Raw genomic sequence first — 144,179 nt, 5'->3', positions numbered from 1 at the left:
GAATCCAAAGACTGGCAGATGTTTCATGATGCAACAGGAGACAACACACAGAAATACACAGATTCTGTGGTATGCTACATTAACAAATGCACAGAGGATGTTGTCCCATCCATTAATGTTAAATCATTTACAAACCAGAAACCATGGGTCAACGGTGAGGTGTGTGCCAAATTAAGAGCACGAACTGCTGCCTTCAACTCTGGGGATCTAACTGCTTACAAGAAGTCCAGGTATGACCTTCAGAGAACCATCAAATCAGCCAAAAGAGACTTTAGGTAGTGATGGGGACGAGACCGCCTATGCCGAGTCCGAGTCAAGACCGAGTCTTTGAAGGGTCGAGTCCGAGTCGAGACCGAGTCCGTTGGTTTTCAAATTCAGTCGAGTCCGAGTCAAGACCGAGTCTTTGAAGGGTCGAGTCCGAGTCGAGACCGAGTCCGTTGGTTAACATGGGAGGATTTGAACTTGAAACACGGAGTGTACTGACGCCTTTCCGTGGTTAAAACAACATTTCTTCTTATGTTTGTTCATGTTTATTTGAGGCTATAAATTAACTAGAAGGAAGAGGTGATCGGTTCACGAGCAGCTTTAACTGATGCTCTACAGCGATCTGTCACTACACATATGATTTAAGAGCCACAAAACGGTATTTATTGTTTAAATTTCTTTTAAAAAATGACCAAATTTGAAAGGCGAGACTTTGTTTAATATGTTTAATATCAAAAGTAACCGAAAAGTAACCTGATCTGTCCTGTCTGTCAGCGTGTTGTCAGTCTCCTCTCTGCTCCGCGATGTATTTTTCACTGCGTGAGAACGGTGTAGCTTGTCGGACATAGCGACAGTAACTAAGGGGGGCGGGTCTTTGCGAACAGTCAATTAAAATTTTCTAGTGGTATGTATTCTAGTGGACTAGTGATGGGACGAGACCGCCTATGCCGAGTCCGAGTCAAGACCGAGTCTTTGAAGGGTCGAGTCCGAGTCAAGACCGAGTCTTTGTAAGAACAAGTCCGAGTCGAGTCCGAGAAAGCAGAAATCGGTCTCGAGACCGGACTCCAGTCCGAGACCGGACTCGAGTACTACATCACTCGGTTTAGGGACAGAGTGGAGTCAGACTATCATGGCTCTGACCCCCATTGCATGTGGAGCAGTTTGCGCTATATCACGGACTACAAAGAAAGGAAAAGCAGTGGTGTGTCTTTGTCTGCCTCCTTACCGGATGAGCTTCATACATTCTATGCTCACTTTGGCAACACATTCCCTGCTGTGAAAATACTTGCTGACCCTGACACCTGCCCTTTGGTTCTAACCACACTCAAAGTGAGTAAGGCCTTCAAGAGAGTCAACGGCCGGAAAGCTCCAGGTCCAGATGGCATACACGGACGTGTCCTGAGGGCTTGTGCTGTCCAGTTAGCAGATGTCTTCACCAACATCTTCAACCTCTCCTTGAGACTAACAGTGATCCCCACATGCTTCAAGCAAACCACCATCATCCCTGTTCCCAAAAAAACAACTGTCTCCTGCCTGAATGACTACCGCCCTGTAGCACTGACATCAGTGATCATGAAGTGCTTCGAACGGTTAGTCAAATCCCACATCTGCTCCTCTCTGCCTGATACTCTGGACCCATTCCAATTTGCTTACCGGTCTAACAGATCCACTGATGACGCCATTGCAATGGCCATACACTCTGCCCTGGAACACTTGGAAGGAAGAGACACCTATGTGCGGATGCTGTTCGTCGATTACAGCTCTGCATTTAACACCATCATTCCTACCAAACTTATAGCCAAACTGAAAGATCTGGGTCTTAACAGTCACTTATGTAACTGGGTCCTGGATTTCCTGACCGGCAGACCCCAAGTGGTTAGAATTGGCAATCACACATCCTCCTCACTCACACTCAACACTGGTGCCCCACAGGGATGTGTACTCAGTCCTCTCTTGTACTCCCTGTTCACTTATGACTGCTCTGCTAAGCATAGTTCCAACATCATCCTCAAATTTGCTGACGATACTACTATCCTAGGACTCATCACTAATGGCGATGAGACATCCTACAGAGATGAGGTTAATGCACTCACAGCATGGTGTGCTAATAACAATCTCTCTCTAAATGTCAGAAAGACCAAGGAGATGATCGTGGACTACAGGAAGTCACAGAGAGAGGGTCACGTTCTTATTCACATCAATGGAGAGATAGTAGAGACAGTTAAGAGCTACAAGTTCCTTGGCATTCATATCTCTGAGGATCTTTCCTGGAGACCATAGTGAGAACAGCCCGTCAGCGTCTCTACTTCCTGCGGAGACTAAAAAGGTTTGGCATCTCCTCTAAAGTCATGTCAAATTTCTACCGCTGCACTATAGAGAGCATTTTGATCGGCTGCATCATGGTATGGTACGGCAACTGCTCTTCTTTGGACCGCAAAGCTCTTCAGCGAGTGGTGAGAACAGCAGAGCTCATCATTGGACATAAACTCTCATCCTTACAGGACATCTATCAAACTCGCTGCTTGAGAAAGGCTCGCAGCATCATCAAGGATTGCACTCACCCTGCTCATCACCTGTTTGCAATACTGCCATCTGGCAGACGCTTACGATCCATCCGATCACGGACAACTAGATTGAAGAACAGCTTCTATCTTCAAGCCATCAGACTGCTTAATAACCAACCATCCTTCATCTAAAACTGGAATACATGATGCTCTTATTTTTACTTTATTGTACTTGCACTTTTATTGTACTTGCACTTGCACTCAAAAAATCTCTGTGCTATCCACGTAAGTCTATGGGCCCTATTTTAACGATCTGAAACGCAAGTGTCAAAGCGCAAAGCGCAAGTAACTTTGTGGGCGGGTCTTGGCGCTGTTGCTATTTTCCCGGCGGGATAAATGACTCTTGCGCCAGGCGCAAATCTAAAATGGGTTGGTCTGAAGTAGCTTCATTATTCATAGGTAGGGATGGGTACCGAAACCCGGTATTAAACGGGCCCCGGTGCTGAATTTTGAAATACCGCTGGATCGATAAGCTCGGACGTTATCGGTTCTGCTGTCGGTACTGGAGAAATTAAGAAAGTGCTATTGCTATTAAGAAATTATTATCTTGCAAATTTAATCTCGCCATCCACTTCTATATAATAATATTGAACCATTTGACTGCGATGCATTTTTGCTAGAGAGAGAGAGAGAGAGAGAGAGAGAGAGAGAGAGAGAGAGAGAGAGAGAGAGAGAGAGATCTTTAACGCGGAGCGACGGTGCGCACAACACAACAGCCCTGCTTAATGAGTGACGATGAGGACAGAACTAAACATTCAAACGGTTAGGCTACACTTTAGAGCTTTGATATTAAACTAATTTTATTTTAGATTTTGGCTTCCAATGATTATAAAAAAGATATTTGAGGTATAACCATTAAAAACTAAAGCCGCATTCATTCTGTTTAATAGCGCAACTTCCTTCACAGAGGTGCGCTGTCATTTCTCCCTAAAACCCAAACGTAACGTCAGAATCTGCACGATCGGTGATTGTTGTAAAATGTAGTTATACTGTTGCTAAACAGCGGGACGCGTTTGATAATAAAAGGCTATTAAAAGTACCAAAACTGACGCAATAGACGCTGTTCCAAATGCGGCACGCGCTCTGAAACACACCGCAACGAGACAAGCAACGTAGGCTATATTTTGGGCTTCGTGTGCGCATCTAAACGATCAAATATACACAAAAATATGTCAAAATGGCCGTCTTGGAGATTCACTTAAACAGTTTATAATACAGTTTATGTCTTAAATGGGCGTAAATAGTTGGGAGAAAATATGATGCGTAATAATGATTAGATCTGCATTTGGTCTTAAAGAGGCAGCAGTCTAATAAACCTGCTGACAATTGCTCCATTAATGTGAATCAAACAACAAAAGGCAAAGAGAAAATCAGTCGCAGCTTTTGAATGAATCATTTTGGCTTTTATAAGCTTTAATCTATCAATGATAAACTATGCAGTGTTATTTTACATCTGACTTTATTAGATGTCTTTTTAGCCCATATTACTCCTGAACAGTAATGTCAGTAGACATTACTGAAATTAAAGCACTGAGTAAATAATATGTATATTTGTTTTATTGTATACTTTTTTTTTTGTTTGACCATGGGTTTGTACTTTGTTTTTGGTGTCCTATGTCTTCTGTATATAAAGCACAAAAGCCTGCACCCTTCTGCATAACATTCATGTTTTATTTGTTTTGTTAAAGCATTGCTTTTTCTTTTGCTATAGATATTTATTTTACATTTCAAAATATAAAGCAATATTAATTATGTTCTAAATTATTTTTTTCCTTTTTTTTTAATATAACAAAAAGAACCGATAAGAATACCGTTAAAGTACCGGATCGATAAGGAGTATCGGTAAGAGTAGTAATACCGTTAAAACCTTAACGATACCCATCCCTATTCATAGGTGTGGTTTGGGCGTAACGTGAAATAAACCAATCAGAGCGTCATCTCACATTCCCTTTAAGAGCAGACGCGCTTGTTCTAAAGCGGATTCCTATTATAACGGCGGATTTGCCAGGCGCGCGAGGAGCGGTTCACAGCCGAGGAGAGCAACGCTCTCGTCAGGGACGTTGGGGATGGAGAAACCCACCCAAATTAACTTCGGTTAAAAAGGCTTATGAAAATTTGGGTAAATGTGTAAGCTAGATGTATGCTTTTATAATAAATTGTATATCTATCTATCTATCTATCTATCTATCTATCTATCTATCTATCTATCTATCTATCTATCGTAATAATGTATGATTTGCAAAAATGAAAACTGCTGCTTCTGTGTAGATGAGAGAATCAAAGTGTATGCGCGTTGTGCACACGCTACATTGATTATGGCCAAGCATGCGCCCTTAAAATAGCATATGAATAACATGCGCAACGCGCCACTGACTTTAAACCATTTTTTCCTGGTTAGTGGCGCAACTGTTTTCTAAACCTGCAAAATAGCATGAAGGAACGTTTGCGCTGAAACACGCCTCCTTTTTTGCGCTGAACCGCCCAGGGAGCGCAAGTTCATTCCCTAGTTTAGCGACGTGCTTCTGTGGAGGAAAAAACGCGCTTTGTGCGGGTGCAAAATAGGAATGATACATGCGTCTGTGTACAAAGTCAATTGCGCTGGGTGCAAGATAGGGCCCTATGTCTTATACTGTCACTATATGTATGAGCCTTGTCACAAGCATTTCAATGCACAGTTCTTCCCTAGTGTTAACTATGCAAATGACAAATAAATGCCTCTTGACTCTTGAAATAAAACTTTCCTGAATATTTAAACTGAGTGTACGAGTAGTATGAATTATTTTATGTGACTTTAAGCCGAGTTCACACCGGCTGCGAAGCACAGAAACGCCTAGAAGCGCAATTAAGCATTCTTGCACGATATAACCTACTGCCTCGGTCATTACCATGAGGCCGATTGATTATGAAAAATACGGTAAGCGTGTAAAAGGGTGAAAAGTCGGCGCGCACACACAAAATTAGCTAGTTAACCAACTTTTAGTTAGCTTTTGTAGTTGTTAGATCTCGGCTGGTTAACCTTCGTTAAATGTTAGCTATTGATTCCATAATCTCTAGTTTTATCAAATCTGAAGTAAAACTAAGTTAATACAAAATAAAACATATACATATCTTACCTTGGTAGAGTTAAACAGGAGATAGTTGACGGTGATGTTCTGGAAACTTTAGGAGAGGAGACGTTAGTTTTTTTTTGTTTTGTTTTTTAATGTATGGAAAGGCGGGAGGAAGCAATCATTATGGCCCTGTCCCAAATGGCACACTTCATATGCACTTTCGGTCTTGTGGACTTACAATGGCTGCCGCGTGTCCGTTAAGTCCTTGAGACCGTAGGGTGTCCCATTTGTCATTTAAGGTCTCAGAAGGGTGCTCGCGAGAGCCCCCATGTGGTTGATTTTACTCTTTTAGATATATTATTATAAAAAATAGTTTTTAGCACATTTTTTGCACATATACATAAAAAAAAACATTATTAACATTATTAATTAAACAAAATGCTTGACTTTAATAATCTGTTACCTATTTAAGCATCAAGAACAGTAAAACATAAACGCTGTCGGCCAACATCGGTTAACAGCATGTAGGCTTCAATGTTATCGTCTAAACGCCTATTAATAAAAATGACAGACAATGAATAACAAATCTTCAAAAAGTGTTTCGAATCAATAAATGCACATTTCAAAAGTTTTTATTTTTGACAAATATTAATCTAGAGACAAAATTATAGATTCAGTTTATAGAGATGAGTTTCGAACTCGGATTGCTTGAAGCCCCGCGAGGCACATGTTGTAGCGTTGACCACAGAATTATCCTGAAAGCTTAAAATAATAAAGAATGCTAAAACACAACTGAAGCCGACTAACATTGTCTAAAAATGTCTATATATCGTCATAAATATCATTATCGCAAATATTCTTGAAATATCATGATATAATTTTGAGGCTATATCGCCCACCCCTACTGCACTCTATCCCAAAAAGCTGGAGTTCTCAGAAACAGACTCTATGAGTGAGCTGTTTCCATGGTACGGCAGGCGGACACAAGGTAGTTTCCCACTAGGGCTGCAATTAACGATTATTTTGATAATCGATGAATCTAACGATTAATCGACTGTTCATTATTTCTACGACTGATCAGTAAGTTTGGAATGATTTTTCAGCTTTTTCAATTAGTTAAAACATTGAGTTATACATATTCTAACTATAATATAAAAAGAGAAAACCACTTCAGCTCTTGGTTGTTTTAATGAACTTTGAGCCAACTAAACAGGTCATTCTCTTTAAGTTTTCAGATTTCTGTCCAACTCAAATCACACACAAATTCTCTCTAAGCATTGTTTAAATATTCTGTTCTCTTTCAATAGAAAAAAAATTAACAAAAATGAATCAGCTGCATTACAAACAAAACAAAACAAAAAGTTTGAATGTACACATCTCTTGGCAGCAGTATTAAGAGCTTCATTTCTAAAACAAGAGTTCAGTTTAATGAAAAACATAAGTAACAGTGTCCTTTCTGTACTGGCCTTTAATTGGATTTTCAAATAAGTGCTGAATTAAAATGAAGAAAGGTCACGGTTATGTTCACATGACAAGCTTGCTCTCTTTTGTGAGCAAATGTTTCCTGCAGCAGAGAGTGGATGTGGCAGAAGTATATGGTCAGATGCTTTTACACACACTCAAATGAAATCAACAAGTTTAAATGAATGAACACAAGAACAATGAATTTTTCATTAACATCTCCCCCCCTGTTTATCATTCTCTGATAACCAATAAAATAATAAAAATTCATTTCTATTTTCTAAAATCAATCAAACCCATTTTACTATTGAATCCCCAAGAATACAATCACTTCAAGTCTTTACATCACAGTTATACTCCTCATTGCTGACTTTCATATACCTGATCATTTTACTAGAGTCTTGTAGAAAAATTAAGATGGAAAAGTTTAGGCTGTTTTTTGTAAGGATAGGTCCTCAATTATTTTGTAGCAATCAAGTAAAGGTTTATATAAGGCCGGGCTAGTCGGATAAACACTGTTATCGCGTCCCCAGCTGGGCTGGACCCTCGGTCACCCTATTATGAAGAAAAAGTAATAGTATGGAAAACTTCATCACCCCATATCTGATTTCACAGTCTTATGGTAAAGAAAAAATTTTAAACAAAATACAAAAATACATTCAAAAGTCCCTCATTTCAAACCCTTCCACTTATACGTCACCTCGTAACACGGATGACCGCTGTTTTTAACCTTCTGAACATATCATCATTGTCCTTAGAAAGAAAGAATTTAGAAAGTAAGAAAATTCGAAAGTGAAACCCCCCCCCCTGTTTACCACGTTACTGTAGCTCCCGCTACTTCCACCGTCTGCCTAATTTTGTCCATCCTTGGGATAAACTGAACAGACATTCCAGTACTCGTATTCACCCATGAATAACAAAATTGTCAGAATAACACATACAATCATAACTCCTATAGCCTACATTCAGCCCTTTCCATTAATCCACTTTGGTTGTTAAAAATTAACTCTTACTTTTCCATTGCAGACCGACTGTCTTTTTTTTTTTTTATGACCGTACTTCACATCATTGAATAGATTTTATACTTTTCCTGAAAACATTTGCACCTAATCAAATCATTAGATCTATATCAATACTAAGTCCTAGTTTGATTTAATCAAATAAAATGATCAACATCATCACAAAACAAATTATTCTGCTAAACTTAAACCATTAGTTGGTCCACATCCTCCTCCAGGTGTGTTGACCATCTCGTTGCCCCATGAACATTCCGTCTTCAATTCAATTCAATTCAATTCAATTCAAATTTATTTGTATAGCGCTTTTCACAATACATATTGTTTCAAAGCAGCTTTACAGAAAGTGCATTTCAGAAATATACATAGAGAAATACAGTTAGTTAATCATGTATTGATTTAGGGCATAAACATATCGCCAGCGTCGAGTCGTCTCTTCACAGGCGCCGAGTCGTCTCTGCACGGGTGTTGGAGAATCTGTAGTTTCCATGAGAGGCTGGATACAAACTGGAGCTGACGATCTGTATTTACCTCGGGACTAGCGTCCCGAGATAACAACAGAAAAGCATATGGGAAATCATTAGCGTAGCTGCTGTTCGCAATATCAATGCATTCAATCTGATTCAACTGTAGTATAAAAGGTAAGTATTATGTGAATGCTTGGCTAAAGAGATGCGTCTTTAATCTAGTTTTAAACTGGGACAGCGAGTCTGAGCCTCGAACAATATCAGGAAGGCCATTCCAGAGTTTAGGAGCTAAGTGTGAAAACGCTCTCCCTCCTTTAGTGGACTTAGATATCCTAGGAATGACCAGAAGCCTCGAATTTAGTGATCTTAAAGAGCGTGATGGATTATAGGGCGATAGAAGTTCCGTTAAATACACGGGAGCTAAACCATTTAGGGCTTTATAGGTCAGTAGTAATACTTTGTAATTGATACGGAACTTTATAGGTAACCAATGTAGTGATAAAATTGGTGTTATATGATCGTATTTTCTTGATCTAGTAAGAACTCTAGCGGCAGCATTTTGGACTAACTGTAGCTTGTTTATTGAGGATGCAGGACAACCGGCTAATAAAGCATTACAGTAATCTAGTCTCGAGGTCATGAATGCATGAACTAACTTTTCTGCATCAGACACAGATAGCATATTACGTAGCTTAGCAATGTTTCTAAGGTGGAAAAAGGCTGTTCTTGTAACATATGAAATATGATTTTCAAAAGACAAGTTGCGGTCTAATATAACACCCAGGTCTTTTACTGTAGAGGATAAAGTAACAGGACATCCTTCTAAATTAAAGTTGTATTGTAAGAGGTTTTGTGTGCAGTTTTTTGGACTAATAAGTAATACCTCCGTTTTATCTGAATTTAATAGCAGAAAATTACACGTCATCCAGTATTTTATATCTTTAACACACTCTGTTAATTTAGATAATTTATTGTTATCATCATCTGGTCGTGATGAAATATATAATTGAGTGTCATCAGCATAACAGTGGAAATTAATTCCATGTTTTCTTATAATATTACCAAGTGGTAGCATATATATTGAGAATAGCAGAGGGCCTAATACAGATCCTTGCGGTACACCATAGTTTACTGACGTTATCTTCGATTTTTCCCCATTTACGCAGACAAAATGGTAACGGTCCGATAAGTACGATCTAAACCAGTTTAATGCCTGTCCCTGAACACCAGTGTAGTTTTGTAGTCGGTCTAAGAGTATTTTGTGATCTATAGTGTCGAACGCAGCACTAAGATCAAGTAAAACTAGTATTGAGATACAGCCTTGGTCAGAAGCTAGAAGTAAATCATTTGTAATTTTAACGAGCGCAGTTTCTGTGCTATGATGCGGTCTGAATCCTGACTGAAATTTTTCATAGATATCATTTTCTTGCAAGAGAGAGCACAGTTGAGCGGACACCACTTTTTCTAGAATTTTAGACATAAATGGAAGATTTGAAATGGGTCTGTAATTTGCTAGGTTATTATGATCTAATTGTGGTTTCTTAATTAAAGGTTTTATAACTGCCAACTTGAATATTCTTGGAACATGACCTAAGGATAAAGACGAGTTAATAATATTGAGAAGAGGCTCTTCCACTACAGGTAACACTTGTTTCAATAGTTTAGTTGGTATTGGATCTAATAAACACGTTGTTGGTTTGGATGCAATGATAAGTTTATTTAGCTCTTCCTGTCCTATAGTTGCAAAGCGCTGTAATTGTTCTGGCGGGGTGATAATTGAGGCTGAATCATAAGACACCATTAAAGATTGCACATTTACAATTGTGTTTCTGATGCTTTCTATTTTCTCAGTGAAGAAATTCATAAAATCATTACTACTACACTGTAACGGAATATTTTGCTCCGGTAACGTCTGTTTATTTGTTAGTCTAGCGACGGTGTTAAATAAGAACCTAGGATTATTTTGGTTAGTTTCTATTAGTTTGCGGAGATGCTCAGCCCTGGCTGCTTTTAGGGCCTTTTTATAACGTGACATACTGTCTTTCCATGCGATTCTAAAGACCTCTAAATTAGTTTGTTTCCATTTACGCTCTAAATTACGAGTTTCTCTCTTTAGAACAAGCGTAACACTGTTGTACCATGGTGCTTTAGTTTTCTCTCTAACCTTTTTTAGTCTAATTGGTGCAACGATGTCTAATGTACTAGAGAAAATGGTGCTCATAGTGCTAGTCATTTCCTCTAGTTCATCTGTTTGTTTGGGTTCACTGAGCAGCTGAGATAGATCAGGTAAGCTATTTGAGAAATTATCTATAGTTGTTGGAAGGATTGTTCTGCCTGGTCGATAACGCGGCGCAACATGACAAATTTCAGCGGTACGTAGTATGCAAGTGACCATGTAATGGTCAGTGACTTCATCACTTTGCGGTATAATATCTATATCGGTTGGATCGGTTCCATATGATATAATTAAATCTAGCGTATGATTAAGACGATGAGTGGGACCAGTTACATTTTGCTTGACCCCAAATGAGTTTAATAAATCTGTAAACGCAGCCCCTAACGCATCATTTGAATTATCTACGTGTATGTTAAAATCTCCAACAATTAATGCTTTATCGACATTGACCAAAAGATCTGAGAGAAAGTCTGCAAACTCTTTTAGGAAATCAGCGTAAGGCCCTGGCGGTCTATATACAGTAGCCAAGGCTAAAGATAATAGGGATTTCTTTCTTACATCTAAGAGAGTAACATTTAGTACAAGAACTTCAAACGAATTAAACCTGTGACCTGTTTTCTCAGTAACAGTAAGAATATCTTTATAGATTATAGCAACACCACCGCCACGACCAATCAGATGGGGCTCATGCTTGTAACAGTATCCAGGAGGAGTAGACTCATTAAGACCGAAATAATCATTTGGTTTAAGCCAGGTTTCAGCAAGGCAAAGTACATCGAAACTATTATCTGTGACCATTTCATTTACAATAACCGCCTTAGGTGTAAGCGATCTAATGTTTAAAAGACCTAGCTTTATAAATTGTTTTTGTTCACTAATATTGAGATTTTCTGGTTTAATCACAATTAGATTTTTCCTAGATCCTGCAGTAGATTTATTATCTGATCTCACTAAGCGAGGAATAGACACCGTTTCAATATAATGTTCTACATTGGTACTTATATCAATTGAATTTGGACAGCAAAGAGTGTGATTTGGACTTTGACTTACTAGTCATATGGTGTGTAGCGTCTTGGAGATGTTGTCCGACAGAAGAGCCGCTCCGATTCTGCTGGGGTGAAGGCCATCAGCACGGAAGAGCCTAGGTCGCTCCCAGAAAAGATTCCAATTATTTACAAAGAGCAGTCTCTGTTCATTACACCATGACATTAACCATTCATTTAGAGCAAATAATCTACTGAACCTTTCGTGTCCTAGTCGGTAGGTGGGAAGCGGTCCAGACACGATGATCGTTGTTTCAGGCGATGTGCTGCGTACCGTCTCGATCAGGCTCCTGTAGTCCTTCTTCAGAACCTCCGACTGCCGTAGCCTGATGTCGTTCGTTCCCGCGTGCAGCACGACAGCTCCGACGCGCTCGTCACCGTTCAGAATCCCGGGAACCTGTGCAGAATCCCACCCTTCACCAGGGTGATTCTTTGCGAAACGTTGCATTGGTCTTTTCCAACGTCGGCGAAGGAGGCCGTTACTAGCACAAGCCCTTTATCCCTCACTTTCTGCAGCGTTGGCGTTTGGGGTTGCTGAGGTTGGTTGGTGTAGTCTAAGGTGAGAGGCTTGGACGGACCCAGATGTCACCCTCTCCGACCATTTTCCCTAGACCTTACAAGATTTTCCCTTAGATCACGATTGCACCTCCACTGGAATGAACCATTTCCTGCCCGCTGTCACCTGTGGATGCAGACCCTAGCTATTTTGTTGTTGACCGCTCGTCTAGCCGGTCGTCCCTTTTGGTGTGACCGGTTGAATCAACAGCCTGAAACATATTGTCACCAGATCATTTTGCTCATGTTAATCAAAACAATATTTATACATTTGGAACAGAATCAGTTCTGTTCGACACAATCCATCCTGACATTCTGCAAAGGGAAAGTTTCAAGTTATGCGCTGCGCAAGGTGTGGCACCTCTCTGCCACAATAATAACCCAGTTTACTGGGCACAGTCTGCCCTGTATCAAAAGTCTGCATCCTCTGTAGAGAAGAACAAAACGTCGAGGTTATTGTCAGATAGTAAAGTACACATAGTTTCTTTTGTCTTCTGTGCTGCCGCGTCCTTCGCTGCCGAATCTGCACACTTACAGACAGCAATTTTGTTAGGGAGAAAAATGACTTCTTACAGGGCTTTTACCCAGTTAAACGCAGTGTTCTCCCAACATTTATTGTCCCACCTGTACGATGGCTTTCAGCTAATTTGAACCCCTTGGTATGGTAATTGTTACCATCCCCCTTTTGATGCATGATACACAATGGTGTTTGGGTAAACAAAGTTTTCAACACTAACCCAAATGTTGTCCTTCAGCTAAATTTCCCCCAGACATCTTTCTCTGCCTCTGAAACAAAATATTACATAAGCCACAATCTCATCTTCTTATCTAATAATTATTGTAAGGCAACGGCCCCTAGTTTCACAGCGTTTCTTGCTTTTCAGGCCTATTGTTTGGTCTCTTAAGCAATTGTCATCTACGAACATTCTCCAGGTCATCAATTGGTCAGGTCAGGTCGTGGTGTGCACACTTCGTCAACGTCAGTCAAATAACAATCTCCCCTTTTTTACAATTCATAACTGTTAAGGGCTCTCTGAATAATCTGATATTTATTTAGCCTACGTGTTTGTTGCTGTCAAATCTATAACTTTTTCTCAACACATGACTGACGGCTATCTACGACTTTACAATTCTAATTTACACATCAATACTTAAACCTGTCCAGAAAGTAATTCAAATCTACTGCACATCATAAATGACCAAAATAATAATTAACAGACAGAGCTCGATGATCAATCAACTTAAAGCTCGTCCTATGTTCTGTGTTGCTTTCTCATCAGATTGACTCACAATCCTCAGCTTACTTTCAAATTTGTCATTTGCCTTAACCCATCTATAATGCTAAAACACTCTTTCCAGAGGTTAATGACAAATTTATACACACTATTCAGACAGAATAGTTGTCCTAAACTAACACATACTGTACAAAACATGAATTAACACTCACACTCATCCCTGACTATGAACTGCTCATATTTCTTATTCATATCTTTTCTCTAAAAAGATTTAAATTTTAAATGACATTTTAACCTTACATTTTCCTGTATCTTTTATCTAATGTTTTTATGGCCTCTTAACCAGTTTCAAAGCATGTCTGTTCATTATCCATCTGATTTTAGAAAAGTCAGCTGGATTGGTTTGGTGCATTATTATTACTTTGCTTCAGCTTTCTTTGGCTGACCGATAACAGAAGAACAGACAGAGTACCATCCCAAGCAGTCTCTTTCTCTCTCACTATAAGCAAATAATCTTTTCAACAGCCTCCTAGGACTGTAACTAAAATAATCATAGTCATATTCAATCCTTCTATGATCTTTTCTAAGGTTATCTTTAGTTTAAATACTCAATTTGCCTAACCTTTGTTTTCCAGAAAATTCTCTTGACTCATCACAAGTTGTTCTCATCTTTAGCCACCACCATATCTTATAATGGTCCTTTGTCATGTCTAATGATCTACAAGAGTCAGAACTGACACATTAGTTCAATGGTCTCTGCTGGCTCTTGAATGCCCATTCAGATCAGCTCTTGACCTATAATTGTCTTTTCTTCAGGGTGTTGGCCCTTGGCATAGTTGCAGACACTTGTCAGAAAAACAAGCCATACAATCAACGCGGTTTCTGGTGAGTGGTATATAGAGGAACTCACATTTTCTGGGTCAGACGGCCATAACTTCTTACAGCTCATCTCGCCTCAATGATTTGCTGATGCTGCTGGCCTCACAGTCACCGCTCAACTCTAATACCTTTCTCACATAAAAACACCTCCATTAGGAGATGCCCAGTGTTTGTGGCGTGACTTCCCCTGTCTTAGGTTGCCCTTTTGGCCAAAAAAGGTCTTACCCGTCTCTGGGGTAATCACTTCGTACACACTTGGTTACCGCTCTTTCCCATCACAGAATCTGTGACCGTTTTCTGCAACATAATCAGTTGTTTTCTGGAGCTTAGGAAAAGGCGCATTCAAGAGTCATCAGAGCCATTCGGACCTAATAGTGTTCACAGGGAGACAGGTTAATAACAACAGTATTTAATCACTTAAATTCATTAATCGTCTTAAAGGTAGCAACCTGCTTAGATTACAGTCAGTGAATTTAGATCACAATCGTACATTCAGTGTACTGTTACTTCTATAGCCGGAGCCATCGGCCCTGTTTTATGGTGGAGGCTAAAATCAGACAAAGAAGCGGTCCTAAAATAAACTAGTCAAAAATGTCACTTCTATCATTTAAGGTCTGCATTATTATTTTAAAGACTTCTTTAAAATCATTCAGTTTTAGTTTTAAAACATTTACAAATTGTCCTCTAAATTTGTCAAATCTGAACTGCCTGTAGCATGATTTGTTTTAGCTTTTCCGCATCTATGAATCTGTTCAACTGAAACACTGTGCTTTACACAGGCTCAGACAACAGCTTTCAGCTGACATTGAATGAGAGAGAGACTCTTGAGGCATTCAGGACTGGTACACTGCATTCTCATAAACCTTTAACTTCAGACTTTATCTGCCATCTTTTCTTTAACTGTAGCCCATCTTAAGGCATCTTTTCCATAAATTACATGTATTGTAATTTAGACATTACAAATTTCCACTCAGAATGAGTCTCTGTTGCACTGAAACGGTGGCAGCTTCAGTCACAGCACATGCCAGATTCAGATAAGCAAACCTGTTTTGGCCAAATCACATTCTTATCTTTTAAAATCAACATTAACAAGCCTTTGTTTAATCAAATGCCTTTTACACATTTTACATTTAGCAACTGTTAATCCTGTAACACTGCTTCTGTTTATTTTATCTTAAAGAAATAATAACAATTATTCTAGTTCTTAATAACGTTTAAAATTTCATTTCAATTTTAGTTGTCAGGTTTTCAATTGCCATAATTTAATACCTGACTTCAATGTTTTCTCTAGGAGTTTATCAATCTGCTTCTATGATTCAACCTTTGAGGCTGCGCTCTCTGCTTGTGATACATTTTTTTTTTTATCATTATAAATCATTCATTAGATTTGTCTCTCTATATCATCTAATCAACTTTATTTATCATTTTACTTTTACAGTCATGGCATTTACAGTCACTGAATGACCCCGCTGACCGCAATAAACACTCTCTGTTATTCTGCCAACAGTCTTATCACTCTGATCTTTCTAACACCTCCACCCTACCTCACACCCCCGAAGCAGTGTGTTGAAAATGTAAACAGAGCCGCTGATAAGCAGTTGTCTGTATTTTTCTATTATAGTCTCGTTTGCAAATTCAATTACAATAGCCGAATCATAATCTTCATCATGTTAACATTGCACTACTTTCTAACCCATATTAACAAAGACTTTTCTTTAAATTTGTGTAATTTTGGCACTTTCTTTGTTTGGAACCAGTTAAGTTATTGTTTATCTTTCCAATCACAATCAAACTTTTACAAAACATCATCTGCAAATCTCTTCAGAGCATGAGCAGAACTGCTTACAGTATTTGCTCTCTTTTATCTCACTATTTATCAGGACTGTTCAGTTACTCTTCATACAGTATTAAAACTTTAACGTGTCATTAATTTCATCAACACTGGTTTTAAAAGCTTATTCTTCTATCAAATGGTTAGTTTGCAGATTCAACATAAATCACAAGATTGTATTATAATTATTCAGTCCTACTTATCTCTACTGTTTCACAGAGACCACAAGATTCCCTAATTCTTCTCAGTCTCTAAATTACACAGACAGCTATCCTCAACTCAAAAATATGGCAATCTATTCTTCAATACTCTTGTTTTCATATCATTAATACAATAAAGCATTCACATCGTAATTTCAATCATTATTTTATCTCCAAAATATAGAATTTTTCCCGTTTTGCTTACATTTGCGTACATGATTCCTAATCTTTATATCATGTTAATCCCTGTTAATCATACTCAATGCCTTATTTTATCTAACACTCTTTCCCTACATGCCACTTCCTTCTGTATCTGTTCAATCCAACAATTCACTGTTTCCATCAGGAAAAACATCCTATCTTCCCCTACATGCCAGTTCCTTCTGCATCTGTTCTCTTTTATCTGCAATCCAACAATTCTCTGTTTATAATTTCCATCAGGAAAAACATTCTATCTTTCCCTATCTTCTTTAGTTCAACAAACTACTGTCTGTTCACAGTTTTACAACCATGCTGAACACGACTACAACAACCTTTTTGTTAAAAAATGATCCGTTTCCACAATTTCTTGCATGCATTTCTAGCCGTAATTTTTCATTCGACACAAAATAGGTGTGTAAAAAAATATCTAATTTACTGTTAGATGACCCCATTTTTGGCTGAGTTCCTCTTTTCTGGATTTCACAATTCGACACGTGTCTTACAGAATCTGTCAAACGTCTTCGACAGACCCGATCTTTCCCTTACCCCAAGATCGGTCGGGTGGTTTGTAATTACGTTTCACTCAAAAACTTCCTACAGTATAAGCACTTTCCAGCGCTCGATTAATTCTGATTTGACGTGGCTCTTCCGTCCACCTAAATCGATTATTTTTTTATTTTTTTATTTTTTTATTTTTTGGGTTACTAGTAGCGCTTTTGAGTAAAACTAATTAATCAACAACTGTGATTCCCCTGAATCTGTGATTCCCCTGAATCACCTGTGGCCCTTCTGTCCACCAACGAGCTAAGTGAGGTAGAAACTGATCCGAATTCCTCAGATCAATTCTTTCCCTTGTTACCCCAAAAAAATTGTGATTCCCCTGAATCACCTCTCGCTCGTACCAAAAAGCAAAACTCAGCCAATGTGGTTCACGTTCACTCACAATGATCAAATTACACTCAACTTCAATAAAACAATTTTGCCGTTTCTTACCCAGAGATGCTTTTCTGTTTTTTTTCTCGCAATCGTCGCGGATTTTTTAATCCTGGTGGGAGTTTTCTTTCACTGGCCCTGAGTGCGGGGTTTTGCCTCTCTCTCTCGTAATCTGTTGAGTTTCTATCTCAAACCGTCGAGGTATGAGACGGCCGCCTGTTGCTGCCGAGGTCGTGCACTTTTCCGTCAAATCCGTTCTCAGGACCAGGAGAAGAAGCGTCCGCACAGGATCCCTCTTCTGACACCAGCTGTAATAGCAATTTTTATCTCACTTGGAAAAACAGCATCACAGGTGTAAGACAACACTCAAAAGGCAAAATTGTAATAAAGAAGAAAAGGCTTTATTCTTTGAGGAATCTTTTCGCAACCGCAGCCACCCAGATGTGAAACAGAAAGCCTCCTGACATAATAAAACTGAGACATTTTATACAGGTTTCTGACATTCTTGACTCCTCCTTTCCCAGTTTCTGTAAATTTCCTTAAAGACATCTTATATCTCAAGCTAGTATGGACTGGTATTTTTTTTACATGACAATTGAGACATTCTCATTCACCATTTAATTGACAGTATGAAAAAGTAACTGACATGATATTCTTCCTAACATCTCCTTTTGTAAGTCTTCATGAATATGGATCAAAATACAGGCAAGTGATAAGACTGTAATACCTAACAGTGTTACAATAATAAAAACAGCCTCCTAAGACTAGACTCCTAAGCTCGATCAAGCTTTATTCTATGCAAAATAAATCACATTACTGTAATTATATTATTATTGTTAATATCATTACTATTATTAGTAATATTGCATTCTCTAATAAAGAGATTTACCGCTAGTTAGTTAGCTCCAGCTGGAGAACACTCACCTCTTACCGGCTCGTCTTGTGCCGGGATGTTTCCTCTTTAAGTTAAACTCTTTCCCTTGTTTCAGTTCAACCACATGCGGTTTCATGTCATCTATACACTCACCTAAAGGATTATTAGAAACACCATACTAATACTATGTTTGACCCCCTTTCGCCCTCAGAACTGCCTTAATTCTACGTGGCATTGATTCAACAAGGTGCTGAAAGCATTCTTTAGAAATGTTGGCCCATATTGATAGGATAGCATCTTGCAGTTGATGGAGATTTGTGGGATGCACATCCAGGGCACGAAGCTCCCGTTCCACCACATCCCAAAGATGCTCTATTGGGTTGAGATCTGGTGACTGTGGGGGCCATTTTAGTACAGTGAACTCATTGTCATGTTCAAGAAACCAATTTGAAATGATTCGAGCTTTGTGACATGGTGCATTATCCTGCTGGAAGTAGCCATCAGAGGATGGGTACATGGTGGTCATAAAGGGATGGACATGGTCAGAAACAATGCTCAGGTAGGCTGTGGCATTTAAACGATGCCCAATTGGCACTAAGGGGCCTAAAGTGTGCCAAGAAAACATCCCCCACACCATTACACCCCCACCACCAGCCTGCACAGTGGTAACAAGGCATGATGGATCCATGTTCTCATTCTGTTTACGCCAAATTCTGACTCTACCATCTGAATGTCTCAACAGAAATCGAGACTCATCAGACCAGGCAACATTTTTCCAGTCTTCAACTGTCCAATTTTGGTGAGCTCGTGCAAATTGTAGCCTCTTTTTCCTATTTGTAGTGGAGATGAGTGGTACCCGGTGGGGTCTTCTGCTGTTGTAGCCCATCCGCCTCAAGGTTGTGCGTGTTGTGGCTTCACAAATGCTTTGCTGCATACCTCGGTTGTAACGAGTGGTTATTTCAGTCAAAGTTGCTCTTCTATCAGCTTGAATCAGTCGGCCCATTCTCCTCTGACCTCTAGCATCAACAAGGCATTTTCGCCCACAGGACTGCCGCATACTGGATGTTTTTCCCTTTTCACACCATTCTTTGTAAACCCTAGAAATGGTTGTGCGTGAAAATCCCAGTAACTGAGCAGATTGTGAAATACTCAGACCGGCCCGTCTGGCACCAACAACCATGCTACGCTCAAAATTGCTTAAACCACCTTTCTTTCCCATTCTGACATTCAGTTTGGAGTTCAGGAGATTGTCTTGACCAGGACCACACTCCTAAATGCATTGAAGCAACTGCCATGTGATTGGTTGATTAGATAATTGCATTAATGAGAAATTGAACAGGTGTTCCTAATAATCCTTTAGGTGAGTGTACATTACACACCCCATTGTATTCATCTTAACAATACACAATAAATCAATATAGAGAAAAACAGATTTCTAAAATAAGGGATAGGCCACAAATCTGTGAGTACAGTTTGCAAAACTGAACAGGTGATGTGGAGTAATATTAAGTTACTGTAAGAAACATAGGCGTAATTTACGGGTGGGACATGTCCCCACCACTTTTTGCCAGGGTCGATATTGTCCCCACCACTTTTTAAAACGTCTCATGGCACAAATGTACCAATTCTACAAATAAATAAAACATCTCCAGTTAACTGGCAGAGCATTCATTCCGTTAGTTTTTTAAATAAGAGACGATCTAGCGCTGAAATGTGTTTTTTTAAATCAAGAGATCAAAGTGCTCGTTGCTGCAGTGGCGCGGATACAGTGTTTTCTCGTGTGGCTCGCGCACACGCCGCACTGTCTTCACTCAGACGCACGCTTCAATCCGTTGTGGATACACTCTATTCATGTGAAATCACAAAACATAATGCACACAATCGTGTCCCTGCTTGATATACAACCACTGATGAACATAATCGGTTTTGATGAGAAAAAAAAAAACTTTACGAGAAAAAAAAGTTCTGACACGGAAGGCGAAAGTTCTACCACTGGACCATTAAGGTACGCGTTGTTCAAAACGTCGGATCTATGTATTTATTCACACGAAAATTCTCAGCACTGACAACATCTCATTATACTATACACATTACACTTCATCTAATTAAACGACAAATTAAACCCCATGTAGCCTACTATTTAAATCAATTGCTGGACGTCGTAATGTTATTGTACATATCTGATTTAGCATTTTATAAGCAACCCCCACCCCACCTGTCCCACCCACTTTTTAAAACAAAGTGACGCCACTGGTAAGAAACTGTTCCAGCGGGTGGAGTTTACTGTACTGGATATTACACATCACCTGTGTATACTCCAATAACTGGAAAAGGTTTTCACAGGAACAGGAACTGAATATTACATCCAAATATTATTGTTGTGTAATCAGCATATTGTTGTGTAACTTCACCTACTGGAACTGTCACGAAATAGTTAACATGAGACGAGGATTCAAATGCAGAGGAGATTTATTAGACACTAACAGACAAAGTACAAAACTCAAGACACAGATAGCCAGCGGGAAGGAAACACCAGGAACAGGTAACTCAGACAATCGAACCAGCACAGGGGTCCGTTCTTCGTACGTCGCTAACTCAGTTAGCTGGATTTGATTGTTGGCGATTTGGCATGATCTTGGATTGTTTGGTTCTTCGACGCTCATCCTGGACTTGCTGTCATAGCAACATGTGCGCAAACTTAAACCTGCTCGGGAGCAGGCTTATTTCATGTTAACAGGATTAGATCCCGGCTTCATAAGCGGAGCTGATACGGGAAGTCCAGCGCAGCGCGATAGTGCACTTTCTGAAATATATATTTTTTCTCGTGATTCGTGAGATTGTCGTTTTTTGTCGCTTTTATGTTTAAAAAACAGTTTTAGTTTTTTTTTTTTGGCATTTCCAAGCCACTTAAAGGGACAGTTCACCCAAAAATTAAAATTCTGTCATCATTTACTCTCCCTCAAGTTGTTCCAAACCTGTATGATTTCCTTTCTTCTGCTGAACACAAAAGAAGATATTTTGAAGAAAGTCGGTAACCAAACGACTGATGGACCCCATTGACTTCCATAGTAGGAAAAAAAATACTATGGATGTCAATGGGGACCAGCAACTGTTTAATTAACAACCTTCCTTAAAATATCTTCTTTTTTGTTCAGCAGAAGAAAGGAAATCATACAGGTTTGGAACAACTTGAGGGAGAGTAAATGATGACAGAATTTTCATTTTTGGGTGAAATTTTTCATTTTTAAGACCCAATGTTGTAAAGCAGTTTTTTTTTAAAGTTTTTTTTTTAGGCTATCATAATTTATTATTAAGATCATCATGACCATGCCGATTACAGATATGTCACTCAGGCTTCACTAACATGATTGGTACCATAGACTATAGGCTACCATAGACTGCCATCAAGGCCTCAATGAAGGGGATTATGTGAACAGAAAGGGGATTCACAATGTAAATGTGCAGCCCACTATTGTGATTCTTAATATTCCAGATTAGTAATATTATATCAAATAAAAAAAGGCAGTGGACTAAAATCTTCCATATCACAAATGTGAAAGCAAAATGGCCAGGATCTGTGCATGACTTAAGAATTTTCAGAGATTCACATTTATGCACATTATTTGAAAGTGGTGAGGAAAGTTCCACAATTAAATATCAAGCTCACTGTATTACATACACTTATGCTGATCCTAACAGAACTGCATTTTTTCATAGATGATTATGACATGTTCCTGCCTGCAGACAGGTGTTTTATGACCCCATTCCCTGACCCAAACCAGTTACAATGCAGCTCTAGCCAGGACAAGGGCACACAATGAAATGAACTTTGGCTAACTAAAGGGAAGATTTCAGTGTCTGAAAAGTCTGAGGGTTGCACACCTGACAGGGCCTGTGACATTGCTGCATGTGCCATATTACACAACACTGCCAAAAATAAAAACACTTTTCATTAAATGTTTAATAAAAGACAAATATGCTTAGCTCCTTGAGTTTTATTTCAATTGTTCTTTGTAAAGAAAAGCCAGTGGTCAAGTGCCTGCAACAAGAGATATTAGACACATGCCTCATGCAACAAATAAAAAGGAAAAGTTGGCTATACACTGCCCACCTGTAGGCCTATGTCTCCTCTGTGTGTGCAGACTCTTCTGTAGGCCTTTCTGTAGATGTGGAATCCTGCAACTTATATTGCAGCCATAAAGCATACAAGTATAAATGAAGTAAAGTTATTTATGCACTTGCAGGTAGGCTAGTTCCTCCATATGACAGTTATCTGAGAGGGTTTATTCACTGTCCAGTGCAATGGAAACAAATGGACATTATAAGTCTTATACTTTCTTTCCTTTGGAGAGTTAGAAAATGTCCACTTACTGCACATATTTCAGCCACCACTTTCTTGGGAACAGATACAAGTGTTGGTGTATTGTGTAAAAGTGCACAAAAAAAGAGGAAAACACAATGTCATTACAATGAACTACACTGGGGAAAAATGTGATCAATAACTCATGGCAAAATATTTTTACATTAACATAAGTTTATCAGTTTTCACTTTCACAAGTCAAAGCAATTCATCATTACTCAAGATTTAACAGTTGAAATGACTATATGGCCTTAATTTAATGCAGCAGAAAATATTTTACAGTGTAGGCTACTAAGATCTTTTCTTTTCTTTTTTTCTCAGCCTTTTCCTTGGTTGCTTTTATAAACAGACAACCATTTATTTAACAGTACCTTTTATAAAAGAGACTATAATTTAACTAAAAATTACCATTATGTAGAATATTTTTGTACTTCACTTTTATTTGTTCCCATGTTCTAGCATGGTGACTGACATTACAATGCACAAAGTAATAATGCAATTATTAAAATACAAAAATATAGGCTAATAAGTGATAAAAACATCTAACATGGCCACTTCTAACGGATTTAAATTGTCTGCTACTTTTTGCCAGCCCTCTCTCCTGGCTTTTGCAGACTTTGAGGTGTTCCCTGGCATTTTGATTAAACATTAAAATTCTGAATAAACTTCGACTATTAGTTCTTGCTCTGCGGAGGAGAAAAACTGAGCGCGCTCTTTGGCCACGCTGAACAGCCAATAGCAGCGTTGCTGATCAATGTTTCTACTATCGATATATATCCCCTTTTAACCAGCGCATGAACGCGCAATTATCTCAGATAACTCAATCCAGCGATACTAATCATATCCGGAAAGTCTGTTCGAAGAACCGAGTTAGCCAGATCATGATTCGCACGATGATATCATCCTGGATGTGTCATTTGATCTCGGATGTAATAAGCAACGTACGAAGAACCCCCACCGCCTCCGCCACCTGCCTCACAGCATCGCCAGGCCCGGGATGCACGTCAACGCTCGCGCTCCACTAGCCGCCGAAGACCACCTACCGCCCGGGGACCCAAACCCAGGATCGCGCCGCACTTTGATGGCTCAGTCCTGCATCGGCCGGGCCGCCAGCGAAATTGGCACGACCCGCTCTCTAAGTTCCCTCAACAGAGGCAATTTGAAGAGTGTATTCAGCAGCCAACGGGCCGGTTCCTCAACTCCCTCGCCTGCACACAAATGCCGTTCTCACGGCGACCCACATTAATCTCAAAAAGAGCATTATGTCTGGTCATATTCCGGCTCAGGTCGAAGGTGTTATGAATGTAGAAAATGTGCCCACTACCCAGTGTTCACCCCTACACATAAGCACGACCCTCTCTGTAAGCCACACTCATCCAGGGTCGAAAACAATAAAGCTGGCTCATGCCGCTCGACCGCTAAGTGTAGGAAAAGTGCCCACTACCCAGTGTTCACCCCTGCACATAAGCACTACCCATGCAGTGTCTCACACCACCCCGGGGTCCATATCAGTCAAACCGGCTTATGCCGTTCATGTTTTAAGTGTAGGAAATGTGCCCACTGTGCAGTGCTCACCCCTACCTATGAACACGACAGTATCTGTGTTATGCACACACAGTGCCCCAGCGTATGAACCCAGCTCACGCTGGCAGTGTTTCAGGTGCAAATCACGTGTCTGCCTCACAACGCACACACTTTCTGAAAAGCACCTCGTGCCGTGAGCTCACACAGCTTTGCCTGTATTACAACACCCTCCCGTTTCTACGGCCGGGATGTTAGTCATAAAGCCGCCGGACAAAGTGCCCGACTGCCCCATTGAATATGAACTTGGTGAACAAAGTATGTCATCATGGCCGGGTTCCCGAGTCCCTGAACTTCAGCGACCGGAGCCCAGATTTCATTCTACCCCTGGCCATTCACGCGAAAGCGTGGGAATCAATTCCAGGGGTTTCAAAATGGGTGCTAGAGATAGTGAAACGGGGCTATTCTCTACAATTCGCTCGCAGACTGCCGCGCTTCACAGACCGGGTCAAACTTCGGTGAATCAGGAAGTAGCACATCTACTTCACACAGAGATAGTGAATTTTCTGAGGAAAGGGGTGGTAGAGACCGTCCCCTTGACAGAGAGCGAGTCGGGGTTTTACAGCCATTACTTAGTACCGAAGAAGGACGGTGGGCTTCGTCCCATACTAGATCTCAGGCCTTTGAACAAAGCTCTTATGATATGCTCATTCAAAATGCTCACAACCAGACAAATCCTCGCTCGGATTCGACCGGGGGACTGGTTTATATCAGTGGATCTGAAAGACGCCTAATTTCAGATTCAAATAGCAACCCGTCACAGGCCATTCTTGAGATTCACCTTCGAGGGCCAGGCTTATCAGTACACCGTGCTTCCGTTCGGCCTGTCTTTAGCACCTCGTACATTTACGAAATGCATGGACACAGCGCTCGCGCCCCTCAGACGAAGGGGCGTGAGAATTCTGAACTATTTCAGGCACGACTGCCTGATTATAGTGCAGTCGATAGAGGAACTGGTAGTTCACAGAGCGCTATTGCTGGACCATCTGGTACAGTTGGGTCTCAGAGTCAACTGGGCCGAAAGCAATCTATCTCCCAGCCAGAAAACGTCCTTTCTGGGGATAGAGTTGGACTCCAGGTCGATGTTGGCGTGCCTAACCCGAGCGCGCAACAGTAATCCAGCGCCTAGCAGCAACATTCATAATGGGGAGGAGTTTTCCCCTCAGAGTGTTTCAGAGGATGATGGGTCTTATGGCCTCAGCCTCGACGGTGCTGCAGCTGGGTCTGCTGTACATGCACCCTTTTCAGCTATGGCTGAGGCGGCGTGTTCCAGCGCGAGCATGGACATCAGGTTTGCTTCGTCTCACGGTGAATCAGACATGCGCAGCAGCACTGGCCGTGGACGAGGGCCGACTGGTACCAGTCCGGTGTGAACCTGGGCATAGCCTCAAAAGTCAAAGTAGTCTAGACAGATGCTTCCAACACGGGTTGGGGTGCCCTTTATGAAGGGAGACCATCTATGGGCCTGTGGTCAGACGCAGAGAAGAGCTTACACATAAACTGTCTAGAGATGAAAGTGGTCGAGAATGCCCTACAGTTTTTCCTCCCTGTGTTGAGGAACCACCACGTTCTAGTCAGAACAGACAACATGTCAGTGGTGTCTTACATAAACCGCCAGGGCGGCCTCAGGTCCCGGGGCCTTCTTGCAAGAGCAAAACGCCTCCTTATATGGGCCCAGCACAATCTGTGCTTGCTGAGAGCAGCGCATGTGCCGGGCGTCCTGAACGTGGGCCCAGACATGCTGTCCAGGGCCAAACTTCCCCCAGGGTAATGGTCCTTGCATCCCCTGGTGGTACAAAACATCTGGGACACCTTTGGCAGAGCTGAGGTAGACCTGTTGGCGTCACAGGCCAACGCTCATTGCCCAGTGTTCTTTTCAAAAGAAAGGGACGTGCTGGCCCTAGACTGGTCCAGACACCCTCTCTACGCATTTCCCCCAGTTGCCTTGTTACCATAGATAATCAAGCGAGTCAGGGAGTGCAAATGCTCGATAATCCTGGTAGCCCCGCTCTGGGAGAATCAAGTTTGGTTCCCAGAGTTGATGGAACTGGGAAATACAGCTCCATGGCCGATTCCGCTGAGGAAGGACTTGTTGTCTCAGGCCGAGGGCGCAATTTGGCACCCATACCCCGTGCTGTGAGCCCTACATGTGTGGGCGATCAATTATTACCATTTCACCTCCCGGAGGGAGTGATGAACACGATCACACAGGCTAGAGATCCGTCTGCTAGATGGCTCTACACGTCTAAATGGTCAGTGTTCGCTGAATGGTGTTCAGCTCATGAATTGGACCCGCTAGATTGTGAGGTAACGGTGGTGCTTTCTTTCTTGCAAGAGTTGTTGGACAGCGGGAGAACCCCGTCCACGCACAAGGTGTATGTGGCGGCCATAGCAGCATTTATGAAGCCTCTAAATGGCCAGTCGCTGGGAAAGAATGACCTCATAATCCGTTTCCTCAGGCGAGCTAGGAGGTTGAACTAGGGCTGGGCGATATGGCTGAAAACTGTATCACGATATAAGTGTTTCATATCGGTCGATATCGATAATTATTGATATTTTTTATGACATATTTAAAATAAGGACCAGTCCAGGAGAGAAATATATTACATTTAAAGATTTTTTTATTTTAAACTCTCTCTTTACCTCTGATTATAATCCCATCAGTTATAAAGGCAGAAATGTCAACACGACCATGGAAAACTCAAAAGTCTAAAATCACAATGAACACTTAACAATTATCTCTTAACATTAAGGTGCAAAATTAAAGAATACGTAAGAAATGCTTTATAAAGGGGTGGGCGATATGGCAAAAATATAATATTACGATTTCTTTCAGAAAAATCACAATTCACGATTTTATCACAATTCTTTTTTTGTTGGTTTTACTATTTTGTGACTGAGCATTACAGCCAAACTAATGTCCATATTTTAAAAACAAAGCCTTAGGTAACAAAATATAAAATAAAAAAGAATGGCAGACAGGGGCGAAGATAAAAAATGTTCTCATTATTTTCTTTGTTATTAAATATTAAGATCAAAGATACACATTACACATACACAACTTAATATACAAATTAAATAAACAGTGCTTTGTTTTCAGCTACAGTAGGTGTGTTTAACAGTAGCATTGCAGAAAGTAATTAAATGAACAAATATGAAAATAAAACAAAACAGACTTCACTGTATGAATTATACATTGATACTTATTAAAGCTATTATTAAAGTTATCAGTCAAGAGCAGTGAGTGCTTTTCTCTTTAGATTTTGTTGTTTTATTAACATTAAAGGGATAGTTCTCCTATAAATTCTAATTTTCATAATTTACTCTCTCACGTTGTTTTAAACTCGAATAAGTTTCTTTCTTCTGTTGAAAATAAAAGTTATTTGGAAGAATGACCAACAGTTGATGTACCCCAGTGACTTCCACAGTATATTTTTCTCCTATGGAAGTCAATGGGGACCAGCTACTGTTTGGATACCTACATTCTTCAAAATATTAATATTAGAAAATATTGGAAGGAAATTAATACAGGTTTGGAACAACATTAGAGTGCATAAATAATTAGATAATTTTTATTTTTGGGTGAACTATCCCTTTATGGACAAGCGGCAGCGTGTTTACTATTACTACTGTCTCTTTAAGAGCTGCGCGCGACGCGTCTATTATACACGCATTTGAAAAGCAGATTTTCTCTCAATTTTCTCAAGTTTGCTTTCACTTTAGACATATCCGATTAGTTTATGTAAACCTTGTGTGTATATAACAGTATTAGCACAATAAGACTCGAAAGATAACTTAGTCCAGTATTCAGGCGCTGGTAGATAGGCTTTTAGTGCATGTGAGCTTCACATGTACGCGCTGAGAAACGCACACGCTAGAACAGCGCATCAGCACGAGAATAACAGAGAAACTGACGACGGTCTTGCATAATCTGCAGACGACATTGGTCTGACTATGATCAGACTTGAAGTCAGGCGAGATGACTTTTCCTGTTATATCAACAATCGCTGCGGCACTCATTTTCTACTTTACTCATCTTCTACTTTCACTCCACGCCGGTTCTGTTACTGAAGAATCCAACACGAGACAACAATATTGCGCAACCATACTGACTGGCTGTTAGCGTGTCACTTCCTATGTTGCTAGGTTACTAGAGAGTGAGTGCCTTTGTTCATCCAATCAAACTTGCTTTGCTGGTTTCTTCCGACGAAAAAAAAAAAAAGTTTTATCGAACGCATTTTTTATTGATATTGATTACGTGTCTATCGCCATACATATCGTTATCGTTTTATCGCCCAGCCCTAGGTTGAACCCTTCTCGGCCCCCCTCGGTTCCAGTTTGGGACCTTTCTACGGTCCTAGAGGCCATGAAAGGCGGCCCATTTGAACCATTACATGTGGTGGAGCTAAAATACTTCTCCTTCAAAACCGCTTTTCTGCTGGCATTAGCCTTAGTAAAATGGGTGGGCGACCTACGCACGCTCTCGGTGAGTGCTACGTGTCTGGAATTTGGGCCTAATGACTCTAAGGTCATCCTCAAACCAAGACATGGCTACGTCCCGAAGGTGCTTGCGACTCCGTTTAGAGCGCAAGTCATTTCCCTGTCAGCCCTCCCTGCATCCGACAGTGAGGTTGGGGTTACTTTCCTTTGCCCAGTGAGGGCCTTGAGGATTTATGTGGAACGTTCTGCTGCCTTCAGGCAGACAGTGCAGCTTTTCATTTCTTTAGGTGGCCGCGTTAAAGGGCTAGCCATTTCTAAACAGACCCTTTCCAGATGGATAGTAGACGCTATTGCGTTGGCTTACGCTTCCAAGGGCCTGGATTGCCCCTTGGGCGTTAGGGCCCACTCGACTAGAGGCATGGCCTCGTCGTGGGCCTGGACGAGTGGGGTCTCACTTCAAGACATCTGTATGGCAGCAGGCTGGGCCTCTCTGTCTACATTTGTAAGGTTCTATAACCTAGAAGTGCCTGCCTTACAGGCTAGGCTGTTCTCAGTCTGATCATGCTATATTAACAATGTCTACCCAACTCAGTTCGCTTAGACTGTTGATATGTTTGCAACGTCCTGTGAGCCTATGCAGTTTCAAGGCTAATATATTGCCTTAACTGTATACGTGTAAGCAGCTATCTTTATAGTACCGAGTCGTCCCGCCCCGTTCTGCCGCTATGCGTCTATTTCACTTATACATGAGCCCCGGGCAAGCTGCCCTTGGGACATTAGTGTTGGAATCTTAGCACGCATGGCATTTTACATGGGGTTCCGGTAACATAAGCTAAACTTACGCAACACGAGAGTACTCTCATAAGAGAACGACACTCGGTTACTAACGTAACCTCGGTTCTCTCTAGAGAGGGAACGAGTGTTGCGTAACCTGCCGTGCTTGTGCTGCGTTATGGTTTCGCTTCCAGTCGACTGAAATCATAGTGCAACCTGGGCGATGGGTATTTATAGGCCTAGGCCACACCCATTTTGGCGGGCGATGACGTAGCGCAGGGAGAGCTTCCCATTGGTGCTGAAGTCATAACAGACGCAATGATAGGTTGCAGCAGTTGCCGCAGAGCAGCCAATAGGCGCGCAAGCTGCCTCGCCTAGGTCTGCTGGCTGCAGCAAATGCATTTTAAATTATTAAAAATTAAGGATAATTTTTTGCTTCAATATTCTCGAGAAAAGGAGTTTTCCCGTAGCGTAAGCTAAACTTACGCAACACTCATTTCTTCTCTAGAGAGAACGTCTCGGTTACGTATGTAATAGAGATGCGCGGATGGGCTATTATTTCATCCGCAACCGCATCACAAAACTCATCATCCGTCCGCCACCCATCCGCACCACGTTTTTAACCATTTTTCAAAACCGCACCCGCCCGCCATCCGCTGAATGTATACATATATTTTTCATTTGATTGGTTCATTTGATTGGTTCAACCGCCCGCCACCCGTCCGAATTTAATTAAAATATTATTTTTCGTCACGTCATCCGCCCAATCCGCGGTTTATCCGCGGAGTCCGCGGCTGTAACCGCCAACCGCGCATCTCTAGTATGTAACCCTTGTTCCCTGAGTAGGGAACGGAGACGTTACGTCGGATGACGACGAATGGGGTTTCGCTTAGAAAGCCTATCATCTTTGAGTATATAAAACGAGCCAATGGCAATGAAATGCCATGGGTCTGTGGAATTTGCATAGCGTAACTCCACCCTACCCTGGGGGTATATAAGGAAGTGCGCTAGCAACATGCAGATATGTCTTCGCTGAGGAGCCGAGACTGAACTCAGGCGTTCCAGCGGTACAGCGGAAGTGGCAGGGAGACGTAACATCTCCGTTCCCTACTCAGGGAACGAGGGTTACATACGTAACCGAGACGTTCCCTTTCGTAGTCACTCCGAGTTACGTCGGATGACGACGAATGGGGTTCCCAGTCTAATCACGCCACCTCTCGACTGTCTTCCAGTGCCCTGCGTAAGTCTGAGCTCCCTGTTGTGAGACTAGCACGGACGAAGAGTCCTACTTAACGCAGGAATACCAAGGTACACTGGGAAGCATATCTCAGTGGAAATATGCAATTATGCCCAGCCCGAAGGGGGGGACTTGGAATACACATATGACCCCGGGGGGCTGCATATGGAGAATCACTGGGGTGTCCAGCCGCAGGTGGAATATTTCAACCCCAGGGGTGGCAAAGTAGCTTGCCAAGGGAAAGACACATGCTCAGAGAGGCTTACAGTGGAAATACACATGCGTTTCTGGACATCACCCAGAGGGGGAACCATGCAAATGGAGGCACCTAGCCAAGCGCGAAAGCTTCCGGAGGCATAACTCTGGCGTTGACTTCGTCAGTGCTGGAGGAGACTCAGGGCTTATTAGGCTCACCTGAGGAGAATATCGCACGTATCCCATCCGTGGAGAGGAATGGCGAGCAAGCGAAGACACCTGAGCAGAATCTAGTACCGGCTAGTTGAAGCGAGTACATGAGAAGAAACTGGCTCCACTCAGAGATTGTAGAATCTCGCGAATGTGTTGGGTGTCGCCCAGCCTGCAGCTCTACAGATGTCTGTTAGTGAGGCGCCATGCGCTAGAGCCCAAGAGGATGCCACACTCCAGGTGGAGTGGGCCGTCACACCAAGGGGGCATGGTCGACCTTGCTGCTGGTATGCCAAAGCAATGGCGTCCACTATCCAGTGAGACAACCTTTGCTTGGAGAGAGCCTTTCCCTTCAGCTTCCCACCATAACAGACAAAGAGCTGGTCTGAGGTCCTGAAACACTGCGTTCTGTCAACGTAAGCACGGAGGGCGCGTACTGGACAGAGCAGTGCCAAGGCTGGGTCTGCCTCCTCCAAGGGCAGCGCTTGCAGGTTCACCACCTGGTCTCGAAAGGGTGTGGTGGGAACCTTGGGCACATATCCAGGCCGGGGCCTCAGGATCACGTGAGAGTTATCCGGTCCGAACTCCAGGCACGTTTCGTCAACCGAAAATGCCTGCAGGTCCCCTACCCTCTTGATGGAGGCCAATGCAACCAGGAGCGCTGTCTTCATTGACGGGAACTTAATCTCCACTGATTGCAGAGGCTCAAAGGGAGCACTCTGCAGGGCAGTTAAAACCACTGAGAGGTCCCAAGAGGGTACGAGGGGAGGACGAGGAGGATTCAGTCTCCTGGCTCCCCTCAGGAACCTGACGATCAGGTCGTGCTTTCCTAAGGACTTACCATCAACTGCGTCGTGATGTGCGGCAATGGCGGCAACATACACTTTCAGGGTGGAGGGAGACAGCCTTCGCTCCAACCCTTCTTGCAGGAAGGAAAGCACAACACTGATGGGGCATTTCGTGGGTTCTAGATTTTTAGAAGAACACCAGTTGACGAAGAGGTTCAACTTCAACGCATAGGCATGTCTCGTGGACGATGCTCTAGCGGAAGTGATGGTAGCCACCACCGCTGGTGGTAGGGTACTCAAACCTGCCTCGTCCCATCCAGGAGCCACACGTGGAGGTTCCAAAGATCGGGACGAGGGTGCCATAAGGTGCCCCGTCCCTGAGAAAGCAGGTCCTTCCTCAGAGGAATTGGCCAGGGAGGTGCTGTCGCAAGGAGTACTAGTTCTGAGAACCAGGTGCGGTTGGGCCAATAAGGGGCAACCAAAATTACCTGCTCCTCATCCTCCCTGATCTTGCGCAAGGTCTGCACAAGAAGGCTCACTGGGGGGAACGCATACTTGCGGAAGCCCCGCGGCCAGCTGTGCGCCAGTGCATCCGTGCCGAGCGTGCCCTCGGTCAGGGAATAAAACAGGCCGCAATGGGACGAGTCGTGGGAGGCAAACAGGTCTACCTGTGCGTCCCCGAACTGATCCCAAATCAGCTGAACCGTCTGGGGATGGAGTCGCCAATCTCCAGCGAGAGGCCGAAGCCGAGACAGCTCGTCGGCCGCCTGGTTCAGGTGTCCCGGGATATAAATGGCACGGAGCGACCTCAGATGCTTCTGACTCCATATGAGGAGGTGGCGGGCGAGTTGTGACATACGGCGGCAGCGCAGACCACCTTGACGGTTGATGTACGCTACAGTCGCGGTATTGTCCGATCGGACTAGTACGTGTTGACCCCTGAGCAACGCATGGAAGCGGTGCAGGGCAAGATGTACAGCCAACAACTCGAGGCAATTGACATGCCAAAGGCGCTGGGGTCCTGTCCAGGAGCCCACGGCAGCATGCCCATTGCACATGGCGCCCCAGCCCGTGGTGGAGGCATCTGTTGACACAACAACATGCCTGGACACTCGTTCCAAGAGCAAGAGTCACTGGGACTCGGAACGTGCCGTGATGCCATGCCCACCTCGGGACTCGATCGCGAAGCCAAAGCTGAAGTGGTCTCATATGAAGCAAACCAAGTGGCGTGACTGCGGCTGCGGATGCCATATGCCCCAGGAGCCTCTGAAACAGTTTCAGTGGAACCACACTCTTGCCCTCGAACTGACGAAGGCAATTCAGCAGTGACTGCGCGCGCGCTCGCTCATAAGCTACGCGCACATGGCGACCGAGTCGATCTCCATACCGAGAAAAGAGATCCTCTGCACTGGGCAGAGTTTGATCTTCTCCCAGTTGACCCGAAGGCCCAAACGAGCTAGGTGTTCGCAAACCTGGTCTCGAGAGTGAGCTAGAATCAGCCAGTCGTCGAGATAGTTCAGGATGCGAACCCCGTGTTCTGGTAGGGGAACAAGGGCTGCCTCGACGACCTTCGTGAAGACGCGAGGAGACAGGGCTAGCCCGAAAGGGAGAACCGCGTACTGGTATGCCTGCCCCTCGAAAGCAAACCGTAGAAACAGTCTGTGTCGAGGAAGAATGGAGACATGGAAGTAGGCGTCCTTCAGGTTGATCGCTGCAAACCAATCCTGCGGCCGTATGCACTCGAAAATGCGTTTGGCCGTGAGCATCTTGAACAGCATCCTGTGAAGGGAGCGGTTCAAGACGCGCAAGTCGAGGATTGGTCGTAACCCACCGGATTTCTTCGGTACAATGAAGTAGGGGATGTAAAAGCCGGACCTCATTTCGGCTGGAGGGACAGTCTCGATCGCACCCTTCGCCAGTAAGGTAGCGATCTCCGCTCTCATAACCGGGGCATTGCCACCGACCATAGAGAAGCGGACTCCCCTGAAGCGGGGAGGAGATTGCGCGAACTGAATCGCGTAGCCGAGCCTGATGGTCCTCGCGACCCAGTGGGACAGCCTGGGAAGCTCTAGCCAGGCTTCCAGGAACTGTACCAGCGGGGTCATACGGACCACAGACGTACCCTCGGTGGTGCAGCGAGGCGGAATGACCGGCCCAGGCATGGGTGGCATAGCGGCCCGGTGTGGGGGCACGGTCATTATCCGCGTCCTGCCAGAGGAGGCCAGGGGAGGACCAGCGTCCCACTGGGGCGTGCTCTGGCAGGGGACTGGCGACAGAGGGGGACGAGAGTGGCGAGGCTCTTGAGCGGCGCGCACTGTCATCCGGTGCTTTGTTCCACACCGTAACCCTCAGGTCACCCTGGCCGCCAGCCGAAGTTCTAGCTCTCGCGGAGCCCGTAGATCGGGGTGCGGATGAGGGGACTCTACCATGAAGGTCGTTGAGTCTCGACTGCAACCGTGCGATGGGCATGTTCCCGCAATGGGAACATGACTCATCCACAAACGCTGCCTTAGCGTGCTCTAAGCCCAGACACACAAGACAGCGATTGTGCCCATCAGAGTCAGATATGGAAAAACCGCAACCAGAAGTGCACGGGCGAGGCATCTTTAAAAAGACGTGCCACGTGCAATGCTCTTTTAGAAAGGAGATTTCTCCACAAATGCTGAAGTGACCAGGGAGAGAACACACACACACTGGCAAATCACTGCACAGATAAGCAGGGAATGTGCACTCGCTGGAACTCGCTGTCACACCAACACTTGGAGAGAGGCTCGTCTCGAAGAGAAATGAAGAGATGAAACTCAGGATTGGCTGTGGAGTGAAGTACATCAACTTGGCTCCGAAGCGAAAACATATCTGCATGTTGCCAGCGTACTTCCTTATATACTCCCAGGGTGGGGCGGAGTTACGCTATGCAAATTCCGCAGACCCATGGCATTTCTTTGCCATTGGCTCGTTTTATATACTCGAAGGTGATAGGATTTCTAAGCAAAACCCCATTCGTCGTCATCCGACGTAACTCGGAGTGACAACGAAAGGGAACTTAGTACATGAATAATAATGAGACACTGATGAGTCATCAAAGTACTATAGTGCTCTGCCACACGATGAAGATTTTAAACCCGGAAGATGAAAATAGCGGAAAAAAACGTACTTGGTTACTTACGTAACCTCGGTTCCCTTAGAGATAAGGGAACGAGTACTGCGTTGCAAACGCTGTGGGAAAACTCCTTTTCTCGAGAATATTGAAGCCTTTATTTTAAAACGCATTGCTGCAGCATAAGCGAGAGCATCAGGCTCGCGCGAGCTAGCTGATAGGCTATGCTGCATGCAACTGCACGAACCAATGGCGAGAGAGCAGAGGCGCACGAACCAATCAGAGAGCTTGGCGCCCTGCCATACTCGAGCGCGCCAAATAGGGCGTGGCAGAAGAGTATAAATACAGAGAAATCTCGCCATAAAACAGGTCTAATCGACTGAACGAAAATACCTGATGTTCGAGGATAGCACGGCAGGGCAACGCAGTACTCGTTCCCTTATCTCTAAGGGAACCGAGGTTACGTAAGTAACCAAGTACGTTCCCTTACGAGAACGTTCTCTCGTACTGCGTTGCAAACGCTGTGGGAACACTTTTTAAAACGCCGTGCTAAGTCTCGTGGCTACTCTAATCCAGGAATTTCCGGGATAGAAAGTAGCCAGAATACCACAGACCAGAACATCGGGTCTAAAGATACTTGGTGTGTACATAGGCTAGGGCGAAAGGGGCCAGCCCATGTAAAGTTCCCATACAACTTAGAAATTTAACCCGGATCGGAGAGCCGAGGTTAGATTGAGAGAACCCGTGCTTGTAAAGCAGGGACCTCTAAGTTATAAAATCTCGCAAATGTGGACGGAGCTGACCAGCCTGCCGCCGCACAAATGTCTTCAATAGAGACACCACTAGTCCAAGCCCACGAGGAGGCGATGCCTCTCGTGGAGTGAGCTCTGACACCCATGGGGCAAGGAAGGCCCAGTGAGGTGTATGCTAAAGCAATAGCATCAACTATCCATCTGGATAGCGTGAGTTTCGTGACCGGCAACCCTTTGGTTCGGCCCCCGAAACAGACAAAGAGCTGTTCGGACTGCCTAAACGAGGCCGAACGCTCCAAGTATAATCTCAACGCTCTAACAGGGCAGAGCGTATGATCATCACTGTCTTCTCCCGAAACTGGGAGGGCCGACAGCGAAATTACCTGCGCTCTGAACGGAGTAGAGAGCACCTTAGGCACGTAACCGTGTTTTGGCTTCAAAAGGACTTTAGAGTCGTTGGGGCCAAACTCAAGACAGGAAGCGCTTATGGAAAGCGCATGTAAGTCCCCTACTCTTTTGACTGACGCCAGTGCCAGTAACAGAGCAGTTTTCAGGGAAAGGGACTTTAGGTCCGTGGACCCCAAGGGTTCAAAGGGGGGTCCCTTGAGGGCCCGTAGAACCAGAGAAAGATCCCAGGCCGGCACTGAGGGAGGCCGAGGCGGGTTGAGCCTCCTGGCTCCTTTAAGGAAGCGAACAATAAGGTCGCATTTTCCCAGAGAAGAGCCAGCCACCAAAACGTGAAAAGCCGCGATGGCTGCCACGTAAACTTTGAGTGTGGACGGGGAACGTCCCGCGTCCAACAGCTCCTGGAGAAAGGAAAGAACCAACGGTACTTCACAAGAGTGAGGGTCGAGGTTTCGAGCCTGACACCAGCTGGAAAACACTGACCATTTAAGGTGGTAGAGACGTCTAGTAGACGGAGCTCTAGCCTCCAGAATAGTATTCAGGACGCCCTCTGGGAGGTCCTGGGGTAGCCGTTGAGCGGCCAGGCATGAAGGGCCCACAAGTCGGGACGGGGGTGCCATATCCTTCTGTTCGCTTGAGCCAATAAGTCGCTCCTCAGAGGAATTGGCCAAGGGTCTGAAACTGACAGCTGCATCAGCTCTGGGAACCAAGATTGGGACCGCCAGAGAGGAGCTATCAAGAGGATCGCACACCCCGTGTTCCTGATCCGTTCGATGACCTGAGGCAGCATCGAGACCGGAGGAAACGCGTAAAGGGGACGATTGGGCCAGTCGTGGGCCAGCGCGTCCTTTTTCTTCGAAAAGAAGATTGGGCAGTGACAGTTGTCTTCTGAGGCGAAGAGGTCTACCTCTGCCTGTCCGAAGATTTCCCATAATAGGAGAACTGTCTGGGGGTGGAGAGACCATTCCTCTGGGGGAACGTTGCCCCGAGAGAGCATGTCTGCTCCTGTATTCAACGTGCTCGGCACGTGAGCTGCTCTGAGCGAGCGCAGATTGGTTTGAGCCCAAAGTAGCAGCTGGGTAGCTATGGCGAGCAGATTGCGGGATCTGAGACCGCCCTGGCGATTTATGTAGGACACCACTGACATGTTGTCCGTCCGGACCAAGACATGGTGTCCTGCCAGGTGTGGAAGGAAGGTTTTTAGGGCCAGAAAAACTGCTCTCATCTCGAGGCAGTTTATGTGTAGGCGTTTCTCCGAGCTCGACCAGAGGCCGGAGGCAGGCCTGCCCTCGTACAGGGCTCCCCAACCTGAGTTGGAGGCATCTGTCGAAATGACCCTCCTTTCTGAGACCACTCCCATGCTCACGCCCTGCTGATACCAGCTGGCGTTCATCCAAGGGGCCAGTGCTAGAATGCAATGCTGGTCCACCCTGATGTTCAGGATACCTGTACGCCAAGCGTGAGGGGGTACCCGAGGTGCTAGCCACAGCTGAAGAGGACGCATGCGCAGTAGACCTAGTTGGAGTACTGAAGCTGCCGAAGCCATAAGGCCCAAAATCCTCTGATACGTTCGAAGGGGTACATGAGTGCCCTTCGTGAACGACGCGGCGAGCTGTTGGATTGAGAGAGCGCGGGTAGAAGTGGGCCACGCTCTCATAAGTACGGAGTCTAGAACTGTTCCCAGGAACGTAATACGCTGACTGGGGGACAGAATACTCTTGGAGAAGTTCACCCTGAGCCCCAGGCATTCTAAATGACTGAGAAGCCAGGCTTTGTGAGTATTGGACTCCGCCTCTGACTGAGTCAAAATGAGCCAGTCGTCGAGGTAGTTCAGGATGCGCATTCCCCGCTGTCTCAGGGGGGAGAGAGCTGCATCCATGCATTTCGTGAACGTACGAGGTGCCAGTGCCAGTCCAAAAGGTAGAACTGTGTACTGGTATGTCTGCCCCTCGAAGGCGAATCTCAAGAATGGCCTGTGGTGGGGGTTCACTTGGATGTGAAAGTACGCGTCTTTTAGATCCACTGAAAAGAACCAATCGCCTGGGCGAATTTGCGCCAGGATGTGTTTGGTTGTAAGCATTCTGAACGGCCGTGTCATGAGGGCTTTGTTCAGATGCCTGAGATCTAAAATGGGTCTTAAGCCGCCGTCCTTCTTCGGAACGAGGAAGTAACGGCTGTAAAACCCTGACTCGCTTAGTGCAGCGGGAACTCTCTCGATAGCCCCCTTTGCCAGCAGACCCTGTACTTCGGTGCGGAGGACATGAACTAGTGTGCTCCTTACTGAAGTTTGAATAACCGCTCGAAAGCGTGGTGGTCTGCGGGAGAACTGAAGCGAGTAACCGCGCTTTATGATGTTCATTACCCACTCTGAGACTCCGGGTATGGCCTGCCATGCCAGAGCCCGATGAACCAGAGGTATGATCATATCTGAAGACTGAGCGCCCGGAGACGGGGGCTCGACTAGACATGAAAGTGAAATTTTGCTCGATTTGTGCTTTTTGTGGGTCGCTGTTAAAACAGCGTTTGTGTGCAGAGGTGCATGACAGATAGCAGGCCCTATTTCTGCATTTAAAACTACTCCAGCCGCCTGAACTGAAGAGGGGGCTGTGAGCAGTGTTCGAGCGATCTTCGGGGCTGGTCCGGCCGCGGCGGGACATGAACCCCTCTTTCTGCCGGTTAGGACGGCTTCTTCGGCTCGAGGTCGAGCGTGAGCTTCGGTCTGGGTCCCTGGCGCTTAGGGAAAGGGTAACGTTTCGCTGGCCTTAAGCGCTGACCGGTCTCAGCCGCTGGGCGGGGCTGATGAACCTGAGGAACTGACTTCTCTGGCCGCGGCGCGCTCTTGGGACGCCGTGAAGCCGAGCTGGAGCGTTTGGGGAGAAAGTGCTTCATAGCACTAGAAGCCTTCTGTGCTTCGGTGAAGCGCTCCGCGAAGCCATTGACAGATGGGCCGAAGAGACCAGATGTGGAGATCGGAGAGTCTAAGAAGGCGGTTCTATCTGCGTCCTTGATCTCCGTCAAGTTAAGCCACAGGTGGCGCTCAAGCACAATCAAACTGGCCATGCTGCGGCCGAGAGCTTGAGGTCTTCGTGGTGGTCTTCGGTGGTCTTCGTGGCCCGAAGCGCCAAGTCTGAAGCGCTACGGAGGTCTTTCAGGGTGTCCGGGAAAGGGCCTGACTCATCCATGGAGCGGAGGAGTTTGGCCTGGAACGCCTGAAGTGTGGCCATGGCGTGAATCCCCGAGGCAGCTTGGCCAGCGGTGGCGTAGGCACGGGCGGCCAAAGCTGAAGTGGCCCTGCAGGGCTTAGACGGCAGCGTCATCTTAGACCTCCAACTGCCTGCAGTGGGAGGACATAAATGGACGGCGACCGCTTCTTCGATGGGGGGAAGAGACACGTAGCCCTTCTCTTCAGCGCCGTCGACAGAGGAGAGCGTGTGAGAAGCGGAAGCGCGCGTTCGCGCTGAAAAGGGCGCGCGCCAGCTTTTAGTGAGCTCCTCGTGGACCTCCGGCAGAAAAGGAGCGGCGCGCTGACGGGGGGCCTGTTGGCGGCCCGGCAGGTACCACTCGTCGAGGCGGCCTTTTGCAGGTTCAGCTGGGGAAAGCCAGTTGAGTCCTAGTTCGTCGACAGCGCGAGACATGACACGGAAAAGTTCGGCGTCGATGTTCGCACGTGTGTCAGGACGATCGCTCAGAGAAGAGGGGGCGGGGTCCACAGAGCCCGACCATTCCTCGCTCTCGGATGCCGCCACAGAAACAGCGTCATCCTCATCCGCCGATCCGCCAAAAGAAACGAGTCCCGCCGCTTCGAGAGAGGGGCGTTGGTCGCTTCTCGCGAACAGAACCGGGGATTGGGAGGCGGGTGAAGCATGCGGGGAGAGACCCGGCGTGAGCTCTTCAACCTCACCGCTTTCGGGGATCCTCTGATCTCGTCGCTTCTTCCTACGGGGCTCGTGGGGCGCCGAAGACGGAAGTGAAGCGGGTTCGCCCTCTGAAGTAGCGAGGGCGAGACGTGACCGGAGAACCGCCATGGTCATGCTGTCGCAGTGTGGACAGCCGCCTTTAGTGAGCGCTGCCTCGGTGTGCTCAGGACCGAGACAGACCGCGCACAGTGTGTGTCTGTCAGACACATGCAGGGAAACCCCGCAGGACTCGCAAACAGACATTTGAAACAACGCTGTTCGCGCGCTGTGAAAACAGCGATTTGCTCTTTTAGATAGTGCAAAAAGGATACTCGTCGGATGCCACAGGGAAACGCTCAGCCGGCGATCTGCGAGGATGATCTGCCAAAGCCTGAAGCTGTTCCGCTGAAGGGCTTCTCAACGACGAGCGGCTTCTCTCTGGAGATTTCAGCGAAGAGGTGAGTCTCGAAGCTGAAGGAGATTAGATCTGTTTTATGGCGAGATTTCTCTGTATTTATACTCTTCTGCCACGCCCTATTTGGCGCGCTCGAGTATGGCAGGGCGCCAAGCTCTCTGATTGGTTTGTGCGCCTCTGCTCTCTCGCCATTGGTTCGTGCAGTTGCATGCAGCATAGCCTATCAGCTAGCTCGCGCGAGCCTGATGCTCTCGCTTATGCTGCAGCAATGCGTTTTAAAATAAAGGCTTCAATATTCTCGAGAAAAGGAGTTTTCCCACAGCGTTTGCAACGCAGTACGAGAGAACGTTCTCGTAAGGGAACTAAAATTGAACCATTTTCCCCCTACTATTAAATCTAACAGATGCTAACATTGTCTTCAATGGTGTTCAACACATTTACCTCTGTTAAAATCTCAGAAAATTTGGTTTAGGGTTTCATGACCCTTTAACAACGCCAAGTACTTTAAACTCAAAACATAATATACATTTTTCTTAATTTTCAATCAAAATAAATGTATACATATAATTAGGGGAAAACAATACACATACAATATATACATATAAATAAAGTATTAGAAAATAATATTAAGGAAATATTACCAAACCAAATGAATAAACTTCAACAGGGCTTCTTCACCAGTCAAATTAAAATAATATAGTTGTATCACTTGTGATGGTGTTTCGTATAGATGTGGCGAGACGAGCAGTCTACCAATAACATTAGAGCGACAGCACTACCAAAGCCCACAAGCGACTTCACAGTGTAGAGACTAGCGACATACAGCGACAAAATCGCTGGCTGTGTGAACGGGGCTTATGGGGCCACGTGGGTACTCAATCAGCAGACATGTAACGTGCGATTAGAGTGATTGACAGAAAACCTGACAAGTTACAAAACAATATGATCTTTTCAGCTCATCATGAACCTGAACATGGGAGGCCCTTGGGCTTCAGCCCAGGTAAGCCCGTGCATTAATGCGGTCTTGGCGCTGATGCACTCATCTGTTGACATTTCCGAATGCTTTCCTACAGTTGTTTAATAAAAGCGGGCTTTCCACACTAACAAACGTACATTAGTATGAGAAAAAAATTAGACTTTAACTGTCAGGCTCGGACATAAATATCTTAATGCCTGTCGGACGCGGGCCGGGCTAAGACAGAAAAATTCGTCCCGATCCGCACTCTTCATATCACATGTCAGTTAATGTACAGATGAAGTTTTTTTTGTATGTAACTCAAGAAATGCTTAGTTACTAAAAAGTTTAATGATCTCAGAAGTAAACTGACGCGCCAGGGAACGACACTCATCTCTTTTATTGTTTCACATTGTTTTCATAGGTATACAGTGCTTCACTGCCTGTGTGTCCTTTGCTGCCAGCCCAGATATCCCTTAGGTCTGAGGCCGGTAACACAGGTCCTTACATTAGGTCACGTGAGATCAAATGACTACTTGACAACAAAGATATTTGACAATATCAACTAATCGTTTCAGCCCTATTTCCCACCTCTTGGAACAAGGACCATTTCTTATTGATTACACACACTCACAAAGAATTTGCTTTATTAAAAAGTTGACTCTGTTTGATACGAGTAGGTTGGCCACTGTTTTTTGTGGTTGTTTTAACATGTGCATAGTTTTTTGGTTAAAACTATTGGTTAAAAGGACACTTTAGAAATTAAAATTATTGAAGCTAAACAGAAACGTCAGGGGAAGCTTTGAACTACTCAATACTCGTCATTCACATTTCCACAACATGTTTGACTGTGTCTTGTCTTTTACTTAAAATGAAATGAGTATAACTGATATGCTGTCATTGTTCATTGACATTTGTTCATGGAATTTAAACTATTTTTAACTTTTTAACACAGAGAGAAAGCTTAAAGCTTGTACTGTTAAGAATAATTGTGATTTTTGCTTGTCTTACTGCTTTTAAAACTAAAAACTAAAATGTCAAAGTAAGATTTGGACTAGTTGATACTTATTATTATTATTATTATTATTATTATTATTATTATTATTAATAATAATAAGTTTAATTTATATAGTGCCTTTCCCAAGCTCAAGGACGCTTCGCAATAACAGTAAATAACAAACAATCAGTTCACACATAAATGGACAATAGACATTTGCCCAGTCCAAGAAAATGAAAATGAGCGATTGCAGTTGCATATCGCATTACATTTAGAATACAAACAAAAACAGAAACAAAAAACAAAAAACAACACTATTTACAGACAGCATAGAAGGTGGGCAGTTGAAGTAGAGATGCAAAAGACTAATGGTACCAAAGTTAACATTATGACTGTAACACAGAGTTATGAAAAATGTTTAAGAAAAACGTGTCATGACTGATAATACTGTTTAAACAAATGGGATTTGAGTTTAGACTTAAGTTCATGCAGCGTGGTTGTTGTCCTAAGAGCCAGGGGAAGAGAGCTCCAAAGCTTAGGGGCTATAATGGAGAAAGACCTGCCACCCATAGATGAATAGACGAAATCTCCGCTCACAGAGGAGTTCACAGCCAGAAGATCGGAGAGTTCGAGGGGGAATATAAGGAGAAAGTAAGTCAGAGAGATAGGAAGGAGCAAGACCATTGAGTGAATTAAAGGTAAGCAGAAGAATTGTGTAAGTAATACGGGATGACACGGGTAGCCAGTGGAGTTAACAGAATTGGAGTGATATGAGCAGATTGTTTAGTGTAAGTTAGTAATCTTGCGGCAGAGTTCTGAATATATTGCAAACGTGAGATAGAGTGTGCTGGTAGTCCAGAAAAAAGAACATTACAGTAGTATTTTTATTTCAGTTAAATATGTTTAGTATTAGAACATTTCAGTATTACTGTTACCCTTTTTCAGTACCCCTTTTTTAGCATCTTTTACTAATGTTTTTGTCACATTTTACTGGATCTGAATGGTCTAAGATATGTTGCATTGTTCATGGTAATTAATTTGTTCATGGAATTGTAAGCTATTTTTAACTTCACAAATCCCCACACAGAAAGCTTACTTCTATAGCACTTTTTTGTGTAAAAAATGGATTGTAACTTAAAAAAGAATACAGCGATTTGATTCAAGAAATGTGTTTGCTTGTCTTACTGCTTTTTAAACTGTACAGTAATGTTGTAAATGTACCTAAAACTAGTGGACGTTTAAATACATTTATTGACTAAAGTCAGCTTATAGTATTCTAAAACTTAAGAACTAATCAGGTTAGTTTTATTTATTGAAACCACAGCATATATGAAAGGAAAAACACTAAAATCATGTTTATTTAACAAACATAAATTATGTAGCTTTAACATATATAAATCATGTTTATTTAACAAACATTATTATGTGCAACCGATTTTGTTGTTGTTAATCCAACAGGTTTTTTTTTTTTTTCAGTGGCACAAACTGACACTTTTCAAAGTCTGTGATTATAGCGCCACCTAGCGGTAAAAGGCACACTGTATTCATAGCTTAGCTGCGCACTGCATCTCATCACAGTCGTCACTCAAAGAAACTGGAACTGGACTGCGGATATACACCCACAAGCAAGCAGCTGATTCATTTTGATATCTCAATTTTCACTTCCTCATTTCAGGGAAAACTGGAACAGGGCCAAAGACCTTTTCACATCAGTGAAGTTGCCAATTGCACTGACTGCTGGTAACTCCTGTTTCTAACTGGTCCGTGTGTCCGTGGGTGTTTGTCCAGCCTTTATATAAGACAGAAATCTGTCAGACAAACATCTCTCAGACTCGATCGAGGAGAAGCTGCTCTTCTGACTCCGGCTACAGTCCAACAGGTAAGTATGTTTCTAATACTGAGCACTTGTGGGCTCGTAGTTCATTTAAACACCTGTATTCTGTAGTCAATATATATACATACATATATATATATATATATATATATATATTAGTGGTGGGCCGTTATCGGCGTTAACGCGCTGCGTTAACGCGAGACTCTTATCGCGCGATAAAAAAAATATCGCCGTTAATCTATTCTCCAAGTTGGGTTGGGAGCGTTGGGAGCTGGCTCAAGCTACACAAGCTATGATGACGCAATCTACCCGCGGCCGCGAGGAACACCCGGCTGCAACGCATCATATTCGTCGTCATCTTAAGTAAACACGGCTGAAAGTGAAAGCTGGTGAAAAAGATCGGTGCAACCCTTATTTGGACTTGGTTCGGATTTAAGCCGTCCGACGTAGACTGTGTGGGGTAACAGTTCGGTAAGTTAACACACGACTAATCCGTTCTACCACCTCAAATTCAAAACGAAACATATCACTGAATACCAGCGCGCGCGTATTATTCCCAATATATCTTAGTGAGTGGTGTAGCACATAATCTCTTTTTATTAAAAGCGCCCGATTTTAAGAATCGTTGTTGTGTTTCTTTTTAACTGAAAAGACATCAGTTAGACAATATTCTAATTTTAAATTTGGGGTTTCATAAGCTCCAAGCCATAATAAACATTAGACCTAGGCCTACTTAAGTCTCTGCAGCTAGTGTACTTACATTTTATTTATCTGCAAAATTATGTTGTATACTTACAGTTTTGCACAATATATGTTCTCAAAACTACATACACCCTTTCAAAAAAAAAAAAAAACATTTAGCAGTTGTTTAGCAGGGTCTGTGTAACCTGTTCTGAAATGGTTTTATTTTAATATCGTTATCGCAAGAGGCTGCAATGTATATCACAATATGGATTTTAGGCCATATCGCCCATCCCTAATTGATTGCCTATAGTAGTTGATAATAACATAGGCCTACCTAATGTTGCCTACGTACGGTAACAGTATAACCTTTTACAGTCTATGAGTAGAACAGCTTTCTCAAGCAGTTTGTGATGCATTTTGGAAACAGGAGATGAGCCCCTGGTCTAATGCGCCACCTGGCTTGAGAAACCCGTTCTCAAAGACTTACTTTTATAGTCATTATTTTGGTAGCACACATATTCTGAACGCCTTCGGCAGAATTCAAATGAGCCATTTTAATCTAGATTAATCTAGATTAATTTCAAAATTAATCTAGATTAATCTAGATTAAAAAAAATAATCTATGCCCACCTCTAATATATATATATATATATATATATATATATATATATATTTATTTATTTTTTTTAATTTTTTTTTTACAGACATAATAAATATGCTAACTATTAATTAACCAAATACATAGAAATTGAATATTAAAGTCAAATATAATATTATAATATTAAAGAATATTCTGTCAATTTTATTATGAAATTCAAACAATAAATACCGTTTTGGCGCTGTGTCGTGACAGATCGCTGTAGTAGCCAATGATTTCAAGTGGCACGTGAACCGATCATAGTTAAATAATGCTGCGTTCCAGGCAGGTTTTTGAGCACGTAAATCACGACTTCAAACCACGACTCACGACTTTGTAGCGTTCCAGGCAACCTGTAACCCATGTTTTTCCAACCTTATACCCGTGAAAGTGCACTGGAACGGCAGTCAAACCCGTGACTTCCCACCTGTGAACTCGTACTAGATCGATGTACTCCCAGTTACGAGTTGGAAAAACACGGGTTACAGGTTGCCTGGAACACGACATAAACACGAATGAACAATAGGTGTGTTGAAAGATACAGTACAACTTACCGAAATGTATATCCCTCATACATAATATCGATCAATCAGTGTTTTTCAACCGAGGTAAGAGGTCAATAAAACAGCTGGAGAACAATTATGTCACATAACGTTACATTTATCTCAGGAAAGCAATTTAATGACCTTAGCATGTTAGCTGGCTAGAAAAATTTATTATAGTGAGGAGTATTTTGCTAAACATGTCCACTACATTACATATTTATTTAAAATATCCCATTATAATGTTGTTATTATAATAAAAAGTTGTTTTTAATGATGAGATTTTTTTTTCTTGAGAAAAATGTACATGTATCTGCTGTACCTAATATTTATTCAAAATAATTGACATTGAAACAAGATCAGAATCAAATCACAAAAAAACACATTTTTAATTTTTAGTTAACAACCTTACAGTAGAGTAACTACTCAAACAGTAGAGCGCTGGCGCTTGCAACGCCAAGGTCATGGGTTTGATTCCCAGGGAAAGCAAGAACTGATCAGAATGTAAATGTGTACCCTTGTAATGCAATGTTAGTTGCTTTGAATAAAAGTGTCTGCCAAATGCATAAATGTAAATGCAGTTAACAAAATGTATAGTTAATAGTTATAGAACTTTAATACCGTGCCGCAATAAATCTGATTGGAATGCAGACCTCTAGCCGGGAATCTGGCAGGCTCTTTGACAAAAATCATGTGGCTCGTCTGTTCTCTCACTCTTTACCAACAAATGATCGATGAAGAAAGTACACATATCAACAGAGATCAGGTTTCTGCAGAAAAACCTGCCAAGTACAATTCCTTTGTTGTACAGCCTACCGAAGTAAATGAAAAGTTTAGAATTATAATATATTTCAAGTTGTACCGGCTAAAGTGAGTGTTCTGTGCTATTCACGAGCGTCACGACAGCAATCAATGGCAAACCTCTTATGTTTCTGTGGTAACTTAGAGCTCCTGATTCAAGCAGCTATAGCTTGTTTGTGGTAATGGCAAAAACTATTTTTAGAGCAGCAGCGAAAATGTAAGATTTTTTTTATTTTTTTTATGGACCTAATAAAGATACTACTATTGAAATTTTATTGATTTGTTTTATTTTATTAAATACTTTTTTTTTTTTTCTTCTGTGGCTGTTTTGAAAAAATGCATTAACCAAAAAATAAAAGAATGTCTCCTTGGTCAAATAAGGTTCCCGAAACCTGTGCTATAGGCTTTTGTTCTGCTAATTAGAAAGGCATGTAGGTTTTTCATCCGTGGGAGGTTCGGCACCTCCCACGGATGTAAAGGTGCACAGGGTGGAGAATTTATATTCTCTTGACATGTGGCACAAGTTTTTACCATGCCTTCTATTTCCACATCCATATGTGGCCACCACATGTAACTTCGTGCCAACCCTTTCATTCGGGTTATTCCAGGGTGATTGATGTGTAATTGTTTCAATAGTGCAGTGCGGCCCGGCGTGGGAATCACCACTCGCGCTCCCCACAGAACACAGCCTCCCTGTACACTGAGTTCCTCTCGTTTCTTAGGGTGCTTTCACACCTGCCTCATTTAGTTCGGTTGAATCGCACTAGAGTTCGTTTTCCCCGTTGGTGCGGTTCGTTTGGGCAGGTGTGAATGCGGCAATCGCACTCGGGTGCGCACCAAAAGCGGACCAAACAAGCGTACCGAGACCTGCTCGAAGAGGTGGTCTCGGTACGCTTTGAAACGAACTCTGGTGCGGTTCGTTTGTGGTGAGAACGTGATCCGACCTCGAACAGAACCAACTGCCAAAGAAATTATTCACAGCCGCATCCTCGCTTCATTCTCAAATATTATTGTTTGTCTAAAGTGGTGTAAACTATAATAACATATGACCAAGGATACAATCAGCCCACGCAATCGTCTCTCCATAGTAAACAGTGGCGTGTTATGCGCGCGTCGCCGCCTCCTGAAGTGACTCGCCGCGTGCATTGAATAAAACATTTTTATAGGCCGCATCCTCGCTTTGGACAAACTATATAATAAACTATGACTAGGGATACAATCAGCCCACGCAGTCGTCTCTCCATAGTAAACAGTGGCGTGTTGTCTGCCGGATTTTCCTCCTCTTTGTTTAATTCCGGGAGTTCTGTTGGAATTTTCCCGCACGTTAATTCTGACAATCGAAGTGCAGTTATGAAAATACGTTCAAGACCCATCTGGCCAACGAGTGATGTGGATGTTGTCACATGACTGCATTTTGGTTCGTTTCATAAACTGATCCGGACCAGAGCGATAAGTGTGGTGTGAAAAGAAACCAAAACGCCTGAAAAATGCTACAAAGTATAATTTTTCTCCCTTGGTCCGGACCAAATGAACCGAACTACAGATGTGAAAGCACCCTTAGTATATGCTCCAAAAATGGACTCGTCCATTCTCTTTGGCCATCCTCTGAGCTAGGGGTGTAACGGTACACAAAAATCACGGTTCGGTACGTACCTCGGTTTTAAAGTCACGGTTCGGTTTATTTTCGGTACAGTAAGGGAAAGAAATGCAAACATTAAACTGCAGGTTGTTCATTACTATAAACTTTTTTTTAACAATTTGTTTGCACTTTTTTAAAATCTTTTTAATAAAATATAATAAAATAGATATAAAATAAAAAAAAGAATAAGAAATAAAATACTGCTGCAAAGTTCTCCACTAAATAAAATACTCTCAGTCTCAAACCAATATCACATAATAAATTTAATGAAAAATATAAATAAATAACTATAATTACAGAGCAGCATTACCAATCCCAGCTTGTAGGCCTGCTCATATTTAAAAATTAAGGCTGGGAATCGATAAAAAAATACTAATTAATTGCACAATTTGCTGTAATTAATTGCAATTCCTCCAAGCTTGTAATCATCAATAATAAAACTTATAATCACCTAATTAAATGAAACACGGGGAAAAAGGAACAGAAAATAGCCCTATATTAAAATAATATTAAGCATAAATATATCAATGTATTATTATTTTTCAATAATCAAATCAACACATTTTTTCCACTTTTTTAATAATGATCAAAATAAAATATAGTCCAAAGCTATAGTACAAAGCTATTATTACCAGATCATGTGATCAGAGCAGGTCATTTTACCATTGTTGCCAGCATGACTATACCAGCTCAGCAAACAGAAGTGTACTACTGAGAAATTTCACGTTATTTGAGCGGACTTTGCTTTTCCAGTGCGTGATCGGTACATGATTGGAGTGTTTGGGCCGTTAACGACAGAGCAGAACGCGCAGCGCAAACACGGACTCGAACACTGAGCAGAGAGCGCAGCGGGCCGACACACACACACACATGCACACACACACGGAACGGAGAGTGTGGCGGCGCACACGGAGCGGAAACGCTTTTTTTCGCCCTGCAGTCTATTTCATTGGTTTAGGTTACAGTGGCGACGGGTAAAACACTGGTAAAACATTCGAATCAGCTGCAGGGCGGGATTTGCGCTGAATGCGGAGACTTCCGCCACTTAATATGTTTGTGTGGAAACATGAAAATGTACCTATGTTCCGCACACAAAATATTGCATTCGGTCATTCGGTACACACGTGCACCGAACCGAAAGCCCTGTACCGAAACGGTCCGGTACGAATACACGTACCGTTACACCCCTACTCTGAGCACATACTCTCACACTCGAGCTAAAACTGCATCTTTGTCTGTCCATTTTCTCACTTGTTCTGCTTTGAAAAGGGGCACATCATTTTCTTCAAGTAGGAGTACTCTTTCTTCCTCCGCTTGAGTCTCTACTCCTTTCTCTGTTAAAGGCAGTCTGCTAAGTCCATCAGCATTTTGATGTTCCTTGCCAGCTTTGTAAACAATGGTGTATTCGTATCCGCCCAGTGTCACAGCCCATCTCTGTATACGTGGCGATGCCATTTGTGGCACTTCTCTCAGTTCATTAAATAATGAAATCAACGGTTTGTGATCTGTTACAATGGTGAACTGCCTCCCATACAAGTATGTGTGGAACTTCTTCACACCAAAAATGACAGCTAGACCTTCCTTCTCTAACTGAGAGTAATTCTTCTCAGCTGCATTCAGTGTTCGTGACACAAACCCGATCGGCCGCTCTGTGGCATCCTCCATCCTGTGAGACAACATGGCTCCAACCCCGTATGGGGAAGCGTCACGAGCCAGAATGATCGGTTTCTTAACGTCATAATGCACTAGTATGGCTGACGACTGTAGAAGACCTTTTGACTTCTCGAAGGCTTCTTTTTGTTCAGAGCCCCGTGTCCATTTTGTCTCCTTCCTCAACAGTGTATGTAATGGTGCTAACAAGATGGATAGACTAGGCAGAAACTTATGATAATAGTTCAACAGGCCTATATAAGCCTTCAGCTCACTCACAGACTGCGGGGTGGGGGCTTCCTGGATCGCTCTGACTTTTTCAGCGACTGGTTGCACACCTGCGGCACTGATTTTGTGGCCTAGAAATACCACCTCCTCTTCAAAGAACTCACACTTGCTGCGTTTCAGCCTCAGCCCACTTCTTTTTAGCCGAGACAATACCTCGTCCAGGTTCCTTAGATGTTCTTCGTCACTAGAACCTTGACTGCCAAGATGGCGCCAGTGTGTAAGGCAAGCCGTCTGATAGCATCACGCTGCGCTTATTATCTGTTTGCTGCTATTTTAATTCTGTGTCTTTGCTGCCAGGATGTAACAAGCCTTCTCGTATATGATCGCCAAAGTTTGTTTGACATTCGAGCGTCATGTGAAGCTTTGGGGCTTTCGAGAGATCGCTTGGGAGAACAGGCTGGAAGCCTACCTCCATAGTTGCATAACATCCCAGACCACCTGCGCTGTTTGCCGTGGGAATTTCCCCGAAAAAAGCGCCACAGGAGACGAGGAAGGCGTGCTGGAGTGCTTGTTCGCCTCAAGGCGTACCTGAGGTCTTCGGATGTGCCCGATCCCCGTTTCCTCTGCTGTGGGGGCTGCGGTCGCCAGCGCTGGTGCTCGGAGGTCGCGCGTCTGCGATGGATCCGCCCCGTCTTCCCCAGCCAGATTGCAGTTGCGTTGCGGCCCGTCGAGGCCCTTTCCAACCTGGAAAATGATGTACTGTGGGCTGACACCGGGCGGAGAAACCCGGTGTCGGCAAGGAAATGTCGGCTTGACTGTCGACTTGGTGTGAGAACGGCTAATCTGTGCGCACTGCAACGAGCCCCAAAGCCAAACAGTTTGGATTTAACTCTTTGTATGGGATTGATTAATGTCAGATCAATCGCCAACAAAACTTTTATACTAAATGACTTTTTTACATCTCATAAATTGGATTTTATGCTGCTGACTGAGACGTGGCTTCATGTTGGTGAGTCTGCATCCTTCTCTGAACTTCTCCCTCCAAACTGTAATTTTTTAACACTCCTCAGACTACTGGTAAAGGTGGAGGACTTGCCACTGTGTTTAAATCCACCTTGCAGTGTCGGCTGTCTGTATCTGTTAATTACTCAAGCTTTGAGCTGCAGTTATTTGAACTAAACGCCACTTCTCCGATACTGTGTGCAGTTGTGTATCGCCCACCAAAATTCAACAAAGCTTTTATGCAAGACTTTGCGGATTTTATAGCAGGTCTAAGGTTGAATTATGATCATTTTATAATCTGTGGTGATTTTAATTTACATGTGTGTTGTGAAAACAAACCCATGGTTAAAGACTTCTTAAATCTTCTAAACGCTTTTAATCTCACTCAGTCAGTGTCTGGCCCGACACATGAAAAGGGTCATACATTAGATCTTGTGCTGTCTCATGGTTTGTGTGTTCATATAAATGAAATATGTAGTGCATGTATTTCGGACCACTTTCCGGTCTTGTTTACGATTACAGTTCCATGTTCTGCAATTAAGTCTCCTTTTTCACAGCGCCGCCGTGTATTTAACAGTCAAACCCCGGCACAGTTCTCTGCTGTTTTTAAAGACTCTGTGCTTTATAAATTGGATGGAGGTGATGTTAATGGTGCTGATGGACTCATAACTCTTTTTAATTCAACCTGCACAAATATCTTAGACTCTGTAGCTCCTTTGAAGACGAAACGCACTAAACCGCTTTCAGAGCCTTGGTTAAATGACACTACCCGAGCGATCAGACGTGCATGTCGGCAAGCTGAGCGAAGGTGGAAGAAAGATAAAGTCAGAGTGTCTTATGAAATTTTACAGCAATATCTATCTGATTATCAAAGGGCTGTAAAACTGGCAAAATCTGATTATTTTTCTAAACTGGTTGCAAATAACCGTCACAAGCCACAAGTTCTGTTCAATATGTTTAACAATATTACAAATCCTCGCAAGTCTTTTCCTGTTACACCTACACTGGACCTTTGTAATTCTTTTTTAGAATTTTTTGTTGAGAAGATTTCTGTTCTTCGATCTTCTGTAACCACATCCTGTGATCCTGATCCCTCTGCTCCTCCTGTATGCCTCGCGGTACTAGATCAGTTTGAGCCCATATCAATCCTATCCCTATCTGAGGTGGTCCATAAACTGCGGCCTACAAACTGTCCCTCAGATAGCATCCCTTCTTGTTTGATTAGAGAAGTCTTTGATACTGTTGGACCGTGTATTTTATTATTGATAAATACTTGTCTTGTCTCTGGTCAGGTTCCGTCCGCCTTTAAACATGCTTTTGTGCAACCGCTGCTAAAAAAGCCGCTATTCTTTCTAACTTCAGGCCCATTTCAAAACTGTCCTTCCTATCTAAAGTCGTGGAGAAAGTAGTTTCTATGCAGCTGCAAACTTTTTTAATTAGTAATAATATTTATGAAAAGTTCCAGTCCGGCTTTAGATCTCGTCATAGTACTGAAACTGCATTGTTGAGAGTTTTTAATGATTTGATTTTAACTGTCGATTCAGGAGCCTCTGCTGTCTTAGTGCTTTTAGACCTTACTGCAGCCTTTGACACTGTGGACCACTCAATTCTCCTGGCACGTTTGGAGAGTTGTGTGGGAATCAAAGGTAGTGCACTAAGGTGGTTTCAATCTTATCTAACTGACAGGAGCTTCTCTGTCCAACTCGGTGATTTTTTATCTGAAACGGCTCCATTTACCTGCGGTGTCCCTCAAGGTTCCGTCTTAGGCCCCATTTTATTTTCTTTGTATATGCTGCCCCTGGCCTCCATTTTTGAAAGGTACGAGGTCTCCTTTCACTGTTATGCAGACGACATTCAAATTTATTTGCCCCTGAATGTAAAAAATCTGCAGCCCCTGTTTGATTGTATGAAAGACATTAAAACATGGATGAATTTAAACTTTTTAAATTTAAATGGAGACAAGACAGAGATCATAGTATTTGGAAACCCTAAACCTCTTGATTTAAATTATCTTGGCCCCTTGGCTTCAAACAATCGTTCAACTGTGAGGAGTCTTGGTGTTGAGTTAGATAGTGCATTCAAGCTTGATAAACAAATATCCGCCACTGTAAGATCATGTTTTTTCCAGTTGAGAACTATAGCCAAGGTAAAGGCATATCTCCATCCTAAAGATCTGGAAAGGGTGATAAATGCCCTTATAACCTCTCGCCTTGACTACTGTAACTTGTTGTACGTAGGCTTAGATAAGTCATCGATTCAGCGTCTGCAGTTAGTCCAGAATGCGGCTGCACGTCTCTTGACAGGAAAGAGGAAGAGGGACCATATCACACCTGTGTTGCGTCACCTCCACTGGCTCCCTGTTCATTATAGGATCGATTTTAAAATTTTACTACTGACTTTTAAATGCTTAAATGGCCTGGCTCCATTATATTTAACAGAGCTTCTGCACGCTCATATCCCGGCTAGAGCGCTAAGATCCGCTAATCTCATCCTCTTGGATGTACCGAGAAGCAGGCTAAAAACCAGAGGTGATCGAGCATTCAGTGTAGCTGCCCCTCAATTGTGGAACAACTTACCAGTCCATATCAGAACCTGCCAAACTCTGGAATGCTTTAAATCATTGTTAAAAAGTAAAAACTCATTATTTTTCTTTGGCTTTTCCTTCGAGTTAGGGCTGTTAATTTCCTGGTAATTTTAATTTGAATTTAATTTTAATTTTCACTATACTTCAGGTTTTATTGTTGTATAAATGTATGAGCAGTAATTTGTTGTTGTTTTAACCTGTGAAGCACCTTGGTCAACCATGGTTGTTTTTAAGTGTGCTATATATAAATTGATTGATTGATTGATTGATTGACTAGTCCCTGTGACTAAAATGTCATCCAAATAAACTGTGACGAATGGCATGTTTTGCAAGATTCCTTCCGTGGTGCATTGGAAGATGGCTGGGCTTGACGCTACTCCGAATGGTAGCCTACAGTAAGTGTACAGTCCTTTGTGTGTATTGATAGTGACATATTTCTTTGCACTTGTGTCAAGCATGATCTGCTGATACGCATGGCTTATGTCCAGCTTTGAGAATTTCTGCCCTTCAGCTAACTGTGCAAACAAATCATCCACTTAGGGAATAGGATATTGTTCCACACTGGATGCTCTGTTGACTGTGAGTTTATAATCCCCACAAATTCGAATTGAGCCATCTGGCTTCCTCACAGGTACAATGGGTGCTGCCCATTCTGAAAACTGTACTGGTTCTATAATTTTCTCTTCCACCAGTATTTGAAGCTCTGCCTCCATCAGGGGTTTTACTGTGAAGGGTAAACGTCGAGGCTTATAGAATCATGGCTGGGCTTCAGGGTTAACATGAATGTTCGCTGTGGTGCCTTTAAGCTGTCCCAGCTCTTCTTTGAACACTTCAGTGTGTCTGTCTAAAACATCTGACAATTTTAGAGCTGGAGTCGCTGTTACTTTATTTACCAGCTGCGGCAGCAGCCCTAAGTCTCTAAGCCAGCCACGGCCCAACAAATGTGGCCCTGCCCCTTCTACTACGACCATCGCCAGTTTTTGTTTTCTACTTCCTGGCATGTCACTCTTCCTGTTACTTCTCCCAGCACCCCCATCTTCTCACCTGTATATGTCTTCAAGTTCATATTGCATGATCTCCACTCAGGCATGTCTGTTCTTTTCCATAGCTTATCATTCTGAATCATTGCTGATGATTGTGACCCCACATCCTGTGTCAACTTCAAACTCCACTTCCATGCCATTCACCTATAACTTTTGTGTGATAGGCAGAGGCGGACAGAGTACACAGCTTCATTACTTGAGTAAAAGTACAGATACCCCTTGCTAAATTTTACTCAAGTACAAGTAAAAGTACTACAGTCAGATGTCTACTTAAGTAAAAGTACTAAAGTACTTGTTTTTAAAAGTACTTGAGTACCAAGAGTACAAGAGTACATTTTCTAAATATTGCATTACTACTGCCATAGTGCTTACATTTATGTACAGAAACGTCCTACATGGAGTTATGAAAAATGTTAATGTTAATACTAGGGGTGGAACTGTACACAGAAGTCACGGTTCGGTTCATACCTCAGTTCAGACATCACGGTTCGGTACAATGGAGGGAAAAGCAAAACAAAAATGCAGAAGGCAATTTTTTTTTATTGTGCATGTCTCAGGCTGTACCACCTAGTGTCATACAGTCTCTCCCCTGAGCTAGCTGCAACAGCCTGCCCTGAAGTGTGTAAAGTAAGATGTAAACAAAATAAGACAATCAGCTATAAAACTGAAGATAAAGCATCTCTTATTTATGTGCGGACGTACGAGCGCGAAGGTGCGCGCGGCAAAAATGTCGTCATTGTGGTGTGGGCGGTCATGCGCGTTGGGTGTGCAAGGCCACATTTCGCTTGGCGGTGTGCAGTGCACGGCTTTTAGCGCACGACTTCGAGCCGGATCTGGCCGAGCATGTACATCTCACAGCACCGGCACCCAGTTCTTGCGTCTAAATTAGTTGCTTACATTAACAAAATGAGCCTACAATAGCAGACATCAGCCCTTTAAATAAAAATAAATGGCCATGTTTTATAAAAAGGTTCACAAAACTAAATAAAAATGTTTAGAAATTATGTAAGATAACGTTAATTTAGTGTAAGTTACGTTCTCATATCCATTTTTTTTTTCTAATGTCACAAGGAATAATCTGGTTTACTGCTTTACACGATTATTTTGCTGTGTGGTTTTGGTGTAGGCCTACTAAAGTGTTGTTTTACTAAAATAAACATTCACGAGTGTAGCCTACCTTACTTCAAACCGCTGATTCCTGATGGTTTAGAGGACAATTACACCGAGTCGCACCCTGTCGTTTCAAAGAATATACACCGGCGAGCGCGAAGTATAAATGCCTCGTCCATTTGGGGAGGCGCGCGCACGGTCAGCGGAGGCTCGCGCTGCGGAGGCAGGCGAAAGTATAAACCATAGACAGTATAAGAAGGTATAAACAAACCTAGCTTAAGGCGGGGCTACAGATTAGGTGTCCCTAAAGAACCCGCGTATCTAACAGTAGTTCCGCATTACATTAATTAATTTGCACGCGAGTTTTATTTATTTTTATACCGTATTCTCCGTGTAAATTCATGTACCGAACCGTGACGCCCGTACCGATTCGGTTCAATACGAATACATACCGTTCCACCCCTAGTTAATACCTTGGAGAATGTAAAGAAATTGAAAGTAAAATCAAGTCATTTTCATCTTTTTACCATGCTGCTTTATTTAACATTTTCACTTGCCCACAAGGCAATAGCACAATGGCAACGCTCTGACAAACCTCTGCTAGAGTTTTAATGGATTTTTTTGCACCCACATTTGAACCCGACTGTGTTAAACACACCGCATAGGCTACTCAAGAACATCAACGCAAATGCTCAGCTTACATTAATGTGTAATGTCAGAAAAGAAAATTCAGCTAACAATTGTGTGTACATGTGAGTTTCTCTTTTTTTTCATCAATCAAATCACAGGGTTCCAGACTGCGACCAAATATGCGACCATTTTATTGAGAATGTGCGAGTTCAAATTGTATGTGGTCGCATTTGTGCGAGTGCATGGTCATGTACTACTCAGTTAAATTCACGCATGAATTTTCCTGCATTGAACTTGTTTTAGCGCTCGCCAAAGTGAATTTTTGTCCCGCCAAAGTCTTATTTGATCGGTGAGTAAAGTAGATGAACTGCCGCTTGTGACAGGGCGCATGTTTAACTGAAAGAACGAGCAGAGAGAGAGAGAGAGAGCCGGTCGCGCGCGCAGACACACTCGGTCTCTCTCGCGCACTGTCGCTCGCTTTTTCTTTTTTCCTTTTTTTTTTATTTATTATTTTTTTAGAAGAAGTAACGGGTACTCACGGTTATGGATAGAAATGTAGCGGAGTAAAGAGTACAATATTTGCCTCTCAAATGTACTTGAGTAAAGTCATGAGTACTCCCCAAAAATGATACTCGAGTAAAGTACAGATCCCTCAAAATTGTACTTAAGTACTGTACTCAAGTAAATGTACTCCGTTACTGTCAGCCACTTTATGTAGGTTTTGTGATACACTGTAAATTGTATTGATGTCGCTGCATCACTCACTTCCTCCTCTTTGACTAAATGTGACCTCCTACCTTTCTTTTTCCTTTCTCTCCACTCTTTGTCCTTTGAACGGTGCGTTCTGCAAACTAGCCCCAGCTTGCTTTGACCTGCATGCTCATTTTATGTGTCCACGCTTCCCACATTTATGACTTCATTCACAAACCTGCATTCCTCGGGCACATGATTTCCTTGCATCTGTAACATACAAAGTCTTTTTTCTGGCCTTTTTTTCCCGCTGAATAAACTCTATGCACCGATGTTTGTCCTTTCAGCATCCTCGTTGCTTGCGCTGTCTCATCTGTTAACATTCCTTGTAAATCTTTTACATTTTTGTTTGCCAACTTCATTGCTTGACAGATATTAAGTGCTTTCTTGAAGTTTAAGTCCACTTCCGACAAAAGTCGTCTCTGCATCCTGTCATCATTCACTCCACACACGAGTCTGTCTCGCAGCATTTGCGAAAGCGTTGCCCCGTACTCACAATGTTGTGCTAATTTTTTCAACTCAGCCACATAGTCAGAAACAGTCTCTCCATTCTTCCTGTGCGTGAATTCAACTTATATATTTGCACGATTTCACTCGGCTTTGGATTGTAATGGGCTTTGAGCACGTTTATCAACTCCCCATATGTTTTCTCCCCTGGAGTCATGGGACACAGCAAACTTCTCAACAAACTATAAGTGGCTGCACCTACCCCACTTAATAGCACTGCTTTCTTTTTGTCAGCGTCGGTAATCTCATTTGCTTGAAAGAAAAATTCCAGCATCTCACTGTATTCCTCCCATAATTGTGTCTCACCGTCAAAAGGGCTCACCGTTCCTACCATCGTGTTTATCAACAGCCTGCTCTTCTCCGCACGTGGTCTGTACTCCGTGTACAATTTTCAGCCTGGTTCCTTAGTGCCTTTTTATCCTCGTCGCCATTTATGTAATATCCTTTGGTGCATCATAAATGTGGAGACATGGAGATAAATTCATTTGAATCTTTATTAAAGGTCCCGTTCTTCGTGATCCCATGTTTCAAACTTTAGTTAGTGTGTAATGTTGCTGTTAGAGCATAAATAATATCTGTAAAATTATAAAGCTCAAAGTTCAATGCCAAGCGTGATATTTTATTAAACAGAAGTCGACTACAGTGAACGGCTCGTTTGGACTACATCCCTCTACTTCCTTCTTTAGTGATGTCACTAGAACCGTTTCTTGACTAAGCTCCGCCCACAGGAACGCTCCCTCAACTCTACTGGCTACTTGCGCACTTCTTATAACTTAGGCTACTGTGTTTACTCCTCTCTTACGGTGATTTTCTGAAGTAAAACTGACGCTTCATCTTTTGTGTGATGTACAATAAACTTTATTAAACTCATCAGTACATGTTTGATCATCATTCAGACAGCAGACTTGTAGGCTATTAATAAATAATGGATACATACAAGCAGATGACAAATACATTATAATAACCGTAATTAAACTACTAAACTATACCTGTTTCATCTCTATACAGCACTCTGACTCTGTAGGCATTATTGTCCGACTCGAAATGAACGCCGTTACTGAGAGTTTCTGATATTATCATCATTCCGTGAGATGAAATTGTCCTGAGAGACTGAGCGCGAGCTCATGAAGCTCCGCCCCCTGTGCCGGCAGCAGCAGCACCTCATTTGCATTTAAAGGGCACACACTGAAACAGCTCGTTTTTCTGAGCCCCAAAAAATGACAATTTAAACATGCTGTAAAAAATGATCTGTTGGGTATTTTGAGCTAAAACTTCACATACACACTCTGGGGACATCAGAGACTTATTTTACATCTTGTGAAAAGAGGCATAATACGGGACCTTTAACAGGTGCAGAGCGGACAACGTGCATCTCGACACCGTCTCAGCAGATTACAGACTGACACCGTAACAACACTACTCTCTACTCCAGTGCATCAAGAGTAAAGGTAACATATGCAAACCCATGCCGCCCTCTACTGGACAACCTTGTCTATAGCATCCTATTTACTACAGGGAGGAAAATGCTTAACTGTTTCACTAGAGCGCGCGTGTGTGTGTGTTGAGTTGATCTGAATGGACAGGACAGAAACTGTTGCGTTTATATTATGTGGTCAATTGCTTTTCTGTCCGCTTTATTTGTATGGTGTTTCCTGAGTTTGGTCTTTTAATACCACTGTCTTAATTAAATACGTTGCCTTCATATTCTGTGCTCATCTGCTTTTCTGTAGTATGCATCATTAGTATGGTGTTTACTGAGTTTGATAATATAGTTTATTTATTTTAATATCAGTCTAATGCATTAAGCCATGTTAGCGTTTCAGAGCGTCCCAGAGGGTTTCGTGACAGCATCACGTACAATAGAAGTCCCATTTCATTGGCTAGGCGCCAACCAATAAAACGGCTCCTTTGAACACCCCTGCTCCCGCCCCCCTTTTATGGAGTTAATATTGTGCCATAAATAATTAAACAAATACAGCATTTTGCAAACAAACTCAATCTGCTTTGCAAAGGAAAACTCAACTCACAAACAAACAGAAAGCAATGTGCAAGTACAAAGTATAAAACAATTTTATATTGTTTGTTTTGTTCATTCATTATTTTATTACATTAACAGTTAACTTAGTTGGACTGAATTCCAACTAAATAAATAAATAAGTGGGACCCTCCTTTCAATTAAATGAAATGTTCTCATTAATTTATGGAGAACGAAAGAAATAGACTTGTTCAAGTTTTTACAAAAATTCCCCTATCCTAGAGAGAGTGAATTGCTACTAAGTGCTAATCTGTCTAGATATGTAATGAACATTTTGCAAAAGAAAACCTTAAAAAGGTTAATTATAGATAAAGGAAGACAGAAACACACCCAGTCATTTTCCTCAGCTCTGGCAAAGGCAAGTTTCAAATCAGTGCTTCTCCGGGAGACTAGCGCTAAATTAATCCGCCATCTTAGCGCCATCTACTGTTCTAGAAGAGGAAGTTGCTCAACTGCATTTATGAGAAAATCGAGCCGAGAAATCTCATAAAAAGCCAAGTGTCTCACAATCATAACAATCATATGCACTAGATTTGGTATTTGTTCAAAGGTTACATGCAATTTGTAGGATGGTTTGTATTTATTTGTGTAACATTATCTAAGCTCATTTATTTATATTTGTAAAACACAATGCATATTTGTTAGTCCACTGCATTTTCGCTCATATTGACCTTTGTACTTGCACATTGCTTTCTGTTTGTTTGCGAGACGAGTTTTCCTTTACAAAGCAGATCGAGTTTGTTTGCAAAATGCTGGATTTGTTTAATTATGGCACAATATTAACTCCATACCCTTTCTCTCTCGCCGCCACTAAGTTGCAAGTGCACAAGTTAGTTTTGCACCTGATATATTGCGAAAAGAGTAGCAAAAGTCAAGGCGCAAAATTTGAAATTGCAGTGACAGATTTGAGAAGTTGCAAGTGCCTAATTGAGGTTGTACTGCGATTTGTAAGAATAAGTGCAACTATGTACAACAAGTTTGTGTCTGTCATTGTATTTTTATGAATGGCATTTTACACATTTCTGACTACTTGTCTGCAGCTTCAAGATGTTTCAGATTTTTATTTGACAGGTTTTCACATTTGAGCTGTGAGTGTACATGTTCACGTACAAGTACAAATATTTGTTGTACAAGTTCTCAAATTCACATTTACATGCTCTCGAGTTTTGCTACTGTTTTACCTTAATACAAGTCCCTACCATCGAGTCTCAAGCAAGTCTATGTTGCAGTACACACTAACCAAGTCAAGTCAGTGGTTGACTTCAAGCAAGTCAAGTCGAGTCTTTATTTATTTATTAGTCGAGAATTATTATTATTAGGGGTTCAAGCACGAAGTGCTGAAACCCTATTGTAATTGTAAGGATTTGTATTATTATTCTTCTGCCGTAAAACGCTTCGTGCAGCCCAAACCGTAAGTGCTGGAGACTTGAAACTTTGCCAGATGGTAGTACAAAAATCGAGGAGAGGTTCAGAGAGTATGACCCCGATTGGCCCATAGGTGGCGCTATAGCGACCAAAAGCGCGAAACTGCTCATAACTCTTAGACCGTATGTCGTACTCAAGTGTCTTATATCCATAGACAGTAAAAGAAATGGACACAGCGACCCCATTGGATTCAACGGAGACAAACTCTCGCTTCCTGATGGCTGAGCAACTGCGCAGACTCAAACTGAGATTGACGATGTAGATGTCACGTGAGCAGCCCGTCTGTCTTCTAGTAGCTGTGCCGAGAGAAATCTGAATCATTCCCTTCCGAATCTCGCAGAGACGGAGAGTGTGAGTAGGAGCTGTCCATGAGCTTGGAGCAGGAGACACTTTTGCTATGTATTCTGATTAATTATTTTGTCACTTTGCCTCCACGTCCCCCGATCGCCCGCGAGCTTCTCCTCCTGTCCATACGGTAATCTCTCTACTGTGCGACAGAGAGTCGCGTGGTTATGACGCAATCGTTAGCCTATTTTTACAAAAATTGCTTCTACGGGGCCATAACGGAAGCTATAAGGTAGGGCTTTAATCTCCCTGTCGATTAGTCGATTATTTGGTCGATACGTTCTAGCTCGACCAAAATTCTGATTGGTCGATTTTTTTGCCGCGTTCATTTCATCAGGTGGAAAGCACTAATTGCTAATGGGGGTGTTTTCAGAGCACCCCTGTTTCACAGGTAACAGTCTGTCTTCAGAACACCCCCCTTGTTTTCACTTCTTTTGGATTAGCCCAACTCACCGGAGAAGACGGACAGATTGAAGAAAGTAGGCTACTAGAAGGTTTGCTGAATATTATTACTTGATCTGGTTTGTTTAATAAATATTATGTTTTTATGAAAGTGGACGTGCCTTTTGTGTTTAAGAGTAAAAGCTTTAAGTTAATAGTCTATTCGTGTCTCAGTCGCGAAGCTGAGCTCCTGTGTTCAGCCTCGCTCTGTGCGATGATAGTGTCTGTCAGTTATTATAATACATATGACAAAAACAATTGTCTAAATTATGTTACATATTCCTGCTTATATCATTGGAAAGCTGGAAAGCTGGACTCCTGAAGTATATCTCCGATTTCATTTCCGCCATGATAGATTTTCCGCCATTTTGAATTTTGTCAAAAATCTGGAACCAAACCAGTCTAGGACAATTCTCTGGACTCTCTAGATCAATAATTATCCCCAAAAAAGTTTAACTTTTGCATTTGGGTGGCTGTAATAGGGTCATTTATAAAATGGGCGTGGCAAAATACACTAAAAAGCCTATAAATACTAAATGAACATGTGGTTACATGCTTGCTAAATAAAACTTAATACCTTTTGATGCTTTTGTGCTTAAATGCCCGATAAATGCTGCTTGCAGCTTTAATTATTATTATTATTATAACAACAATTATAGGAAAAATGTTGAAGATAAAACATTTGAAAGTAAATTCACAAGTGCGATGCATTAATTATATTGATTTTAACTTTGCTTTATATATATATGTAACCCTTCCTATCCTACTCATAAGAGGATGGGCCCTAGGTTCGTTTCAGATATACTCTCGTATGTGTGTGATATTCCGGATTAAATATATGGGTCACTAAAATGCCTTAAACTTAAAACTTGGACTAAGACAGGTACCTAAATTATGGTAAATAACTGAATAAATGGCACATTCTACTCAAACTCACAACAGAAACCTCGATGTAAAAATAACAAGTTCTCACTTTAATTAAATAAAATAATTGTAAATAAAGACAGGATAAACTAAATGAAATGTCTGTGCCCTTTGGTTAGAATGCAAACACCAGTATACAATGACAGTTCAAAAAACAGTGTTTTCTTCAGAAATAAAATATTTCACACAATGTTTCACTTTTATAAAAATAATAAAAGCCGGCACACCTTATTAGAAAAAACAAACGTTGCAGGCCTGAGTCGTGGCTCGGGATCGTTGGAACCCAAAAATTACAGGTTCGTTGAGTTAAAACAAAAAGAAACAGAGAGATACCTTTTCCAAGCACAATGTTCCAGTCAGTTCACCTCAGTCCAAATGAGAATGGAATCGCACACAGGAGTCCACACCGATATCCACACGATCTCTGATGATTATCCAACGTTGCCAGAGGAACTCTGAGCATCCCTGGTAGCTCAGAGCGCTATCTGGTTCGCGTCCTATCGTTTCCTGGTCGGGAACTGACGAACAGCTACATGGCTAGCTGCGTTAGCTAACAGCTGCATCCACACAGTCCGGTCACGTTTCTCTTAGCCTTTAGCCCGCACTTAGCTAGCACGGCAGTCTGCATGTAATCGACAGTAATAAACTTCGTGCTGAAATTAACTGTCGCTCACAACTATCACTTGTCACTTACAAGATTATCAGGCTGACCATCAAAAGTACAAGCTATCAGAAGTTCAGCATAATAAGCGGTTCAATGCACAAAACGGACTGTTTAATTCACTTTCTCTCACATGCGTCTCTCTTTTCCATCTCTCTCTCTTCCTGTCTCCGACCCCCTCCCCTCACAGACGTAAGGTCACATGACAAAACAACCTGGTTTTAACAGAATTATTCTTCCTCTAAAAGAAAATAATGTTTTCTCTTTTTGGCTTTTACATTATGAAATAAACTAACGTTCTCGTTTACAAACACAATTTAACATGAATTCAACCACTTTTTAAACACAATGAAAACATCTGATTTTTAACCACCTCTTAACATTATATTCTTTTAACATGTTTTTTTAATCAGCATGAACTATTTATTTAAATGTGTTTTAACATTTCAGCTGGGTTACACCCTCCCCCTTCTAATAGTCTGGTGTCCTCAACAGACAACAACAACTCAAACTCTACTTTAGGAGAAAGTTAAATATAACAACAGCTTATCTCAGTTTAATTCTTTCCAATCTTAATAACCACACCTCTGTGTATGATAGTGATTGGCTGATCTCTAGCTTTACCAGGCTCATCATAGGTTAGTCTTACTACTGGTTTGATGGGTCTTTTCGAGCGTGTTTCAGCTTTATTAATCAATGGCTCTGGTGTTTGACTAGCATCTACGTCTGCAGACTTAAGAGCACTGTCATCTTGACTTTCATTTGGTTCAGCTTCTGGCTCGTCAGAGCTCTCCTGTCCAGTCTCCTCCAGCTCCCCATCAGTTTCAGGAGCAGCATCCGGACGGGGTCCCTCCTCCACCTTATCATCCTCTTCAGAGCTCGCTTCTGACAGAGGGGGATCTACATCCTCCTGCATGTCCTCTGAAAGGTGTGTAGTCGGTCTGGTCCTGGGAGTCTCTCTGAGCTCATAGCAAATCCTAGTAGGTCTGTAGAACTCTGAGTCGGAAGAAGAATCAGTGCTGAGTGGCTCGGGGAGGACAGTGTCAGGTAAGGTCAATTTCTGTTTTCTGGAAGTCTCAGTTCTGGTTCTTGCTCTGACACATGAGCCATGATCCCCCTCTGCTTTTGGAAGTCTCACTAGCTGTCCTATTGGCAGAATGTGGTCTCTGTGAAGCGTTTTAACAATTCCCTTCCCATTCTCAGGCCTGAGCTTATATACAGGAAGATTTGGCATTTTTCCAACAACCAGGTAAGGCATTGGATTCCACCTTGTTTGCAGCTTGTGTTTGCCTTTCAGCCCCAAGTTCCTGAGTAACACTCTGTCACCGACGTCTAAGGACTGGAAGCTAACTCTTTTGTCGTAGGACTTCTTGTTCCTTTGATGAGATCTATTAGCCATTTCTGATGCCAGCTGATAAGCTTTTTGCAAGTCCTCTTTTAACTTTGCCACATAGCGGGAATGACTGTCTACAGTCCCATTCACACCCGTTCCAAAGCACAAGTCCACCGGAAGCCTGGCTTCCCGGCCAAACATTAAGTAATAAGGTGAATATCCTGTTGAATCACATCTAGTGCTGTTGTAGGCGTGGACCAAGTATGGTACATGTTGGCTCCACTGACGCTTCTTGTCAGGTGTTAGCGTTCCTAACATGGAGAGCAAGGTCCTGTTGAACCTTTCAGGCTGCGGATCCCCTTGCGGGTGGTAAGGAGTAGTACGTGACTTACGAATCCCCATCATCTTTAACAGATCTTGGATCAATCTACTCTCAAAATCCCGCCCCTGATCAGAATGGATCCTAGTTGGTAGACCGTAATGCACAAAGAACTTGTCAACTAAGATCTTGGCCACTGTTTGAGCTTTCTGGTTCTTTGTGGGGAAAGCTTGTGCATAGCGTGTAAAGTGATCAGTTATGACCAATACACTGCTCATTCCTTTTGAGTCTACTTCCATGGAGAGGAAATCTATACACACAAGATCCATTGGTCCCCTGCTGGTAATCTGGTGTAAGGGAGCTGTTCTTTGATTAGGGGACTTGCGTGTAATACATTCTCCACAGTTTTTAATATACCGCTCAACATCTTTGGCCATCTTTGGCCAGAAGAATCTCTGTCTCAGCAGGTCAGTTATTCTTTCGATTCCGAGATGTCCCAAATCATCATGTAGGGCCCTTAGAACAGTGTCTCGATACTTGGTTGGCAAAATGAGCTGATTGACGTTCTCCCCTGAAGGCAATTTAGACTGGCGATAGAGAAGATCAGCATTCAGAGTTAGTTTGTCTTTCTCTCTTTTCAGTTGGGAAAACTCTGGATCATTCTCAACATGTTCTGGCCATTTATGATGCTGGACAGCCTGGAGTGCAGATCCAATGACTGGATCTTCTTTTTGTGCATGTACTAGCTCATCTTTGGATATATGTCTCAAAGCCTCAAGCTCCATGTGCATGGGGAATGAATAGATGTTTGGAATGCATTCTGGGGGAGCTCCGAGCTGATCCACATAGCGAACTGAACCATCTGAGGAAGTAGGTAAGCTGACTCTTTGACAGATCGACTTCACCCCATCCTGTGATATGGTTTCCCAATCTAGGTGGGAATCATCATCCAGAAAATGTCGGGAAAGAAGATCGGCATCTATGTTGTGCTTGCCTGGTCTGTACTGCACATCAAAGTCATAAGTCGATAAAGCAGCAAGCCATCTGTGTCCCACTGCATTCAGCTTAGCAGTTGAGAGCACATATGTCAAAGGATTATTGTCAGTCCGTACCGTAAACCGGGCTCCATACAGGTAATCATGGAACCGGTCCACGACAGCCCATTTGAGTGACAAAAACTCCAGCTGGTGAATTGGATAACGTTTCTCTGACTGACTCAGCTTTCTGCTTGCAAAAGCCACTGGTCTTAAACCCTCTGAATGCTGCTGATAAAGAACTGCGCCAACTCCCTTTAAGCTGGCATCCACATGAAGGATATATGGCTTCTCTGGGTCGGCAAATGCTAGCACCGGGGCATGTGTTAGACAGTAGATGATCTGATGGAAAGCATCCGTGCAGGACTGATCCCACCTTTGACCAAAGGGCTCAGACTCTTTCAGATAGCTCTTGGAGGGATCTTTGTTTTGCTTTTTACTCTTTTGTGTCGGAGCATAGCCTTTGGTTAGCTCTGTTAAGGGTCTAACTATGGAAGCATAGTTGGCTATGAATCTCCTATAATACCCGCAAAACCCCAAAAAAGATCTCAGGGTCTTCAAGTCAGTGGGCTGGGGCCAGTTGGTAACTGCTTCGATCTTAGCAGGATCAGGTGAGACGCCTTCAGATGACACAATGTGCCCGAGGTACTTTACTTTTGGCTGGCAAAATTGACACTTATCCAGAGAAAGCTTCAGCCCAGCCTCTCCGAGTCTGTCGAGCACCTTGAGTAGCCTCTCCTCATGTTCCTCTAATGACTTCCCAAAGACGATAATGTCATCCAGGTAAACAAGAACCTGTAGAAGGTTCATGTCACCCACTGTCTTTTCCATTAGCCTTTGGAAAGTAGCTGGGGCTCCTGTTATTCCCTGTGGCATTCTCTCGAACTGAAAGAACCCCAGCGGGCAAATGAACGCCGTCTTTTCTTTGTCTTCTTCGGCCATAGGTATCTGGTAATATCCACTTCTCAAGTCCAACACCGAGAACCATTTGCTGCCAGACAAAGAGTCTAATGCATCATCGATGCAAGGGGTGGTGTACTGATCCGGTATTGTACGGCTATTCAGTAACCTGTAGTCAACACACATACGTATGGAACCATTTTTCTTTCTGACGATGACTATTGGTGAGGCGTAAGGGCTGCGAGACTCTTTGATGATGCCTGCACGCGTGAGCTCTTGAAGATGTTTCCTTACGTCATCAATGTCAGCAGGAGTCAAACGTCTGGACCGTTGCCGGAATGGTCTGGAATCAGACAGACGGATGGTGTGCTCTACCCCTTTAGCTTCTCCAACCTCCCATTCCTCCATGGAGAACACATGTGAACGTTGGGACAGCTTCTGCCGGAGTCGCTCTTTCCATTCCTCTGTTACAGGAGAGTCTCCAAAATTTATCAGGGTTTTGTCAATGTCTGTTGCAGTTGTCTTTTGGAAAGAGACAGTAGTGACACTCTCAGTAAGATACATGTGCCCTATGACAGTGCCCTCTGGTATAACCGTCTCCCTAAGGGACTGATTTTGGACTAGAATCTGGAAGTTGTTAACGTTTACTGCATTGCCAGGCACAACCATGGGCTGCAATAGCACACTAGCTGGAAGTGGTGCTGAAGGGGATGTGTCTACCATCAGGATCTCTTTATCAACTTCTTGCTTAAACTCAACTTTACAGCTGACCTGTAAATCTTGCCCAGGGGGAAGTGTGAGGGAACCTGGACCTTGCCATGTAACACAACCAACATCATCATCATCGATGGTAAGTGAAGCTAAAGTTGGGGGTTTAGGCATGTTTTCACAATGAACTTGTATGCCAAGAGTTTTGGTGATGTCAAGACCCTTTTCACTGCAGCGCTTGACCAGATTTCTGACATGACAGGTATTTGTCCCTATTATGACTGGTGTCTGCTCTTCAGACCTAGGACTGGGGCAAATGAGAGCAAGAACTGTTACAACCTCACGGATTCCAGTAACATCTGCAGGGTATTCCAGATCTACCAAACTGTAGCCACGGTAAGGATAGCTGCTGTTGGATTCACTCAAACCCCAAATGGCCAAACCCGAAACAGGATGCACGGGGACATCTCCGAGGTGCTCTTTGTACCATGACTCAAAAATAATAGTGACCTGAGAGCCACTATCCATGAGAGCATTACAGGGATGTCCATTTACTTTCAACTTTACTAAACTGGGGGGCCCAATCAAACCTTCAGGAATTCCTGTTGTGGCAGGCGTGTTTACAACACTTCTTTTTACATCACAGACTACTTCAGAAGGTGTGGCGTCTGTCACAGGCTGGTTTTCTTTCACAGTTTTTAGGGCTCGTATCAGCTTCCTTATGACTTTGTTTTGGTTTTCTGGGTTGTGGCACTTTGCAACAAAGTGACCATTTTCCCCACACCGGTAGCAAAACTGCTCATCGGAGGGTTTTGGGGATCTGGTGGGGGTTCTGGGGGTTCGGGAACCAGCTTCCACTGTTGAGACTGAAGGGTTTCTGACAGAGGGCTCATATGTGTTCTCTTTCTTATGTAGCTTTTGCTGCAGTCTTTTGACTTGTTTCTTTAGAGCCACTAACTCTGAGTCTTGGGTTGGTTCACCTGAGAGTGAAGGGGTCACAGGCGAGGGATTGGAGAGTTCTGCTCTAGCTTCAGTGGGTTTGAGGGCCAGAGCAGCCACCATTGACTTGAGCTCTTTTACCTCAGCTTTTAAACTTTGAATCTCTGCCTGTTTAGCATCAGCTATTTGCTTTGAGCGCACTGAATGCACTGAAGTGTTGAGTTTCATCCTGGATGTTTCATACTCCTCTTCATGGCGAATTTCACACAGGAGTTGTAGAAAAGTTGGTGGGTTATCCTTCCTCTCCCTTAATCTTAACTGAATTAGCATCAGGTCAGAGGCGACTGCGCCTTTCAGTAGTTGGGACAAACGGGCTTTATCCTTGTTGCTGGGCAAAACGCCTTTTCTCTGTACAACTTTAGACAGAGACCGCTCCAGGCGTCTAAGGAAATCAGACAACTTCTCCCCTGGTTGCTGGTACATCTGTCGAAAAGCAAAATACAGATCATCTCCCGATTCAGCAGTTCCAAACGCACTCTCCAAGGCCTCCAGATATTCAGCTGGACTTGAATCAGGATGAGAGTCTCTTACAGCCTTAACTACTTCTAGTGCTGGTCCTCTTAAACATTCCATCAGCCTGCGCCTTTTTTCTCTCTCCATGCATTCGCTCTCCTCCACCATGAGCCATGCCTGCTCAAGCCAGTGATCAAACTGCTCCTCCCCAGGTGGAACTGGCAGAAGTCCTGAGAAAATGCGTAGACGACGGTACCCACCTTCAGCAGGAGGTTTACTGGTTTTCTCCAACAGATCTCCCACCGCCTTTAAGATGGATTCAGTAGAGTTAGTGGGTGATTGAGGGCTAGAGAGCAGGGCCTTAAGATCATCCATAGTCTTTCCCTCAGTCTCTAACAGCACTTTCAGTTTGGTACCAAACTCTTCAGGGGCTGGATTGCTAGCTATAGTGATCAGGGGCCAAACTTCTCCACTCTCAGGATGTATCACTTCAGGGGGAATGCTAACAGTGGTGAGGTTCTCTTTAGTTTCACAGAGAACCATCAGGCTGCTCAAAGTGGTATCAAACATCCTGCCTCTGACACGCACACGTCCCAAGCACTTAATGGTTTGAACAACTTCTTCAATATGGGCTATTTCAGCATCAGGTGGGACTATAACCATCAGTCCATGAGCCTCATACAGCCCTTCTCCTCTGCACCATCTCTTCAGCTCAGAAATGAGCTGTGCTCTGTCTGCCATTTTGCTCTGCGGTTTAACAGATTTTTACTTTTTAAATATCTGTACTGACTGTTAAAACCCCAATACTAATCACAACTCACACGAATCCCAGCGGTGCCTCCATTTTATGTAACCCTTCCTATCCTGCTCATAAGAGGATGGGCCCTAGGTTCGTTTCAGATATACTCTCGTATGTGTGTGATATTCCGGATTAAATATATGGGTCACTAAAATGCCTTAAACTTAAAACTTGGACTAAGACAGGTACCTAAATTATGGTAAATAACTGAATAAATGGCACATTCTACTCAAACTCACAACAGAAACCTCGATGTAAAAATAACAAGTTCTCACTTTAATTAAATAAAATAATTGTAAATAAAGACAGGATAAACTAAATGAAATGTCTGTGCCCTTTGGTTAGAATGCAAACACCAGTATACAATGACAGTTCAAAAAACAGTGTTTTCTTCAGAAATAAAATATTTCACACAATGTTTCACTTTTATAAAAATAATAAAAGCCGGCACACCTTATTAGAAAAAACAAACGTTGCAGGCCTGAGTCGTGGCTCGGGATCGTTGGAACCCAAAAATTACAGGTTCGTTGAGTTAAAACAAAAAGAAACAGAGAGATACCTTTTCCAAGCACAATGTTCCAGTCAGTTCACCTCAGTCCAAATGAGAATGGAATCGCACACAGGAGTCCACACCGATATCCACACGATCTCTGATGATTATCCAACGTTGCCAGAGGAACTCTGAGCATCCCTGGTAGCTCAGAGCGCTATCTGGTTCGCGTCCTATCGTTTCCTGGTCGGGAACTGACGAACAGCTACATGGCTAGCTGCGTTAGCTAACAGCTGCATCCACACAGTCCGGTCACGTTTCTCTTAGCCTTTAGCCCGCACTTAGCTAGCACGGCAGTCTGCATGTAATCGACAGTAATAAACTTCGTGCTGAAATTAACTGTCGCTCACAACTATCACTTGTCACTTACAAGATTATCAGGCTGACCATCAAAAGTACAAGCTATCAGAAGTTCAGCATAATAAGCGGTTCAATGCACAAAACGGACTGTTTAATTCACTTTCTCTCACATGCGTCTCTCTTTTCCATCTCTCTCTCTTCCTGTCTCCGACCCCCTCCCCTCACAGACGTAAGGTCACATGACAAAACAACCTGGTTTTAACAGAATTATTCTTCCTCTAAAAGAAAATAATGTTTTCTCTTTTTGGCTTTTACATTATGAAATAAACTAACGTTCTCGTTTACAAACACAATTTAACATGAATTCAACCACTTTTTAAACACAATGAAAACATCTGATTTTTAACCACCTCTTAACATTATATTCTTTTAACATGTTTTTTTAATCAGCATGAACTATTTATTTAAATGTGTTTTAACATTTCAGCTGGGTTACATATATATATTTATTTATTTATTTTTATGGAATATGACTGACAGACATTAACTTTCCCATTAAGAGCCAATATTTGACCCCTTCAATTGATTTCCAGGGGCATTTTTTTCTCACTATGCATTTACACTGCAATTCCAACAGCATAAATAATGTTATGAGATAATTTTAATATAGAAAAAAATATATGCTTAAAAATAATAAATTATATTTTTAAGTATTCGCCAGTAGATGGCGCCAAATCACCATCTTTATAAAGAATCGTAGAAGCATTCATTCAACTGATTCGATCAAAACGTTCATTCTGGAACTAAGAAACTAGGTCACTGAATCACAAAACCCCAGATTTCTTCAGATACGCATAACTCTTTTTCTGCGGCTTGTTTGGAGCTATTGTCATTCAAAAACAGAAAATATTACAATATTACATCTAAAATGTCACATCACAATATTCACTCTTGAACTGTTGTATAAAATCATTATCAAATTTGCAATTGCACCAATATTCAGAAAATATTGTTAAATATCAGATAAATATTGCAAAATATTGTTAAATAAAAATGAGAATTTTTACTTTTGGGTGATCTATCCGCTGAACATTAATATGCTGTTGATATGCTAATCCAAGATCAGCGTAGACTAATAAGAATAAAGTGCAACCTCTTGTGTACTTGTGAACTGCTTTTGTTTTAATCTAGAGCTCCAAAGAAATTAAAATATTTGCATAATATCAGGTGTATCAATAATATCAAGATCCCAGTCATTCAAAGGTGATGTGTCTGAACAAAGTAAGATTCTTGTCTGATAGGGACAGTGGATCTCTGGTACTATCAATCCATACTCTGTGACACCATCAGAATTTAGTTGATGGAAAAGTTTCTCCCCTCCCTGGAAAATTAATAGGGAAATGTATTATAATCTAAAAATTCAAACTGCTTTGAACTCCCACATAACAAATTGCAGGCTTAAAATATTGATTTCAAATAAATTATATCATTTTTTTAAGGGATTTTACAGTACTAAATAAATATGCCTCATGCATCATTTACTATCTGTAATACTGTTGTGTAACCAGTAGATGGCTGTATAGCCCTATATATAAAAACATATATCCATGGCTGTGTATTCCCTGGTTGCTGGATGTTTTCAGTCACAGTTACTTGCATGTATTAGGTTTTGCATTTGGACATATATTTATTATTAAAGACTATTAAAGATTAAAAAAAATTCTCCGAAATGTTCATTTAAATTGAGCATTAATATTAATAATCAAATATGGACACAAAAAGATTTTTTTTACTCATACTAGCTACATATAATAGCTTGATCAGTCACACAAAAGTAATCCAAATAAATATTGACTCACTGTGACCAGGGCTATATTTCAAAATAATTGAGTGTTTACATATCATGAACAGAGACGTGTTCTGTGGTCAAGTCGTGTCTCTCCTCTTTCAAAAACTCTGCATCGCAAATTAAGCAGCGATTAAATAGGTTTAAATAGCTTTATTGGCATGGTAAAAAAGGCTTTACATTGCCAAAGTTGAATCAGGCAGTGATTGACAGCGCTCTGGCCCAATAACATCGGTTGTCAGATACAGTACTTTTTGTATTGTACAGTACAGATATTGTACAGTACTCTAGCCCAATGTTGTTTGGGGTGGCTGGGGGGAAATATGATCTTATCAAAAAACACTGCTGTATAATGTTATGGGCTCTCACTGAGCACTACAATACAAGTACTTTATTATAAATAGTATTAGTATATTAAAACTTTTTTTTAAATCAGACTTACCACAAATATCCAGTATCCTGTTAGCAACGATGACTGATGATAATGATTCATTTGTCTGAACTCTTCATTCTATAAGAAATCATCTCAACAATATAGTGTAGCAGCAGATAAATACAGATATAAACTTAATATCACTAAAATGAAATAGAAAGCTGCGCTTACAGACGCTTACATCCACACATGTAAACACAACAATGACATCTTCACTTCCAGGTCAAGAAGCTGTCAAACAAAAAATCAGTAGCCAATGAGAATACACTGCTGCTAGCCCCACCCCCACAAGAGATATGTGTCAGAACGGCGAAAGAAAACTCAGGGAGCGTAAATGAAAAGTATGGAAGCGCATTTGTAAGTTCAGATCAGCGAAAGAAAGATGTGAAAAACAGTTAGCGAAACATGCAGTGTATTAAAAACGAAGCCAAAAACTTTCACTGCGTTTTTTTTAGTTATACAGATATTTTATTCAGTTTCAATTTATATTTACATTAGTTTCTTGAAAGTAATGTGAAAGTTTCTTGAAAAGTTACATTTAGTATTATTGGCACAAAGGTTATTCCATACACTGTAAGTGAATCCGAGCACTGATAATACGTTGTATTCAATAGCAGAGGTGTGAATAAATTCTAGTGATTTCCTTCCTAACCAATGTTCAGTTGGGACTACCAACACACCAACCAGTAGAGTAATTTTGTTTTAAAAAGTGTATGGGACAGGGGTGTGGGGTGAGGTTGCTATAGAATGCTAAGATATATGTACAATAATATTTTTAAGAAAAAATTACATTACGATGTCCAGAAATCTATTTCAATAGTACATCAGTTTTAATTTTCCATTTACTTGCCATTAATTTTCCATTTACTTCCTCGACTTGCTATGCTCCACCTCAGCCCCACCCACTCGCTGTACTCCGCCTTTGCCACGCCCACTCGCTATTCTCCGCATTGGCCCCACCTACTCACTGTGCTCCGCCTCGACCCCGCCCACTCGCTGTACTCCGCCTCGGCCCCGCCCACTCACTGTGCTCGACCCCGCCCTCTTGCTGTGCTCCACCTCGACCCCGCCCACTCGCTGTACTCCGCCTTGGCCCACCCACTCGCTGTACCCACTGTACAGCGAGTGGGCGGGGTCGCTGTACTCCGCCCACTCGCTGTCGAGTGGGGTGGGGTCGCTGGGTCACTGTACTCCGCCTTGGCCCCAACCACTCGCTGTACTCCACCTCAGCCCCGCCCACTCGCTGTGCTCTTCCTCGACCATGCCCACTCGCTGTGCTTTGCCACGCCCACTTGCTGTGCTCCGCCTCCTTTACTTTTCACCGTGGAATCCTCGACTTGCGCTCAGTCGGAGTATCATTTCCAATGCGACGTTGTACCTGAGGAGAGGTAACTACCAGGCTAATGCTTATCGCTGTGATTTTGAGTAGTTTGTTAATTTGTATCATTTAGTTGAATGAGGACATCCTGTAGGGGAATGCGGGGCACAACCTAACACCTGATTTTGGCTCAATTATTAAAAAAATTATTAAATTATTATTAAATAGTTTGCCGTGGTAATCTCAAAATCTGAAAAGTTTCTTCCGGTCTGGAAATGCAGTTCCTTCTCTAATGACGTCAGTGTGACAGCTTGGGCTGAAAACGCTAAACCACTCCTCAAACCGTCAGTCTGCTGTGAGCAGAGATGGAGAGGAGGAGCGCTAAAGTCAAAACCTCTGTTCAATATTCCCTTTCACTGGGAAATACGTCACAGCACTGGAGAAGAGTCGATTGCAACTTCCGTTTCACGCAGACTTTAAAGTTTTTTTCTAGGACTCATACAGTTGCACTGAAGTGACAGAAGTGCAAATGTTACAGCTTACCCCATATGTGGGGTTAATTGTAACAGACAGAGGGCTTAGTTGTAGCACTTATATGTAACACATAATTCAGTACTATTTTATCTGTATAGTTTGATATTGTTTGTGCATCTGTATAGATAGATATCCATACAATCCATCTCTCATCCAATCATCCCTCTATTATGGATCAATATCATGGATAGAGATATAGGAAAGGGCTGCACAGTTTTGCAGTAAATACATTTAAAAAAAAATCTAATATTGTAATTGCAATTGAATTCTATTTGTGTGTGACAGCTGCATGCAAAATTATTATTATTAATAACAATAATAATAGAAATGAGCTTAAAAATCACATTTTAAAGGATTTATTGCACAAAAAACAGGCTATATTCTTAATAAATAAACAAGTGATCAATGCATAGTAAACATGTGAAAAAAAAAATCATACTTTGACATTTAAATTCCAAAATTGTTCGTGAAAGTCAAAAACTGTTAAATAAATACTCAAACCTGATAAGTTGTGTGGCTCCCTGTTTTCATTTCATTATCGCTGTACACCTGGCGGCTTAGTTGTAACACTGTGCTACAACTAACCCTGCTGTGTAAAAAGTAGTTTAAGCCTAGCTAACAGTTGCTGATATGTTTTAACCCTCATGTGGTCTTCGGGTCATTTTGACCCAGAGAAGATTTTCTTTTTCCCAAAAATACTAGTTAATGTTATCGCATTGGACTGAAACTTAGTGACTCTGTTCCCAAAGGGTATAACTACTTCTCAAATGTTTTTTGAAAAATTTCGTACTTTTTTTGCGGGGGTTTTGATACCTTGTTACACTTGTGGTCTTCCCGGGTCAAAATGACCCGCCTATAAAAAATAGCTTATAAATCACTCATTATACCATATTTTCACCCAATCTTGGATTCAATCTTTTTGTCAACTTGTTCTCTTTCAATTAGGACTGGTTTTATATTTCTATTTGCATCTAATTAATCGTAGGCCTCATTTATTTGACAGTAGGGATCTCATTTTTTGAGTAAAAAAAACATTATTTTTGAATAATTTTGGAAATATTAAATGAAATCTGAAGAAAATTGGCACTGTTTATTACACTAGTCTACTTTAATATTTCACTAGGAATTTTGTTTTGAAAAACTTTTATTTTGCTGATCCAATTACCATGTCTACCCTATCAGCTTGAGAGGAAGCATATATATTCACTCTGTCAACTCACCTAACTTCCTTGACAGTTTTCAGCATCCCTCCACCACCCCGACTCCTCACTCTTGGCTTGTTCTTTCACAGCCAGGAATACGGGGGGAGTACTCTGGGTTTCGGGCCTAATAGCACGCCAAATACGCATTTATTCTATCTGACTTTTTTGTAAGTGTGAACTCGTGAAATAACACTTCTCAGAATAACAGTATACTAAAAACATGGCGAATAGAACAACATCTTTGTGATGACGAGATCAGATCATGAACAGAACAAACACAGGGCTAAATATTAGAGGTGGGCATAGATTAATTTTTTTAATCTAGATTAATCTAGATTAATTTTGAAATTAATCTAGATTAATCTAGATTAAAATGGCTCATTTGAATTCTGCCGAAGGCATTCAGAGTATGTGTGCTACCCAAATAATGACTATAAAAGTAAGTCTTTGAGAACGGGTTTCTCAAGCCAGGTGGCGCATTAGACCAGGGGCTCATCTCCTGTTTCCAAAATGCATCACAAACTGCTTGAGAAAGCTGTTCTACTCATAGACTGTAAAAGGTTACTACTGTACTGTTACCGTCCGTAGGCAACATTAGGTAGGCCTATGTTATTATCAACTACTATAGGCTATCAATTAGGGATGGGCGATATGGCCTAAAATCCATATTGTGATATACATTGCAGCCTCTTGCGATAACGATATTATAATAAAACCATTTCAGAACAGGTTACACAGACCCTGCTAAACAACTGCTAAATGTATTTTTTTTTTTTTTTTTTTTTTTTTTGAAAGGGTGTATGTAGTTTTGAGAACATATATTGTGCAAAACTGTAAGTATACAACATAATTTTGCAGATAAATAAAATTTAAGTACACTAGCTGCAGAGACTTAAGTAGGTCTAATGTTTATTATGGCTTGGAGCTTATGAAACCCCAAATTTAAAATTAGAATATTGTCTAACTGATGTCTTTTCAGTTCAAAAGAAACACAACAACGATTCTTAAAATCAGGCGCTTTTAATAAAAAGAGATTATGTGCTACACCACTCACTAAGATATATTGGGAATAATACGCGCGCGCTGGTATTCAGTGATGTGTTTCGTTTTGAATTTGAGGTGGTAGAACGGATTAGTCGTGTGTTAACTTACCGAACTGTTACACCACACAGTCTACGTCGGACGGCTTAAATACAAACCAAGTCCAAATAATGGATGTTGCACGGATCTTTTACACCAGCTTTCACTTTCAGCCGTGTTTACTTAAGATGACGACGAATATGATGCGTTGCAGCCGGGTGTTCCTCGCGGCCGCGGGTAGATTGCGTCATCATAGCTTGTGTAGCTTGAGCCAGCTCCCAACGTTCCCAACCCAACTTGGAGAATAGATTAACGGCGATATTTTTTTTATCGCGCGATAAGAGTCTCGCGTTAACGCAGCGCGTTAACGCCGATAACGGCCCACCACTACTAAATATACAAAGACAGACTAATGAACGGAAATGAGAAATGGGTGCATGTCATAATCAAGCAATGAGTAACCAAGGAAACAAATGCCAACACAGAAAACAGAACAGGGGCCCGTTCTTCGTACGTCGCTAACTCAGTTAGATGGATTTGATTGTTGGCGATTTGGCATGATCTTGAATTGTTTGGTTCTTCGACGCTCATCCTGGACTTGCTGTCATAGCAACATGCGCAATCTTAAACCTGCTCGGGAGCAGGCTTATTTCATGTAAACAGGATTAGATCCCGGCTTTATAAGCTGAGCTGATACGGGAAGTCCAGCGCAGCGCGATAGTGCACTTTCTGTAATATATATTTTTTCTCGTGACTCGTGAGATTGTCGTTTACATTATTCATTTGTTGGAAACGCACATTTATTTTCGACTTGTCGGAGTCGGGCTTTAACCTCAGCACAAACTGTTTGCATTGCCCTAAGATTATTTGCGAGTGGCTCTTTCCTTTACACTACTGGAGATGCAGAGAACTTGATGGAAAGTGCTGTCTGTCGTGTCATTCGGAGTTTACCTGGCGCTTTTAGGTTTAAAAAACAGTTTTAGTTTTTTTTTTGGCATTTCCAAGCCACGTAAGACCCAATGTTGTAAAGCAGTTTTTTTAAAGCAGGTTTTTTTTTTTTTTTTTTTTAGGCTATCATAATTTTTTATGAAGATCATGCAATCATGACCATGCCGATTACAGTACGTGTCACTCAGGCTTCACTAACGTGATTGGTACCATAGACTATAGACTGCCATCAAGGCCTCAATGAAGGGGATTATGTGAACAGAAAGGGGGTTCACAATGTAAATGTGCAGCCCAGTTACTATTGTGATTCTTAATATTCCAGATTAGTAATATTATATCAAATTAAAAAAAGGCAGTGGACTAAAATCTTCCATATCACAAATGTGAAAGCAAAATGGCCAGGATCTGTGCATGACTTAAGCATTTTCAGAGATTCACATTTATGTACATTATTTAAAAGGGGTGAGGAAAGTTCCACAATTAAATATCAAGCTCACTGTATTACATACACTTATGCTGATCCTAACAGAACTGTGATTATGACATGTTCCTGCAGACAGGTGTTTTATGACCCCATTCCCTGACCCAAACCAGTTACAATGCAGCTCTAGCCAGAACAAGGGCACACAATGAAATGAACTTTGGCTAACTAAAGGGAAGATTTCAGTGTCTGAGGGTTGCACACCTGACAGGGCCTGTGACATTGTTGCATGTGCCATATTACACAACATTGCCAAAAATAAAAACACTTTTCATTAAATGTTTAATAAAAGACAAATATGCTTATATACAAATATGCTTGAGTTTTATTTCAATTGTTCTTTGTAAAGAAAAGCCAGTGGTCAAGTGCCTGCAACAAGAGATATTAGACACATGCCTCATGCAACAAATAAAAAGGAAAAGTTGGCTATACACTGCCCACCTGTAGGCCTGTGTCTCCTCTGTCTGTGCAGACTCTTCTGTAGGCCTTTCTGTAGATGTGGAATCCTGCAACTTATATTGCAGCCATAAAGCATACAAGTATAAATGAAGTAAAGTTATTTATGCACTTGCAGGTAGGCTAGTTCCTCCATATGACAGTTATCTGAGAGGGTTTATTCACTGTCCAGTGCAATGGAAACAAATGGACATTACAAAGTCTTATACTTTCTTTCCTTTGGAAAGTTAGAAGATGTCCACTTACTGCACATATTTCAGCCACCACTTTCTTGGGAACAGATACAAGTGTTGGTGTATTATGTAAAAGTGCACAAAAGAGGAAAACACAATGGCCCTCATTTATCATTCTTGCGTAGAAACGGGCGTATATGTTGGCGTAAGATTATGCTTACACTCCTCTCACCGCCTGATTTATGAAGTTGTGCGTACCTTTGAAATCCAGGTGTACGCAATACCTGCCCTTTATAAATACCGCGGCTGAAAACGATCGTCATTAGAAAAACACGCCCCTATATATTCAAGTCTCCGCTTCCCCCACGCCCTCATTTTACGCCATGGACACACGGAAGACGGCAAAGAAGAGAAACTTGGATGAGCAAATGACCTATCACAATGCATTATTTTACAGCACGTGTTTTGAAACAATTAACATTTAATTTCGTATCACGTCACATGTATTGGGGTGTATAATAGTGATGATGATGTGATGTGGAGTACCATTCATTCCCTTTCGTCAGCAGGGAACTCCGACGCCTCGTCGGGGGAGTTCCCCTGACGAATTGGGATCACGCTAGGGAGACCAATTGCCTTCGAGTGAATTAAAACGAGCCAATGAACATTGGCATGCAACATTTGCATTCCGCAGCCCGCCTACCAGCGCGGGTATAAAGCCCGGAAGCAAACATTGCATCATCGCTTATTGCTTCGGAGCCGACCGGTTGTGTCCTCTTTGAGTGAATGAGCTTAAGATTGTATTTTTCTTATGCTCTACGAGTCTGCTGTTTCAGGAGGGGATCTTTCTGTGTTGGTGAGACGGCGCTTCAGCGACCACGCGATTCCTGTCTGCCGGCTGCGTCTACACTGTTAATTCAAAAGCTGTTTTCACAGCTGGTAAACGGTTGAGTGCGCACAGCGGGCTTGCAGTTTCCCCGCCATGTCGCCGCGTTGGATCCCTGTGTGCTTCAGCACAATAAAGAGAGTACTTTCGTCCTGAAAGAGCAACACGAGTGAAGATCGCGTCCTTTTCAGGATGACGTTTCACTCGTGTGTTTCTGGATGCGATCGTTTCCTGTCCTCATTGACGGCCACGACCGCTGTTTCACATGCCTAATCGGTGTGTTGAAGCTGCGTTCGTGGGTGGTTCATGCTCTCTCATGAGTGCATGACCACGTCGGCACGTTGTTCGTCTCCCCTTTTTAAAGGATCGAGCCGTTCAATGTGCCGTGTGCCGTCGAGCGCCGGCTGACAGCGCGGGTTGTCACGGCAACTCAGCGTGCGTCATTCGGCGCTCTAGATGCGCGGCCGAGACTCGTGTGCCTCTACGAGGTTGAGTCCCATTTGCTTGTTCCCCAATTTAGTTCCTTTTCTAAAAAGAGGACTACTTTGGTTAATGAGCATTTGGTGGTCTGAGGGTTACAGTACGGAATGTCTCGCCAGGTGAAAGACCCTCACGAGCTTCCTACTCCTCTAGCGCATCGAAAACATGCTGAGACTGTGTTCGTGGGTGGTTTATGCTTTCTTATGAGAGCATGACCACGTCGGCACGTTGTTCGCCTTGCCTGCAGGCTTGAGCGCTCAGCGTGCCGTGTGTCATCAAGGCGATGGCCACGTTCACTGTCTTGCATGCCTGGTTGACGGCCATGATCACTGTTTCACATGCCTAATCAGTGTGTTGAGACTGTGTTTGTGGGTGGTTATGTTCTCTCATGAGTGCATAACCACGTCGGCACGTTGTTCGTCTCCCCTTTCTCGTAAAGGCTTGAGCCGCTCAGCATGCCGTGTGCCGTCGAGGCTTTCGGATGGGATTCTGGTCTTTCTCATGAGGGACCAAGCATTTCATTCGGGGCCCCAGGGGAGGGCAGATGTCGATTGCTACATCGGAGAGAGGGCTGTTATACTCTGAAAATAATGCTGAGTTCCTTCTATAATGGTGTGTTCTCATGCTGAAGATTCAGACTTGACAGCCACACTTTGCTGGGCTATTCTAAAGTGCCTGGATGTGTGTGACAAATTTTGGCAGTATGGAAGCTTTTTGGTGCCAATATGGCAAGCCAAACATGCCTAAATCTGCAGAAGTTTTTCCTCTCTCACTACCCCTGCACTTTCACTGCACGTGGGTAGTTCTGACTCGGGGTGGAGCTGCGCTTAGTGACTGACCGTGATTAGTCACAACGCTGGCCCTCGGTCAGACGATGTCCACACTTGTGGTCCAGGAGCGCCTCAAAACCAGCCCGCTCAGAGTTGTTTCCCCCTAGCAAAAGGAAGGGAAATAACTCTGAGAGAAGCGACCAGAGTATGTGACATTCTGCTCTTCGGGAGTGCGTGTCATCACCACTCCTTCCCCCGGGAGAGGGCCGGGTGGAGAATTTTGTTCTGTTCCGCCGCTGGTCATCCAGTCAGTGGTACCCAAAGTTTGAGCAGTCCACTTCCTCTAAGTCGCTCACGGGCCCCAGCGCTCAGATGGCAGTGAGGGCTTCGGCCTCGTCACTCTCGTCTCTCGCTGGGTGAGGCGGAAACCAGGACTCGATGCCCCCGGGCCTCGCTCCTCGTTTCCCCTCACGGTCGAGACTGGCAGTAAAATGAGACCAGTCTCCTCCGTCTGAGAGGGTCAGAATGGCAGTGTGCGCCGCCCCAGAGCTGCGCCGCTCTCGTTCCCCTCTCCCCAGCTCTCAGATAGCAGTGGCGCCACCCCGGTCACGTCACTCCTGTCTGCTGCTGGGCGGGAAGGTACGGAGACCAGCAGCCGCCCTTGGGCCTCGCTCCTCGTCTCCTCCCCTTCTCTCGCCAGGCGACAGCCCGCAGCAGAACACTCTAGGGTCTTCTCTGCCGTCTGTCCCCCGGTGGAGGCAGGTAGGTGTTGTCCAAATACACACCCAGACCCCGCTCTCGGCCGCTACAATGCCACCAGAGCCGTGTCCCTGCCTTCCGCCTCGCTGCCCCTCCGCGGGTACGCCGGCGGTGCGGGTGGGCTCGTTGCGGCAGTTTCTCGGAGCCTGGCTAGCGCTCCCGAGGCCGTAGCACTGGCTCATCCACACCTTTCGGCTCGGCTATGCAACTCAGTTTGCACACCGGCCTCCCAAGTTCAAGGGCATCCACTTTACCCATGTGCGTCCAGTGGATGCTCCTATCTTGCGGAAAGAGATCGACGCCCTGCTGGCGAAGGACGCGTTCGAGCCGTTCCCTCCAGCCGATATGAGGTCAGGGTTTTACAGCCCTTACTTCATTGTACCCAAGAAAGGCGGTGGGTTACGGCCAATCCTGGATCTGCGAGTATTGAATCGGGCCCTGCACAAGCTCCCGTTCAAGATGCTCACGCAGAAACGCATTTTCGAATGCATCCGTCCCCGGGATTGGTTTGCAGCGATCGACCTGAAGGACGCGTACTTTCATGTCTCGATTCTTCCTCGACACAGACCATTTCTTTGGTTTGCTTTCGAGGGTCGAGCATATCAGTACAAGGTCCTACCCTTCGGGCTGGCCCTGTCGCCCCGTGTCTTCACGAAAGTCGCGGAGGTGGCCATTGTTCCCATGAGAGAACAAGGCGTTCGCATTCTCAACTATCTCGACGACTGGCTCATTCTTGCTCACTCGCGAGATGTGTTGTGCGATCACAGGGACATGGTGCTCCGTCACCTCAGTCAGTTGGGGCTTCAGGTCAACTGGGAGAAGAGCAAACTCTGCCCCGTGCAGAGGATCTCTTATCTCGGTATGGAACTGGACTCGGTCTCTCAGACTGCGCGCCTCACAGAGGAGCGCGTCCAGTCAGTGCTCACCTGTCTCAAGTCCTTTCGAGGCAGGACAGCGGTCCCACTGAAACAGTTTCAGAGGCTCCTGGGGCATATGGCAGCCGCAGCCGCAGTAACGCCGCTCGGCTTGTTGCATATGAGACCGCTCCGGCACTGGCTTCACGATCGAGTCCCGAGGTGGGCGTGGCAGAGCGGCACGTTCCGGGTCAAAGTCACCCCGCACTGTCGCCAAACCTTCACCCCTTGGTCGGATCCTGGGTTTCTACGGGCCGGAGTGCCCCTAGTCCAGATTTCCAGGCATGCTGTGGTGTTCACAGATGCTTCTGCCAAGGGTTGGGGGGCCACGTACAAAGGGCATGCAGTCTCGGGTCTGTGGACGGGGCCCCAGCTGCATTGGCACATCAACTGCCTAGAGTTGCAAGCAGTACGCTTGGCCTTGTGTCGCCTCAAGGGGTTTCTCAGACACAAGCATGTACTGGTCCGTACGGACAGCACTGCGACCGTTGCGTACATCAACCGACAAGGTGGTCTGCGCTCCCGTCGTATGTCGCGACTCGCCTCCCACCTCCTCCAATGGAGTCAGAAGCATCTGAGGTCGCTTCGTGCCGTTCATGTCCCAGGGGAATTCAATTGTGTGGCCGACGAGCTTTCACGTCAGCCTTCCCTTCTGGGAGAATGGCGACTCCATCCCCAGGTGGTCCAGCTGATTTGGCGAATCTTCGGAGCCGCACAGGTAGACCTGTTTGCCTCTCCGGACACGACCCATTGCCAGTGGTATTACTCCCTGACCGAAGGAACTCTCGGCACGGATGCCCTGGCCCACAGCTGGCCCCGGGACCTACGCAAATATGCGTTTCCCCCAGTGAGCCTTCTTGCACAGACTCTGTGCAAGGTCAGGGAGGACGAGGAGCAGGTCCTTTTGGTGGCCCCGTATTGGCCAACCCGGACTTGGTTCCCAGAACTCATGCTCCTCACAACAGCCCCTCCTTGTCCGATTCCTCTGAGGAAGGACCTTCTTTCTCAGAGATGGGGCACTCTATGGCACCCGCGTCCAGACCTCTGGAAACTCCATGTCTGGTCCCTGGATGGGACGCGGAGGTTCTAGATGGCCTGCCACAGGCAGTGGTAGATACCATCTCTTCAGCTAGAGCCCCCTCTACGAGGCGCCTCTATGCTCTGAAGTGGAACCTGTTTGTCGGCTGGTGTTCTTCCCATGGGAGAACCCACGAACTTGCCCGATCAGAGTCGTGCTCTCCTTCCTACAACAGGGGTTGGAGCGAAGGCTGTCTCCCTCCACCCTTAATGTGTATGTTGCCGCAATAGCCGCACATCACGATGTAGTTGAAGGTAAGTCCGTGGGGAAGCACGACCTGGTCATCAGATTCCTCAAGGGTGCTAGGAGGCTAAATCCTCCTCGCAACTTGCACCCTGTACCCTCTTGGGACTTAACTCTGGTGCTTAAAGCACTTCAAAGTCCTCCTTTTGAGCCTTTGCTGTCAGTCGAGCTTAAAATCCTGTCCATTAAGACAGCGCTCCTGTTAGCATTGGCTTCCTTCAAGAGGGTGGGGGATCTGCAGGCATTTTCGGTCGACGAATCGTGCCTAGAGTTCGGGCCTGGCCTTTCTCAGGTTATATTGAGACCCAGGCTCGGATATGTGCCCAAGGTTCCTACCACTCCCTTCGCGGACCAGGTAGTGAACCTGCAAGCGCTGCCCCAGGAGGAGGCAGACCCAGCCCTAGCTTTTCTCTGTCCCGTCCGGGCCCTCTGGGTTTATATAGACAGAACGCAAAGCTTTAGGACCTCAGATCAGCTCTTTGTTTGTTACGGAGGCCAGCAGAAGGGGAAGGCTGTCTCCAAGCAGAGGTTAGCCCACTGGCTAGTGGATGCTATCACCAGGGCTTATGAGTCCCAGGGTGAGCCCTGCCCACCCAGGTTGCGGGCTCACTCCACTAGGAGTGTTGCCGCTTCCTGGGCTCTGGCACAAGGCACCTCGCTAACAGACATTGTAGAGCTGCGGGCTGGGCGACACCGAACACGTTCGCTAGGTTTTATAGCCTACGTGTGGAACCGGTTTCCTCCCGAGTACTCGCTACGGCCAGTAATTAGAGGGAATAGGTGTGTCGGCTTGCGACGCCATTCCGTGAGCGGATACGTGCGTCTTTTTGCTCCGTTGGTTACCCAACAAACGGCTAACCTCATGAGTTCCTCCATCACCCCTCCGGTGCCAGGCGTTGCGGACCGCCCGGCACCAGGTCTGCTACCTTCAGTAAGGAGTTGCTAGTAGACTGGGTGCTTTTCCAGTGGTCCCCGCGGTGACCCATGATTGCCACGTGCAGTTCAGCCGTGTCTTCCCCTTGACAGACTCATTCTGTCGTCCCTGTTGAGTACGCTCCACACTCCTCCGGACTGGGACTACCTTCAAGGACTGCCATATGTTTCACTACCCTACGTGGTTAGTACATGTGTGTATTTGAGGGCCTTCCTCTAGGCTGCCTCAGCTTCCGCAGCGTTCCCCCCCCATTATTATTTTCCTTGGGGACGGGCACGCTTTCCCAGTGTTATCCAATATCCACTGATTGGGTCTTGTGGAACAGCAGTGTGATTCCCTAGCTAGCTCCCGCAAAATTTCTGGAAACTGCTGCAGGGCTGTAGCTTAGCTGGGCGCTGGAAGGGGCCAGCACCATGGCGTTTTGGTAGGGATCCCAATTCGTCAGGGGAACTCCCCCGACGAGGCGTCGGAGTTCCCTGCTGACGAAAGGGAACGTCTCGGTTACGTATGGTAACCCTCGTTCCCTGAGTCCAGGGAACGGAGACGCCTCGTCCCGTCGCCATGTTGCTGTACCTTCGCGGAGGACTGGACACTGTTCGGCTCCTCAGCGAAAAGCGATGATGCAATGTTTGCTTCCGGGCTTTATACCCGCGCTGGTAGGCGGGCTGAGGAATGCAAATGTTGCATGCCAATGTTCATTGGCTCGTTTTAATTCACTCGAAGGCAATTGGTCTCCCTAGCGTGATCCCAATTCGTCAGGGGAACTCCCCCGACGAGGCGTCTCCGTTCCCTGGACTCAGGGAACGAGGGTTACCATACGTAACCGAGACGTTCACATTGATAATTGCATGACAATTTGTAATATTCTTCTTCTTATTATGATTTTTATTATTAATGACTCTTATTGTTATTTAGGCAAGGCAAGGCAAGGCAAGTTTATTTATATAGCACATTTCATACACAATGGCAATTCAAAGTGCTTTACATAGAAGAAATTAAAATAATAAAAGAAATAAGAATAATTAAAACAGTTTAGAAAAATAAAATAAAATACAATACAAACAGTCAGACGAACATTGGCACAGTGCTCATTCAGTAAATGCACAGTTAAACAGATGTGTTTTGAGTCTGGATTTGAAAGTGACTACTGTAGGAGCACGTCTGATCTCCTCTGGAAGCTGGTTCAGCATAATAGCTAAAAGCGGACTCGCCATGCTTAGAGTGAACCCTTGGTGTTTCTAGCTGATATGATCCTAGTGATCTGAGTGATCTGTTGGGTTTATATTCAGTGAGCATATCTGCAATGTATTTAGGTCCTAGGCCATTGAATGATTTATATACCAGTAATAATACTTTAAAATCAATCCTAAATTTAACTGGGAGCCAGTGTAAAGACCTGAGGACTGGTGTGATGTGTTCATATTTTCTGGTTCTGCTCAGAATCCTGGCGGCAGCGTTCTGTATGAGCTGCAACTGTCTTATGGTCTTTTTGGGAAGGCCAGTGAGGAGTCCATTACAATAATCCACCCTGCTGGTGATGAAAGCATGCACAAGTTTCTCTAAGTCTGGAAACAAAGCATCTAATTCTTGCAATATTTTTCAGATGATAGTATGCTGATTTAGTTATTGCTTTGACATGACTACTGAAACTAAGGTCTGACTCTAGGGACACACCGAGATTACTGACTTGATTTTTAGTTGTTTGACCCCTAGAGTGAAGGTATGCGTTCACCTTGAGAACTTCATCTTTGTTTCCAAACGCAATGACTTCAGTTTTGTCTTTGTTTAACTGAAGAAAGTTTTGACACATCCAACTGTTGACTTCATCAATGCATTGGCACAGGGAGTCAATGGGGCTGTAATCGTTAGGCGATAGGGCTAAGTAGAGCTGTGTGTCGTCTGCATAGCTGTGGTAAGAGATTTGGTTCTTTCTCATTATTTGGCTCATTGGGAGCATATACAGGTTGAACAGGAGTGGTGCAAGAATTGAGCCTTGAGGGACTCCGCATGTCATGGATGTCCACTCAGACTTATGATCTCCTATACTCACATAATAACCTCTCCCATCTAAGTATGACCTGAACCATTTTAGGACTATCCCAGAAAGCCCGACCCAGTTTTCCAGCCTGTCAAGAAGTATGTTGTGATCGACAGTGTCAAATGCAGCACTGAGGTCGAGTAGTACTAGCACTGATAATTTGCCTGAATCAGTATTTAACCTGTTAAGCTTCACCAGTGCGTGGGCGCACTGAAGCGTTTTTTTATTTATATAGTTCAAAGTTACTATCAGATTTAATGTTATACCTTGACAAACTATACATCATTAAAAAGATATAATACTCAAGTTTCAGTATTTGACCACTATTGTATTCTGAGAAACTTATAGTGACAGTTATGTCTTAATTTGTGTCAGGAGTTATGAAATGAAAAAATGAGTCGATACCTTTAATATGAATTATGCGCGTCAGCCGCTTTCATTCATAAAAAACTCCCGTGCTGTCGTCATGACAGCGATACACAAAACAACGTCCTTCAGGGCTTTTAGCTCAAAAATGTGCAAACTTGGAGAAATATTGATATATTCTCATAGATTCACGTCATATTTCTAAAGACAGGAATAATATTTATTTAATTTATACCCAAATGCGTCGATGTAATCATTATGATCGCTTCTTACTGAGATGTGCAGTGTTTTCAATTCATACCAATAGCCTGAGGGCGCTATATGCACAAAAAATAATCCATATATGGGACATGAAGAAGAGCCATAATCATGTGACATTCCAGGACGTCACTGCTACACACAAAGCTACAGAGATCGCTGTAATATGCATGTTTTGAAGACAATAAACATGTTTGCTATGATATTTGATTTGCCTGTGTTCTTCAAGCCATGCCAGGTATTTTCATAATAATAGGTTATATTTATAATGTAATGCTAATCGATATAGACTTTATCATCGTGCATAAAACTATAAATAATGTTTTCTGTCTGATTTTTTTTTTTTATCTGAAGCCAAATTATATCACAGAAGATTATTTAAAACACTCGATTGCATTATGAAGTAAGTTTGGAGCACAAACATGGTTTTAATCTCATAAATGGTCGTGTATTGATGGTGTGCTAAGCTAACATGCTAGCTAGCCCAGGTGCACCTGCCATCAGGGGTTATTCTTTTATGAATTTTGTTCTAAATAAGAATGCTTACTGATATGTTTTAGTGCATTTGACCACTATTTAGTGCACTTCAAATGTGAAGTGAGAACTTTGATAAAAGAAATTAGGGATTGAAACCCTATGAATAGGCTGTGAATAGCCAGTCGTTAGTAACTATAATGCAGACAAAAGAAATGCATATTTCGAGCCATAACCAGGCTGGAGAGGTGTGAATGTGTGCAGGGGGAGACTGAGACTGAATGGGGCTCGTTTGCACCACAAAACAATAGAGACAAAAATCTGAATGGATGCTTAGAAGACGACTAAACATCAGTAGCATTTTTAGAGTAGCCTAAGCAAAATAAAGTCATAACATGATCTTGAAAAACATTTAACTAAATACAGAGTTTTAGACTTATTATCTTCATATTTTAAATATAACATGGTCAGACATGTGGCTTTAGCTGTAGTGCATTTCTAGATTGCTCCAGTGCCAACTTCAATTTTATTTTCATTAATATTTTTCATAAAAAAAAAAATTCTAATAACTTTACAAAACTTTGAAGCTATTAAAAAAAAATCATTATGACAATAATTAATTCTACATTTACAATAAACTACCAGGTGTCAGCTTTCAAATGAGATCATACTTGTGCTTTTAGTGCAAAGGGTTCATTAACTGTATCTGTTTCAGTTTGGGTATGTCATTTCTGGGGATTTTTCAAAAGTGGGGTTGCAGCTTAACAGGTTAAGCGAACATCGTTTATTATCTTTATGAGCGCTGTCTCTGTGCTATGGTGCGGTCGGAAACCAGATTGAAAATTGTCAAAGTATCCATTCAAGCTCAAGAATTTGTTCAGCTGATTGAAGACAACTTTTTCAATGATCTTGCCTATGAAAGGAAGATTTGAGATCGGTCTATAGCTGCTTAATATGGTCTTATCCAGATTGCTCTTTTTCAGGAGGGGCTTGACAACTGCAGTTTTCATGGAGTATGGAAAACTCCCAGAGCGAAGTGAGACATTTACCACTTCTAGGAGATCTGCTTCTAAACTGTTTAACAAACTTTTGAAAAATTATGTGGGAAGTGTGTCAAGAGCGCATGTTGATGTTTTAAGGTGCTGTACAGTTTCTTCCAAAATTTTGCCATCAATTTCTTTGAAATCAGACATAGTAACTACTTTCTCAGGTGGTTTGATCTGTCTGACCTCAGTGCAACTCAAGGATGTGCTGATCACCTTTCTGATATTACTGATTTTCTCAGAGAAGAACGAAGCAAACTCACTGCACTTGTTCTCTGAGAGCATTTCACTGGGAATCTGGCTTGGGGGGTTTGTCAGTCTCTCTACAGTAGCAAAAAGAGTGCGTGTGTTGTTTAAATTGCTGTTTATAATATTTGAGAAGAAAGTCTGTCTAGCTTTGCCTAGTTCCATATTGAAAGCATGAAGGCTGTCTTTGTAGATTTTATAATGGACTACAAGTTTAGTCTTCCACCACATGCGCTCTGCTTTTCTGCATTGTCTTTTCATATTTTGCACTGCTGTTGAGTTTCTCCAAGGTGCTTTTTGTCTGCCACTCTTCTTCCTGATTTTAACAGGAGCAATATCATCAATTATACCTTTAACTTTTGAGTTAAAAGAATCAAGGAGAAAATCAACAGAGTCAGCAGATATACTTGGTGTTAAGGATATAGCCTTCATAAATAGTACACTGGTGTTCTCATTTAAGCATCTCTTCTTGACAGACACAGATTTAGCTTCAATGGCAGGAGAGATCAATATATCAAAGAAAATACAGAAATGATCAGACAGTGCTACATCCTTAATAACAATTAATGAAATGTTTAGACCCTTACTGATAAGTAAATCTAGAGTGTGTCCACGATTGTGTGTGGGTCCATGTACATGCTGAGTAAGATCAAAAGTTTTTAAAACAGTTTTGATTTCTTTTGCCATATTGTTTTCTGCATTATCAATGTGAATGTTAAAATCTCCTGCAATGGCAAAACAGTCAAACTCTGAGGTAATTGCTGATAACAGTTCTGTAAAGTCCTCAGCAAAGGCTGGAGAGTATTTTGGAGGCCTGTAAATAATGATAAGTAAAATGCGTGGAGCACCTTTTAACACAATACCCAGATATTCGAAAGACGGGTAATTCCCAAATGATATTTGCTTACATTGATAGATATCTTTAAAAAGAGCAGCTAGACCCCCACCTCTCTTAATAGCTCTGCAGACACTCATAAAAGTAAAGTTCGGAGGGGATGTTTTATTGAGGACTGTTGCACTGCAGCTGTCTTCTAGCCAGATTTCATTTAGAAGCATAAAATCCAGGTTGTTTGTGGTTATTAAATCGTTGACTAGAAGTGATTTATTTTTAAGTGAACGAATGTTTAAAAGTGCTAACTTAACAGTCTTACTTTTTGTCCCCACATCAATCTTACTTTGACGTGTAATAGGCACCAGATTAGTTAGGTTTGCTGCACGGCTATTGAAGGCCTTAGACTTTCTATCTTGTAATAGAACAGCAATAGAGAAAGATACAGGCACACTGGGTTCCCGCTTGTTCTGTAAACATTTGAGAAAGTTACTGTTATCAGAGCGGGGACCTAAAACACATCACTGAGAGCTGGTATCAGTTGTTTTTAGTTCACCTCGAGCAGATGGAGGAGGGTGTGGGCCCTGGCGTTGTGGCAGAGGCCGAAGAGCTCTCACAGGAGGGGGAGGGCGAACTGGGCCCGCAGGCTTTGGTGCGGGTGGTAATGGTGCCTGTCGTTTTTTGGTTGGTATCTGGGGGCTTGCAGCAAAAGAATGGGATAGTCTGGTTCCAGCATACACCAGTTCTTCCATTTTCTGTGAGAAACACAGTTGTGGCTATCGGAGAGAGGGATAGCGTATCTGGTGAAAGGGGCTGTTGCTCTGGTGTTATATGAGGTTGTGATATGCTGTCCTGGCTTCCCTGGCTGTTTTCCAGGAAGTCATCCTTGGGTGCTGAATCTTCAAGCAGTTCTGATATGGCTCTCTGTGGGCAGGGCTCAGCTGAGATTGTGTCCGTGAGCAGAGGTTGTTGTGGCGGAGTGGTGTTATCATTGTCCTTGTGTGATATGTCAACCGCATGTCCATTTTGCTGCTGAAGTGAAGTCCCGTGGTCATTCATACTGTGTCCATGTGTGTGTGTGCCGTTCAGATGTAGTGGATTGGCACAAACTGCAGAAGGATGATTGAGGGAGAAGTAGAAATTGTCCTTTAACACTCTTGAACCAAGTTTGTTTGGGTGATGGCCATCCCGATGAAAAAGTTGTCTCTGACTCCAGAAAAGATTGAAATTGTCAATGAAGTTTACTCCTTTTATATTGCAGGTTTTTTGCAGCCATGTATTTAGCCCAATCAACCGTGAAAACCTGTTTGTTCCTCTTGCTGGGAGAGGTCCACTGATGAATGTTTGAACTTTCAGTCTTTTAAGTGTTTCAAAAAGTTCATTGAAATCCTTCTTAAAGAGTTCTGACTGCTCTTTATGAATATCATTCTTCCCCACATGAATAATGAGTCGATTTGCAGTCTTATGTTTCATCAGAATGTTCTGAAGTTCCCTGTTTATATCCGAAGTTGTTGCTTGTGGAAGGCAGCACGTAGTTGTATCCCTGCTGCTAATGTTTCTGATTATGGAGTCCCCCACTATCAGAGTCCTGGGCTCGGCTGCGCTCTGAGCTGAGTGCCGCTGTCTGCTCGACCTTGAGCGCCAGTTAGCATCAGTGTTAGCTACTGGCCCATTCAGTCTGTGTTCGATCATATTCATCACATTTGGGGATTCCTCATTTACATTCATTAGTACTTCAAATCTGTTCTGAAGATGTATAGGCGGTGGTAGAAGACCAGTGTTTGCAATCCTTGTCAGAGCTGTATCTGGGGTAGAGGATGCTACTGCGGCAATATGTGTTGCTCGTGACAATCTGATGTCTCGAGTGCCTTTGGGTCTAGCTCCCTGTTTGTGCCATCGATTAGTAACTCGATCGGCTTGTTTCTCTACCTGTCGAGGAGCACTAGTTTCATGGGACTCACCGGTATGCTGAGGGTGTCCATGACGAAGCTCTGTTGTGTGCTCCGTCTGGTTTGGTGGTCCCGTAAGTAACTTTGTTTCGAGAACTGCAATCCTTTGTAAAAGTCTGTAGCAGTTAGTGCAGCAAGTAGGTTCTTGAACCTGAAGAGGCATTTTCTCTCTTATCTGCATGAATGTAGGCAGTTGTGTTTTCCTTTCCCGGAATGTAAGCTGGTCGGGTAAAAGAATTCTGCGTTTTTGTAGTAATCCAAACTTTGTTGTCTGAGCACTGTGCTGTTTGCTGAAGTTAAAATTAGATGATAAAAGGAAATAAAATATAAAATATAGGAGATAAAATGTAAAAGCGATAGAGCAAAGCGCGGAGCAGTAAGCAAGACCGTCCGAACAGTAGCTGATCAGGAAGTGATTTAGAAGAAGAATGTTGTTATTATTATTTGTATTATTATTATTATTATTATTATTATTTAAAATAAGAAGAATGTCATTTTTATTATTTTGTCAGTCTGAATAATTTTTTGGTCATTGAAAGCCTTTCATTACTGAACCCAGTCCGTGCACACCTGCCGGGCCTAACCCTGAAACGTCAGGTAAAGCTCTGTCACGAAACTGCTCCGAGACACGAAGGTAGATCCAAATGCAGCTTTTATTAAGAGCCAATCCAGACACGTAATCCAATAAACAGGCAGTGGGTCAAAACACAGGTAGGCAGTCCAAACAAACAAACAAAAACAAAACAAGACAGGCAGGGGTCAGAGGCAAGAAAGTAATCCAAGGAACAGGCAAGAAATCCAAAAACCAAGAAACAAGAAAACCAAGAAAAACGCTCAGAGTTGCAGTGTGACACTACTTCGCAATGATTGAACTTCGCAATGATTGAATGAATGAACAAGGAATAAATAGGCTGAAACTAACAAGGATGATGAGACACAGGTGAATGCAATTAGTGATGATGAGTCCGGGCAGTGAGTTATGGGAAATGTAGTTAGTGAGAGAGTGACAATAGTCGGGTGTGGAGTGCCCTCTGGTGGTTCTCAAGGGCACTCCAGCTGGTGACCGTTACATAGCCCCCCCCCTCAAAGGAGCGGCTTCCAGACGCTCTGAAATTTTCCAGGAGGGAGGTGGAGCGGAGGCGGACCCGGGGGTGGGATGGAGGGCCAGGCCCGTGGAGACGACCTGGAGACTGCGGCAAGACGGGAGGCCAGGGCGGATCAGGCTGTGCAGGCGACCAGGGCGGATCAGGCTGTGCAGGCGACCAGGGCGGAGCAGGCAGTGCAGGCGACCAGGGCGGAGATGACCCTTCAGGCGGCCAGGGAGGAGACGACCCTTCAGGCGGCCAGGGAGGAGACGACCCTGCAGGCGGCCAGGGAGGAGACGACCCTGCAGGCGGCCAGGGAGGAGAAGACCCTTCAGGCGGCCAGGGAGGAGACGACCCTGCAGGCGGCCAGGGAGGAGACGACCCTGCAGGCGGCCAGGGAGGAAACGACCCTGCAGGCGGCCAGGGAGGAGACGACCCTGCAGGCGACCATGGCACAGGAACAGACGCCGGCTCAGGCACAGGAACAGACGCCGGCTCAGGCACAGGAAAAGACGCCGGCTCAGGAACAGGAACCGTGGCAGCGGCTATCTCTGCTGAGGGCTCAGGTTCAGGCGTGTCGGCGACCATCTCTGCTGAGGGCTCAGGTTCAGGCGTGTCGGCGGCCTTCTCTGCTGATGGCTCAGGTTCAGGCGTGTCGGCGGCCATCTCTGCTGAGGGCTCAGGTTCAGGTGTGTCGGCGGCCATCTCTGCTGAGGGCTCAGGCGACGTGGCAGTGGCTATCTTGTCCGGAGACACTGGCTCGGCGGCAGCCATCTTGTCCGAAGACACTGGCTCGGCGGCGACCATCTTGTCATGAGACACTGGCTCGGCAGAGACCATCTTGTCCTGAGACACTGACTCGGCGGCGGCCATCTTGTCCGGAGACATTGGCTCGGCGGAGACCATCTTGTCCTGAGACACTGGTGGGGCGGCGGCGGTGGCCATCTTGTCCGGAGACACTGGCTCGGCGGAGATCATTTTGTGCTGAGACACTGGTTCAGCGGTGGCCATCTTGTCCGGAGACACTGGCTCGGCGGCGGCTATCTTGTCCGGAGACACTGGCTCGGCGGCGGCTATCTTGTCCGGAGACACTGGCTTGGCGGGCGTGACGTGAACAATCTCTGGATCGGCAGAAGTGATGTGAACAGTCTCTGGATCGGCAGAAGTGACGTGAACGGTCTCTGGATCGGCAGACGTGACTTGAACAGTCTCTGGATCGGCAGACGTGACTTGAACAGTCTCTGGATCGGCAGACGTGACGTGAACAGTCTCTGGATCGGCAGACGTGACTTGAACAGTCTCTGGATCGGCAGACGTGACGTGAAGCTCTGGCTCGGCAGGACTGACGTGAAGCTCTGGCTCGGCAGGACTGACGTGGAGCTCTGGCTCGGCGGAGATCATTTTGTGCTGAGACACTGGTTCAGCGGTGGCCATCTTGTCCGGAGACACTGGCTCGGCGGCGGCTATCTTGTCCGGAGACACTGGCTGGGCGGCGGCTATCTTGTCCGGAGACACTGGCTTGGCGGGCGTGACGTGAACAATCTCTGGATCGGCAGAAGTGATGTGAACAGTCTCTGGATCGGCAGAAGTGACGTGAACGGTCTCTGGATCGGCAGACGTGACTTGAACAGTCTCTGGATCGGCAGACGTGACTTGAACAGTCTCTGGATCGGCAGACGTGACTTGAACAGTCTCTGGATCGGCAGACGTGACTTGAACAGTCTCTGGATCGGCAGACGTGACGTGAAGCTCTGGCTCGGCAGGACTGACGTGAAGCTCTGGCTCGGCAGGACTGACGTGAAGCTCTGGCTCGGCAGGACTGACGTGAAGCTCTGGCTCGGCAGGACTGACGCGGAGCTCTGGCTCGGCAGGACTGACGTAGAGCGCAGGCTCGGCAGGACAGACGTCGAGCGCAGACTCGGCAGGACAGACGTCGAGCGCAGGCTCGGCAGGACAGACGTCGAGCGCAGACTCGGCAGGACAGACGTCGAGCGCAGGCTCGGCAGGGCTGACGTGAAGAGACTCAGGCTCTGCAGGGGCCATGGCGGGATGAGGCTCTGGTGTGACTGCGCTGGTGAGCGGTGTTAGCACAGGAGTTGCCAACACTAGAGTGGGCATGACGTGAAGCTCAGGCCCGGCAGACGTGAAACCCACAGAAAAAGTTGAGCCACTCAGTTGCAGGGCCAAGTCAACATACTGCTTTAGAGTCCAGCTAGGGTGATAAAGTGGCAATACGGAGCTAAGCGGCTCGGATAGTCCTCCACGAAAAAAGATCATCAGACATAACTCGTCCATACAGTTCAAGCGAGCCAGCTCCAAAAAGTCCATGACGTATTCCTCTATGGGATGGTCTCCCTGATGGAGACGCATGATCTGTGCTGCTGGATTTATGATGGGTCTGGGTCTTACTTGGCTGCTGGATCTGTGTTGGCGAAGTTTTCTATCACGAAACTGCTCCGAGACACGAAGGTAGATCCAAATGCAGCTTTTATTAAGAGGCAATCCAGACATGTAATCCAATAAACAGGCAGTGGGTCAAAACACAGGTAGGCAGTCCAAACAAACAAACAAAAACAGGCAGGGGTCAGAGGCAAGAAAGTAATCCAAGGAACAGGCAAGAAATCCAAAAACCAAGAAACAAGAAACAAGAAAACCAGGAAAAATGCTCAGAGTTGCAGTGTGACACTAAACAAAACTTCGCAATGATTGAATGAATGAACAAGGAATAAATAGGCTGAAACTAACAAGGATGATGAGACACAGGTGAATGCAATTAGTGATGATGAGTCCGGGCAGTGAGTTATGGGAAATGTAGTTAGTGAGAGAGTGACAATAGTCGGGTGTGGAGTGCCCTCTGGTGGTTCTCAAGGGCACTCCAGCTGGTGACCGTTACAAGCGCACAGGCTCGCAACTGAAGGAATACATATGCCTACAAATCAAATGCTTTGGTAAAGTCACACAAATTAAACATTGAAGTCCATGTTGCACAAAAATAAACACTGAAGTTCATAATTACTATGATGTTGTTTTTTTACAGTGGGTCATAATATATCATATCTTTTAGTTTGTCAGTGCATTTTGTGGTGTTAGGAATTGTTTTTCTGCGCATTTCCGCACTAACTCAAAACGTGCGTACACCACCTCCTGAGCTGGCGTAGGATTTGAGCGTGCCGTACGCCAACGTCCATATTGATAAATCTCAAAGTCTCAAAAATGAGGGCCATTGTCATTACAATCAGTGGCGTATACAGGACATTTTTACTGGGGTGGCCAAGATGGGACACAAAACTAGAGTGGGATGGCCATATATACTATAAAGTAATGTTATGTAAACCTTCAAACTCTTATGAACAATAGAGGATTTTAATAATAGTAACAAAGTGCAAACTTTATTTTTAAATAATGGTATTCATAAAATGTAAGATACAGTCACAGGCCTATTTAGGAAATGTGTTTACTATAGTCTGTTGTTAATTACCGTAGTGGGGATATGATTTACTCAATTAACTTGTCCATTAACTTGACCGAAAATGCATTTGTTTATCTGCAAAAAGGTTTACATACACTAGATTGCAGTCTAGGCTACTGTTAATGTAAATATAATGGTTTGTTTTTAAAGTCTACATTAGAGACCTGCGCGGGACGGATTTCTCACTTAATAATTCCTAAAAAGCTGACATCTCAGTTCATCGCCATCTCACAAATCTCTGTTTTATCAATGAAACTGGCTGCATAATTAATCTTTCATAATATCTACACTTTGTTTGCTATAATCAGATGATTTGCCAGTATGCAGAATTCAACACTGAACAAAAAGTCCATTTTGAGTGGTGAGGGGATTCTATCTTAATTGCATCTGATTGGCCATTGCGTTCAAGAAATCAACACATATGTCTGTGATTGGTTACATTGTTCAACACTGCAAACATGTTATAAATAGCGACTCTGGCCTGTAAATCGTTTCTATTTTGTTTTAGTTGTTCTTGTTGCTTTTGTGCAACAGATGAATGACAATTTATTCGTTTTTATTTGTTCAATTTATAGATAATTCTATTTTGCGGGAGTCCCGACTCCCGCGAATCGACACACGAGTGCATTACCGCTCGCGCCCACAATCGCCCATCAGATCCGTGCCACACTCTGTTGCGTTGGGTCCCGACCTTACCTCTCAATCGACTGATTCCAGCGTTTTTATCGTTGTTGTATTGTTGCAACTGTGTGACCGTCCTCTTGTTTCACGGACCAGCAGCGCGCGTGCTCTTAACTTATCTCATGGGTCATCTGACCTGCATGGCCAAACGTCCGCTGAGCAGAAATCAGCTCTCACAGTCTCAGTACGACCGTTACTGTGTTAGTTAAAAATGTGAAACTGGCCCTAAATCAGTTGATCAGCTGTCATCATTGATTGACAACATTTCTTGTTTCTTGTGTTGACGAACTTGACCTACCTATCAGATCTGGGGTGGCCACAGGGGTGGCCAATGAGCTTTCAGGGGTGGCCCCGGCCATAGAATCGCCATTGATTACAATGAACTACACTTGGGGAAAAATGTGATCAATAACTAGCCAGATCATGTTTAGCACGATGATATCATCTTGGATGTGTAATTTGATCTCGGATGTTTTAAGCAACGTACGAAGAACGGGCCCCTGGAAACAGATCAGGAAACACTGAAAAACCAACTCAAAGTCCAAATCAATCAAAGACCAAACAGGACAGTTAATCTACTTTTTTTTAAGGTGAGACACGTTAGGCAAAAACATAGATTTTTCATGCAGTGGTCGGTATTGAGATTTTGGGCTAGTTTACTCCTTTAATATGTGTTCTTTCAAGCTGCTAACATTGAAAAAAAAAAGTTAATGTCCAAAGGGGGATTGGCTACTGCTGGTTTCTGCTAACGTGATTCGCTCAGACACATCACGTGGTGTACTCTGCCAATGTTAATTCATTCAGTTACTGCAGTTTTAGGCCTTATATGCCTGCCATGTTATTAAACAATCAGTTTTCATGAGCTTGAAATATTATATATTATTATTACAAAGGGCCTGAGAATTTGTTCTGTTTTTGAGAAATTGTTTCGAATAGAAATGTATTAAATTATCCTATTTAAATCTTTAAATGCCGTTTCTCAAAATGATTTTTTTGTCATTCTCCAGTACAAACATCTCAGCCTATGTAGCACCTGTGTACACCAAACTTTCCAGTTATACACTTAACAGTATTCTGAAGATATTTCCTGAGGGATTTGTTAATAAATCATTCCTGGCCAGATTTATGTGGCATTTTAATCAAAAATATATGTCGAAAATCGATTTTTTAAGGCTATGGACAGTATATTTTGATTTCCTAGGTAATGAAAGCATATATCCTGAAATCCCTCTGAATTTTTTTTCATATTGTGTGTAAACAAAGTGAAAAAATAATTTTGCACTTGGCTTTATCATATGTTCAGATATATCTACCGAAAATATATGCAAAATCGTGCATATTTAATGAGATAATGCCTCATTTGCTGTGTGCATAATTAAACACAAATTTCAAAAACTTGTAATAATTTTTTTATATACTTTTGTAAGTAATTAACTGAGGAAGTTTCATGGTGATATCTATTATTTTACAATTTTACCCTATTCACCTGTAGTGTCTCGCCTTAAATCCTTAATTGTTATGTTATTTTGACATAAAAAGTCCTTCTTCTGCTAGATGATTAAATGCACTGATATAATCCTGAGCTTTTATTTCATCAGTTTGGTTTATTATTCTGTGTTGCAGGTTCAGGCACGATGAAAGGCATTATTCCCAAGAGCAAAGCAAAAGGCATTGACTTCTGTGCAATGGGCGACTGGTATTATTATATTATCCGCTCTGATCTCGGCTGCTTTATGATGTCAAGAAATTTAAATAAAGGTTATGACATGTCTATTTGGAGTCTGCACCCGTCCTGCCAAAATGGAGACCATTACCTTGGAGATTGGAATAGCTACTTATACGTCATCAAGGGCAATTCATTCCGCAGAGTCACCAACCTGGAGACAGACAACGGTGCTGAAGTTTTCAGCCTTCATCCCAACTGCCAGGGTGGAGACCACTACTTCGCAACCACTAACTATTTTTACATCATCTTCCAAGAAAAGGGCACTTATCGAAGAACAACAAACCTGAATCACGACTCGGAAGCTGTAGAATACAAGCTCCATCCCAACCTCAGAAACGGCCTCTATTACTGGGGCGTACAAGGTTTCATCTCCTTCCTCAAGCCAGCCTCAGATTGGGGAGTTGAGTTTTACACCGGTACCGACCTCAGCAAAGATGAGCGCGATGGTGTCTATTCTGCTCATCCTGATGTTGTTAACTTCCTTCCTGGTGGGCTGTCCGTAACTAAAGGCCCAGCCTTTGGCATTTGGGAGAATATTAAAACTATAACTAATGACAGCAATACAACAGTGAGATGGCAAAAGAAAATCAATAAAAAGGTTGGATACAATAAGGAGAAGATGTCCCAGATCACACACAACTGGAAGATAGCCACGTCAGTCACAGCTGAAACTGGAGATCTTGCCAAGCTCATTGCGAAGGTTCAGTTCTCCTTTTCTGCAGAATATGGAGGTTCACACGTCAGCACTGAAAAAGAAAGCTGGAACGAACTGACTGAAGTGGAAGAAACACTCTCATTTGAGCTGAAGCCAAACGAGTCTTTATATCTGTGGCAGTACAAACTGGGTCTCGGTGATGAACCAGTGTTGTTCTGCCGTGATTTAAAGATTGACGATGTGCCAAACCCTCCAACTGAAGTCCCGCTGTCGCTGTCACTTTCACAATCATGAAACATATCAGGATGGTTTAACTCCAAGAATAATCAAGTGCTTCAGTTAAATACCTTAATTATAACTTCTCAAGCAATTATTTAGATGCCTGCATGCTTTGCTTAAAATTAAGCTAAAATTGTTTTTATATAGATAAGAGATTTTTCAGTTACAGATGATGTAACCGCAGTGTTGGGGAGTAACGGAATACATGTACCGGCGTTATGTATTCAGAATACAAATTATGAGTAACTGTATTCCGTTACAGTTACAACTTAAATAGTTGGTATTTAGATTACAGTTACATTGTTGAAATCAATGGATTACAAGACGATACTCTGTTTCACGAGTGTATTCACTCTCTAAATAAATTAAGGCAACTCCATGCATATATCCCCGAAGCCCCAATATGAAAACGAAAAAATGCGTGGTTTGCGTGATCAGTCACAATGGAGTCGGAAGAGGAGCAGCGGGAGCTAGAGGTAGAGATAGAGCCAGGGAAAGAATGCGTTTCTATCTTGGAAATTCAAACAGCATTTCATATTAGCATTTCACAAGAGAAGGGAGAACAAAATATAACTGTGCAGTGTAACCTTTGCTTGCCAGCAACCAACCTCCTTTCAGCGTCCAAAGACTCCACCTCAAACCTGAAGAAGCATCTAAAGTATGTTTTTTTTTTCAAATACGTAGACCTACACCACAAAACTGGTTGAAGATATATTTTTTTAATATTGGTAAATTCCAGCGTTATGGACGTGACATTTGCAGTCAAAACTTGAAACATAAATTCTCAGAAAATGCATTAATACCAATACTAAAACGTCTGTTTATCCATACTCCCTTAATAAAGGAGTCCAGACATTAGAAAAATATCGGTCTACATGTGTTTTATATTTAATATGAGGGAAATAAACATGCGTGACACAAAAAAAATCTTTCACTTTTAGGTGGCCACGTTTTTTTATTTATTTTTATTCTGTGAATTACACTGCGCAAACCAAAAGTAATACTACTCACCGGATGAAGAAGGGTTGGCTCTCCACAGAACATAAAATATTCATTTTATTTTATTTTTCGTATTAGCATTTATGAGGAAAAAAACAATGGTCGCGACAGTTCTCCGTTACGGACATGACCGCTCTGAAAGCGGCACTAAAATACTGCTTTAAAACTTTCACAGAGACCTCAAACAGAAAGCACAAAGCCTTTCTTTAAAGTGAATTTCATTTTTTAGAGCTTTCACACTGAACGCGGATGCGGTCCGTTTATCCGTTCCAGTTGCGGTGCGTATACAGCAGGGCAGAGATCGTTTCCGCACCGAGTCTATTTCTGCTGTGCTGCAAACGCTGAATTAAAGTGATAGCACGTTTCGTGGTCAAAATGAACACAGATTGAGCTGAAAATGTAGTAATTTAACGATAAATGCATTTAATTAAATAAAATGTAGTAATGCCACCATAAATGTATTTAATTAAATACTGCTTTTTTTTCTCACAGTCATATTTTTACTTTAAGACCGGGGTAAAGCAATGAAAACTACAGTTTACCTCAACAAAGCGAAATAATGAACAACACTCGTCTGATTCGTGGAGGTTGAAAAACAAGTTATTTGTGGCATGCAAGATTTGTTGTATTTAAATTTAAATGCAAAAGAAAAGGCATGATATTCGGCTGTTTTTGTCAATTTTAAGTTTTAATTTAAAATGTTTGCTAAAATGTTTGATTTTAATATAAGTAGCCTACATGGTTAAATATGTTACCACTTGCTTGAACAAATTAATATATAATCTATATAGAAGTAATGCATTGATTAATACGTTGTTTAAATTGTTTAAACTTGAATACGTCTATTAAAGAGGGTATATGTGTAGGTTACAAAGAGAATTGCACCAGTGACAAAACATTTATTTAAATAAAAGTTGCTGATAACCTCTGGATTTGAAATACAAACACTGTGTATGTGTTTGTGGTACAGCCGCGGATCAGTTATGCACTATATGTGAAAGCACTACTATAGCGCGTGCTGCTCCTGCACCGCATACGCACTGCACACTGTATGTGTGAAACGGGCGCTCAGCGTATAAGGTAGTCGGCCCTGCATGCCTCACAGACATGTCTACTTTTAAACAGAACAATTCAACACGAAAGAACTGCTCTCTGCATATGTAATCCGTATGAAATGTTCATTTCTCTCTGGTGCGTCCACTACTGCGAAGATCGCGAGTCAGCATCGTCAACTTCATCTTTGTAGACGACACTGACAAAGAAAACGCTTGTTTATTAATAAACAATTAAAATATCTCCTTTCTATATTTGACATAGGCTATTCATAATTATTACTTTTGCCGGTTCTTTGTGACAGCTTTTAGGTGCTTTATTGGCATACGCGTCACCACCGCACCCCCACCCCACAAGAATAGGCCTGTTTATTAAGCAGGATTTGATGGCCGACACTTATAAAATGCAATTCAATGTGGAAGTAATCCAAGTATTCAGAATACATTACTCAGATTGAGAAACGTAACGGAATACATTACAAATTACATTTTTGGGCATGTATTCTGTATTCTGTAACGAAATACGTTTTGAAAGTATCCTTCCCAACACTTTGTAACCGCAAATTACAACACTATCCATTACGGTATTATTGAAACTTTGTCTTTATGATTAAAAGAAACAGACAGAATCCGACTTTAAATCTCATGAAATTTCTTCTTAAAATCTCACACATGCAACCCAACTACAGATCTTTCAGTATGGTGGCTAAATCAGGCTTTGGGACATTTTATTAGAAAAAAATGGGTGCTCAATCTATATTACTGTAAATGTAGTCATATATGTTGTCATAGCGTAACCGAAGTCGACTGAAGTGTATGATTCACAAGTCATGAAAGCGCTGCATTCTGCATTTGGAGTATACATGTAGGCTAATTAAAAGCAGTTGTTTTAGTTATTTACTTTTTTTTACATATTTTCAACACATTTCACTTTATGGCATATACCATTTGGATTTTGCTTTTAATAAAGCTGGAACTGCTTTTAAAGTCTTGGTATTTTCATTGCCCTTCTTCATTGTTGTGGTGTATCTCCACTCCCAGATTGCACACACACACACACACACACACACACACACACACACACACGTCTGTTTGATGTGTGATAATTTTTAGGAATATGCAGAAGAGTTGCAGGTCCTGCAGGATTTTTCTGAAGAATTATGGTCAGTATAACAAATTTCTGTAAATTCAGTTATCTTGTTTTGTAATGTAAACACAATGTATGTGTCTGTGAATGAATTTATGAAAGAGTTATTAAATGGGACGAATTAACTTGTGTACTGTAGTGTTGTACGCTAATGTTGTACTGTAGCATTTTTTGCTATGAGTTCATAGGCAAGGCTCATGTAGGCATTTATAATCAAAATAAAGATTATTGTGGAATTGTCAGTTAAAATGCTTGTAAATTGAGGATTATTACAAATTGAATATGCCTAAAAACTACACATGTAAGTATATTAATTCGTATTATCATTTATTCTTGTCAAAGCAGAATGACACTCGAAACCTGCGCAAACCCTCTTTCAAATGCTATTTTTGAAACCGAATATGAAGCAGTCTCGTGGTTGTTCGGGTTCTTCCTCCAGCCACTAAGAAGGAGCGGAGGGCACGACGTCATTGACTGCCATACGTAGGGAGGTTCTTTGCCTCCACATCGTGCATTAAAATCATTTAATGCACACTCTCATAAAATAAAGTACATAATTGTACCTTTAGGGGTACAGTGGCTGGTACAGTGGTCACTGGGGCTGTGCCCTCAAGGGTACATATTTGTACCCTTGTGATTTGTACCTTCAGAGACCAGTCTTGTACCTGTGATGACAATTTTGTAACTTTATTATTTAACAGTACAAATTTGGCTTTGACAGGGTAAAATTGTTGACTATAATGATATATATATATACAGTACAGGCCAAAAGTTTGGACACATTACTATTTTTAATGTTTTTGAAAGAAGTTTCTTCTGCATTTATTTGATAAAAAAAAATAATAAAAAAATAATAATAATATTGTGATATATTATTACAATTTAAAATAATTGGTTTTCAATTTATTATACTTTAAATTATAATTTATTTCTGTGATGCAAAGCTGAATTTTCAGGATCATTCCTCCAGTCAATCACATGATCCTCCAGAAATCACTCTAATATTCTGATTCATTATGAGTGTTGGAAACAGTTCTGCTGCTTAATATATTTGATGAATAAAAGGTTAAAAAGAACTGCATTTATTCAAAATAAAAAAAATATTTTCTAATAATATAAATCTTCTTTACTATCACTTTTTATCAATTTAACACATCCTTGCTGAATAAAAGTACTGATTTTTTTCAAAAAAAGAAAGAAAAAAAATGACTGACCCCAAATTACTGACCAGTACTGTATATTGTTGTTACAAAACATTTCTATTTTTAAAACATTTGCTTCTTTTTTTTTTTTTTTTTTTTTAAACTTTTTATTCATCAAAGTATCCTAAAAAAGTATCACAGATTATGAAAAACTATTAAGCAGCAGAACTGTTTCAACTTTGATAATGAATCATCATATTAGAATGATTTCTAAAGGATCATGTGATAGACTGGAGGAATGATGTTGAGAATTCAGCTTTGCATCACAGAAATAAATGATAATTTAAAGTATAATAAATTGAAAACCAGTTATTTTAAATTGTAATAATATATCACAATATTAATTTTTTTTCTGTATTTTTGAGCAAATAAATGCAGGCTTGATGAGCAGAAGAAACTTCTTTCAAAAACATTAAAAATAGTAATGTGTCCAAACTTTTGGCCTGTACTGTATGTATATATATATATATTAATATTATTAGTTTTTTTTTTTTTTTACACACACACACACACACACACACACACACACGCACGCACGCTGTATTAAAATCAGAATTTATTAAATCCTTTTCATTTTCACATTTTACAACATTTCATTTTAAACACAATGTCTAACTGTGACATATAACTTGTCATCACCTGAGTAAGTGTCATTTGCCTGAAAGTCCATTTCATCTCCTGGTTTCAGTAAAGTCCATTCTTTATCAACCTTGACACTACATGCAATTACGTGACGGTCACAGGACAGAGGAATCAACATTTTTCCACAAAGGATCCACATGGTGTCTGTGTTAAAGATGTACTTGATTTGCCAAAACAATGGAATATGCTCAGAATGCAGTACATCTGTGACAAATACATCTCTGACCGCATACTTCACACTGTTGACTGTTACTTCAGACACACGTTGGATAGCTTTCTCTGTTAAATCTCCATCACAGAGGTTGTGATTGTCCATCAGGGCTCTCTGCAGCTCCACAGGTAAAGATAAAAATGGAGTGGTCACACATTTTACCGGGACTTTCTCAAATTCACCCAGCATACTCCCACACAACTCCCAGCACTGTCTTAACTGGTCTCTGTTGCTCAGTGTTGTAGTTTACAACATTTCTGCAGTTATGGGCAACCATTTTAAAATATTGGTGCTTGGCCTCAAATCTCATGCACCATAGCAAACGCAGGGGCCCATACATTTGTATCAGTCTTGATTAATGCATTAAAGGAGTCATAATGTAGAAATTTCACTTTTCCATGAGAATCAATGTATGTTATGATTGCATAATGATTGTACACTGGCCGGGAAGCCGATATTTAAAAGTGAAGCGTTTGTTTACCTCAGGGTTTGTAAAATAGGCCACGTGCACGCGCACGAAAAAACGAGATTTTGATTTCTTCCCCCTCTTGACGTCAAGACGGGGGAGGATATACCAAATATGGACACCGCAAACCTATGCCGCGGGAAGCCCGCCCCTCTCCCCCTCAGATTCAGTTTAGTTGACTCGAGAAAGATGGAGAAATCGAGTGCACACCTGAGATGCTCTGTGGGTGACTGCCACAAACAACATGCAAATGTGTTTTATCTACCAAAAACGGACGAAACTATCAGGGAACAGTGGATGAAATTCATTTTTAATGACGCTGTCCCAACAACTCTTTCAAGTGGCGTATCGTTAGGTGTGTGTGCTAAACATTTTACACCGGAATCTTTTACAAATTTGGGGCAATATCAGGCGAACTTGGCCTCGAAGCTCCGTTTGGGAAAAGGTGCCATCCCAACCATCAGGGACTTGCCAGAAATTGAAAAGGTAAGACTGTGTTTTTATTGCTCTACTGTGGTTAACAAATAGCAGCTAACAGCTAATGCGGCTATTGTATGTAACGTTACCTTCGAGGTAAACACGGGGAATGGACTCTACGAATGCTAGCCACATCTTTCGACTTTGTTTTACACTAGCAGCTACAGTAGTGACGGTACAGGAGTCCATGCTCAGTGGCTAAAACTGTTTAAATGCAAGTATGAAAACAATATATGCACCGAATATTCGGCCACCGAAATTTTCGGCCGAAAATGGCCCAAAAGTGCATTTTCGGTTTTCGGCCGAAAGACTTATCACCGAAACAATACGGCCGAAATGTTGTGATGACGCAAACAGCAGACACCGCGACCTGCACGTGCTTGTCTGAAGCAACATTACATATCTGCGGTGTGGACGTATTTAAATATATAGAGTGACCCACGGACAGCGATTTTCAAAACACAGACATCCCAAGTCTTCCGGAAGTTCCGGGAGTCTCCCGCGTATTGATACCGGCTCCCTAATGCCCGCAAATTAGTTTAAATCTCCCGGAATCGCGAGCGAGCATGAGCGCGCATACGTAGCGCGCGCGGCAGAGAGAGGGAGCGAGAGACCTTTGCGTGTGTGTGCAGAGCAGCCGTCATTTCTCAGAGGTTTACCTGAGCTGTTTATGGTTTTTGCAACTCACGTCCATGAGCATATAACTGCAGATATTATTTTGGGCTATGGCAGTATTGACCTAAAATATCGAAAATAGCTTTCAGTTAGTGGGGCTTCTGTAAGAATGTATATGGCAATGGTGTATTTTTTCTTTTTTCTTTGGTTGTGATTACAATTTCACTAACAATAAGTACCGTCACATTTATTGAGCTATTGCAGTATTTTGTCTATGTTTTTGTACCGCTTGGAAGTAGTAAAATACATTCCTGCAACCAATCAACGCGCCCCTCATTTGCATTATTATAATGACCGTCCACGACAGCCAAAACATCGCATCAGATCTCGCGAGACAATAATGCCTTTAGAAATAAGCGTCTGAGGGGCTCTGTGTTGATTTTTTTTCCACTTTTCTTTTTTAGAAGTGCCTAAAATACTATAATAGAGCATTTGGGTATCCAAGGTAACACAACATTATGACTCCTTTAAGTAATGACACTTTGGAGTAATAACGATCTCAGTAATCTCTTGACACAACAGAAAAACATGCCAATATTTACCATCGGGTGGCGCACGGTGGGCCATTACAAAAGCCTGAAAAGGCACCACTTTTGAGAACCAGATCCAGTAATACCAACATGCTGCAGTCTTTCTGATAACTGTACTGGTTTGTTTACCTTGTCATTTTGACCAATGCACAGTTTTTGTAGTTCTTCATTTATTTCTCTTATAGTTATATGTTTCACTGTATGAGCTTTGCCAATAAAAAGCTTCAAAATATTGCAACTCTTCAAAAGGTGAAGGACCATTCACACCATTTCACAAAGTCACTTTGCCATTAAGATTTTGTTGAATGCGGGCAAGATGACACTGATGAACCTCAGATGTTCTTAAAACAAAGCTGTCTTCCTCAAACATGTGTTTTATATCTCCATAAGAAGCCATGCAATAACGACAAATTCTACCTGAGTTAAATGACATGGTAAATCCACCGATCATGTGAGCTGACAAGTTATCACCAGATAAAGTTGCAAGAGCAGCACGAAATGTGTGTTCAGTTTCATCAACAGTTACTGTAAAACCATCAGTTGCCAGTTTTTTAAGATCATTTAGCAAAGGTTTTAAGATGACATCCAAACCACACTGTTTAACATATGAATAACGCACCAACAACGCTAAATATGTCTCTGCTGCGATCTATACTTGTTGTCCAAATTGCCTACAGTATAGTAGAATGCGCACAGCTTGTGCTTGGCTCTTCTGGACCCCAATGGGTTAACTACTTCTCATTCATCTTCATAGAAATGCAGACGCAGTGCCGTTGGGTGATCTTTAGAAAACATGTGTTGTTTGAAAATTTCTCCATCACAGAAGTCTGATAAAAATTTGCTGTCTGTCTCTGGATTATTCTCATTCAGAATTTGATCCCAAATGTCCTCATGAGAACCCTTTTCAGTTCTGGACTTTGTGACATTTCTGCAGGTGGTAAGCTTTTAAAGGCATCATAGTTCTCCTTAAACACAGTAAGAAATCAACATCATCAACAATTTATTCTTGAACTTACAATGGTAGGTGATTTCTACATTCTCTCTACATTTCAGAATGAATTTGAAAAGAATTTCAGATTTTTTTTTTAAGATTTTCTTTAACAGCTCATCCATACATGGAGGATTTTCAGTGACAGTGTGTTGATCAAAATCTTCATCGACTACCTCAGTATTTCCATCGTCATCATCATTGTCAGGACGTAAAACACGGTCTGTGTGTTTTCGATATACATGTCGCCTAAAAGACTCATATTTTGTAAATGTTGACTGGCAGTCATTAAGTCCACATGTAATAGTGAAATGGGCTTCATGGGCATGAATGAGTCCTATGTGCTGAATTAGTTTCCTCAAGGTGAATGTCCTCCTGGAGCATTTGGAGCACTGGTATGGACGAGGCCTGGTGGAGTCAGTAGAGGAGATTTATTTGCCTAGTGACAGTTATTGGCAGAGGCTGGTCACCATCCACAACTATTTTGGCAATGTACCTTTGGAGAAACATCAGAGTGTTCTTCAGATGTCCTGGATATGCAAGATTGAACACGAAGTATGTGCAGAAGGCTGAGATGATTCCTTCGTCGGTTGCTGAGTTGCGAAACACCTCGATGTGGTCCACTTTCTGAATGTTTGGAGCTCTCCTGGCAAAGGCCATTTTCCAGTCTCGGTCGGTCAACTGAATAGTTGGGTACGGGCTGTCAAGATCAGTCTATTCAAAGCCAAAAGGAAAAAAGCTAATTAACCTGACATTCTTACCTATTATTAATACCTGGTAACAAACGAAAAGTTAATCTATTCTGACATATTGCACTTGCTCTTTAAGGAGGAATGTGAGGCTGTTGTGATGTTCATTGATAGGGTTGTTAAAATAGCAATAATTAGCATTGTGTTATTGGGTAGATACACTAGATTACTAAGCACATGCATCATCTACATTCTTTCTTTACACATTATATGCTCAAATAGTGGTTTATAATTAGAATGTGACTATATTCGGATGTGGTGTGCAGACTCAGCTAGTACATTAGATCTTGTTTTGGGTGTTCATGCTACACAATTAGAGTACAATTTTATTTTTTAGTCACAAATATTGTGCTTATGTACTCAATAAACTTCCGCCTTTTCCTTTCACACAAGAACAGATATGAATTGCTGTTAAAACTTGTTTGACTGGATTTAAGCAAGAACTGATGAATCTAAAGTAATTTAACAATGGTGGAAGACAAAAAACAATAGGACCATCCAAGCAAGTCTTCAGCGTAGCAACAATGATGAGGGGATCAGCCTCATTACCACTTTACATACCACTTAAAAGTAATGAAATATTTAAAAGTGGATAAAGTGTTCCTTTAAGTGGAGATATGTGTGGTGTTAACAATATGATTTTCTTTCTATCAGTATGTTTGTCAAGTGTTTTTGCTGTTATGGAGGTGAACAAAAGAGATTTTAGCAAGCAAGACATACCTCTCCAAGTGTAATAAAGCGATCAATGTTCTCGTTGAAGATGTAAGGCAGAAAGATGATTACACTCAATTAAGCAGCCAGAGAACATTTAATATTAAAGACTCAAGAGTCAAGAGCCCAACTAAAGCAAACGCTAACCATCATCATGGTGATTTTAAAATACAAAATATGATTTCTTTAAACCGGAAATTAAATAAAAGTAAATCTGGTTAGTTTTAAGTGAAGCTGGTAATAAGTGTACGGCCATGCATTTCACCTTTTTGTTTGGCAAAATGACATCAGCAGAGGTCAAAATCTTGACATCAAATTGACATCGACACTTTGACGTCAATATGACTTTCATTTTTGACCTTTTTCGTGACGTCATTTTGACATCAATGTTGATGTCATATTGATGTTAAATTGACGCCAAGGTGCCCGCTGGGTTGCTTACAACCATGTTTTTAAAAACTCTCTCTGTGGCTGTTTTTTAACAGAACCGCTTTTAAAAAAATTACGATTGGAATTATTATACAGATTCAGTAAATTCAGTCATTCTGTTGGATAATACTTGTTCCTTAGTGTAAAATGGAAATGCATGGTAATTTTATTTTATAAATATAAGCAAAAAAAAAACAATATGGTGTAACAGAGTTTTAGAACTAGACAAATCTCTCTGCATTAATCATATAAAAATTACAGTAGTACATGTTTGAACCCGCGTCATCTAAATCATTGAAACCTACTCGACCACGACTTTACTAGAAAGCAGAAGTGCGGTTGTCCAGCAGTCAGTGTGTGCGCGCACTCTTCATTCGTCTCATTCCTCAGTAGAATAGTAAATATAATCAGCGTCATTACATTTACACTGACTGAGATATATGATGGTCTTTTGGTGTATTTTTTGTTTGTTTGTTATCGCGCTGCTCCCCCGAGGAATAGGCTTCTGTTGCCCACCGACATCTACAACAGGGATGGGCAACTGGCGGCCCGCGGGTCAATTTTCAAATACCATAGAAATGTTGGTTTCACGGGTTTTACCGCATCTGAACAAATTCCAAATGGTAATGATACAGTACACCGATAGAGGGCGCCTCCTATGCAAAACACTTAGTCGGACCTGCTTCACTACAGTCAACGATGAAGAGAGAGAGCCATGAGAGGTAAAAAAAGAAAACTGGATCAAGAGAATCGTACTCTTCAGACGAGATGGGAAACAGATTATCTGTTTACAGAATTCAAAGGTAGACCTATGTGTTTAGTGTGTTTGGAAACAAGATCAATATTCAAAGATTTCAACTTAAGTCGCCATTACAATACCACACACAGGGACAAACATGTAAAGTACACCAGAGCTGCTAGGTCCGCTGTTATAGCTGACCTGAAAGTGAAGCTCAATCACCAACAGAGTATTTTACCAGAATTACATCCACACAGGAGTCTGCCCTCAAGACGTCTTACTCTGTGGCGCTGGAGCTTGCTGAAGCCGAGAAGCCCTTACCGGATGGCGAATGGTGAAGAGGTGTGCAATGGAAATGGCCAAATCATTTGGAGACGAGGATATGGCTAAAAACTTTGTAACGGTCTCCTTGTCCCGTCGCATAGTGACACGCAGAATTTTTGACATCCGTAATCACGTCGATGGCAAACTGAAACAAGTCATGCACGACTGCAAATACTTCTCATTAGCGTTGGATGAGAGCACAGATGTGGCGGATATTAGCCAGCTACTGATTTTCACTAGAACGACTGACAGTTCATTTGTTGTACACGAAGAACTTTTAAAATTGGTGTCGTTGCACAACACTACTAAAGGGACGGATATTTTCAACGCCGTTAACAGTGTTGTGAATGAGTGCGGTGGTGGCTTTGGCAAGCTGTCAGCCGTCGGTACTGATGCCGCACCTGCGATGCAAGGAAAACACAATGGTTTGGCCGGGCTCCTCCAACAGAGTGGGGTGGACTGTCCTATACTGCACTGCATCATCCATCCGGTGAGCTGTTTTATCTTCAGCTCACTTTTTATGATTATGAATATGGGCGGCCTTATGAGATTAACCCTCTGAGGTCGGCAAACGCGCCGGCGCGTTTTGCTGGATTTTCTCCACATTGTAGCACTATAAACTTAAATTACTCCGTCATTTATGGTCATACAGAAAAAAGAAATATAAAAAAAGAATCTGTGATATTTCTACTTTTGTATGTGTCCACTTACAATCAAATCAAAACATTGTGCTTTTGTAAAATAAAGAATATAAACAGGGTGTGCGTTCTGCCTCTCCGTCGCGGTGAACTTTTTTTTCTTGAGCACGTCTATAAACTGAAACAAAACTCAGCTAATACTTGTCACACATTTATGAGCCATACACCTTTATAAACATTTAAGTGTGTACTTTTAAATGATCGGGTTCAAAACGAAAACAAATATTTTCTGTTTAAGTAATTTGTATAAAACCAACAAGATGTCCAGCTTCTCAAACGCTTGCTCATTACAGTTAATTTGGCCACGCCCACTCGCGCAAAAGATATTCACATGCAAATCTCCACATGGAACGCGAACGCCCTCATTACCTCAACAACAAAACACCAAAACACTTCACTTCACTTTTCGTCGAGTTTGAAAGACGCGCCTGAGCTTACATTGGATTTAGGCTACCTCAGAAGAAGAAGAACGCAATTTGAAGACAAGAAAGATTTAAGGTAAGAAATTCTTACATGTTTGTTATTGTTGCATAAATGTCACGTTGCAGTTGAACTGTTGTTAGATATATGGGGAATATTATAATATTTAGACCCGTGTTTACTGTTAGGCCTACTGTGTTTGTGGCTATCTGGTCAAACGTAGATATGTATATGGTAACCATAATGTTTTATATTTGAGCGCGATCGCGTTTGAATGTATCCGATTTTGCAGCGCGATCGCGTTTGAATGTATCATTTGAAAATTTGAAAAGCAAAACACACCAAACGGCTTCATGTTTTTACTATTATCTCATTTCATATCATCATAACGAATGGAAACATTTAAAGTAACATGATAATCAATATATTTTTCTCTAGCTTGGTTGTTACTGAAATATTTTTATTATTATTTTACCCAGCACTGCGCATAGCCTATGCCTACAAGGCACAACAAACCTGGTGTTCATTTACTATATATTGTTGGAAACATTTGTGTGTGTGTGTGTGTGTGTGTGTGTATTTTGTGAACTTTAAAAAGCAATTTTAACCAGAAAAATCTAATATTTATTTCCAAAATCGTGCAGACCTTTCTCTTGATATCAGTATGTTCACTTTTTTTTCAGGGCCCAGATGAGTCCTGCCGACTTCAACATTCACATGAGTCTCTGGAACATGAACATGGTAAAGTGAAAATCAAACACCTTGGAAATTGAAGGTATGTACAATGTTTTTAGGAATGGCACAAAGGTCTCTGTCTTTCAATAAGTGCTTTTTTGCCATTTGTTGTGTCTATTTGGATTATGTTGTGTAAATAAATCCAAACAATTTAAAAGCCATTCTTTTTTAAATCTCCTCATTTACAGTATTGTGCAAGGTTGCTCAGAATGATGGGCCCTGATAAGCTCCTAATAGGGCCATTAGGGAGGTTCTTTGTCTTTCTCAGGTGAGAAAAGCCTTACATATTAATGAGATGATCCGCCCCTTCGCATAAGGCTTATTCACACAAAACACGTCGTAAAAATTTTAAATCAATATATTGTCTTCTCTGAATGAGCAGTCAGGGTGATTTTCACATAGTTTTGCAGCAAATATTCTAGGCTACGTCATACAACTTTCAAAAGTCTTGTGAAGAAATAATCAGTATGGGTTTCATGGCCTTATTTCAGTGAGAATTTTTTTTTGTATTTTCACAAACCACGCATAAATGTCATTATCTCAAAACTACAAACTTTTACATACATGCTGTTGATATATTATTGTAGCAGAGTTTGTGCTGAATACAGTGTAATTAGACTTTAGCCATGAAAATGTCACAAGTAATAGAAATAACCAGAAATGTCAGAGCATGTCAGAACACCTCCAGGGCCCAGAAAACAGCTCAGACCTCAGAGGGTTAATATGACAGGATGTGTAGATTTTAGCGCTGAATCTAATCTTTATTTTAATTCTACAGGAGGCTCTCTGTGCCAAGACACTTAACTTCAGTCACGTTATGGATCTGGTGATTAAAGTTACAAATCTCATCCGAGGAGGGAACAGGTCTCTCAGTCACAGGAGGTTTGTAGCTCTTTTGGAGCATTTGTAGATTTACAAATGCACACCGAGATTAGATGGATGAGCCTAAGAAAATGTCTGGAGAGTTTTTTTGCGTTGCGCACCGAACTTCCTGTGTTTTTGGAGGACAGTGTTCGAGGCGATACAAGTGCCTACACCCGAAAACTCAGAGACAGAGTTTCTTTGCGATATGGCCTTCCTTACGGACGTTACCTCACACCTCAATCACCTGAGCACACAGGTACAGGGGCGAGGCCAAACTGTATCCGACCTTTACGCACACATGAATGCATTTCGGCGTAAATTAGAGCTTTTCAAAGAAGGATTTTCATCCAATCGTCAAAATTTTGCACACTTTCCCGCTTGTGAAGAGATGCGGAGAGATGTCCCTGAATGTGACAACATTTTTCACAAATACAGAGCCGACATCGAAACACTGCAGCAGCAGCAGTTTAAGTGCCGCTTCCATGATCTCCACGCCATGCAGCCACGAATAGCGTTATTCCCCGACCCCCTCTCTGCTGCTGTCAGCGAGTTGCAGCTTGAACTCTGCGAAACTCAGTCAGACCCGTTTTTTCAAGCAAAGCGCAGTGAGAGGGGAGTTTCATTTGGAGGTTACTACCAGAGTCCCGCTTTCCACTTCTCAGGGATTTTGCACTGTCAATGGCCAGCATGTTTGGGAGCACGTACATTTGCGAGAGCAGCTTCTCCACAATGAAACATATAAAGTCGAAAGAGAGAAACAGGATCAGCGATGACGTTCTGTTTCATGAGGATTGGCTGCACTAACACTGACAGTCTATTGTACGCCAGCAGGAGAGACCAGAAGTATCTCATTAACTTTAAACTTTCCCCCCCTGTAGGTGAGATATAGCATATGGTGGAAAGTATGCTTATGTTTTTCTGAGAGCCCACAATGTTTGCACTGGAATAATCATAAATTAAAAAAAAGTTTGCTACTCAGTAATGTGTTTTGTTTGTTTATGTTAAAAGTTCATTAACGAATAGAAGCAGAAAAAAATAGAGTATGGACATGCAGGTTGGTTCACTAAACATTACAGATGTTTTGTTCTTCTAAAATGGTAGCTCTAATTTTCCAATATCCCATTAAGTTTTTTCACTTAATAGGCTACTTTTCAATTTTGAAGCAGAAAAAATAATTGAATATGGACATGGTTGATTCACTAAGCAGAGTCATACATACATACATATGTTTTCTTCTAAAATGGTAACTCTAATTCTCCAGTATCCCATTGGTGGAAGTGCACGGTCACATTTGGCCCTCTGATAGTGACGATAAAATATTTGTGGCCCTCACTATCATCAAAGTTGCCCATCCCTGGTCTACAATATTAAATATAGGCTAATTTTTAGTTTTAGTCGGGATGTTCCTTTGTCAATTACACAGACTCCAGATCAATTGAAGAGTAGCTTTTTACATTTATTAGTCTCTTTCACAATGGCGTGCCGCCACACACACACCTGTGCTAATCTCCACAACGCCCCACCCTCTGCACATGCGCAAACATATACTAGGCAGGGTTGCCACTACTCCATAAAACCATCCACTATCATTACATCTTCCCTTTTTTTTTTTTTTTGACACTACTAATAAACATTAATTGCAACCTTCCATTAAAGATAAACATTTAAACTTCCCAACAAACTACAAAAATACAAACATGATTTGAAAATACAAAAATACAAACATGATTTGAAATATCCTATTAAACCTCTATGACTATTTCAGTCTTTTGCAACAGTCTTTCAGCATGTTTCAATAAGCCTTTCAGGGCATTTCCGGTCACGAACAGATCTTCTCAACGTTATCTCAGTCTTTTCAGGTTGTTCTAACTCAGCTGATAAATCTTTCAACAAATGTTGACGATTCCTCCTTAACACAACACCACTTGTAGTTTCAACATTATAGGACCTTGGTTGAACTTGTTCAAGTACAATGCCTTTCTGATTCCAGGTATTAGTTTTATCTTTAAATCTGACCTCCTCACCAGCACGAAGTTCAGGCAAATTATGAGTTCCTTGATCGTAATAGATCTTTTGCTTAGCCTTTTGTTGTTCTTTGAGTTCTTTGACTTTCTCACTGCCTTCTGTCACGAGAAGATCCTCAGACATAGGTAAATTAGAACGAAGACGTCGTCCCATCAAAAGATATGCTGGGGAATTTCCACACTCAAGAGGAGTACTACGATAAGCAAGCAGTCCCATATAGAAACTACTTCCACCATCTCTTGCCTTTTGCATCAACCTTTTCACAACTCCAACTGATTTCTCCACAAGTCCATTAGACTAGGGAAAATATGGACTCGATGTTGTATGTCTGAAGTCCCAGTCTTTTGAAAAACTCTGGAAACTAGCATTAACAAATTGAGGGCCATTATCTGTAAACACGTCAGTTGGTACTCCGTGTCGCGCAAAGATTGATTTCAGGCATGAAATCACATTTTCTGCCGTAGTTGTGTTCAACGCACAAACTTCTGGATAAAATGAATAATAATCCGTAACCAAGAGGTAATTTTTCCCATGACATGTGAACAGGTCTCCTCCTACTTTTTGGTACGGTCTTTCAGGTACCGGATGCGACTTTAGTGGCTCTCTTGGATTATTGAATTGATATCTGGCACATGTCTGAAATTTGGACACTGCAATTGTGATGTCCTGATTTATTCCAGGCCAATACATGACTGTAGCAGCCCGGTTGAATAAAAGAAATTCGCTCTCTCACTGTTGGTTTATTGTCCTTAATGCCTTCACAATGCCATCACAACTTCATCACAACACCGTAAGAGCTAAAACAGATGAATTAACATTATTGGAATTTGTAAAGAATTCACGTACATATAAATGAAACAACAACAGTGGTCAATATAGCAACAAAATTACAAAATTAATACTAAAATTTACCATAAACAACTTAAATTACTTACTTAAATCAAACAAACACATTAAAACAATGTTAAAGCCCATAACGTTATGTAACATTATACAAATGGATAAATATACATGATGTATACCTTTGTACTCCTTTCCAACCAGGTGCTAAACAACAGACACAAAAACAAAAATAAAATAAAATAAAACAGCGACTAGATGCCTAAGTTCACTTAAAGGTGACCTTAAAACTAGAATTCAAATCCGTGAATCCGTGACCGCATGGTTCCGTGTCTCCGTCTGTCAGCCATCTGTATGCGCGGTGCGCTCTCTGTGCGCAAGCGATCTGTTCGCCTTTCCGGCAAGCCGCCTTTCAAAATAAAAGTCTCTATAGGTTAAATAACTAAGAGTGCAAAGTAAACTTCCAAAATATAATAAACAAAATATTACGAATATTAAACTAATATTAAGAAATATAGTTATTATGATAATATCAGAATAATATATTAATACCCAAAACTAAATCAAATAACTGAGGGTTATTTACACTCCCACCAAATCATGAGTGACTACAAATTTCAAACTTTAATCATGAATGATTTCTAAAATAAATAAATTCAATTCAATTCAATTAAAATTTATTTGTATAGCGCTTTTCACAATACATATTGTTTCAAAGCAGCTTTACAGAAAGTGCATTTCAGAAATGTACATAGAGAAATACAGTTAGTTAATCATGTATTGATTTAGGGCATAAACATCGCCAGCGTCGAGTCGTCTCTTCACGGGCGTCGAGTCGTCTCTTCACGGGCGTCGAGTCGTCTCTTCACAGGCGCCGAGTCGTCTCTTCACAGGCGCCGAGTCGTCTCTTCACAGGCGTCGAGTCGTCTCTTCACAGGCGTCGAGTCGTCTCTTCACAGGCGTCGAGTCGTCTCTTCACAGGCGTCGAGTCGTCTCTTCACAGGCGTCGAGTCGTCTCTTCACAGGCGTCGAGTCTTCTCTTCACAGGCGTCGAGTCGTCTCTTCACAGGCGTCGAGTCGTCTCCTCACAGGCGCCGAGTCGTCTCTTCACAGGCGCCGAGTCGTCTCTTCACAGGCGTCGAGTCGTCTCTTCACAGGCGCCGAGTCGTCTCTTCACAGGCGTCGAGTCGTCTCCTCACAGGCGCCGAGTCGTCTCTTCACAGGCGTCGAGTCGTCTCTTCACAGGCGTCGAGTCGTCTCTTCACAGGCGTCGAGTCGTCTCTTCACAGGCGTCGAGTCGTCTCTTCACAGGCGCCGAGTCGTCTCTTCACAGGCGTCGAGTCGTCTCTTCACAGGCGTCGAGTCGTCTCTTCACAGGCGTCGAGTCGTCTCCTCACAGGCGTCGAGTCGTCTCTTCACAGGCGTCGAGTCGTCTCCTCACAGGCGCCGAGTCGTCTCTTCACAGGCGCCGAGTCGTCTCTTCACAGGCGTCGAGTCGTCTCTTCACAGGCGCCGAGTCGTCTCTTCACAGGCGTCGAGTCGTCTCCTCACAGGCGCCGAGTCGTCTCTTCACAGGCGTCGAGTCGTCTCTTCACAGGCGTCGAGTCGTCTCTTCACAGGCGCCGAGTCGTCTCTTCACAGGCGTCGAGTCGTCTCTTCACAGGCGCCGAGTCGTCTCTTCACAGGCGTCGAGTCGTCTCTTCACAGGCGCCGAGTCGTCTCTTCACAGGCGCCGAGTCGTCTCCTCACAGGCGTCGAGTCGTCTCCTCACAGGCGCCGAGTCGTCTCTTCACAGGCGTCGAGTCGTCTCTTCACAGGCGTCGAGTCGTCTCCTCACAGGCGCCGAGTCGTCTCTTCACAGGCGCCGAGTCGTCTCTTCACAGGCGTCGAGTCGTCTCTTCACAGGCGCCGAGTCGTCTCTTCACAGGCGTCGAGTCGTCTCTTCACAGGCGCCGAGTCGTCTCTTCACAGGCGTCGAGTCGTCTCCTCACAGGCGTCGAGTCGTCTCTTCACAGGCACCGAGTCGTCTCTTCACAGGCGCCGAGTCGTCTCTTCACAGGCGTCGAGTCGTCTCTTCACAGGCGCCGAGTCGTCTCTTCACGGGCGCCGAGTCGTCTCTTCACGGGCGCCGAGTCGTCTCTTCACGGGCGCCGAGTCGTCTCTTCACGGGCGCCGAGTCGTCTCTTCACGGGCGCCGAGTCGTCTCTTCACGGGCGTCGAGTCGTCTCTTCACGGGCGCCAGGTCGTCTCTTCACGGGCGTCGAGTCGTCTCTTCACGGGCGCCGAGTCGTCTCTTCACGGGCGCCGAGTCGTCTCTTCACAGGCGCCGAGTCGTCTCTTCACGGGCGCCAGGTCGTCTCTTCACGGGCGCCGAGTCGTCTCTTCACGGGCGCCGAGTCGTCTCTTCACGGGCGCCGAGTCGTCTCTTCACGGGCGCCGAGTCGTCTCTTCACGGGCGCCGAGTCGTCTCTTCACGGGCGCCGAGTCGTCTCTTCACAGGCGCCGAGTCGTCTCTTCACGGGCGCCGAGTCGTCTCTTCACGGGCGCCGAGTCGTCTCTTCACGGGCGCCGAGTCGTCTCTTCACGGGCGTCGAGTCGTCTCTTCACGGGCGCCGAGTCGTCTCTTCACGGGCGTCGAGTCGTCTCTTCACGGGCGCCGAGTCGTCTCTTCACGGGCGTCGAGTCGTCTCTTCACGGGCGTCGAGTCGTCTCTTCACGGGCGTCGAGTCGTCTCTTCACGGGCGCCGAGTCGTCTCTTCACTGGCGCCGAGTCGTCTCTTCACGGGCGCCGAGTCGTCTCTTCACGGGCGTCGAGTCGTCTCTTCACGGGCGTCGGGTCGTCTCTTCACGGGCGCCGGGTCGTCTCTTCACGGGCGCCAGGTCGTCTCTTCACGGGCGCCGAGTCGTCTCTTCACGGGCGTCGAGTCGTCTCTTCACGGGCGTCGAGTCGTCTCTTCACGGGCGCCGAGTCGTCTCTTCACGGGCGTCGAGTCGTCTCTTCACGGGCGCCGAGTCGTCTCTTCACGGGCGCCGAGTCGTCTCTTCACGGGCGCCGAGTCGTCTCTTCACGGGCGCCGAGTCGTCTCTTCACGGGCGTCGAGTCGTCTCTTCACGGGCGCCGAGTCGTCTCTTCACAGGCGTCGAGTCGTCTCTGCACGGGTGTTGGAGAATCTGTAGTTTCCATGAGAGGCTGGATACAAACTGGAGCTGACGATCTGTATTTACCTCGGGACTAGCGTCCCGAGATAACAACAGAAAAGCATATGGGAAATAATTAGCGTAGCTGCTGTTCGCAATATCAATGCATTCAATCTGATTCAACTGTAGTATAAAAGGTAAGTATTATGTGAATGCCTGGCTGAAGAGATGCGTCTTTAATCTAGTTTTAAACTGGGACAGCGAGTCTGAGCCTCGAACAATATCAGGAAGGCCATTCCAGAGTTTAGGAGCTAAATGTGAAAATGCTCTCCCTCCTTTGGTGGATCTGGATATCCTAGGTATGACCAGAAGCCTCGAATTAAGTGATCTTAAAGAGCGCGATGGATTATAGGGCGATAGAAGATCCGTTAAATAGACTGGAGCTAAGCCGTTTAGGGCTTTATAGGTCAGTAGTAATACCTTGTAATTGATACGGAACTTTATAGGTAGCCAATGTAGAGACGACAGAATTGGTGTTATATGATTGTATTTTCTTGATCTAGTAAGAACTCTAGCGGCGGCATTTTGGACTAACTGTAGCTTGTTTATTGAGGATGCAGGACAACCAGCTTGTAAGAGCCATATTTCATACACTGTAAAAAAAATCCCGTAGTTTTTACGAATAATGCTGGCAACTTTGGTTGCCAGAACAATTCTGTAAAAAATACATTAAAACTGTAATCAACTTTACAGAGCAGCATGTAAGTTTTACATTTTAAACTGGTATATTTAACAATGGATTTCAGCAACATTGACAAGGCCATAAAGTTAATGAACACATTCCTTCAGTAAGAATTACATTCAGCTGCTGTTTTTTTAACATAAAAACCCATTTAATTTAACTGAATTTGTGTGAAATATGATTTAATTGGTCCATTAATAATGGTCTAAAGTACTCATTTTTCATTCTATATTGATATACTTTTCCACACGGCTTCACAAGACTGGTGCTAGGGCTCAGAAAGCTTAAACTGTTGAATTGGTTAAAAAATGCATCAGCCAAATGTAATGTAATGCTTCTAAAATCATATCAAGTGACCTAGAAGGTTGAAATGTGGTCAGTTCAGAGTTGCTTGTTATCCGGCAGAAAGAAAAAACAATATTCTAGCCTCTCTAAGTCTGTGCCAGTACTTCACACAGCTATTCTGATTGTTTCCTAAGAAACTACAGGGTCTCAGCTGATGTAAAGCATTTGAAGGTAGGCCCCAAAAGAGGTGGGAACAGTGCCCTCTGAAGTAGGCACAGTATCATTTTGGGGGAAAAAGACAAAGTTTTTTTTGAAAATTAAATGTTTATTAACATTTTAAATGTTAATTAACATATCAAGCATGTAACTTGCTCAAGAGGAACAGGTGGTTGAACAAATGCCTTTCAAGACAAACGGCACAATTCACAGAAACAGTTTACAATTGGACAGAAGAAAAACAAACCGTTGAAATCAGCAATATATTTAAAGGGTTAGTTCACCCAAAAATGAAAATTCTGTCAGTAATTACTCACCCTCATGTTGTTCCAACCCCGTAAGACTTTCGTTCATCTTCGGATCACAAATTAAGATATTTTTGATGAAGGGACCGAAACTCGCCGGCCCAGAATAGTTATTAAAACATCGTTAAAATAGTCCAAGTGACTACAGTGGCTCTGCATTAAGTTTATCATGCGACGACAATACTTTATGTGCGGAAAAACAACAAAAATAACGACTTTATTCCACTATTCATTTCCTTCTCTCTGGGCCTCGAGTTAGTTCACGTAGTGTTTAAGCGTAGCGCGTCTGTGTTGCACGTCACCACGTAGGCTCACTATTGGCCGACGCTGGTCATGTGTGTGATGCGTGGTGACGCGCAACACAGACGCGCTGCGCTAAAACACTACGTGAACTAACTCGAGGCCCAGAGAGACATATAAAGTATTAAAGTATTAGTATTAAGTATTAGTATTAAAGTATAAAGCACATAAAGTATTGTCGTCGCATGATAAACTTAATGCAGAGCCACTGTAGTCACTTGGACTATTTTAACGATGTTTTAATAACTATTCTGGGCCGGCGAGTTTCGGTCCCTCTGAAAGCCTATGGAGGACTGAGACTGCCTTCAGATTTCATCAAAAATATCTTAATTTGTGATCCGAAGATGAACGAAAGACTTACATGGTTGGAACAACATGAGGGTGAGTAATTACTGACAGAATTTTCATTTTTGGGTGAACTAACCCTTTGAAAATTTGAAGCAATGGCTTATATGTTGAGCCTTTACAAACTTTTGCTTTTGGTGTTTGAGATACATCAAGCATTATTAACCCTCTGGAGTCTGAGGTGTTTTCTGGGCACTGGAGGTGTTCTGACATGCTCTGACATTTGTGTTTTTTTCAGTTATTTATAAACATGTTAATGGCAAAGGTGTAAATTCACTCTATATAGCACAAACAGGGCTACCAAAATATGTGATCACCATGCATGTATATTTTTTTTATTTTTAAGAGAATAATGCTTATGCGTGGTTATTGAAAAAATTAAAAATGAAAGTTGCTGAAAGAAGACCTCAAAACTCATAATAAATATGCATGAATAAGACTTTTGAGAAATGGATGTTCTTCCTTCGAGTTCTGGCTTCAAAATTATGTGAAAATAGTCTTGCTTTATCGTTCAGATAAAACAATACATTGATTTAAATTGATGTAAAACAGGTTTTGCTTGAAAAGCCATTATGCGAGTGGGCGTGAACGAGGAGTGGTTTACACCTTGGAATACAAAATGTCCCACCCATTATGCATAATGACTCTGCATAATTAGCCATTCATTCAGGTGTGACTGACTGAGCCACAATGCAAGGACAAAAAATTAGAAGAAGACTTATATTGACCATTTAAGATTTTGCTTACATCTATCTTGTAAATATGTTTTGCTATTTTATTAAAAAGGTTACAATTACAACAATAATTACAATTTCAAAAAATTTTCAAGTGTACTCTTTCTTTGTAAAAAAAAAAAAAGATTATAGGCTTACATTTTTGGCCTATCTATGTATTCATTAGTTTGAATATAGCCAAAATTGGAACAGCTAACATCTTAGTTGATGACTTTATTTTATATATATATATATAAAAATTGCTAAACAAAAGCTTATTTGATATATATATTCAGTATATTCTACAGTAAAAACTGTACTCAAATCTAGTCAACAAAATGTTGTCTTTCATATTTCGCCTCACTGTAACGTTGTTTTTATGAAATATTAGGCCATATAAATGTTAATTTGCAGTTTAATACGTTGCTTATACAAATAGCCTACATTTTATTTCAACATATTTCTGTCGATTTTTATTCATCTCAGTATAGTAATACAGTTTGCTAAAACATCCTCATTCATTCACACACGCGATTTAAATTTAAACTGTCTTTTTGCGAGCTGTGGTAAACAGCGCGCATCTCTGCCGTTCATTCATTCATAAACAGAAACCCGATTCACGTGAGAAGAAAAAAAAACTTACAGTATTCCTCAGCTCGCTCCTCATATACCCGCACTTCTGAGGTAGGCTACTTTTTTCATCAAAAGCTTATGTGGCAGTATATTCTACAGTAAAAACTGTACTCAAATCTAGTCAACAAAATGTTGTCTTTCATATTTCGCTTGACTGTAACGTTGTTTTTATGAAATATTAGGGCATATAAAATTGCAGTTTAATACGTATTGCTACGTACAAATACGTACAAATAGCCTACATTTTATTTCAACATATTTCAGTCGATTTTTACTCATAGTAATACAGTTTGCTAAAACATCCTCATTCATTCACACACGCGATTTAAATTTAAACTGTCTTTTTGCGAGCTGTGGTAAACAGCGCGCATCTCTGCCGTTCATTCATCAAAAATAGAAACCCGATTCACGTGAGAAGAAAAAAAAACTTACAGTATTCCTCAGCTCGCTCCTCGATATACCCGCACTTCTGAGGTACTTTTTTCATTATTGTTATTGCTCACAGCGCTGCTAGACGGTGTTAAAGTAATGATCTGAATAAACTGATATGTGGGCGTTCACAGGTTTGCTTGGATTGCCTCATTAATTTGCGTTTGAATAGTGCGCGCTCTCCGTAGGCGGAGTCACATTACATTTGAATTAGCTCTAATGAGGTCGACTGGAATCGCTCTCTTTTAATACAGATTTCACAACATGAGAATATTTGTTTTTTATATAAATTACTTCATTTAAGAGAAGAGAATTCAAGCTTCATGCCTGTGTGACTGTATGCCTGTTTGACTGAGTATTCGCTGAGTTATTGTTCATTTTCGGACGCGTTTCAGAATGGACGACACTGGCAGATAGAAGGCAGAACTCGCATCACGTTTATTTTTCTTTATTTGGCAAAAAGCACAACACTTTGTTTTTATTGTGAGTATACACAAAAATAATACGCATTTAACAGAATCGATTGATGTATGAAACTTGTTTTGTAAAATCAAAGTCAAAAGAGTATTTTGGGTCTCAATTCAACTCATAAGGAAAAAAGCGAGCAGATCACGCCGGCGTGATCTCCGACCTCTGAGGGTTAAGAACAGCAAGGTAGGTTGAAAATATAGCACCCCTTGAAAATAACATTAACATAGTAAATGTTAAAACAAACATTATTTGGATGGGAGCTCCTTGAGGCAGGGTTGGGGGTAGATGGTGCCTGATCTCCCTGGACTCATCATCATCGTAGCCCTCACCTGCCTAGACAGAAAAAAAAATGTAGGCCTACACCTGTTTCAAACATCCTGACCAAGTCAGTATTCGCAAAGTGCTTTTAGACTACAGATACAATGTTTTGTAGGCTTACACCTGTTTCAAACATCCTGACCAAGTCAGTATTTGCAAAGTGCTTTTAGACTACAGATACAATATTTTGTAGGCTTACACCTGTTTCAAACATCCTGACCAAGTCAGTATTTGCAAAGTGCTTTTAGACTACAGATACAATATTTTGTAGGCTTACACCTGTTTCAAACATCCTGACCAAGTCAGTATTTGCAAAGTGCTTTTAGACTACAGATACAATATTTTGTAGGCTTACACCTGTTTCAAACATCCTGACCATTATCAGTATTCGCAAAGACTACAGATATATTTTGAAAAACACATTGAAAACATGGTTTAGCAGGTTTTAAAAAGATGGAAATACATTTGTCTTTCTCTCCCTCTCCTGCCATAGGCTATTTCAGCCTCTTGAGGAGGGCACACAGCATTGACTTCACACACACACACACGACGCTGATTATAGCCTATTGAAAATTTTGACTCCGTAATCCTATGCTTCACAAATTCGCTCAACCAGCTAAGTACTGTCAATATTTTTGGGTAGCTGAAACTTAGCTGCGTACTGATGCGTTGACTCTAACAGCCCTGCGATATCTCCATGAAACTTGCCTGGCCGACATTAAGTAATGTTTTTTTTTATTACAAGATGTGAAATTTTATGTTAAAGGTCCCCTGTGTAACGTTTTCAGTTGTTTGTTAACAAAATCAACATTTCCCATTCATAAATGTGGCCCCATTCATGTTTAATTACCACCACCACTAATTTGAAGCATACCTATTGGCTTAGAAATCCTCATTTACATCTACATCGCGCAGGGGCGACTCTCGATGTACGTGCGCCAATGCGAAATACAGCTCGGTCTTTGGTGTCTGCAGAATTTCCCTACATTCAGCAAAGGTAAGTTATGAACTCATTTTCTACAAGCCACATATCTTCCTAACATTCCGACATTGAATTGTATTTTCCAACTAAATAAATAAAGAGAAAAATAACTTTGTATGTGATCCGTCACTGTCTCATTTGATCTCTAGTCTCTAGACCCAGAGACAGTTGATAAACTAACCTAACATAGTTTTGCTAGAATTAGTAGAATACCACAAAGTTGCTGAACATGTGTTATTTTTAGGGATGTCCCGATCCGATCCACGGCATCGGTATCGTGCCGATACTGGCCCAAAACGCTAGATCGGATATCGGAGGGGAGAAAAAAAATTTATCCGATACCTATGAGTTAAAAATGTAAAATATGTGATAATAATATTGATCGAGCAATTGATGTAAGTAAAAACATGACGTGACGGGTCTTTTCTTCGACTTTTTTGGTGACATTTTTTCCATCTTGTAAAAAATGACAAAAAACTTTGTTAATTGATTGTACAAACCACAAAATCTTAAACTAAAAAAAACTAAGTAAACTAAAAAATGGTTTCAAATATAGTTATATCTCCATTCTATTTTTTTACTTTTAAAAACCTTATTCGTCAGTGACCCAAATATAGAGTTATAACTACGATTAGAGTTGTTTGCATAAAATGCACCGTGAACATTCACATGTTTGCCCTGTGATAGGCTGCCTACAATTTATCTCCATAAATACTATTTTCTCAATTCTGCGCATATATTTTTACTTACTTACATCAATTGCTCGATCAATATTATTATCATTAAGGCCTTTGGACAAAAAAAAAAAAAGACCCGTCACGTCATTGACCCATTTACAGTAGGCATAATTGTTATTGCGTATGCAGCATGAGTCAAATACAATCTTCTGTTCGTGAACAGTTGTATTTCATTCATTAATCTGACTACTGTTTTTACTTACATCAATTGCTCGATCAATATTATTATCACACATTTTACATTTTTAACTGTAGTTACCACAAACAATTTAATATGGGTAAGTTTGTGTATATTTTACACGTAGTACAATACTGTATGTGCTGCATATAAACACCAGACAGATAATTATTTATTAAACAGATGGTCATACTCATCTCACATGCACAAAATAAATGCAGTAATAGAAAGCATAGAAACGCACAGGTGAAATACACTGAAAATGATATGCATTTAAAATTTTGGTCGGGTTGAAGTCCTCCCTCCGGATCTTCTGTATCCACTCAGCCCGTACCGCAGCGTCAACGGGGAATGCATGAAAACTGACTTCTCTGTTATAACGTGACGACATGGTACATAACGGCACACAACAATGAAGTGCTGAGGCTGTCACCCTCTGAAAGGCAAGTCACCTCTCTTGAATCCTAAAAACACTCAATGTGAAAAATATCGCTGTGGTAATGGAACTCGGTCGCTGTTGTCTCTCGCTCTCGCTGTCAGATCACCGGAAGTTTTCACCGGAAGTACTGGCCCACACACTCAAGTTCGAAACGTCAACGGTCGCCATTTTGTGCACCGAGTGTGCATCTGTGCCAGAGCCATAGAGAGAAAGAGTTGCGACACTCCCATAGACCTCCGTTGTAAATAATGGCGGCGCTTTTAACCGCCTACTTCCGGGATTTGAAGATCGGAATAGTTCTAAACACTGTCATTTCGGCGTTGGACACCATTCACTTACATTGCTGCGCGTCGAGTTGTTCTAGAGTTAAGTTGCTGAAATATCGGCCTCTTTTGATTTGTCAACTGTCTATGTTGTATCAGAGGCCCTTTGCGATGCTTATACTGGTCTTCATTTGTACATGCACAGCGTAATTATTTATATTTTATGTTGGTTGTTTCAACCAATTTTCAAGCACTGCCTGCTAGCTAGTGCGACTTCGTCAGCTGTGACAGTAAGAGTTCGGTAATGAATCACTACCACCTTTATAGAAACTTTTATTTAATTTAATTTTTTGGGATATACTAACTTTTCATTATGTTTTATTGTCTTGAGTGAAGCGGCTTGTGAGAACAATGCTGGACCTCTAGGATTGTTATGGGATCACCAGTCCTGTGGATCACCTGCCCCTGGTTTTTGTTTTTCTTGTTCACACACACTCACACAAGCACACATTTTTGTTGTCTGTCATTGTTTAATAAAAAATATTTAAGCGAACTCTGAACGGACTGCCACGGCAGACCTCTTTGCGTGATCACGAAGGTAGGCTAATGGCTGAATCAAAATTTATAAGCAAAATCACGGGAATCAATAGCCTAATACAGCCCAGTTGTGCTAAAATAAATATCATGAGACGTCCATCATCAGATGAATGATATGGAAAAGTTAAGTTAGAGCCGCTAAAGCCAGTGCTACTACCCATGCGAACATGAACACTGAGCTTTTCCCTCCAAAAATATAGCCTAAAACTTATCTCCAAATGCAAAACTGACATTAACAAAATGCAATAATGCAATAACAGCTGAAAAAGTACTTGGGTGTGTGTTTTATTTTATATTTACCGTTCAATAATGCAATCGCTGCTGTCTGTCCCATAGAAGAGCATGGCAGCCAGCGTATGTTTTGGAACTATTGGGGCTTACATGAACCACGTGACACCCATAGCGGCGACATCAGAGAGTGTCGCAACTCTTTCTCTCTATGGCTCTGATCTGTGTGAAACACGCATAGGAAAAAAAGAACGACAGAAAGAACGGCTCCCCTCCAGCCGCGACTCGGCTCCCATCGTTCATGTTTATGAGCCGTTCAAAAGAATCGGTTCGTTCGCGAACGTCACTTTACTGCACCAGACCAGAGAGAATCAAGTTACATCGCAGAAAAACTCTTAAATCTATATATATTTGATTGGAGAAAACAAATCATTTCTAATACATATTTCTTAAACGAGAAGTTTTGTTTTGATTAAATCTATATATTTTTGTTTAGATCAAAAAGAGAATTTAAATTAATTGACTTTATTCAACATGAAAAATTTACTTTGTACCAAGTTTTATAAAATAGTTTTCATAGACATAGAAAATATTGATTAGGGTAAGTTATTTATTTTTCATTGGTTCAAGTTATAAAATATAGATGTGAACCATTACCCTATTTTTTTTTTAATTGGATGAATGAAAATATTTTTTCAGTCAAGCAGGGGTGTCAAACATACGGCCCGCGGGCTGGAGATAATTTCTACAAAAAAAACAAATAGATAATTTCTACAAAAATATATAGTTTTATAATCATAGTTTTACTGTAAAATTAACAGATATAATTGATTTACTTGTTTACAAAATATTACTGTTAAGTTAACAATGTTTCATTTAATTTACAACATATTATTGTTAAGTTAAAAACAATTAAAATGTCATTTTAACATTATGCTCTTGTCTTTTAAACTGTACTGTGCTGTAATTGAATATACAATTTTAGTCTGTACAATTTACAGAAATAGATCATTTCTACAAAAATATATGTTTTTATAATCATAGTTTTACTGTAAAATTAACAGATATATTTGATTTACTTGTTTACAAAATATTACTGTTAAGTTAACTATGTTTCATTTAATATACAACATATTATTGTTAAGTTAACAATGTTCAATTGTATTCTCATTTACAGTATTTCCATGTAGCTATTTTACAGCATTTCAAAGTTAATTTTACGGACATTTTTACAGTGTATTTCAAAATTTATATTTTCATATTTTTATTATGTAAATTTGATACAATTATTATTTATGTTAATTAGTCAGTGCCTGTTGAATATACTTTATATTTGTTCTTACTGCGCATGTTCAGTAGCGTCCATTTTGTAGCACATGTAAGAAAAGTTTGAAGCTCATGCAATAAGTGCAGATGCTCGTTTGGAGAACACAAAGTTTTTGACCGTTTATTATAGCATAAATTGCCTTTTGAGTATAGTATCTCTACAAACAAGTTGTTGAGAAGACATCGCTGCACACAAGGATTATGCTGTGTAAGAAACGTGATTCTTTGTGATTTGGAAGAATAAACAGTGATGAACGAATTATATGGATTTCGAGTGTGAACACAAGGCAAGAAGATACGCGTCAAAACTTGTGGAATAAATACAACATTCACATGTCCCTAAAGCCTGGAACACACCAAGCCGACGGTCGGCCGTCGGGCAGTTTCCGTGCGTCGGCCGACTAAATCTTCTCAGTGTGTTCCGCACCGTCGGCTGAAGTTGGTCCTCGTCGGCTTTGTAACGGCCGATTCGACATGTTGAATCGGCGTCGGGCAGTCGGCGAAAGAGGGAACTCTGATTGGCTGTTCAGCTTAGTGAATGAGGCAGTGCACGAGAATAATAGCAAAACAGCGAGCAAAGAAGTCAAAACGGTACAGATAGACGCTGTTCTAATGATATGTCATCTTACCTGAGTGTTCCTTGGCGCATATTTTAATATTAACACGAGAGGAGTGGAATAAAGAAAGTGTTTAGCAGGATTGATATTCAAAACGGTAAGCACGCACTGCTTTGTTTACAGTGTGTGTATCTGCAGCGACGACGAAGATGTTGTTACGCGATCTGAACGCAAGAAGGCGTTAACGGACAAGGGTTTGGAAGAGAAGCTTCACAACCAGATAAACACCAGACGAGGCAAGTTGAGACAATTAACTGCAAAATCAAATGAGATTGAATTGCTTATGGAGAACATTTCCAACTTGAATGATGTTGAAAACAAGCAGTTTAAACTCTACAAACGGATGTTTGAAGAATTTATTGAAAGTAATGCAACAGTGTTGCTGTATTTGAAAGATGAAGAGTATGATGCTGATCAGGATTTCTGGTTTCAGCCTAAATTATTATGCTGCAAAAAGTTCATGGAAAAAGTGAAGTCATGGATTGAGGAAACTAAACAGTGCATTAAGATGTCTCAAATCTGTGATAATGAAGTCTCACCAATGGACAGTGTGTCAATGGTGTCATCCAGGACGGTCACGTCTAATAAGTCAGGAAGTGGAACAGCATCTGTTTCCAAAAAATCATCCATATCAACAGCATCATCAGCTCGTCTAAAGGAACAAGCTAACAGAGCAGCTTTGTTGGCTAAAGCAGCCGCTCTAAAAGAAAGACAGGAGTTGGAAATGAAAGAAGCAAAGTTAAAGGCTGAAATGGAAAAGTTGGAAATAGAAACGGCTCTTGCAATGTCTGATGCTAAAATTAAAGTATATAAAGATTGTGAAGAACAACTACAGTATGCAGATCAAAATGTGGCCATCCAAGCAGCTGATGTAGTCATTCCAAAACAGGAGCATTATGAATATGATGAATACAGTGTAAGATCAAGGCATGGTAAAATGCTATCACACCCTGAAGCAGTTCACTCAAGTATACCTGCAAGTGTCAGACCTAAGAAAACAAACACTGCAAAGGAATGGTCAACACCAGTCAATGAAACATTGTGCGGTAACACTGATACATCAGAATTTCAAAGAGTGATGCAACGCCAGACAGACATCACAGCAATGCTTGTGAAGAACCAACAAATGTCTTGTTTACCTCAACGTGAGGTAACTTTGTTTCATGGAGATCCACTTGAGTTCAGATCTTTTATGAATGCGTTTGAACATGCTGTTGACTCCAGAGTTGACAGTAGTGCTGACAAGTTGTACTTTCTGGAGCAGTACACTAGAGGTGAGCCCAGAGACATTGTCAAAAGCTGCCAGCACATGCCAAATGATCGTGGTTATGCAGAAGCAATGAGACTCTTGCATGAGAAGTTTGGAAATGAGTTGAAAATTGCAACAGCCTTAATGCAAAAGGCCTGAAATAAAGTCAGAGGATGGAAAATCTTTAAGTGCATTTTCATTGTTCCTGGTTACTTGTCGCAATGTAATGGAGGACATTGAATACATGGATGAGTTGGATAATCCTACCAACATGAGGATTATTATCTCAAAATTGCCCTACAAGTTGCGTGAAAGATGGAGAGACCATGCTTTCGAGTATGAGGAGCACAATAAAAGAAGAGCCAAGTTCATTCAGTTGGTTGAGTTTGTTGATCGCCAAGCAAAGGTAATATCTAACCCACTCTTTGGAGATCTGGATGCTTTGGCAGGTGATAAAAAACACACCAACAAGTCTTTTCAAGGAGCTAAGCTGAAAAGAGAAGGAAAAGGAAGTAGTAGTTTTGCAACTGACTTCAAACAGGTTGGCGAAACTCAAAAAGACTTGACAATGACGAAAAGCAACAGTGCGCCAGTTATCAGTGCTTTCACTAAACCTTGTGCATTCTGTGAGAAAAGCCATACATTGGAGCAATGTTATCAGTTTGGTGCTAAGCCATATAAAGACAAATTTGACTTTTTAAGAAAGAATGGATTTTGCTTTGGATGCTTAGTCAAAGGACACTTAAGCAAAGATTGTAACAGAAGAAGCACATGTCAGCTGTGCTCAAAGAGACATCCTAGTATGTTACATTTAACCACACAAGACAAGATTCCTGAGAAGGAAATGGTAAAAGTTGATAAAACTGAAGTTACCACTTTACCCACCACAATGAGTCACGAGACAAGTGCCTGCACTGGGGCCGGAGACGACTGTGTTCTTGCAATAGTACCTGTCAAGATAAAGTCAAAAAAAAGTGACAAGTGCGTGGAAGTGTATGCCTTTGTGGACCCAGGCAGCTCTGCCACCTTTTGTACTGAGGCACTAGCAAGACAGTTGAATGTCCAAGGCAGAAAGATTGATATGATGCTAAGCACCATGAACTCAAGCAAACGAGTGGAAAGTTACATGCTCACTAACTTGGAAGTGAGTGGATTGGAAAAGAACAACTTCATTGAACTTTCCAAAGTGTTTACACAAAAGAGCATACCAGTTTCAATGGAGAATGTTCCACAACAACACGAAGTTGACAAATGGCCGTACCTCAGTGAAGTGAAGTTGCCTCACATTGATGCTAGAGTGGAGATCCTCATAGGGAACAAGGAGTTCAAGCTTCTGGAACCATGGAGAGTAATAAATAGTAAGCACAATGGGCCATATGCAGTAAAGACTGCCCTTGGATGGATTTTGAATGGACCTCTTAGAGAACCTGAAGATAGCATGCATGGCTGTGCACAAACAAGCGTTACAGTCAACAGAATTTCCCTGGAGAGTGTGGAAAAAATGCTGATACAACAGTACAATCATGATTTTCCCGAAAGAAATTGCGACGACAAAGCCGAATTATCACAGATAGATCACCAGTTTGTGGAGTCTGTATCTAATTCAGTGCAATTTTCTAATGGTCACTATTACATTGACCTTCCAATCAAGAAAACGGTTGTCCAAATGCCTAACAATCGAAGTGCAGCTGTCCAGCGAGTGCTAAATCTCAAAAGGAAATTAAAAAAAAATCACTCCTTTCATGAAGAGTACAAAAACTTCATGAATGGCATGCTGAGCAAAGGTTACGCAGTCAAGGTGCCTTCATCACAGTTAAGTCGTCAAGATGGTCAAGTCTGGTATATACCTCACCATGGGGTGTACCATCCTCAGAAGAAGAAGCTGAGGGTGGTGTTTGACTGTGCTGCAAGTTTCCAGGGAGTGTCTTTAAATAGTGAGCTATTACAGGGTCCAGACATGACAAATTCACTCATTGGAGTGCTCACCCGCTTCAGACAAGAGTCAGTTGCCATGATGGCAGATGTCGAAGCTATGTATTACCAGGTGAGAGTTCCTGAAAAAGACAGTGACATGCTCCGCTTCTTATGGTGGCCAGATGGAGATGTAGATAAAACCTTGGAAGAGTACAAGATGGTTGTCCATCTCTTTGGAGCAAAATCATCTCCAAGTGTAGCTAATTTCGCTCTTAGGAAGACAGCAGAAGAAAATCGCAGTAAATCATCTGTTGAAGCAGTTCACACAGTTCTTAAGAACTTTTATGTAGACGACTGCTTAAAGTCTGTTTCAAGTCATGTTGAAGCAATTGCCTTGTACAATGATCTCACAAAACTTTGTGCGAGCGGAGGATTTCATCTTACAAAATGGGCAAGCAACAGTCGTGCATTGTTAGCCTCTGTTCCTGAAGGTGAGAGAGTTGAAGATGCAAGAGACTTGGATTTGAGCCGGGATGCACTTCCTGCTGAGAGAGCATTAGGGGTGTTATGGTGTGTCAATTCAGATGTGTTCAAATTCAAAATCAGTTTGAAAGAAAGACCTGTAACAAGAAGAGGAATCCTGTCAGTCACAAGCTCCATCTATGACCCATTGGGTTTTCTCGCACCTGTCATATTGCCATCAAAGATTTTAATGCAGCAGTTGTGCAAAGAAAAGCTTGCATGGGACGACAACATTCCAGAACAGTGTGCAGAAAAGTGGATTGCCTGGTTACGAGGGCTAAATCAATTGACTGACTTCAGTGTGCCAAGATGTGTTCAACCTGTTGACTTTGGAGTTTCAACTTCCGCACAACTACATCACTTCTCAGATGCTAGCGAAGTGGGATATGGAGTTGTGTCATACCTCAGACTGTTAAACACTGATGGACTCGCACATTGTGCCTTCATGATGGGGAAGTCACGTGTGGCGCCGTTGAAGCAGACCACCATTCCACGTATGGAGTTGACTGCTGCAGTTGTTGCTGTTAACACAGACAAAATGCTGAAAGATGAACTGGAACTGGAATTGCTTGAATCCGTATTTTGGACTGATAGTACCATTGTTTTGAGATATATTGACAATGAAGGTCTGCGTTTCAAAACGTTTGTGGCCAACAGGATTGCCGTTATAAGGGAGTCGACCAGACCACAGCAGTGGAGGTACGTCAACACCTCAATGAACCTGGCTGATTGTGCATCCAGGGGACTTACTTGTGAAAAGTTCATGAAAAACATGAGTTGGATCCACTGTCCTTCTTTTCTCAAAGAACCAGAGAATAAGTGGCCTGAAACAAATCATGACTTATCAACAAAAATGGATGACAGTGAGGTTAAACACTTAGCTTCAGTGAACCTTGTGTGTGCAGTGGATGGCACAGATGCTGTAAACAATTTGATCAATTATTACTCTGATTGGTACAAATTAAAGAGAGCTGTGGCATGGATTCTTCGTTTCAAGGAGATAATTATACAGCGCAGCAAAACAGCCAAAGACAAAGAAGTTCAGAGTTGTGAGACAAAACTGCAAAGCTCTAACAATGCAAGATTTAACAAGGGCTGAAAATGAAATCATCAAATTCAGTCAAAGTCAAGTATTCAAAGAAGAAATTTCTTCATTGCAAAAAGGTAATCCATCTGTTAAAGGAGAACTCCGGTCAATTTTAACATTGAGCTCATTTTTTTGTACATTTGGAGTGCTGTCAATACAGAGAACAACGACAAAAATCGGTGTTACCTACAACGAGTTATTCTATTTTTAAAATTTGCACCCTGTTGACTTCAATGGGGCAAGTACTAAACCTGCTTTTAGCCTCTTAACATCCTTGATGTGTCATTACAAGTGCACAGAAAATGTGAGTGATTCCTTCTGAGTGAACACGAGTGAGTCTGACTGCAGTAGATGTGAAATATATGTATAAAAATGATGTTATTTAAGCCAGCGCAAATACCTTTGTTTACATCCTGTTTTTCGGTTGAAGTCCAAAGTAGTCGATTGCCGAGTTCACGCGCGTGATCATAGGTATTAAACCTATGCGTGTGAACTCTGCAATCGACTACTTTGGACTTCAAGTTTTCTGTGCACTTGTAATGACACATCAAGGATGTTAAGAGGCTAAAAGCAGGTTTAGTACTTGCCCCATTGAAGTCAACAGGGTGCAAATTTTAAAAATAGAATAACTCGGTATAGGCAACACCGATTTTTGTCGTTGTTCTCTGTATTGACAGCACTCCAAATGTACAAAAAAATGAGCTCAATGTTAAAATTGACCGGAGTTCTCCTTTAAAAAGAACAGTTGCCTTTATAAACTGGATCCAATACTTCAGGATGGATTGCTGAGAGTTGGCGGTCGTCTTGGTAAATCTGCAATGCCTGAGCATGTGAAGCATCCAATCATTATACCCAAATATTCACGTCACAACTTTAATCTTAAGAGACATTCATGAGAGAATTGGACATTGTGGAAGGAACTATATGCTTTCAAAGTTGCGACAAAAATTCTGGCTTCCTTCTGCAAACTCCATTGTCAGGAAGTTTCTCTCCAGATGTGTGACATGTAGAAAGATTAGAGCAAAGGCTGTAGAGCAGAAGATGTCAGAGCTGCCACACGACAGAATTTCGGTGGAGTATGGGAAAGACAGATAAAATAAGGTCTGTTAGAAAAATCCTGAGATCTGTGCTGAAAGAACAAACACTTAATGATGAGAGCTTGCATACATTCCTGTGTGAAGTGGAAGCAATAATAAATGACAGACCACTTACCATTACGACCGATGATCCAACAGATCTTGAACCCTTGACACCTAATCACCTGTTATTAATGAAAAGAAAACCAGCCTTACCGCCTGGACTTTTCCAAAAACAAGATGTATATGCACGGCGCAAATGGAAGCAAATTCAGTATCTTGCTGACCTATTCTGGAAGCGATGGGTGCGTGAATATTTGCCCTTACTCCAAGAGCGTCAAAAATGGAATCAAGTAAAGAAAAATCTTGCAGTTGGCGATGTCGTCCTGATAATAGATGACTCTTCACCAAGAAATTCATGGGTCTTTGGTAGAATCATGAAAGTATTTCCAGATAACAAAGGACTGGTAAGACGTGTGTTGGTTAAAACTAAGACCAATACATTGGAAAGGCCTGTTGATAAGTTGTGCCTTATCTGTGAAATGGACTGTTAAATACTCTTCAATATCAAGGACTGTTTCTATGCCACACAAAGAAATGGACAGTTCAAAATTGATAATGGGCACTTAAAGTTTCTAAAGTGACGTATAATGTAAGTATTATTTCAGTATGGCTCATTGTTTTTGTTGAAAAGGTAATTGTCAGTCTGCCTGCCTGTCAATTAGGGGCCGGAAATGTAAGAGCCATATTTCATATTTCAAAATTTATATTTTCATATTTTTATTATGTAAATTTGATACAATTATTATTTATGTTAATTAGTCAGTGCCTGTTGAATATACTTCTTTACTTTATATTTGTTCTTACTCCGCATGTTCAGTAGCGTCCATTTTGTAGCACATGTAAGAAAAGTTTGAAGCTCATGCAATAAGTGCAGATGCTCGTTTGGAGAACACAAAGATTTTGACCGTTTATTATAGCATAAATTGCCTTTTGAGTATAGTATCTCTACAAACAAGTTGTTGAGAAGACATCGCTGCACACGAGGATTATGCTGTGTAAGAAACGTGATTCTTTGTGATTTGGAAGAATAAACAGTGATGAACGAATTATATGGATTTCGAGTGTGAACACAAGACAAGAAGATACGCGTCAAAACTTGTGGAATAAATACAACATTCACATGTCCCTTACACTGCTAATAAAGCATTACAGTAATCTAGTCTCGAGGTCATGAATGCATGAACTAACTTTTCTGCATCAGACACAGATAGCATGTTACGTAGCTTAGCAATGTTTCTAAGGTGGAAAAAGGCTGTTCTTGTAACATATGAAATATGATTTTCAAAAGACAAGTTGCGGTCTAATATAACACCCAGGTCTTTTACTGTAGAGGATAAAGTAACAGGACACCCTTCTAAATTAAAGTTGTATTGTAAGAGGTTTTGTGGGCAGTTTTTTGGACTAATAAGTAATACCTCCGTTTTATCTGAATTTAATAGCAGAAAATTACATGTCATCCAGTATTTTATATCTTTAACACACTCTGTTAATTTAGATAATTTAGCGTTTTCATCTGGTCGTGATGAAATATATAATTGAGTGTCATCAGCATAACAGTGGAAATTAATTCCATGTTTTCTTATAATATTACCAAGTGGCAGCATATATATTGAGAATAGCAGAGGGCCTAACACAGATCCTTGCGGTACACCGTAGTTTACTGACGTTATCTTCGATTTTTCCCCATTTACGCAGACAAAATGGTAACGGTCTGATAAGTATGATCTGAACCAGCTTAATGCCTGTCCTTGAACACCAGTATAATTTTGTAGTCGATCTAAGAGTATTGTATGATCTATAGTATCGAACACAGCACTAAGATCAAGTAAAACTAGTATTGAGATACAGCCTTGGTCAGAAGCTAAAAGTAAATCATTTGTGATTTTAACGAGCGCAGTTTCAGTGCTATGATGCGGCCTGAATCCTGACTGAAATTTTTCATAGATATCATTTTCTTGCAAGAAAGAGCACAGTTGAGCGGACACAACTTTTTCTAGTATTTTAGACATAAATGGAAGATTTGAAATGGGTCTGTAATTGGCTAGGTTATTATGATCTAATTGTGGTTTCTTAATAAGAGGTTTTATAACTGCCAACTTGAATATTCTTGGAACATGACCTAAGGATAAAGACGAGTTAATAATATTGAGAAGAGGCTCTTCCACTACAGGTAACACTTGTTTCAGTAGTTTAGTTGGTATTGGATCTAATAAACACGTTGTTGGTTTAGATGCAATGATAAGTTTATTTAACTCTTCCTGTCCTATAGTTGCAAAGCGCTGTAATTGTTCTTGCGGGGTGATAATTGAGGCTGAATCATAAGACACCATTAAAGATTGTACATTTACAATTGTGTTTCTGATGCTTTCTATTTTCTCAGTGAAGAAATTCATAAAATCATTACTACTACACTGTGACGGAATATTTTGCTCCGGTAACGTCTGTTTATTTGTTAGTCTAGCGACGGTGTTAAATAAAAACCTAGGATTATTTTGGTTGTTTTCTATTAGTTTGCGGAGATGCTCAGCCCTGGCTGCTTTTAGGGCCTTTTTATAACGTGACATACTGTCTTTCCATGCGATTCTAAAGACCTCTAGATTAGTTTGTTTCCATTTACGCTCTAAATTACGAGTTTCTCTCTTTAGAACATGCGTAACACTGTTGTACCATGGTGCTTTAGTTTTCTCTCTAACCTTTTTTAATCTAATTGGTGCAACGATGTCTAATGTACTAGAGAAAATGGTGCTCATAGTGCTAGTCATTTCCTCTAGTTCATCTGTTTGTTTGGGTTCACTGAGCAGCTGAGATAGATCAGGTAAGCTATTTGAGAAATGATCTGTAGTTGTTGGAAGGATTGTTCTGCCTGGTCGATAACGCGGCGCAACATGACAAATTTCAGCGGTACGTAGTATGCAAGTGACCATGTAATGGTCAGTGACTTCATCACTTTGCGGTATAATATCTATATCGGTTGGATCGGCTCCATGTGATATAATTAAATCTAGCGTATGATTAAGACGATGAGTGGGACCAGTTACGTTTTGCTTGACCCCAAAGGAGTTTAATAAATCTGTAAACGCAGCCCCTAAAGCATCATTTGAATTATCTACGTGTATGTTAAAATCTCCAACAATTAATGCTTTATCGACATTGACCAAAAGATCTGAGAGAAAGTCTGCAAACTCTTTTAGGAAATCAGCGTAAGGCCCTGGCGGTCTATATACAGTAGCCAAGGCTAGAGATAATATGGATTTCTTTCTTACATCTAAGAGAGTAACATTTAGCACAAGTACTTCAAACGAATTAAACCTGTGACCTGTTTTCTGAGTAACAGTAAGAATATCTTTATAGATTATAGCAACACCACCGCCACGACCAATCAGACGGGGCTCATGCTTGTAACAGTATCCAGGAGGAGTAGACTCATTAAGACCGAAATAATCATTTGGTTTAAGCCAGGTTTCAGTAAGGCAAAGTACATCGAAACTATTATCTGTGACCATTTCATTTACAATAACCGCCTTAGGTGTAAGCGATCTGATGTTTAACAGACCTAGCTTTAGAAATTGTTTTTGTTCACTAATATTGAGATTTTCTGGTTTAATCACAATTAGATTTTTCTTAGATCCTGCAGTAGATTTATTATTTGATCTCACTAAACGAGGAATAGACACAGTTTCAATATAATGTTCCACATTGGTACTTATATCAATTAAGTTTGGACAGCAAAGAGTGTGATTTGGACTTTGACTTACTAGTCATATGGTGTGTAGCGTCTTGGAGATGTTGTCCGACAGAAGAGCCGCTCCGATTCTGCTGGGGTGAAGGCCATCAGCACGGAAGAGCCTAGGTCGCTCCCAGAAAAGATTCCAATTATTTACAAAGAGCAGTCTCTGTTCATTACACCATGACATTAACCATTCATTTAGAGCAAATAATCTACTGAACCTTTCGTGTCCTAGTCGGTAGGTGGGAAGCGGTCCAGACACGATGATCGTTGTTTCAGGCGATGTACTGCGTACCGTCTCGATCAGGCTCCTGTAGTCCTTCTTCAGAACCTCCGACTGCCGTAGCCTGATGTCGTTCGTTCCCGCGTGCAGCACGACAGCTCCGACGGGCTCGTCACCGTTCAGAATCCCGGGAACCTGTGCAGCGACATCGAGAACACGAGCACCAGGAAAGCAGTGAGTGCGAACCTTACCTTTACCTATGGTAGCACGGACATGCCAGACGATGGAACTGCCGATGATCACAGCGTCGCATTCCGTCTCGCGTAGAGGGGAGAAGCGGTTCCGGGTGGAGATCTCGAAGGCCGGGAGGGGCGGAGAGGTCCTAGCTCTGGTCCTGGCCCGCGTCTTCCGCTGTGGAATCACCCAGGGTCCATGTTGTTGTGTCGGTGCCGGAGTGAATGAAACCAGGGATGATCGCATCCTGGGCAGAGAAACACATGGAGTAGACGAGGTCGGAGTCAAAAGGTTACTAACCACTGACTTGTGAGCATCGGCGCGTGATGTTTCAAGCGCGAAACGTCGATCTCGTAGCTCGGCCTGTCTCTCTAGTAGGTCGCGGATCTGCTTCTCCACGGATTCCAGCTCTAACTGCACAGAATGCAGCTCGAAGGTGTCCTCACCTGCACTCAAAGGTAACGTTAGACACACATCCGTTATATTCGCCATTATAGCAGATGTGCTATAATGGCGAATTATAGCTTTCAGTGATACGGGTGTAAATAAGTCGATCGATAGGCGCGACCACGCGTGTAATGCTAGCGGGCTAAGGCTAGTAGCGGAAGTTCGAAAGGTTGGATATATGTAGCGATATCAGAGCAATCCGATTGTTTTTTAAGGAGAATAGTATTCCAGATATGTTCACACGCTATAAAAATGAAAAAGTTCGTTTGTAAAAGAGTGTAAAGAAGAAAAACAAGGTTTCTGAATTAATTCGACGGAGCTCCAAACACAACAACGCACTCAGTCGCGACGCATGCGCAATGAACATACACTTGATTCACACCAAACAATTTACACTCACAATCTTACACATTATACATTACACTCTCTTAAACTTTATTTTACACCTAACACTCATATACTACGCTTATACAACACCTTCGCTTATACTCCCGATGTTTGATCAAGTGTCTTATTCAACTCTAAGAGAGCCTGATGCACAAAAGAGTACTTCAGCTTCACTTTTGTTGAGTCTTGGATCTCTGTACCTCCGGTTTGATGGTAGTAATACAAACTCATTATTCAGGACATGATTAGGGTCAGAAACTATACTATTAGCTAGCCTTAACAAATTGTTATAAGCTGAATCATATAGCTTCACAAGAGCTTGACATACAATACTTGGGCAATTTTTTTTTTTTTAGCACAACAGACAAACTCTTTTACCATATAGAGTTGCAATATTGCAGTATACTCCTTATCACTGACATAAAGAACAACAGAAGAATCTGTTTTCATACACCAAATGACCTGTAAGGACCACCCATTGGAATTTAGTTTCAATATTAGTTTAACTCTACTAATTAGGGCTCTACTAACTAAGCTCTATTAGGGTAGATCTGACTCCAATTTCAAATGATAATCAAATTTGGTTTACGTGGATCTCCCGGACACAGCCTCGCCAGTCTGATCTTGGTCAGAGGGTGCAGGGTTTGCTAATACCTCTTACGTCGGTTGCCTACTGCTCACTCATACACAAAAGTGTAGTTTATTTAGCCATTTCCATACTACTTGCCAAGTCAGTGATAGACAGAAATCAAAAGGTCTTCAGATGACGTGCCTACTGCTGTCAGGTTTCAGACAAGACGCAAACAGGATTATATGGTCTATTGGTGAAGTATAGCAATGATCACTGTGGATGGGAGGATATTTAGACCAAATGGTAATCCCCGTTCCCCCTAGCAAACCGCACTTGCTTACAACCATGTTTTAAAAAACTCTTTCTCTTTCTTTCCGCTTCGCGTCGGGGTCCCGTTCAGCCTGTCGGGGTTGTTATTCGTTATAACGATCGCCTCTCTATACATTATCCCTTACATAACATGCAGTTTCAACTCCACCAAATCTTAGGTTGTTTCATTATTGTACAGCAAATGTCAATAGCTCTTGTTTTGTTGTAGGCTTATTTGGAAATGACCATAGTTTTAGTATTTAATCCTTACTGTTAATTGACATTAGCCCCACTTACGTTTCAAAATGCGGTAACGACTGCGGTAATAGGGATTCTGGTTGACCACCAACTGTATTTCGTCTTGGTGGAATAGATTTGCTTCGCTGCTCCTGCTGCTCCTGGTTGTAGATTATTATTGTTCGGACTCGAGTCCAAGTTTGAATGAACTCGGACTTGTCAGCCACTCGGGTGAATTTGTACTTGGACTTAACACGGACTCGGGCATTTACTGTAGCATGACTCGGAAAATGTTCAGAGAAAATGTACAGAGTTTTTATTCAAAAACCAAACGAAACTACTTGCATTGTGTTGTTTCAGCGTTGATCATTGTAGCCAATCACAGACATGTATATAAAGCGCATGAACGCAGTGGCCAATCAGAGGCGTTTTACTGTGCGTTCACACCAAACGGGAATAGTGCGTCAAATTCACGTCTACCGCGTCTAGTTGGACACTTGAACATTTTGAATCCATTCGAAATCCATTTGTCTGTTTGCAAGATGGCTGATGTTGATCGAGCATTCATTGAGAGAGTTACCGCATCGGAGCGAGGATCACCCTTCAGGACACCAGCTCTATCCCAGCTGCAGAGCGCCTGTCCATCTGTCTTCGGTTAGAAATTGTATATGAAATTGTAAATACAGTATATTAAATATTGAAAAACTATCAATGTTTTTCAAACTGTGGTACGAATACCACTGTTGGTGCTCTTTCTAGTGATACTCAGTTAACTGCTATATTGAATATAATATTCTGCTATATCGCTATACTCCATTTTGAATGAGTGACTCCAGGCGGGAGTTTATCCCGTCACTTCACCACCATTTCGCGTCA

At 42.2% G+C, this 144,179-nt stretch overlaps 1 protein-coding gene across 1 annotated transcript; it reads left to right on the top strand.

Moving 5' to 3' along the window:
- The first annotated feature begins 44,146 nt into the window (after nt 1-44,146).
- LOC307164972 (uncharacterized protein) lies at nt 44,147-104,387 on the top strand. Its single transcript, XM_079882225.1, has 2 exons — nt 44,147-44,451; nt 100,036-104,387. The coding sequence occupies exon 2, from the start codon at nt 100,047-100,049 to the stop codon at nt 101,085-101,087; it is 1,041 nt and encodes a 346-aa protein (XP_079738351.1). The 5' UTR covers nt 44,147-44,451; nt 100,036-100,046; the 3' UTR covers nt 101,088-104,387.
- Nucleotides 104,388-144,179: the final 39,792 nt, after the last annotated feature.

The sequence above is a fragment of the Squalius cephalus genome (assembly GCF_949319135.1).
Source record: "Squalius cephalus genome assembly, chromosome: 9".
NCBI lineage: Eukaryota > Metazoa > Chordata > Actinopteri > Cypriniformes > Leuciscidae > Squalius > Squalius cephalus.
This window is presented reverse-complemented; position numbering and strand designations above follow the sequence as displayed.

Excerpts from the sequence above, each read along its gene's own strand:
- LOC307164972 (XM_079882225.1), top strand. The coding sequence starts at position 100,047 with ATGAAAGGCATTATTCCCAAGAGCAAAGCAAAAGGCATTGACTTCTGT.